The sequence below is a fragment of the Perognathus longimembris genome, chromosome 6 (genome assembly GCF_023159225.1).
Source record: "Perognathus longimembris pacificus isolate PPM17 chromosome 6, ASM2315922v1, whole genome shotgun sequence".
NCBI classification, from domain to species: Eukaryota; Metazoa; Chordata; class Mammalia; order Rodentia; family Heteromyidae; genus Perognathus; species Perognathus longimembris.
In genome coordinates this window covers 11,024,749-11,146,644 of record NC_063166.1, presented here as the reverse complement: position 1 = coordinate 11,146,644, position 121,896 = coordinate 11,024,749, and the positions used below count along the sequence as shown (strand labels likewise).

The following is a 121,896-nucleotide window of genomic DNA, read 5'->3' as shown; positions in this document are numbered from 1 at the left end:
CACAGGGCTGGAAACAAGTGGATGGGAAGGAAATTTGCCAGCGGAGTCAAGCGCTGCAGTGGTGGGGCCAGGCTCCCGGGGCTCCCCGCTGCAATCCTAGCTGCTCCGGAGGCTGAGATCTGAGGCGCCTCAGTTCAGAGCTAGCCCAGGCAGAAAAATCCCATGAGACTCTAGCTCTAATTAAACAAACCAGGAAAGAAAAAAACAAGGCAGAAGTGGAGGCGTGGCTCAAGTGGTAGCATGCCAGCCCTGAGCAAAACAGCCAAGCAAAAGCTCAAGGGCCTGGATTCAAGCATGCACGCATGCGCGCGCGCACACACATCCGCAATGAAGCCTCGCTTCAGATGAACATCTGGGGACATGTCAGCGAGTGTTTTGCACTGCCGAGGGGCAGGTCTGGGCAGGCAGGGTGACACACAGCGGTCAGGGACAGGTAGAGTCTGGTCCCCTGCCGCCACCCCCAGCTGTCCCCCCCAGCTTGTGTCCAGCTCGTGGAAGGCGTGTGACACAGATGCGTGCATGCATGCTGTCAAGCTGTCTCCAGACATGTTTGGAAGCACAGGGCTGGGCTGTCATGGGACCACTTCAGGGCTCCTGGTCAAAGCTGCCGGCCACTGCCTGGCTCAAGGGAACTTGAGATTTCAGTCTGGACTTTGACAGCTCTCCAGATTGGTGATATTCTGGGAAGAGAAGGAGGAGACAGGTTTTCACCATACTCCACTGATTTGTGCCACCCGCTCCACAAAAAAAAAAAAAACAGGTTGTTCACTGCCCACCGGTGCCCAGCAATGCCCAGCACTGCCCACCGGTACCCAGCAATGCCCAGCACTAGCTTCTTTGCCAGACTTTGCTCCTGTGCCACAGGCCCTGCCATCATTCCTCAGGTCCTTGCTGGTCAGAGCCAGCACCTCTGAGAGCTTCCTGGGACCAACTTGCCAGAGGAAGAGGAGACAGACAGGAGAGGAGGTTTGGAACTAGTGTTCTACGTGTGTGTGTGTGTACATGCCAGTACTGGAGCTTGAACTCAGAACCTGAACACTGATCTCTTAGCTTTTTTTTGTTGTTGTTGTTCAAGGCTGGTGTTCCACCACTTGAGCCACAGCTCCACTTCCAGTTTTTGGTGGTTAATTGGAACTAAGAGTCTCATAGACACTCTTGGCTTCAAACTGCCCTCCTCAGATCTCAGCCTCCTGAGTAGTTAGGATTGCAGGTGTAAGAGAGATCTCAGATCACTCCTTAAGCGATGACTTAACCTGCTACAGAGGACAAACAAGGCTCATCTCCCCAAGCTCTGGGGAAGGACAGTGAGGCTGAGAAAAGATCGCTAAAGTCCCATACAACTGCCAGCAGCAAAATAGGCCAGGGTTGAGCAGAGCTCTGAGGAGATACAACTCCAGGCAGTCAGTCAGTGCTCTGGAGATGTCTCTAGAAGCTTCCAGAAGTCAGCTGTCCAGAGGTGGGGCCATGGCAGGAAGGCCTGATCCCAGGGCACCTCCTACATGCAGAAAATCGGCTCCTATTCGCCCAACACCAACAGCTAGGACACCTTGTTTCTTTTTCTTTCTTTTTTTTTTTTTTTTTTGCCAGTCCTGGGCCTTGAACTCAGGGCCTGAGCACTGTCCCTGGCTTCTTTTTGCTCAAGGCTAGCACTCTGCCACTTGAGCCACAGCACCACTTCTGACTTTTTCATATATGTGGTGCTGGGGAATTGAACCCAGGGCCTCATGTATACGAGGCAAGCACTCTTGCCACTAGGCCATATCCCCAGCCCCACCTTGTTTCTTTATAGTCACACTATAGATCTAGGCTGGGCATTGTTAAGTTTGTTATCTTAAGTGAATTGAGAAAGAATAGGGGGTGGAGCTGGCTCTTCGCAGTCCCCTTGAGAACAAGAAACTCAGAATTATTTTTTAAAAGTCAGTCAGGGGGCTGGGAATATGGCCTAGTGGCAAGAGTGTTTTCCTCGTATACATGAAGCCCTGGGTTCGATTCCTCAGCACCACATATATAGAAAATGGCCAGAAGTGGCAGTGTGGCTCAGTGGCAGAGTGCTAGCCTTGAGAGGGAAGAAGCCATGGACAGTGCTCAGGCCCTGAGTCCAAGGCCCAGGACTGGCAAAAAAAAAAACAACAACAAAAACCACCCAACAATAACAAAACCTCAGGGGCAAGCATTATTCCAGTGGGAACTTCTCAGGGCCTGGAGGTATCAGTAGCAAATATAGAGGAGGCAGGCAGCATGGAGGAGGATGAGAGGCTGCTCTTCGTGGCCTAGTGGAGGCCTGGGCCATGCAGGGCCACAACCCAACAGCCCAGAGACCCTGCCTCTCGGCCCCCCGGGGAAGGACATGTCAAGGACAATCCTCCCCTGTTCATCATGGACATTTTATGACAGTGTAGAATCGGGAGGGAAGCTAAGCTGCAAAGCCCTTGAGATCCTGAGGTGAGTGAAATGTGTGTTCGTGCAGTTCGCTTCCACACAGACCTCCGTGTGTGAAAATGAACCTAAGCTTGGAGGCCGGAGCTGAAGAAGGAAAACGCAGACATACGGAGTAAAGTCAGCGAGCCCTGGGGGCGAGCCAACGATGTCACCGCCGTTTAGTTTAGAACCGTCTCCAAAGACCTCAGTGAGGAGGGGGCATTGGAACCGAACCCTAACAGATCACATGGAGCAGCGGACTGGAGAAGATGCCCGGGGCCTGCGCCCCCTCCTGCCAGTGCGGCGCCCTTCCCTGCCCCGCTCACCCGCTGGGCCTCCCTGGCCGGGAACTGGGCATAGCTGTGCCCGCTGCAGTGCCCCCTGGAGCCCATGATGCTGCAGATGGTGCGGCTCTGGTGGCTGGCCAGCTGGTTCATCAAGTCAAAAGCAAACGGGGAGGGTCTGGCCAGGCGCCTGTCCCCGCCGGAGGAGCGGCCTTGCTGGCTCTGCAGGCTGGCTACTAGCTTCCGGAGGGAGGAGTCGGAGAACTCGTGAAAGAACCGCTTAAAGCTGGGGTGGCGCCGGATCTGGAAGCCGAAATGGAGGCAGGTCGTTAGCGCCAGGCCTCAGCCCCTTGCACCGCCCCCCCTCCCCCCCTCCGTGCAGCCAGGGAGCACCTCGCGGCCCAGGGTGCGTGCACCCCACCTGCCTCCGCCCAGAACCCTCTGTGCCAAGTCCAGCTCTCAGCCTCAGGATGGGGTGGGCACAGGAAGGGCAGGGCTGCTCACAGCTCGTGCTCCTAGGGTGCACGCTCTGAGCTCTGGCTGGGCCCTGTGTAAAATGGAGGCAAAGTCCCCCTCCTCCGGGACGGTGGTGGGGTGTTAAGTGAGATGGTCCGCCGTGAGTTTCCTTTCTCACCCTGCGGCGCCTCCCACCCCTCCCGGACAGACCCAGAGACGGGCGCGGGATGCAGTAGGTTTGGATGTGGAGGGATCCCACAAACATGGAAGCGAGGACGGGATGGGAAGGCGGCCACACCGGGGACTCCTGAGGCTTGCGTGCCTCCAGGGGCAGCGCCTGGGGTCTTCCGCACAGCCACTGGGGTCTCCCAGCACAAGCTGGCGGAGGCTGCTGTTTGGAAAGTGCTGATATTGCCTGGTTACTTTTGCCTGGTCAGTGTTGCTCTGGTTCCTCAGGCAAAAAGGATGTCGATGCTGGTGACTGGGGCTGAATGGCGGGGGGGGGGGGGGTAAAGAGGGGTACTGACACCCCCTCTTCACGTAAGACCTGCCGTGTATATGTCTCTCTAGGGAGACTATTTGTTGTGGTTGTTGTTTTTATTTTGTTTTGTTTTTTTACGAGGAGAAAGAGGAAGTGGCGCTGTGGCGCAAGTGGTAGAGCGCTAGCCTTGAGCTGAAGAGCTCAGGGACAGCGCCCAGGCCCTGAGTTCAAGCCCCAGGACTGGCCAGAAAAGAATGACTCACAGTGCAAAGGCCTTCACTGGCGGAAGGGCCCTGCAAGCATTGTGTTATTTTAAACCTTATCTGCTGCTCGTTGGCTTTTCCTGTATAAGTTGTTCGAATAGGTAATTATCCCTCATTTTTGCAAAAGAGGTCCTAGAGGTTAAGGGACAAAGAGGTGGGACCTAGACTTAATTGAGGTGTGGGGACATGGGGATGAAACCTGGGGGGCCCCAGGAGGGCTGAGTGGAGCTCACCTGCTTCCCTAGCTGGCCATCCACCTCCTGGAGAAGCACCACCAGCTTGCCGATGAGCAGCTCCTCTGAGGAAAGAAGGAAAGACAGGGGGCTGCACACGGGGTGATGCCAGCCCCCCGCGGCAGATGCCCCAGCAGCGCATGCGCCCACCGCCACTCAGCGCCACAGGAGAGCTTTCTTTGCCATGGCTATGCAGCAATAATCGGGTCCACACTGGGCTCCTGATGAGAAACCGAGCCCCCCCTCCCCCCCGCGTTCGCAGTGGAGGTTTGGACCCAGAGTGGTTACCCAGAAGGCAAAGGGGACACCAGCCATGGCCACACTCCCGGCGCAGGGGAGGGGCCTGCAGGCTTTCGACGAGCATTGCCAAGGGTGGGCAGCTTGCGATTACACCACTGGGTTCTTCGGACGCTACAAATCGGGGCCTCCTCCCCCAGCTCCAAGCCAGTGTGCTAGCACACCACTGATTATGAGTGCAGACCAAGCTAGGATTTTACAGCAATGTTCCAGCCAACCCATGTGGGAGGTCAGGCGAGCGCTTACACAGTGCGCAGGGGTGCTCTGCCTGAGGAAGGCGCTCAGCGGCAGGGCTCTGCCCTGCAGCCCCAGTCTTCAAAGGGGAAGTTCATGCCCCTGGTCCTGCCCCTGCCCCTGGCCCTGGCCCTAGCCCTGGCCCTGCCCCTCCTCTCTCCTGGGGTATTTGCAGGTGCCTTTCAGCTTTCCCTTGGAGCAGCTAGCTCCTCCTCAGAGGGCACCAGAAGAGGCACCAGAAGCTGTGTCAGGGAGGGGAGGTGGGTACTAACTAGGATCCTTTGTGCCCTCCGGCTGAGGCCCCCGGTCCGGTGTGTGGCCTCTGGTCTGAGGAGAAGGGCTCTCCGACACCCCAGATGGTCCGGCTTCTGTGGCCAAGGTCGCCCGGAACTCCAGGCCTTCAGCATCTGAGGACAAGAGAACAGAAGGTTCTAGACCAGACTCGGATCTGGAGCTCCCAGCCTTGCCCCATGTCAGGAGGGTCACGGAGCTCTTCACCCCCTGCCTCCTCCCAGTGTGGCATGGAACAGACCGAGTGAGCCACTTCCGCCATAGGCCCTGGGCATCCAGGGGGGGCCTCACAGACCGTGAGGGCAGGGATAGTATGTATGATGGTGGCATACAGCAGGCGCTGCATAAATGTCAGGATCACCAACTACCACCAGTGCCATAAAACAACAGGGGCCCTTTCCCGACTCTGTCCAGAGCAGAAAGCCAGAAGTGACTTCAGGTGGCCTTGGCAGGGTGCCAGTAGCTCACGCCTATAATCCCAACTACTCAGGAGGCTGAAATCTGAGGTTCAAGGCCAGCCCAAGCAGGAAAAGTCTATGAGACACCTATCTCCAATTAACTACCAAAACAAAAACAAAAACCAGAGTAGAACTGCAGCTCTAGCGGTAGAGCACCAGCCTTGAATGAAAAAGCTTAGGGACAGCGTCCAGGCCCTGAGTTTAGGCCTCAGTACTGGGAAAATAGAAATAAATAAAAGCAAGGTGACCTGAGAGGAAACCTGCGTTACCACGGCAACCAGCCTGCTCACCTGAGCTGCTGGAGATGGAGGGCCGGTGGCCGCCACCCACACACAGGGGCAGGAAGCCGGGCCTCTTGGGCGGCCGGGCCTCAGGGGTGGTAGCATCGGCAGCACCCCCTCTCTTGGGCTCCTTGGACCCATGCTTTTTATGAGAAAAGGCTCTCCGGAGGCCGGACTTCTTCTCCTGGGACCTCTTCCTGCACGCCGGGACCAGGTTTTCTACTGGCAACTCTGCCTCCAGGACCTGAGGTTGCTGGAAGGAAGAAGAGAGAAACTGAGGCCAGGTCTCTGACTTTGAGGAAGTGGCAGGTGGGCTAGAAGGTGTAACCTGGCAGGAGATGGCATGGGACACTGGGGATACCTGTGGTCTTAGAGGGGTGGGGGACTTAGGAAAGAGGGGGAGCTGGGAGGGGCACTGTGGGGGTCCCAAGAGAGGGGCAGGGGTCCCTGGGAATGACTGCACCACCTGTTCTCCCTCCAGCTCCTCGGCATCTTGCAGCAGGGCAAGGATCTTCTGCATGAATTCTCCTACAAAAGATCACAGTGTTATCCAGGTGCCCGCCGGTGGGGGCCTGAGGCCTGTAATCCTGGCTATGGAGATCTGAAGATCATAGCAGCCCCGGCAGGAAAAGCCTGTGAGGCTCAAATCTCCAACTCACCACACACACACACACACACACACACACACACACACACACACACACACACAGAAGGAGCTGGACGTGGAGCTACGGCTCAAGCGGTAGAGTGTCAGCCTTGAGCAAAACTGTGCCGGGATAGCGCCCAGGCCCTGAGTTCAAGCTCCAGGACTGGCACATGTGCGTGCATGCGCACGTGTGCACACACACACACAATCATAGTCATGTTTAGTGAAGTTCTTCTATGGCCAGGTGGCTCACTAGGTGCTCCTCAGGGTCTTGCTCAGAACTTCACCCCCGCACCTGCTCTTCTAGGTAGTCTGAGGGGTACGCAGCTGGTTTGGGGGAATTCATTCCTTTATCTTCTCCTCAGCGGGCCTGGCTCCCAGGGACAGACATGGCCATGGCCCCACCCCCAACAAGGGACTGGTCCTGTTCCTCCGAACTGGGGACCCTCCCTAGTTCCCTGAGGGGCACATTTGCTAGTCATGAAGAGGCAAATTGGGGGCCAGAGCAGAGAGTATTAAAAGGATTTCCAGATGTGCAGCACGGGCTGTGATGATGAGAAGTCTACACCTGGCTCTGCCAACAATGAAATCATGACCGTGGCATCCATTCTGTCTGTGGAACTTCCCTCCTCTGCCTCGCCGCCCCTTCCGCTTTCACGCTGGCCACCCAAGGAGAGCAGCAAGCGGCGCTGGCCTGCTACGGTTAGCACACCCGCCAGCCAGTACCGCCCTGCGTGCCCGCAAGGCCTTCGTCATTTTAGAACCTCCCACGACCCGAGGAGGAGGGGGTTATGATGGGCCCCATCTTGCAGATGAGGCCACGAAGGCCACTCGGGTGACAAAGTGACTGGCCTGTGCTCACACATGCTCAGACTGAAACCCAGGCCCTGCAGAGCACCCCATCTACCCAGCCCTCACCGCAGGCAACCACCCCCCATTCCTGGAGGCCTGCCTGACAGAGGCCAGCGCTGGGTGTGACGGAGGATGACAGCAGAGATGATGGCCGCCCCCAGCTGCCCCCCGAGAGAGGGCTGCACATGCCGTCTCTCCCTGACTCTTCTTGCAGAAGAGCAGACAAGGCAGAAGCCCCCCAGGAGACCCTGAGGGAAGGAGGGGTACTCACTGGATTCAGCAGCTCTGTCCAGCAGCGGCTCCTCGTCTGCTCCCTGGCGTCTGCCTGGGCAGGGGAGCTCCGAGGGACTGGGGCCCTCCCCGTCCACACACAGGGCCTCCTGGACTCCAGGGCCCTCTGCGTCTAGGAAGCAGAACGGCAGGGCGGGCGTGTTAGGGGGGCCTGGGAACCCCCTCTAGCCACCATCTTAGCTTGATCCACAGCATGAGGAAACGACCATGCGCACAATCACCCTGCCCGCAACCTTCCTGAACATTCTACCCCTCTGAAGCGGAGGCCGCAGAGAGGAGGATGGCTGGAGAGCTCAGTGCGATCCCCATCCAGGGTGCAGCAGGTGACAGTGTGGGTGGCATGAGTGACTAGTGACAGCGGCCTGTGTGGCTGTGACAAGCTGGCAGTCCTTGACCCTCCCCAGACACCCCGGAGCCAAACGTGAAAGCCCCAGTGGGGACCAGTGCCCTCCAAGTGGCCAATCCCAGCCCTGGAAAGAGTCCAGAGCCGGAGGCTGTGGTCCTGTTGCCATGGCAACACCCAGAGCCCGCCCAGCTCACTCACCAGGGCTGCTGGAGGAGGAGGGGCGGTGGCCACCCACACACACAGGCAGGAAGCTGGGCCTCTTGGGGGGCCTGGCCTCGGGGTTGGCAGTGCCGGTTCTCTTGGGTACCTCAGAGCCAGGTTTCTTAAGAGAAAAGGCTTTCTTGAGGCTGGCCTTTTTATCTTGAGGTTTTTTCCTCGTGGCTGGCGCTGGGTTTTGGGGAGCCAGCTCTAGCTCAGGGATTTGTAGTGGCTGTGGGGAAAAAGAGAGAAACTGAGTCAGGCCTCTCACCTTGAGGCAAGGGAAGGAGTGGCCCAGGTGAGCCGAGCCCTGAGTCCTGAGAATGGGAGGAGGATGGGGGGTGGGGGAGGGGGGGAGGGACTGGAAAGACAGGTGAGGTCCAACAAGGAGAGGTCCCTGGACAGCCCGGAGGGGCAGGGGAGGGGCTCCCACAGGACCCTGCTCCTCACCTCATCCTCCAACTGGTCTCCCACTTTCTTGAGCACCTCCACAATCATCCAGAGGACTGCATCCTCTGCAAGAGAGCACCACACCACGCCTGTCACCCCTAAACATGCAGCGTGTTCTTATCTGTCACCCCTAAATAAATGCACAGAGCATTTTCCAACCCCTATCCCCAACTTCTCACACCAACATGGGCATGTGTGGGGTGTGTGTGTGTGTATGTGTGTGTGTGTGTGTGTGTGTGCCGGTGTGCCAGTCCTGGGGCTTGAACTCAGGGCCTGGGTGCAGCCCCTTAGCTTTTCCACTCAAGTCTAGCACTCTACTACTTGCGCTACAGCGCCACTTCCGGCTTTTTGGTGGTTAATTGGAGGTGAGAGTCTTGTGGACTTTCCTACCCAGGCTGGCTTTGAACCATGATGCTTAAAGCTCAATCCTGAGTAGCTGGGATTACAGGTATGAGCCACCAGTGCCCGGCCCAACCTGGGCCTTCTGTACCAAATGAGAGGCCCCCAAAGACTCAGGCCATAGGAGGGGACTAACCCCATCTCAAAGAGGCTTAGAAGATGGCAGGAGGATTCAGAGCCAAAGCATGACTTCGGATGCAAGAAACTGGCCCATCTGCGGACATCCACTTGGGGTTTGGTGAGCGGGGTGGGGGGAGCTAGCTTTGGGTGGCCTCTCAACCCTCTTTGGGCCTTCATTCCTTTCCCTGTGAAATGCAGACACCTCCCTGCCCTGCCTGCCCCAGGCTGTAGGACCATGGGATGTGAAAAGGGGCTGGAGGCCCTGGAGGGCTAACGCTGTCCTTCCGACCTGCAGAATTCCAGGGAGAGGACATGGAGGCGTCCTGGCTTAACTAAATGGGACAGGGAAGGCTGTGGGCAGGCCCAGGACACAAGTGCCACCCAGACGCCTCACCACAAACAACAGATACCCAATCGACCTTATTCAAGGGCACTGTGCCCAGCCTGCCCTCGGCTAGCTGTTGGTTGAAGGTTTACACAAGAAGAGATGCAAATAAGACTCCTTAACCCTGCCTGGCTGCCACCTCCTCCCCCCCCCCCCCCCAGCATCCCTTCTCTCTCACAAATCCTGCTTAACTTCTTACTCTTCACTCCCTCTCAGGCAAGAAAACAATTAATTGTAAAGTCTCAATACACTACAGAAACACCTAGCTAAATACATTTCCATTACATGCATAGCTCCCTCCTCTCCTAACTTTTAAAATATGGTCATTCTCGAGGAAATTGGAGGGATGGAGAATTATTATTGTTGTTATTATTATTATTATTATTATTATTATTATTGAGTTATTAGGTGTAGCAGTGGTGTGGTTGTGTAGGAGGCTGTGCTTAAGGTCATTCACTTTATCCTAAAATGGCTCTGCAACAAATTATACATGTGAAGAAAGCTGGCAGTTACAAATTGTATGTTTTGGCCAGCACTGGTGGTTCATCTATAATCTGAGTTGCTCAGGAGGGTGAGGTTAAGGAGGATGAGAGCTGAGGACTGCAATTCAAGCAGCACAGGCATGAAAGTTTATGAGTCGTGACTCTCTGCTTAACCACAAGTGAAAGTTTGATTCAAGTAGTAGAGGACCAAAAAGCTAAGCCAGAGCACAGTCCCTGAGTTCGAGCCCCAGTACAAGCATACACAGGCACTCACAAACACACACAAAGTGAATTGTGTGTTTCTATCCTTTCCTGTCTTCTCTCTACATATTTTTTCTAATTCTATTTTACCATGTTGCTGAATGAATTCAGGCCCCTCTTGTGTACTAATCAAACTCTTTACCACTGGGCTGCTACATTCACGTTTACACTCTTTCTCTCCATACGCACACACACGCACACACACACACACACACACGTTCAAAAAAACAAAATCCCATTACCACAAACACCTAAGACCAGGAACCTTTGCGGTTCACACTGCTCGGTTCCTAGGATTCCCGTCTGTGGAGCCGTCTGTGGCCAGGAGCCGCAGGGCAGGTGTGAAGGACCAGCCAGGAGCTCTCAGAACCACCCCCCACCCCCGCCCCCAAGGTCTCAGAGGTGACACTGAGCAGTCACTCTCGTTTGGTAGGCAGGCACAAAGGAGCCTGAGGATTGGGACTCACGGTCAGGTTTGGGGGGTTCCTCCTCTGGCAGGGGGCCTGCAGCCTGGGGAGAAACATCCAAGAGTCCAGCACTGCATCCTTCGATGGGCAGGGGCTGGTGGCCATCATTATCTTGAGCACCTGGAACACAGCAGGTAGGGGGCGAACACGGGTCAGCGGTTCTCCTGAGACTCCGTCACCCGCGAGAGAAAACAGCAAACCCACAGCTCAGCAGGCCCTGCTGCCCCCCGCCCCACACCCAGCCCAACCGTCAGACACGTGCCAAGATTTCCATTGCAAAGCGGCTGCTGGAGTCAGCCGCCCCGTTCGCTGGATCTTCCTGGAGTCTCTTCCTGTCCCGCACCCTGTCTAACCACGGTGAATTCTTTTTTTTTTTTTTTTTTTTTTTTTTTGTTTGTTTGTTTGTTTTTTGGCCAGTCCTGGGGCTTGGACTCAGGCCTGAGCACTGTCCCTAGCTTCTTTTTGCTCAAGGCTAGCACTCTGCCACTTGAGCCACAGCGCCACTTCTGGCCATTTTCTGTATATGTGGTGCTGGGGACTTGAACCCAGGGCCTCATGTGTACAAGGCAAGCACTCTTGCCACTAGGCCACATCCCCAGCCCCCACGGTGAATTCTTTATTGTATTTTATTTTTTTTTGTCGGTTGAACTCAGGGCCTGGGCGCTGTCCCTGAGCTCTTTTGCTCAAGGCTCGCGCTCTCCCACTAGAGCCACAGCTCCACTTCCTGAAGATTAATTGGAGATGGAGTTTCATGGACTTCCCTGCCCAGGCTGGCTTTGAACCATGATCCTCAGATCTCAGCCTCCTGAGTAGCTAGGATTCCAGGACTGCGCCAGCAGCGCCGGGCACTGCAGTGAATCCTGAGCCTCCAGGAGTGAAGAGCTTTCACTCCTGGGCCTGAGCTGGCCCTGCAAGTGCAGGCCTGAAGGAGCCGAGTCTAGAACCCAGCCGAGGACCAGCACCTCAGCAGCCATGTTTGGATCACTTGTGGGGTAGGAAGGGCTTCCCCTTCCCACCCGGCTCCTGTTCATCCTCATCCAGGCACCTCAGATTTAATAGCATGGAACAATGCAAGGGTTGGACCGGCCCAGCCCTTACCACAGCAACTGTTCCATTTCCATGGTGTGGGTTAAAAAAAAAATGATACTAAAATGGAGGTTCCCAGAGGAAAGTCGCCAGCCCCAGACCACACAGCCCAGGGACCATGGCGTCGGGAGTGGCTAGATCGCCAGCGCTCGGCCAACAGCCCTGCTCTGAGTCAGAAAAATGTCCCCATCCTGGACCTGGGAATGTGGCCCAGTGGTAGAGTGCTTGCCTTGCATACATGAAGCCCTGGGTTTGATTCCTCAGCACCACGGATATAGAAAAAAGCCAGAAGTGGCGCTGTGGCTCAAGTGGTAGAGTGCTAGCCTTGAGCAAAAAGAAGCCAGGGACAGTGCTCAGACCCTGAGTCCAAGCCCCAGGACTGGCAAAACAAAACAAAAAAAAAAAACAAAACTATCCCCATCCTCCCTGTCCCCTTGGTTAAGGGGTGTCCTGGCTTTTGGCAGTGGGGTGGCAATAGGGACCGTTCAGTCTGCTCACCCCTGCAAGCCAGGCCCGGGTCAGCCTCCACCAGCACCCCAACCTCTTGGCCTTTGGCCTCCTGGTTTAGGGCCCTGGGGGTTTCTTCGGTGTCATGTTTCTTGTGTTTCTTGCGGTTGGCCTTCTTGTCCTGGGCTTTCTTCCTGATGGCTGGATCCTCGGCTGCCTCGGTGGGCTCAGTGGGCTCCTCCTTCCCCTTTGGCTTCCTATTGGTTTTTTCTTTGGCGTCCTCAGAACCTGTCCTGAGGAGGAGGAAGTTCAGAAGGGTCTTCAGCCACCCCTGCTGGTTCCGCCGCTGGGCCTTGTCCTTCTTGGCATCTTCTGGGGGCCTTGGCACCCTGGGGACCAACTCCTTCGTGATGGCTTCGGCTACGGGGCCCTGCGCCTCTGTAGGCGGAGCGAAGCTCTCCGGACATGGGCCCCCGTCGCTGGCCACCCGGCGAAGCGCCCTCTGGCCGGGGGTGGTGGCGTGCAGGGAGAGGCCCTGGCCGGCCACGGCCTCCGAGTGCCTCCTGGGGGCTTGGGGCTTGTCCAGAGACCCGGCTCGCCTAGCTGCCGGGGACTGCCTCGCGCCCCTCGGGTTCTCCATTGGGCTACAACCAAAACAGACAGCGCTCTTAGGAAGGCGGGTGGGACGTCCAGGGCCCCTCCCTGTGAAGAACTGTCCCCTCCCGGGGACAGCAGCCCAAGGCTGCCGTCATGGCCCAGGGCCTCCAGAGCCCCAGGGGAACAGGGCGTCCTCATCCCCATTTTCCAGAGGGGAAACTGAGCCAGACCTCACAGCTGGGCCGTGGGGGCCACCCACCCATAGCTTCCTGGAGAAATGACTCCAGCCCTAACCGTCACGGAATCCACGGAGGTGACCTTCACGGTGACCCCTGAACTAAAGAGAACTGGTGCTGCTGGGGGGGGGGAGGGGGTGAGTAGGAGCAGCAGGAAACTCAGACAGCTGGAGCCAGGACCGAGTCCCACACCTTCTACAGCCTGGAGCAGCTCAGGGCTTCCCACCGCCTTGAGTCAGTATTAGCTAGAGGCCTGGGACATTGATTGCCAAGTTGATCCCATCCTTCACATTTACCTACTGCTTCATTTCTCTACAATGTATCCTCTTGAGACATGCACACAAAGCAAAGGAGGGAAATCTATCATTGTGGCTGGCAGGGCACCGGTGGCTCACGCCTGTCATCCTAGCTACTCAGAAGGCTGAGATCTGAGGATCCTAGTTCAAGGCCTGGGCAAGGAAAGTCTGTGAGACTCTTATCTTCAATGAACCCTGACAAAGCTGGCCATGGAGCAATGGCTCAAGTGGTCCGGTACCAGCCTAGAGTGAAATAACTAAGAAGTAACGCCCAGGCTCTAAGTTCAAGTCCTAGAATCTATCATTGTAATTCCATATGTGTGGGATGCATGGAAACACGCAAAGAGCAGGAAACATGAACCACGTGACGCATAAAGGCGGCATTGACCATCCCTCCTCCCACCCCTGGGTGGCGCTGCAGCCCCAGGTGGCCGCCACCAGAGGCCCTTGGGTACCACAGCACTGCTGGTGTCCCATGTGGCAGACCTGGCCTGGCTTTGAACCGCAATCCTCAGATCTCAGCCTCCTGCATAGCTAGGATGACAGGTTTGAGCCACCAGTGCCTGGCTGAGACTTCTTCTTTCTCCTTCCTCTTTCCCTTGCTGTGTGTGTGGGGGGGGGGGGGGGAGGGGGTGTGCACACCCACATACAGCCTTGATTGTGGGGGAATCCCGCCCTGGGCCGGACCAGAAACCGGGAGAGCTCACTGGGCACGCCTCTCTGGCATGGAAACCGGTGCTCATCAGCCCCTTGAACACCTTCACAGAGGCCATTTCTGAGCAAAGTCCAAACGAGGCCAGACACCGCCAGGTGACCAGAAATCCCGGGACGTCTACGACCTGACACACAGGTGACACACTTAACAACAACAAGAAAGCAAGGCGCAGCCTGGGAGCAGGAAGTTCTCCTATTTTCCCCAAGCACGTGGCTGTGTTTGCTTAATTTTCTGAACACTGACCTCATCTGTGTTCGATGTCTACTGTTCCTCTGACTACAGGACCTACGGTTTCCTAGAGAGAGGGCTGTGCCCCCTCCACGCCATCCCGCCCACAGTGGGCACTAGGCCTCTGTCCACCTGTCCCCCTTCCCCCGCGGCAGCTCCAAGGGACAGGGTGTGTAGCGCACAAGTGTAGACCCAGTCCACACCCACAGGCACACAACACCCTCAAGGTAAAAACAAATCCTGTATTTGGGGGCTGGAAATGTGGCCTAGTGGTAGAGCGCTTGCCTGGCTTGCATGAAGCCCTGGGTTCCATTCCTCAATACCACATAAACAGAAAAAGCTGGAAGTGGTGCTGTGACTCAAGTGGTAGAGTGCTAGCCTTGAACAAAAAGAAGCTCAGGGACAGTGCTCAGGACCTGAGTTCAAGCCCCAGGACTGACAACGAAAAAACAAAACAAAACAATATTTTCTGTCTCAAGCCTGCCATTTGCCATCTGCCCTGTCTACCTCTGAAGTCCCAGAAGAGAGGACAGGGCTCGTGTCCTCCCCACTGCCCCCCCCCCACTCTGCCCTGGCCAGATACACCCCAGTGTTTGTGGGACAGAGAAACAGTACCCGATACACACACAGAGGAGCACACACAGGGGTGAGCAAGCTTGCTATTTCATGTACACACACACACACACACACACACACACACACACATCATGACCTGTGCGATCACGTGCCCATATTTACCCAGCAGAGGATGCCTGCACCCCCTATAAAAAAAATTGAGGCCACAGGGTGGGCCTCACACACCTGTATAGGAAGCCAGCTGGGGAAGAGGGAGGGTTGGGGTCACCAACGCCATTGGTCCACCTTATAAGCCCCCGAAGGGACTAACCATAAGGTCTAAGCACAGAGCCCCTACCCTGGGACCCCTATGATGGTAGAACCCATTGTAGCACCCCCTCTCCAAATGCAGGGTCACAAGGGGCTCCCAGGGGTCCTGAGAAGGACAAGATGGCTGCCAGCCCGGGTCTGTCCTGCTCCACACCTGCCATCCCTGTGCTGGTGACCATTCCAGACATCCCCTTTCACCAGGCTCAGTGGCTCACGCCTGTAATCCTAGCTCCTCAGGAGGCTGAGACCTGAGGATCGCAGCTCAAAGCCAGCCTGGGAAGGAATATCTGTGAGACTCTTCTCTCCAATTAACCACCAGAAAACCTGAAATGGCGCTGTGGCACAAGTGGCAGAGCACTAGCCTTGAGCTGAAGAGCTCAGGGACAGCGCCCAGGCCCTGAGTTCAAACTCCATGACCACCACCACCAACAACAACAACAAAGACGTCCCCTTCTTTTGGGGAGGTCTCACAGAGGCTCGGGTAGAGTGGGAGCCCTTCCTGGTGGCAGGGGAGCCGCCATCTTGGACAGGCCACAGCCTGCATGAGGACCTTCAAGGTGGAACGCTGCTCTGTGGTCAGCCTGGCTTTTAGGCCTGGGTGGCTCTGCTCCACCTATGACCCTGACTGCGTAGGCTGGACCCCAACAAACACGCTTTCCGTTGCCCGGCACCTGGTTTCCAGAAGGTGGGAGATTTCCATTGCTTTCCGTTGGGCGGGTGGGGTTGTGGATTGGTTAGTCAATGCGTCCTAGGCTAGCCTTGCGCTCTAGAGCCTCCTGCCTCAGTTTCCCCTGTGCTGGGATTACAGGCATGTGTCACCATGCCCGGGGAGATTGTTTCTTTGTCTTTTCAGGACTCTGACACTCCAAAGAATGGAACTACCCAGTGGTGAGCCTTCAGGTACGGTGAGCAAACCCGGGCTGTGGGAACATGACCCCCTCCCCCAATGTTGGAGAACCCTAAAAATAATCACTGCTCCCTTCCCCCGCTAACTGAGAGTTGGTGTCTCCTCATTGCGTCCTCTATCCAAAACCAGGCTCTACCTTCTATGAAGTCTCTGCCTTGGCCCATAAAACGTTCCATGGCGAGACCACGGGAGAGACCCACAGAAGTGAAATTTCCTTGCTCAAGGCTGCAGCTAATAATAACAGGATTGGGGCTTGGGTCCAGAGATTTGTAGTCCAAGCTAGTTGCTGAACCCTGTCCCAGGGGGTCAAAGAAACCCGGAGAACTAGAAACGTAATTAAAACTGGACTTGGGGTCTGCCCCGAAGTTTCTCCTCTCTTCAGGACTACCCTCCCCCCAGCTCCAGCCCTGGGAGGAGAGGGAGGGTCACACCCACCTTGGCCCACGGAAGATCTCGATCTCGGTTCACCTAGGCTCCAAGGTCCAGAGCACGGTGCTTGCCGCGGGCTGGAAGATGGAGCTTGTGAGGGTCTTGCACACCCTTCCCAGAGGAGGTGCGGGGAGTGTGCTGGCGAGTGTGCTCACGCCTGGGGCATTTATAGCCTATCTGCCAGGACTGAGCTCACCAGCAGCCAATCCGGGGCATCAAGGGCCAGCCACCTGCTGGCCTGTCACCGCCCCCGGGGCAGCTCCCCGCTGCTCCCCACGGCTACTGGGGCACTGGGAGCCCAGGGAGGGGGCAGGGAGGTTTCAGCTAGCAACTTCCTTATTGAACTCAGATCCCAAGGAGAAACCAATGCTTAGAAAACAAGTCTGTGGACTTGAAAACAAGCCCTTAGGAGAACACGGGGCGGGGGGGGGGTGCCATCTTATCACCCCTCCCCCTCCGTTCCCTCTGGTGTCTCCCAGGATGGGAGATAGAATGGAAGGTGCTTGATGGAATACGCATGTTTCTGCACCTGTAAGCAAGAGGTGGATTTAAAAGCTGTTTCCACACCCTCCTCCTCCTAAGCAGGGCCACCTCGAATCTTAAGAGAACATTCTCAGAGGTCTTAGAAAGCCAGATTTTTAAGCCAGGACCAGTGGCTCATGCTAGCTACTCAGAGGGCTGAGATCTGAGGATCGTGGTTCAAAGCCAGCCCAGGCAGGACAATCCACGAGACTCATCTCCAATTAACCACCAGAAAACTGGAAGTGGCGCTGTGGCTCAAGTGGTAGAGCGCTAGCCTTGAGCTGAAGAGCTCAGGGACGGCATCCAGGCTCTGGGCCGAGTTCAAGCCCCACGACTGACAAAAAATAAATAAATAAATGAAAGTGTGAAGAACTTCACACAGAGGAGAAAAGCCATAAATGAAGTGCAGGATCCTTCCAAGTTCTGGGCCAGGCCATTGGGCCAGGAAGGGGCCTCTGCCGGGGACATTCCAGCCAAGTGCTGGGGGCAGAAGGAGGGGGAGGGAGAGACCCAGAGAGCATAGTTGTGACGTTTTTATTTAAATGTAGTATACCGGGGGCTAGGGTGGCCCTGTACGTGGGTGAGGACCTGAAGTGGATGAAGTAGGCTGATGACCAAGGAAAATCACCAGGGAAAATCCTGTCATTGTGAACCCCACTTCCCAGAAATCTGCACCCATCCTGACAAAGGGCTTTAAAATCAAGAGATGGGCAATGACTTCAGAGCAAAGAGCAAATCTTTCACCACACTCTCAAGCCGGAGCCACACCCTCTGTCGAGAATCCACCAGTTCAGGGTCCAGCCCAGCCACCCAGCTTCCTGGAAATCGCTCTTCCTCTCTCTCCTCCAGGCGCTGGACCTGAAGGACTGCAACCTCACTGTCGTTCAAGGCCCCGTCAGGAGCCCGGACCACCGTCTCCGGTCCTGAAGATCATTTCTGGACATCCTTTCAGTTGTTGTGTGAAGTGAACTTAGATCCTCTTCTTGGAGAGTTCAGTGGGTCTCAGTTCTCATCCAGGTTCCCTTTCCTCCCGGCTCTGCCTGGCCCTCCGGTGGCTTCCGGTGGTTCCCAGAGTCTTCTGCCCCAGCTGTTGTAGGTCCTGGTTGTCCGGGCATGGATGGGAAGGCCTGGCTTCAACCCTGGGCCGAGCAACTCCGCTGCTCACCACCAGAGGGCGTGCTGATCTTGTAACAACTACCACCATTTATTCACAAAATGCTGGCCTTACATCTGGCCCTGTGCTACACATATTACCTGTCTTAATAAACCCTTAGGATCGTGCTTATGTAGTATAGATAGTTGTGGCACAGATCAGAAAATTGAGGCTCAAGTAGGTGTAAAATATTTAAGTAATGTTGCTAGTACCTGGGAGCCAGCCATGTCAGCCAGGTTGGTGGCACAAGCCTGTAATACTTGCACTTGGAAGGTTGAGGCATGAAGACAATAAGTTTGAAACCAGTCTGGGCAATATAATAAGATCATGCCTAAAAACAAAGCAAGAACCACGAACAAACAGAAGACAGAGTCCCTGGGGCTGGGGATGTGGCTTAGTGAGAGAGGGTTTGCCTAGCATGCATGAAGCTCTGGGTTTGATTCCTCAGCACCACATAAACAGAAAAAGCTGCATGTGGCACTGTGGCTCAAGTGGTAGAGTGCTAGCCTTGAGCAAAAGCAGCTCAGGGACAGTGCCCAGGCCCTGAGTTCAAGCCCCAGGACTGGCAAAAAAAAAAAAAATTGGGGTCAGACTACTGCTTAACTCCACCTGGAGGCAGGTGAGTCAATAAAGAGGTGCTCGTCTAAAACCCAGTGCTACCTAACCCACTCGCCATTCTGCAAGGCTGAAGGAGACAATTCATTAGTATCATTCACCACAGTCCCCCATGCCTGAAAGTTTCCTGTCATTGTCATACACCAGCCATTCCAGAGAAGCAGAGCGTCACGGCCAGCCGGCCCCCACGATGAGACCCACCACTCCCCAGACAGAAGCAATCATCTCATGAAAACTGGATTGGCCTCTCAGGCAGCAAGGACTTCTGCTGGCCACCTTGCAGGACTGAGAAAGTGTTGCACCTGAACAGAGACTGACCAAGACTGATCACAAGACCTCAACTCCTGCCCTGATTCTTCCTCTAGTTAAACCTAAAGCTCAGGGCAGTACCCCCTCCCCAAAAAAATAGGCCGGGGGGGGGGTCACTGAATGCTTTCGTCTCTTCTTCCCATGTTTGAGTAACTCTCCCTGCCCTTCACCACTTCAGTGTGTGTGTGTGTGTGTGTGTGTGTGTGTGTGTGTGTGTGTGTGTGTGTGTTGGAATTGGGGGCTTGGGCGCTGTCACTGAATTCCTTTGCTCAACACACTAATAGCACTCTACATTTGAGCCACAGTTCTACTTGTTTTTTGTTTGTTTGTTTGTGGTTCATTGGAGATATGAGTGTCACGGACTTTCCTGCCCAGGCTGTCTTTGAAGCTCAATCCTCAGTTCTCAGCCTCCTGACTAGCTAGGATTACAGGCCTAAGCCTCTGCTGCCTGGCTGCTAGTGGTCTTTTTATGTAGGGAGAAATGTCCAAGACTGTTGGGATGCCCAGCTCTGGGACTTCTGCCCAGAAACTCCAGCAGTAATAGCAACTATACATGGTAACACGGGATCTTCATACATGAGGACACGGGTCTTCATACATGAGGACAAAGGACATTCATGAGGAAACAAGGCATCTACACTGAGGTCACGAGACTTGAAGCATATGGCTGTAGGATCTCCACAGAAGACATAGGAGCCTCGTGCATGGGGACATCTGTGTTCATAGGTGAGGACATGAAACCTGGTCAGTGTACAGCCTTCGTAGCTAAGGGCATAGAGGGTTCAGGCATGGCAATATAGACCTTCACGCATGATCCTGGCCGGTTGGCCTCGCTCACACCCATTCCCACGCTGTCAGAGACACCATTCTCTACCTCAGAGGCTGAAGAGCTGAAGGGCACATTTCCAGACTCCTTTGCAGCTAGAGTTTCAGACCTGACCCAGGATTTATGACTGAGCAAGGTCAGGAAGAAGTGGAGTGTTTGCAGTCGCTGCTGCCACTTGGTGGGGGGGGCCTCTGTGGCTCCATGCTGTCTGCATCACAGCTGGGGTAAGGTGTCCCAGCCCCCTCCTGGGGCTCCACCTGGAACCCCCTCCTTCAACCCTTCCAGTATCGTTGTCAGCCCGACTCCTTCCTATTGAGAGTGCCTAGAACTTTCAGCTTCCTGAAGCTGAACCAACTCACAAACACGCTTTATCTCCAGGTGCCATGGAGATAAGAGAAAGCAAAGCTCAGATACCGGGAGTCCAAGCCCGCCTGAGTCACACTTGTTTTGGTTTTCCTAAGAGTATTTGAATCACAGGCCTGGGCTCTGTTGACAAGCTGGAAAGCACCGAGGGAATAAAGGGAAAATCACTGTTATCCCACAGAATCAGACAGAGGGAAAGCAAACAACCACACCACGAATGCAGAATTGCCAGCTCAGCCAAGCAGTGCCCAGTGACTGGGTTTCCTAGTTCTAGCTCAGATGGCTCCCCACCAGCGACCCACCTCACCTCCTCTGCCATCTGCTCTGGGCAGAGCACACAGCCGCACACCCCGCCAGTGTGGGGCAAACTCACAGTCAGTGTCTGCTGGAGAGATTGCAGAGTGACTTCCATTATGTTCTCCCGGCTTAGGGGCATCTGCAACAAGCGCCACAGTCCCGGGAGCGGAACCAGCTGGGTTCCAGCTCCTCCCCTGTGCGAGGCGCTGGCCCTGCTGCAGGACAGGAGGCCGGGGTCACCTCCACAAGTCACCAGGAACAGGGGGGCTGGGCGGTTACTACTCATTGCCAGTCTCTCTGAGGGCTCCCACATTGTCCCATGAAGACCCACATTTCAAGGACCGCTGCACGATGGAGGGGACATTACAACAGCACCCCAGGTTAACCTCTCAAAGCACTGGGCCACAAGCATGGAGAAGCCTTGAACGGCTGGACCCCAGGCTGCAGAAAATTTCCTAACAAGTTGGGAGAAGAGAGAAGCAATGAGTTCATTGGGGGAGTCCAGTTCCACCCCCACTTCCCCAATGCTAACCCCGCCCCCTGCAGGTGGTGAGCTCCCCGACACTGGAAGTGATCAAGCAGGGCTTACAGAGCCCCTCCCCCCCCCAGGTGAAGAATACCCTGCTGTCGGAGGGGGCTGTCATAGAGCCCGCAGACAGCTCACCCCAGCCCGAAGAAAGGGGCTTCGCGCCACCTGGTGGACCTGGCCATGAACTGCAGGCCTCTCCTCAGTGACAAGTCCTGACCTGGGTTTCCAGAACCTCCCCATCTTCTCCTAACCGCTAGTCAAGAGACCCAGGACTCCCCGTCTCCAGGCCTCACCCAAGAGAGAGTGGAGGTCAGAAACCATCAAGATGCCCAGAAGGGACACTCTCCAGTGTGGAATTTAAGATTGTGATCAAAATGTTTCTTAAAGCATGTTCTAATTTCAGAACACCCCACTTTAAAGCTACCCATCCATATTTGTGGGCTTAGTTCAAAGGTCCACATTGACTAACCCAGCAGAGGAGAGGAGCTGACACCCCCACATCTGAGACAGAGATTCTGTGTCCTGTTGGACCTTGTGTGCGACCAGACTTCCCCCACCCCCAATACCGGAGTTTGAGCTCAGAGCCTCATACTCTGCTTCAATTTCCTACTACTTGGGCTACACCTACAGCTCTGCTTTTTCCTTACTTTGGAAATAGAATTTTGTGGACTTCTCTGCCCAGACTGACTTCCAACTTTGGTCCTCTGGATCTCAGCCTTCTGAGTTGCTTATAGACATGAGCCCCCAGCACCTGGTAAACATGAGGCTTTTTTTTTGTCAGTCCTGGGCCTTTGAACTCTGGGCCTGAGCACTATCCCTGGCTTCTTTTTTTTTTTTTTTTTTTGACCAGTCCTGGGCCTTGGACTCAGGGCCTGAGCACTGTCCCTGGCTTCTTCCCGCTCAAGGCTAGCACTCTGCCACCTGAGCCACAGCGCCCCTCTGGCCGTTTTCCATATATGTGGTGCTGGGGAATCGAACTGAGAGCTTCATGTGTAGGAGGCAAGCACTCTTGCCACTAGGCCATATTCCCAGCCCCCCCTGGCTTCTTTTTGCTCAAGGCTAGCACTCTGCCACTTGAGCCACAGTGCCTCTTCTGGCCGTTTTCTAGATATGTGGTGCTGGAGAATTGAACCCAGGGCTTCGTGTATACGAGGCAAGCTCTCTTGCCACTAGGCCATATCCCCAGCCCAACATGAGGCTTTTAAGAGAACGCTTGAGCAGAAAGTATGGATTCTCAAAAGTGGGGGGCCAGGGGAAGAAACAAAGAAAGGCTGTGCTCTGCTTAGACCTGAAATGTCCCCCAAAGCCCAGAAAGGGCTCAGCCCATGGCATGGCATGGATGGCAGGCAGCAGAAACAATTTTGCCAATCCTAGGGCTTGAACTCAGGGCCTGGGCACTGTCCCTGGCTTCTTTTAGCTCAAGGCTAGCACTCTACCACTTGAGTCACAGCGCCACTTCTGGCTTTTTCTGTGTATGTGGTGCTGAGGAATCGAACCCAGGGCTTCATGCATGCTAGGCAAGCACTCTACTGCTAATCCACATTCCAAGCCCACATTGTGATTTTTGAGCTATATGAATAAATACCTATTCAAAAAATTATTTTGTAGGCCATGGGACTTGAACTCTGGGCCTGAGCACTGTCCCTGAGCTCTTCAGTTCAAGGCTAGTGCTCTACCACTTGAGCCACAGCACCACTTCCAATGAGAGCAGGTTAAGTGGAATTCTCCCTTTCACAAAAGAAATATACACAAGTGTTTCATGCTCGGAAAAACAACAGTATTTATTTCATCTTTTAAACGAATGTTTCAAGTAACATTTTCCCTATGGAGAACTCAAGATGCACACATAGAACTTTGAATAATAGTAAACTTTCTTAATACTTGCACAAGGTGGGCAGATAAACAATAAATGAACAGGAAACAATGAAGGGGAAGTGGAGGGAGAAAAACAAGCCTGGGAAGGGTGCTGGCCGCGCGGAGGGAGTGTCCGTGGCCCTTGCTGGACTGAAGCATTAGATGGGGGCCCTTCTGATTTTCCAGGGAGGGGGAGGAGCCGGGACACACGTGGGAAGGAGACACTGGCGCTGCAGGCAACAAGCGTGGGGCCCGGTCCCCACGGAGAGGTCCCGGGAAAAGCTCCTGATTCTGGAACACAGCATCATTCCGAGAAGGAAAGGTTCCAAGTTCCCACCACAGATGGCAGTTTTGTGGACACGGGGCCTCCCAGCTTCTGGATTATTCTACACATGTCTCAGCTGCTTGCTCTGGACAAACAGCCCATGAGTCTGCAGTTCAACATCCCTTCCACTGAGTAGAATGATGATGAGGGGAAGGGAGAAGAGGGCGTGCTGTCTTCCTCACTTCCGGCTGTGGGTCTCAGAAGGCAGGGGAAAAACAGAACGGGACACTGACTTCCCTTTTATAGCAAATGGTTGTTCCAAAAAAAGCGGAACATCACCTGAACCCGTCTATAGACAAGCAAGACAACATGAGCCAGGGCCTCTCGGCCTTCCTGTTGAAGATCCTGTTGGAAAAACAGAGATGTTAGCTGGGTGCTGGTGCTCCCGCCTGGAATCCTAGCTACTAAGGAGGCTAAGATCTAAGGGCTGCGGTTCCGAGGCAGCCTGGGCAGAAAAATGTGAGACTTAATCTCCAATTAACCAGCAAAAAGCTGGAACTGGAGCTATGGCTCAAGTAGTTGAGCACCAGCCTTGAGCAAAAAAAAGCCAAGGGAGAGTGCCAAGGCCCTGAGTTCAAGTCTCAGTACTGGTAGGAAAAAAAAAGGGCGGGAAAGGGGAGTTACTAACCAACATTAATTCAATCCAGGCTGCACAGAAACAATCTAAGGAGGGCGTGTCATCAGCACCGAGGCTTCTTGCAGGGCTTCTCGGAGGGACGGGAACCTGAGCCAGTCGAGGATCACAGGGAGGGAACGGGAGCCACGGAGGCTGAGTGGCGCGTGCGCCGTGGCCATGGGCGCGGTCACCTGGGGCTCCTCTGCAGAGGTCTCCGCCATGACTTCCGGGCCTCGTGAATCCTGCCCACTGCCCGCTGCCCGCTGCTCTTGGGCCTTCACTCCTGTCGCCCCTCCCCGGGCTCCCTGCTGCCCGCGTCCAGCGCTTCCTTCTCGGTGAGGCCTTCCCGGTGCACCTACCTCCACGGACAGAGGCCCCTCGCACTGATTCTCCCCACCCCCCCCCACTGCGCTTCCGCTGAGGAGCCGGAAGTCCCACCTCTTGGACCATCCTGTGCTGGATGCTGTCCCCGATGTGCCTCAGCTGCATGGCGAACTTCCGGATGGCCTCCTCCTGGGGAGCGTCCCGGCCTGTGCTCGTCTCCTTGGGCTGAGACGGCGGGTTGTGAGCTGCAGGGATTCAAAGGGAATTTCATGAGGGCGGGCTGTGGCGGTACGCAGCTGTGACCTCTGACCTCTGGGAGGCGGGGATGGGAGGACTGTGGGCCCAGGCCAGCCCAGGGACAAGAGACCCGAAAGAGAAATGGTGGCTCAAGTGGTAGAGCATGAGGCCTATCCCACAAACCCCGGTGCCACCCAAACAGTACACCGACGTGTCCACATTAGGCCAAACACTTTTTAAGAAAAAAATGTTTTCAGGAATTAAATCATATTTTTTTGTGATTTAATTTTTTCAAATTAAATTTCCAAATCCATTTTTCAAATTAAAATGAAGCAGACCGAAAAACTCAGCTCCATACCAATGGGCACCTTTCACGTGCTCAGTGACCAAGTGTGGGTAGGAGTTGTTTCTGTGAACAGGCTCCACCAGATGTTCGCAGTTTTTCCAAAATGGATTTTCCCAATTAGTGTTTTACCCACTGTCCTTGACTGAGGTCTCCGAATTTTGCTTCCAGCAAGTACTGTGAAGCAACGTTGTGTGACAATTACCTGCCGGGTGCTTTAGAGAACATTGCTTCTAAAGAGTAATGCTAGAAGAATCTCCAATCTAGGGCTGGGAATATGGACTACTGGTAGAGTGCTCGCCTCACATACATGAGCCCTGGGTTCGATTCTTCAGCTGGATGTGGCGCTGTGGCTCAAGTGGCAGAGTGCTAGCCTTGAGCAAAAAGGAGCCAGGGACAGTGCTCAGGCCCTGAGTTCAAGCCCCAGGACTGGCCAAAAAAGAATCTCTAGCTACTCAGTGGAAGGGATGCCGAAAGGAAACACCCATGTGGTTCAAAAGAAGAGGTTTATTGAGAAACAGAGAGACCCAGTCTATAACAGCACAAGATGGAGTCGGTGGAGCAAGAGAGATGATGGCAGGAGATTATATAGGAGAGGGGGCTGTGGCCACAACTGAAACAGAGGTCACCCCAGAGGATGAGGAAATGACCTCAGTGTCTGGGGGTGCTCCCACTCCCCCCAGGCACGCCAGTTGCCGGGGCAACAGGTGCTACGCAGGTGCATAGGGAGAGAGCCAAGGGAACAGGTCATTTCTCCCGGGTGGACCTAACACTCAGGAGACTGAGATCTGAGGATTGAGGTTCGAAGCTTGCCCAGGCAGACAACTCTAAGAGACTCTGATTTCCAATTAATTGCAAAACAGAAGTGGAAGTTAGCTCAAGTGGTAGAAGACCAGCCTAGAGCATCAGCAAGAGTGCAAGGCCCTGAGTTCAAGCCCCAGGATTAGAACAACAAAAACAGAATCCCCAGTGCTTCAAGGGACATTCAAGGGACCTACTTCATTACAAATGCAGCTGATCCAGCTACTGGGGAGCCTGAGATCTGGGGATTGAGGTTCAAAGCCTGCCCAGGCAGGAAAGTCTGTGAGATGCTTATCTCCAGTTAATCAGCAAAATGCCAGAAGTGAGCCAGGTGCTGGTGGCTCACACCTGTAATCCTCGCTACTCAAGAGGATGACATCTGAGGATCATGGTTCAATGTCAGCCTGGGCAGGAAAGCCTGAGAGACTACTATTTCCAATAAACTATTCAAAAACAGCTGAAAGTGGCGCTGTGGCTCAAGTGATGGAGTGCTAGCCTCGAGTAAAAGGAGCTTAGGGACAGTGCCCAGGCCCAGTGGTGAAGCCCAAAGACTGGCCAAAAATAAAAAAATCCAGAAGTGGCACTGTGGCTCAAGAGGTAGAGCTCTAGCCTTAAGCAAAAAAGCTCAGGACAGTGCCCAGGCCACGAGTTCAAGCTCTAGAACCTGCACACCACACACATACACAGCCCTGAGGACAAAAACTACCAACCATTTAATATGTTATACCAAGAGCAAAAGTTTAGTGAATTTGACCAGGGTATATTATATTTGTGTATGGAAATATCACAATAAAACTTCTTAGTAGCCAGGCAAGGCCTGTAATCCTAGATACTCAGGAGACTGAGATCTGAGGATCATGGTTCAAAGCCAACCAGAGCAGTAAAGTCCCTGAGACTCTTATCTCCAATTAACCACCAGAAAACAGGAAGTGGTGCTGTGGGTCAAGTGGCAGAGTGCTAGCCTTGAGCTGAAGAGCTCCAGGACTGAGCCCAGGACCAGAGTCAAGCCCCACAACTGACACACACACACACACACACACACACACACGAAACCCAAACCCCTCTTTTTGTACTGTTAAAATACGCTAGTTTTAAAAGAGGAAAAAATAAAATCTGTACATGATTAGGTAGGGGAACAGCACAAGAAGATGATTATCGAGTTGAGACTAAAAGGATGAGATGACTCAGAATTAGCCAGATGATGGGGTTAGGGGAGTGGGGGACAATCTGGGCAGTAAACAGACATCCCAGGTGGGGGGGCCAAGGTCATGACCCACCAATTCTCCTGAACCCAGAGGAAGCCCCAAAACAGGTGACTTAAGTAGTGAAATCAGTCATTTTATGATCAAAATTACAACCCCCCGCTCCTTGTTCCTTCAGTTTTCTATGTTTTCTTCCAACTGCAATCCTCTGTGAAATATATTCATGAGATTCTCACCTCAAACCATTTTGAAATAACATCCTAATGTTTGGTTGGCACCTCCAAGGATTATTTGCCTGCCTTAGAAAAAGTGAGAACTCAAACAAAAACAAAAATAAATAAATTTGGGGCTGCAGGCCTGACTCCATGTTAAGGCACAGGGCCCTGAGTTCAAGTGCCAGTACTGGCCCCCAAAAAAAGTTAAAAAGGGAAATGTGTCTTTTGGGGGGGAGGTAGGGTTAGAAGCAAGGAGGGGGAAAAGGGCAAAGGGTAAACCCCCAACCTCCTTCCAAGGCGGGAACCCCAGCGGCGCGGGGAGGGCCCCTCTTTCCGTCTAACAGCCCCTGCGTCCCCCAAGACTTGCCCGTTGCCCTGGCTTCCCGCACTCCTCCGCGTCCGGCCCCAGGCCCCTGCCCATCTCCCCGACTCTTCTTGGAACGGGTGGTTTTACGTTCCCGAGCGGGAACCGGTGGGGTTGGTTTGCTTTTGCCAGAGCTCTGTTTAAATGTGCACATTTTACCCAAAGTAGCAAAGGCAACGCTCCGCGTCGGCCGTCGGGGGGCGGGCGGCGGCCGCGCTCGGTGCGCCGGCGCCCCGGTCAAAGCCACTCAGCGCCGCAAGGCGAACCTCGAGAATCGGCTCGCTCGGAGGCTTCCCTTCGGGCAGTGCTTAGGGGACCCCTTCCTTGAGGTTCCCCGCCAGCGATCCACCCGGGCCCTCCGAGCGTCGGCCGGCACCGTGGCGGGTGCGCGCCGCGCTCCCCGGGCTTCCAACCCTGGCCGTTGAGGACGCGGGGAGCGCGCGCTCCGCAGGCAATGGGGGCGTGGCGGGCACGTGGGACGCAGTGACCAATGGGAGACGCGCTCGGCAGAGTGGGGGGGGTGCGTGGGTCACGTGGGGACCCAGCGGCCAATGGGAGGCTTGCGCGCGGATCGCCGGCTCCCGCGGCCGGGCGCTCGCGGGCTTCTGCTCCCTTGCTGACCGCTGTCCGCCGCGGCGTCCGCGGCGTCGGCGGCACGGGCCGGGTGTTACTCCGGACTGAGTTCCCCCGTCTTCGGGGCTCCGGCCCCCACACTGTGCATGCAGCTCCTGACCTCCTCCTCACGCCCCCCGCGATCCGAGCCCACCCTGTCAGCCCTCCCGGGCTGCAGTGCCAGCACGTGTGCACACAGTAAGGGTCACCTGCACGCGCAGGGGCTTCCGGGCAGGTTGGTGGCCGCCGCTCTGCACACGAAGGGAGCCGCGTGGCCGGTTCTTCGCATTGTAGGTGAATGCGGGGATGCCGGAAGACGGCCCTCGGCTCACCTGCAAGCTCCGGGTCGCCATAAGGTGTAAATTCCAGCCGGTGCCGGTGGCTCACGCCTGCAATCCCAGCTACTCAGGAGGCTGAGATCTGAGGATGGCGGTTCAAAGCTAGCCCGGGCAGGAAAGGCCATGAGACTCCTATCTCCAATTAACCACCAGAAAGGAAAAAAAGAACACAACCCAGAAGTGGCGCTGTGGCTCAAAGTGGTAGAGCGGCAGGCAGCCTCAGGCCCTGATTGAGTTCAAGACCCACAACTGACACACCAGAAAGAGGGAAGAAAGAAAGGTAGCGGGGAGGGACCGAGCTTGAACTCAAGTCTCGGTCAGCTCGGCCTTTTCACGCACAACTGATGATCTACTACTTGAGCCAGGCCCCCACTTGCTACTTTTTCCTGGTTAACTGCCCCAACTGGCTTCTGACAGTGAACCTCAAATCTCATTCTCCTGAGTCGCTAGGAATGTAGACGTGATCACTAATGAGCCTGACTCTTACTGGCCAGCTTATTTTTAGGATGAGGTCTTCCATCCTGCTCAGGCACTGCCTAACCAATCATCTACCCACATTTTTAGGGTTCTTATCATAGCTGGGAATCACAAGCATGTGCCACTAGATACAACTTCCCCTTCTAAGCCAACCTGCCACCATGATCCTCCCTATCTCAGTACCCCCTCCCCCCCCGCAGGTAGCTTGGGGTGACAGGTGCACCCAGCTGTGGATTGAAAAGGGCTCTCTTGGGCTGGGGATATGGCCTAGTGGCAAGAATGCTTGCCTCCTATACATGAGGCCCTGGGTTCGATTCCCCAGCACCACATATACAGAAAATGGCCAGAAGTGGCGCCGTGGCTCAAGTGGCAGAGTGCTAGCCTTGAGCAAAAAGAAGCCAGGGACAGTGCTCAGGCCCTGAGTCCAAGCCCCAGGACTGGCCAAAAAAAAAAAAAAAAAAGAAAAGAAAAGGGCTCTCTTGAGTTGCCTGCTAAGGCTAGTCTGGTATAGCAGTCCACGCCTTTCAGCCTCTATTCTAAAATTACTGACATGAGCCACCGCTGGCTGACCAGTTTTAAATTTATTACTAATGATAAGTGATAGATTATAATTTTTAAATAATACATTGAATGCCCTTTTTGTGGTCAATACCAAAAAAATACATGCAATGTCAAATATTTATGCTGGGGGGGAAGGGAAAGTGGGAGAAAAAAACAAGGGAGCAGGTAACAATGTTGGACAAGAAGTGTACTCATGGACTGGGAGTGTGGCCTAGTGGTAGAGTGCTTGGCTCATATGCATGAAGCCCTGGGTTTGATTTCTCAGCACCATATATGTAGAAAAAGCCAGAAGTGGCGCTGTGGCTCAAGTGGTAGAGTGCTAGCCTTGAGCAAAGAGAAGCCAGGGACAGTGCCCAGGCCCTGAGTTCAAGCCCCAGGACTGGGGGGAAAAAAGTATACTCATTACCTTACATATGTAACTGTAACCCCTCTGTACATCCCCATGACAATAAAATAAAATTAAAAAAAATTTTATGCTGTTTGAATGCTAATATCTTACCTGAGTTCCTCCTGGACATGGCTGAGTGTGGCGGGGAACTGACAAGTCCAGTCATGTAAGCCTTCTGAAAACTATATCTGGCACTCAGTGATTTGCAACAATTTGTTACTTTGAAAGACAGATTCAAAACATCTTTAAGTTCGTAAACAGTGTCATTGTGGTTTTCCTTCTTCATGTGTTTTCCCTGTTGGAAAAATATATTTTTAAGAAAATGTCCCCAATATCTCCATAAATATTTGGTAAAGTCAGACCAAAATAGTGACGCTTTGGAGAAGAATTGGGGGGAGGGCCACCTTTCCCTGCAGCAGGGGGCTGAGGTTAATAAGCATGGTTAAAACACTGTTAAATACTGTTAAATCACGGCTGATGTTCAAGGTAAGCATTTGTTGTAAGCACCTCTTTTAATATGTGTTCTTCCTTTAAATAAGCTGGTAGGGCTGGGGTAATTTGACTCCCTAAGTGACAGCTATTAGGCCCTCCCCTGGTACCCCAGGTGCCCGAGTGAAGGACTGTCAGGCAGTCAACTGGACTGTCCCCGCGCCAGCTGCTTTAAACACTCAACACCCGAGGAAGCCACCTGGTAACCACAGCTACTTGCTACCAAAGCACAAACTGTGGTTCCCAAAGGTACTGAGCGTTGAGTGTTGCAAACCGGTTACCAAGGATTCTGTGTCGTTTTAAGCTTCAGTGATCTCTACATGACCCTGCAAGAATTCCCACCCAGGCCAGAAGGGGAGCTCTTCCCCTGGAGGCTCAACCAAAGGCCTGTGTCTGCTGCAAACAGTTCTTCATTTGCATGAAGGACTGTTGTTATTGGTGCAAATTCAGTGTTGTGTGTTGGTACTGGGTTTTGAAATTAGGGCTTTCTGCTTGTTAGGCAGGTGCACTATCACTTGAGCACACCCCCAGACTTGCTTGCTCATTTGCGTGAGAGACAGCGCGGTAATGGGTGCAGAGACAGTGCAGTAATGGGTACAGAGACAGACTTTATAGGAAGGTCTGCTATGATTGGTGCAATCATGATCCCTCGTTTGCATGAGGGACTGTGGCGTTATTGGTGCAAACATCCTTCATTTGCATCAAGGTCTTCTATGATTGGTGTAAACACCCTTGACACACCCCCTTTCATACTATTTAAGTAGGCTGTTTGGCTCAGATGTAAAACCTTTGTTGCCTCCTGGTGTTGCAATGTTAGGTCTAGTACTGGTAAATAAACCCAGAGTCTGGGCCATGATAAACAAATATCCTTTTACTTGAGCCATATTCACAACCCTTTTAACTTTCTTTTCGTGTGTGTGTGTGTGTGAGTGTGTGTGTGTGTGTCTGTTGTTACTGGGATTTAAATTCAGGGCCTGTACTCTGGCTTCAAACCGTGATCCTCAGATCTCAGCCTCCTATGTAGTTAGCATTACTGGCATGAGCCACCAGCACTGGGCTTGATTTTCTTCTTGAGATAGAATACTACTAACTTTTTGCCCACTCCTCTTGCCTCTGGCTGCTCAGTAGCTGGGATTACAGGTGTGCCCCACAAACAGCATCCTGCCTGCTTTCCATCTTCCTCACTAGGACTTGAACTCAGGTCCAGGGCACTGTCCCTGAGCTTATTTTGCTCAAGGCTAGCACACTACCACTTGAGTCACAGCTCTACTTCTGGATTTTTTTTTAATTTTGATTTTTGGTGGTTCATTGGAGATGAGTCTCACAGACTTTCCTGCCCAAGCTGGCTTCCAGCCGTGATTTTCACATCTCAGCCTCCTGAGTAGCTCAGATTGCAGTGTAAGCCACATGCACACAGCTGGTTTTGCTCTGTTTTTGAGGTAAGGGTCTCAAAGGGGCTTAATGTATAGTTCAAAGCACAAGGCCCCAAGTTCAAACCCCAGGACTACAGAGAGAGGAAGACAGACAGACAGAAAAAGACTCAACTTTGTCCAGGCTGGCCTTGAACGAGAGGTCCTCCTGCCTCTCTCTTCAGAGTACTTGGGATCATAACTGTGAACTACCATGTCAGGTTGATAAAAACAGGTGGTGAATATTTTCAGGCTTTGAAATTTTGGGGAGAGGAAAGGGGTCTGGTTTGAACAAGAAAGGTAAGAGACTCTTAGTGTTCCCTGTGGTGGCTTAGTAGATGAGCAGAATGTTTATCAAGCTCACTGTGTATCCTGGACTTCCTTTTCAATTATAGTTATTAAAACTCAGAGAAAGAGGCAAAACCTTTACTGGTATCCTCAGTATTGGTTCACTAATGAGAAGTATGCCTTGGCCCAGGGCAGGCAGGATGTGAGTGTAAGCCAGAAATAGGAGTACTGAGAGATAACTGTGCTGTCGGCTCACACAGGCCTCTGCTGAAGCCCAGGGCAAGGGGTCCTGCATCTCAGTGCTCCCCTTGCCAACCCTCCTCCCGATTTCTGTTTACACAAGTTAGTTTGATTCTGCAGTCTCAAGCCCAGCATCTGTCTGCTTCCAAGGGGTCCGTTTTGAGATGGATTGTCTGACAATGAAGGAGAGGCTTCCCCTTCATCATTTCAATAGGATGTGTTTAGAGATGACTCTCCTAGCTATTATCAGAGAGGAGTCTTTTAAAGTTGTTGTTTTTCCTTTATTCAATTGGAGACAGGATTTCACACTATAGCCCAGGCTGGCCTTAGATTCACGATCCTTCTATCTCTACCTCTGAGTGCTATGATCTGTGCAACCCTGGCCTGGCCCCCAAAGCGGTCTTTTTATCCTTAGTCATTCTTTTTCCCTAAAATTCAAAATACACCTGCTTGTCTACTCCCTCTTCAAAAGAAGACAGAATGTCTAAAAAAAATTCAAAGATGCACCAAACTTCAGAAAACAAAACAACTGCTGCCCACGCCAGGCACTGGAGTCTCAGGCCTGTATTCCTAGCTGCTCAGGAGGCTGAGGTCTGAGGATTTGGGATTCCAAGCAGTTAACCACCAGAAAACCGGAAGTGTCACTGTGGCTCAAAATAGTAGAACACAAGCCTTGAGTGAAAAAGCTCAGAGACAGGGCTCTGGCCCTGAGTTCAATCCCCATGATTGACCCAAATAAATAAATAAATAACTTGCTGCCCAGAGCTACATGATTGGGTGAGAAAAATCATAAAACAGGAAGTGAAGGCTGAGGAGATGATGGTGGGGAAGGGGCCACCTATGGGTGAGAAAGAGCAGGAGAGAGTATGTAAATATACTTTCTGGACAATGAGTATTTGTACATATTCATTGGCTTTCCTGAGGACAATATGAAGGTTCGTTTACTTTAAGAGAAAAGTAAATTGTCTGAGAAAGGATTTATAAATCCTTTGAAAGATATTACACTTTGTATCACCATTGTGGAATTTTATTTAGGCATTCTGTCTTCTTTTGAAAAAGGATTGGACAAGCAGGTATGTTGGCTTTGGTTTTTTTTTGTGTGTGTGTGGTGTTTTTTTTTGTTTGTTTGTTTGTTTTTTGCCAATCCTGGGGTTTGAACTCAGGGCCTGAGCACTATCCCTGGCTTCTTTTGCTCAAGGCTAGCACTCTGACAACTTGAGCCACAGCGCCATGTCTGGCCTTTTCTATACATGTGGTGCTGAGGAATTGAACCTAGGGCTTCATGTATAGGAGGCAAGCACTCTTGCCACTAGGCCATATTCCCAGCCCCAAGCAGGTGTATTTTGAATGTTAGAAAGAAGAGTATTTTTTGAGCCAGGCAGGGTGGCACAGATCTCAGCATCTAGGAGGTGGAGGCAGGAAAAATCACAGACTCTTCTGCCAGGCTGGCTCTCAACTGTGATCCTCAGACCTCAGCCTTCCAAGTAGCTGGATTACAGGCGTGAGCCACCGGGCCTGGCTGGGAACTGTTTTCTTTTAGGTTTACCCATTTTTTTTTCCTTCCCCATTCATTTTATAGGATATGGACAGGTGTTTTTTTGAGTTCAAGTATTTTACACCGGTTTTTCAATAATTTTTCTTCCGGTGGATTTGAAATTTGTACCTCAACTTTGCTTGCTGTAGTAGATTGTCTCATGAAACTTAAAATTTGAGAAAGAACTTTTGTTTTTGTTTTTTTATTTCTTTTGGTCCCAGTGCAATCTGAGAAAGAACTACTCATGTCTAAGGAACCCTCTCGCGTCCCCCCAATGCACGGGGAGGTCAGGGCTCGCCATTCTCCAGGGAACCCTAGCTGCCCCGGGGCTGGGCGAGCTTATTTTACAGTTCCGTTGGATTTTCCGTTTTAGCGCCTCAATAATTGAACGAGGGCCCCCGCGATGCAGAAACTCAGCCAGCAGGCGGGGCAGGAGGGAGGCGGGGCCTGAGGAGTCCTGGGGCGGAGCCTGCGGGGAGGGGGCGGGCTCTGCGGAGTCCCGGGAAGGACTGGGCCCGGCGAGCGCTGGGAGGGGCGGGGCTTGCGTACACCTCGGCCAGCGGGGGACGGAGCCTGGGGACGCCAGGGCGAGGGGAGGCGGGGCGGGGCGGGGCCCCGGGGCGGCCTTCCCGGCGTGCACCGCGCGGGGAGGACTCTTAATGTGAAGCGGCGGGTGACTCAGCCGCGTGGCCGCGCGGCCGGGCGGGGGGGAGGTGGGGGGCGCGCCGCTGCGGCACGGCGGGCCGGGACGGATTCCGGCCGGAGGGCGACGGTGAGTGGCGGGCGCGGCCGCGTGGGGCCGAGGGTCGGGGCGTCTCCCGCGGGCGCGGGCCGGGCCGCGCGCGCGGGCGGAAGGCCGGAGGCGGGTGGAGCGGCGGGGCGCGGGCTGGCGGCCGCGTCCAGGCCGCTGTCGGGCTCCGGCTGGCCGGGCGACGGAACGGGACCCCGCGGCGCTGCGGCTCCTTTTTTTTTTTTTTTTTTCCCCTGGAGATGAAGTGAATTCACTGGAAATGACGCGGCTGGTCGGACTCGCTCCTCACCCCGGCCCGGAACCCAGGGTGTCACCCCTGTGGTGCCAGGTCTCCTGCACCCCCGGGTGGCGCGCTGCTCGTCGGGGCGCTGAGTGCGAAAGGACCGGGGCGAGCCCCCACCGGGCTCTTCCTTGTAAATAAAAGCTTATTTTTAGTAGCGGATAGTGTCTTCAGGCTTGCCAGCCCATTTCTGCGGTGTCAGGAAACCTCTTCTGTTTTGGAAGTTGTGAAAAAAAATTTTTTTCCTGGGTTGAACCACTTATTTTAAAATACGATTCCAGTTAATAAACACGGCTTTGAAAGAACTGCTCGGCCAGCTTGTGAAAATAAACTTCCAAGGCCTTCTACTGTTAACCTTTTAGCTGTTCAGCCTCCTCTTTATCTGCCACCTAGGGAACTGAGTTTGGGGTTTGTTGTTTGTGTCCCTCAAAAACATTTCTGGGATGATCTCCGTTTTGGGTGTGAATCTTGAATCAGACTTGACCTCCGCCCAAAACCACAAGGGAAACAGCATCCTGGGCGTTCTCAATACCAGGTAGCTCATTACTAAGGTAGCAGTCCCCTACCTAGCAGGGAGGAAATTTGATTCTCTGGGTGTGTGGTGACCCCTGAGCCTGCATTTTATATAACTGCTCCCTGGATTTGTTACCGATGAGGGATCCACGGCCCTTTAAGAAATCACCATTGACCTGGGCTGAGAAAATTTCAAAGTGTCCCACTCCCTTGTCCTTTTGTTGGCTTGCTCCTCCTCCCCACCCCTTTCCCTTCGCAGACCCGGGCCAAGAAGCCCTAAGGAGCTCTGACCTCCCCCCCCCCCCCCCCAAGGTGGTGTTAAGAAAGGTAGTGCTTTCTTGAACCCTTGACATCGGGAAGGAAATGACTTTCATACATATCCTGTTATTGCATAAAGATGGCCTTGTATAGGATTCCGCTGTCCTTCCTCCCTGTTGGAGCCATTTTCAGGATCATCAGAGCCTAAGCAGTACCACTAGCCCTGGTCTCCAGGGTCCCGACTTGCTCCCCAGCTGCCATGGCCTTGTGATGCCCATGGCCTTAGGTGCCCAGGTTCTTGGTATGTACCTGTACCAGCACCAGACATCAGTTCTGCCACCCAGGATCCAGGGGGTGCCTGCTTTATGCAAAACACTAGCAGATTGTTTATCAGCTGCACAGATAAGGTCCAGAGTCATATTGCTCTCATGACAGAAATGAGAACTGGATAAGCTTGACTTCTGTTTCTTTGTGCCCCTGCGAACAGGCACTTAGAGATGAAGGTTAAGTTAGGTCGTGTGTTTCAGGGTTTTTCCCTATCATTGGCATCTTTTTTGGCCAGTCCTGGGGCTTAGACTCAGGGCCTGAGCACTGTCCCTGGCTTTTCTTTTGCTCAAGGCTAGCACTCTGCCACTTGAGCCATGGCGCCACTTCTGGCCTTTTCTATATATATGGTGCTGAGGAATCAAACCCAGGGCTTCATATATATGAGGCAAGCACTCTTGCCACTAGGCCATATTCCCAGCCCTGCATCTTTTTTTGATGTCTGGTTTTTCTTACAAGTCAGTCTTTTTTTTTTTGTTGATTCCCAAAATGCTGTGAGTTTCCATCTATCCCTCTAGGCTTCCTGAGTTTTGTGTCTTCCCATGCCTTGGCTAATTGGAATGAAAAGTTTAGACCCAAGCACTGTGGCTGTATACTGGTTGAGGTGATATTATAATAGAAACTGATATGCCAAGCTGGACCCCTGTAATCCTAACTATTCAGGAGGCTGAGATCTGAGTATTGATCGCAGTTTGAAGCCAGCCTGGGCAGGAAAATCTGTGAGACTATCTCCAATTAACCACCAAGAAGCCAGAAGTGGAGTTGTAGCGTGCTTATGCCCTTCCCCCCCAGCCCCCCCCCCCACACACACACACGGTTAGGGAAGTTGTTAGAACACTTGAGTGAATGAGTTGGATGACTCAGGGTCATGGAACTGAACTATGAGGCATAGAGCAGAAGGAACCCTATCACAAATGTATCTAGTACAATGCTCTCATCTTTCAGATAAGGAATCTGAGAGATGAAATGGCAGAGCGAGGACTCCTGGCTTCTAGCCTGCTCTTCCTTTTCACTAAATTGTCCCAAGAAAAAATAACTTCCAAAATGGAAGAGGGCCAGAGATATTAAAAGTAGGTAAAGATTGAGAGACTTCCATAGGAGAAAAAAAGCCATTGTTATCTTACCGAGAAAGTGGAGATTGAAAGAGAGTAAGTTGCAGTCTAATTTATCAAGAAGGGGGTACTGAAGGAATTCTTGAAGCCTGAGAGATAGTAAAAGAATAGGCCATGACTGTCTTGTAAATCCTAAGAGAGGTTATGAACTTGGAACTTGGTTTTTGTTAAAAGAAAGACAAGAGTTAAAGATTAAATTCTGGTGATTTCTAGAGATTATGTGCTTGACCCAAGTTTTGGGATAGAAATAAGGTTGAGCTAGCTTCTAATCTGATTTAATGTACTTATTAACTCCTTATGGGAAATGATATTGTAGAGATTAATACAGTAGAAAGGAAGAAATTTGGTGAAAGGAGATCAAGCCTTCTGTCTGGAGTCCCTACGTTAGACATTGTTAGGTGGTTCTATATAGTCACGAAGTAGTAGAATGAGAGTAAGTGAGGGCTTAATTAGTGTGCATCAGATATGGGACACCATGCTAACTGGTTTTTATATCAATATCATTGCCCCATTTCATTACCTCCATTTTAAGATACAGAGATCAAGATACACTAAGTAAGTGGCTTCTTTTTGCTCAAGGCTAGCACTCTACCACTTGAACCACAGCGCCAGTTCCAGCTTTTTCTATATATGTGGTGCTGAGGAATCGAACCCAGGGCTTCATGTATATGGGGCGAGCACTTTACCACGGGGCCATATTCCCAGCCCTGTCTTCTTTTTGCTCAAGGCTAGCAAACCACTTGAGCCACCGCGCCACTTCTGGCTTTTTTTGTACATGTGGTGCTGAGGAACCAAACCCAGGGCTTCATGTATACAAGGCAAGCACTCTACCACTAGGCCATATTCCCAGCCTCACTTCCAACTTTTTGATGGTTAATTGGAGAAAAAGAGTCTCATGGACTTTTCTGCCCAGAATAGCTTCAAACCCAGATCCTAACCTCCTGAATAGCTAGGATTATAGGTGTGAGCCACCAGTGCCCAGCACCCATGAGTTTCAGTATTGTGTTAATTTTATGTAAGATGCAAAGGATTGTTTCAGACAGATATTAAGTTCTCAGGAAATGCTGGTGCTTATTTGTTCTTAAATACTATAATTGATTCCAATACTGCTATTTAGACTCAGATCAACTTTTTTAAATCATCCTTTTATCTTTTTGAAATATTAGGGCTTTCTAGTAAGTAGATATCAAATATCCCTTTTGTTACCAAAACAGGGAGTCTTAGGTACAGTTGTGGCAGGCATTGGGATGGGTGGGAAGGTCCAGGACGGGAACATGGGATCTGTTCTGATTCTGTGACTGCCGGCCTGCATGTTTATTTCACGGAGAGATGTGTATCCTAGATCTGTCTGTCTCTCTCTGTCTCTGTTGTGAAGGAACGTCAACTTTAATTTTTGCAGCTTTATTACTGTATTACTGTGCCCAGGCTGCCAAAATGAATGACCACCATTGGTGCCTTAGCCAGTGGGAAATAATATTTCTCTCGTAATGCTGGGTAGAAGTTCGGGGTGTGGGCAAGGCTGGTTTCTGGGCCCTCTGTCCTTGGCAGCGAGGTGACCATCCCTCTATGTTGTTATATGTTTGTATCTTCATTTCTTCTCCAGAGGATGCTTGTCATGGGACAGGGCTACCTGCATGACTTCATTTTACCTTCATTGCCTCTCCCAGTGTGGGCTGTTCCGACTTCCTGAGGGTTGGGTCTTGAACATGAACATTGAGGACACCTTTGGCAGTCATGATGTTCACCTGCCTAGGGAACCAGGGATGAATAACCAGTGAAGCCCAGGGTCCTGAGGCTCCAGCCTGCCCTCCCTTTACCTGTGTCCCAGGCCGTGGGTCTGCTTAGGCCGTCGTGTTGCACGTCAGGCCATCCACATTGCCTTGTATCCCTGCTGCCCCACTGGCGCTCCCCTTTAGGAACTCAGTCACCTGCATTCCTGATGCGTCTGTTAAGCCTGTTTCTTCTTTCATCTCGATTGAAAAATGTCAGACTCTCTTATTTGGAAATACATTGTTTTCTATTTCAACTTCTAATTTTTCTCTTAAACGTCACAAGAAGCATTTTAACATTCCAGTGAGTTCAGCTTTTTCTGGTGGTATTCATTCCCTGTATTTAACTGTATTTTTTTTTTGGTCTTTTCTTTTTTGGTACTGGGGATTGAACCCAGGACGCTGCACTTGCTAGGCAAGCGCTTTGCCACTGAGCTACATCCCAGCCCTCATTCCCTGTATTTAAAGATACATTTTCCTTTCTCCACATTCTAAAAGTATACTCAACAACATGACACTTAATAAAACATAATTCTACAGTTAAGGGGGAATAATTAATATTTCCAGTCTTTTCTTTGTGTATTCATATATAGTCTCAACCTGCCTACCAAAAACCCAGCTTGGAAAGCCTTTTCCACTGCTGTAGTTGTTCTGAAACATCTTTCTGTCTTTTTTTTTTTTTTTTTTGGTACTGGGGATCGAACCCAGGATGTTGCACTAGCTAGGCAAGCGCTTTGCCACTGAGCTACATTCTAGCCCCCATCTAAAACATCTTTCTTTTTGTTCTTTTAGTTGGTGAGTTACATGAGCTGATTTTTGAATTGTGTATTATCCTTTTTTATGGATGTGGATGAGATGGTTAGTTCATTTGGGGAGCGTCCTTGGCCCGTCCTGGACACTCTGTGGTCTGGAAAGAGAGTTGGGCAAAGTTCCTGTGTTCTCCCATGAGTGTGATGTTGTTTGTGCCATTTCATTAAAGGTAGGAGAATGTGTTAAAGGCGCCATTTGCCTTCGGAGCTTTCTTTGTGGAATGGTTTAAGTTGTGGAATAAAGTTCTTTGGTACATGAAGGACTTCTCACACTTACTCAGGGCCTGGGCACGCTCCCTGAGCTTTTGTATTCATAGCTAGCGCTCTACCACTGGAGTCACAGCTCCACTTTTAGCTTTGTGGTGGTTAATTGGAAGTAAGACTCTCATGGACTTTTGCTGCTCAGGCTGACTTTGAATCTTGATCTTCAGATCTCAGCCTCCTGAGTAGCTAAGAGTATAGGCACGAGCCACTGGTGCCTGGCCTATTTCTCAGACATTGTCACTTTCATGTGTCAGTTTCAAGGGACCGTGGTGCCTGCAGATGGCTGGTGAGTAGAGGATCTGCTGCCAGAGGCCATGTGGAGATGTGCAGCACAAGCCCAGTAGATGTGGCAGAGGGGCCTGCGGGCAGCTGATCATTCTGCCTGGTTGGGGAGGGCATCGTACGTGGTGGTCACCCTGTGAGCTGTGCATTGGGGTTGGGCTCCTTGGGAAGAGATGGTGTGGTCCCTCTGATAGCCAGTACTGGAAGGTGCGAACGAGAGGTGAAGGAGGAGGACAAGTCAAAGCTTGCTTTGTTCCCAAGTGCTGGGGACTCAACCCAGGTCCTTGAACTTGCTAGACAGGTAACCCTGCCTTTGAGCCGCACCCCCAGATTCCTCTTTTTCTTTTCTTTTCTTTTTTTTTTGCCAGTCCTGGGGCTTATCCTGGGCACTGTCCCTGAGCTCTTCAGCTCAAGGATAGCGCTCTACCACTTGAGCCACAGTGCCACTTCTGGCTTTTTCTGTTATGTGGTACTGAGGAATCGAACCCAGGGCTCCATGCAAGCTAGGCAAGCACTCTACCACTAAGCCACATTCCCAGCTCCTTTTTCTTTTCTTTCTTATATTTTTGATGTTTGTTACAAGACTGATTTTTGAAACAAGCAGATTTTCTTTAAACCGTTGGACTCTGCCACCCTTTGTGTTTAGGTGTGTACGCACACCTAATTATTGCTTGCAGTTAATGTGTAGATGGGTCACGTACGGATTGTCCCTGCAGCATGGCCGCCACGCCCACATGACCTAGGGGGCCTCAGGGCGCCCCGCTGCCCCCTCCCAGCGCACCATCACTGCAGGGCTCCCTTGCCGCTTTCTCCTGAGAACCAGAATGCCAGCTCATCGCCCTCTGCCATGGCCTTGCATGGTGGCAGACGCCTGTGTGGGGAGTTCTGAATCCTACGTCTTCCTGCCTTCCAGGACTGCGCGGGCCAGCGGCTGAGGATGAGCGCTCACCAGGGCAGTAGCGGAGACAGGTCACTGGGGCCAGAGGCCTCCTGCCTCGTGGAAGACACGGTAACGACCGCTCAGGAAAAACAAGCAGCCAGCCTGGCTTCGGCCAGCCTTCATCACCTTGCCTATCCCCTGGGCTCCCGGAATGACGGTCAGTGGCGAGCTCCTTCATTTACGGGTCTTTCTCTTGAGGATCGATTCTGCCTAGAAGGCACCAACATTCTTTTTTTTAGAAAAATAATATTGTTATCTTATTATAAAGGTAATATGGTACCATTTCATTTTGGACAGTGTCACCCCTTAGCACCATTTTTTTTTTTTTGTCTGTTGTGGGGCTTGAACTCTGGGCCTGGGCACTGTCCCTGAGCTCCTCAGCTAGAGGATAGTGCTCTACCTCTCGATAGTGCTCTACCTCTTGAGCCACAGCGTCACTTCCGGTTTTTTGGTGGTTATTTGGAGAGAAGAGTCTCCTGGAGTTTCCTGCCCAGCTGGCTTCGAACCTCTATCCTCAAATCTCAGCCTCCTGAGTAGCTAGGATTACAGGAATGAGCCAGGAATGAGCCACCTATGCTTAGCTGAGTTCTGCTTTTTCCTGATCTAGAAGACAGGGTTATTAACAGTCTTCCTTCCTGGCAAGGCTGGTAGATTGACCTAATGGTGTAAAAGCTTCTGGCAAAATGTGGCACTCTTTTTAACAAGATTTTTTTTTTCCAGTCCTGAGCCTTGAACTCAGGGTCTGAGCACTGTCCCTGGCTTCTTTTTGCTCAAGGCTAGCACTCTGCCACTTGAGCCACAGCACCACCTCTGGTCTTTTCTATATATGTGATGCTGGGGAATTGAACCCAGGGCTTCATGTATACGAGTTAAGCACTCTTGCCACTAGGCCATGTTCCCAACCCCTTAACAAGATTTTTTAAAACTTTAACTTTTACAAAGTGAATACGTGCATCACAAGACGCAGGAGAACACAGAAGCCGGGAGCAACACCATCCACAAGCACAAGGCTTGGTTGCACATTAAACCATGCGTGCTTCTACACAACACTGCAGTGTGATTAATCCTGTGCAAGATGCACATGTCAGTGCATTCTCAGTAGTCACCAATGCAAAGTCCACAAGCTACACAAGTATTTCATAACCATCAATATGCTGCACAAAACAATTTCTAGGAAAAAATTTAGTCTTCCTTTTTTAGGGACAAAAATGTCCTAGAAAACAAAAAATGGCAACATACCCTGAACTAAATGTCACATAGAAATACATTGAAGACCCCCACATTCCCTAGTGCCCAGCTGAAAGGGAGACAAAGCAACAGAGGACTCAGTGACAGCACTGCAGAATTTGTTTTCAGATGGAAACTGAAAATACCATTAGCAAGAGTGTGTGTTCTGCCCAGTGACTTGAGGCATTCCTTTAGTACAGCCAGAAGATGGACAGGCACCAGCAGCTACTGTACACATGTGCAAGCATGTGTAGCACACACCTACATAGCTTACACCTGCATTCATCTGTGCTTCCTCTGCCACTAATGAACAAGTCTCGATTCTCACAGAGTAGCTTAACAATGCCATGTCCAATATGGGTCTTTTCTGTCAGTTACAGTGAACATTTCCAAGTTCCTTTGTAAGGATTTTACGTGGTGCCCAAGATCTGGGATGGCCCCTGTGGCCGCATGTGGTGCTGCCTGGTTTGCTAAGTCAGATTTGACATCCAGCCCTTGTCTTGCTGCAGTGACAGCAAACTGCAAAGCGCCAGGTTAACCTACCTGGCTCGGGATCAGTTCCGTTCACCTGCTCCATTGTTGGTGAAATCAAGCATCTGAAGGAACTGAACTAGTAGCTCAGGCACCTGCTTCATTTTTAACAAAGCACTCCAAAGGTTCCAGGCCAGCCTGTGCCATGGAGGGCAGTGACCCTGCGACTTTGGAGGGACTGCTGTGCCTCCCCATAATCTTTTAAAGTGTGGCATTTCTGCTCACTTTCATCCTATGAAGCAAAGAGGTCAGATGGGTCCCTAGTTTGGGTCCCTAGTTTGTGGCGTGCAGTGGCGGCAGGCTTTGTCCGTGGTGAACACCTAGACATCTGCCTTTCATGATGTTTTGAAGAAGACCGGAAGTGCCTTGAGTCACGTGACTTGCTTGTGTGCTCTCGTAGACCTCGCCCTTGACTTCACCCCGCAGCCCATCGGCCTCCCGTTTGCCCACATGATGCCTGAGGACATCAAAGGCTCCTGCTTCCCGAGTGGGAGCAAGTGGAGCCACGAGTCCTTCGCTGCCGTGGAAAGGCTTGGAACTAGTAACTCTCATGCCCAGGCGCCAGAGAAGGTGACCCTGCTGGTGGATGGCACCCGTTTCGTGGTGAACCCACAGATTTTCACTGCTCACCCGGACACCATGCTGGGAAGGTAACGGCAGGCACTTCCTTCCAAGTTCAAGTCCATGCTGTTCAGCTTGCATGGCTGTGACGTGAAGTCCTTGCCCTCCCACCTTCCTATGTGTGTGCAAAAGGCAGGGCAAGGTGGGGAAAGCTTGTTCGTGCAGGGATGGGGCATTCCCAGCCCCAAGGAGTAATAGCAAGGTGGAGCCGTGGGAGATGCAGGTCAGTGCTCCCTAGCACAGTGATTGGGTGGGGCTGAGCAGGTGGGGAGGGCGGCGCCTTGCACACGCTGATCCTGGGCCGGGGTGTGGGATGTGGTCTCCTCCCTATGCCCCTGACTTGGGAGCTTAGCATGAAATCCAAGTGCTGACCAGCCATGCTGCCTGCCACCATTTCAGCTGGGCCTGAAAGGCCACTTGAGAAGGGAGGCACAGGCCGCCTTCAGTTATACCTGGACACCAGGTGGCGAGGTGCAGCTCCCGACGGGAGTATTCCAGGGGGGCTCAGGAAAGGCAGAAGGAGAGCAGCCCGCCCTGAGCCGTGGGGGTTCTGGAGCTGTGTTCCGACGCTGCTTTGTCCTGTAGGCGCTGGGCCCTGGGGCTGTGGGCTGAGGTGAGAAAGGGCGAGCGGCATGGGTGCAGTCTGCTGCCTGGTATCTTTCAGGATGTTTGGACCGGGAAGAGAGTACAACTTCACGAGGCCCAACGAGAAGGGAGAGTATGAGATTGCAGAAGGGATCAGCGCCACTGTGTTCCGCACGGTGCTGGTATGCACGGCTTTACCTCCTTCCCCTTCGGAATTCCATCAGCCGCGTTACCCACTGGTGTCTGCATTCCTGTTACGTGAGCTCAGTCAGTCATCGGCTTCTTCGCTGGGGGGTGATTGAGACTGCAGGCAGGCAGCTATCACTGGAGCAGAATCAGGAATGAGCAGGCAGGAAGCCATGCCCACCATGTTCTTGGCTACATTAGCATTTCTTCCCAATCCATTTGCAGGATTATTACAAAACTGGCATCATCAACTGTCCGGATGGCATCTCTATCCCAGACCTCAGAGACACGTGCGACTATCTGTGCATCAACTTTGACTTCAACACCATCCGATGTCAGGATCTGAGTAAGTGTGGAGTCGCTATGCCTCCCAGGGCACTCAAACTGTGCACTCACTGAAGCCTGGAAGTCCTCTAACAAGAACAGTAGTAAAAAGCCAGTTCCACTGCCTAGTTAGAATGAATAATTTAAAACTTATTTTATAAAAATACCAGCACACACTGGCAGAATAGCTTTACATTTTTTTTTTTGTCAGTTCCTGGGACTTGAACTCAGGGCCTGGGCACTGTCCCTGACCTTCTTTTTTTTTTTTTTTTTTTTTTGGCCAGTCCTGGGCCTTGGACTCAGGGCCTGAGCACTATCCCTGGCTTCTTCCCGCTCAAGGCTGCTAGCACTCTGCCTCTTGAGCCACAGCGCCGCTTCTGGCCATTTTCTGTATATGTGGTGCTGGGGAATCGAACCTAGGGCCTCGTGTATCCAAGGCAGGCACTCTTGCCACTAGGCTATATCCCCAGCCCCCCCTGACCTTCTTTTGCTCAAGGCTAGCACTCTACCACTTGAGCCACAGTGCCACTTCCAGCCTTTTCTATATGTGGTGGTGAGGAATCGAACCTAGGGCTTCATGTATGCGAGGCTATATTCCCAGCCCTCAATGTTATTAATTTTGTGCTTGCTTAGCTCTTTAAAAAGGTGTAATTGCTCAAAACTATTAACAAAACAGGTGCCAGTGCCTCATGCCTGTAATCCTAGCTACTCAGGCTGAGATCTGAGGATCAAGGTTCAAAGCGAGCCTGGGCAGACAAATCTGTGAGACTCCAATTAAACCATCGGACAGCTAGAAGTGGAGCTCAAGTAGTAGAGCTCTAGCCTTGAGTGGAAAGGCTGAGCACAGAGCATGAGGCCCTGAGTGCAAGCCCCAGTGCCAGCTTAGCCCTGAGAGATGAGTGCAGATGTCATGTAACAAAGGAGACTAGTTGCTGTGCATTAATCCGTAAACCCAGCGTGGGAACACAGACCAGCTCGAAACACCATGCGTGCCTTGCGCTCTTGTCCTGACCCAGGCCGCCTGAGTCACTGCGCTTCCCTGCAGTGCGCACGGAGGTCTCTACTGCGTCTGATACACACCTAGAGAAAGCCCTTGGGGTCCAGGATGTCGCATTGCATGCTGTAAATTGCACCCCTCCTGTAGAGATGATGTTTAGGGTCTGACACTGAGCATGTAACAGAACCTCAGCTGATGGTTACACTTGATAGAGCCGGAGCATGGCAGGACAGGAACTGTTTTCCATGTCAGCTCAGGACAACTCAGCAGCGCAGAGCCTCCCTTCTTCTCTTGCACATGTTGGTGCTGACAGCTGTGAGCCCGTCTTGCCACACGCAGATACGCATGCTCAGCTGCCTTCTCCTCAGGTGCTTTGCTGCACGAGCTGTCCAACGACGGGGCCCACAAGCAGTTCGACCACTACCTCGAAGAGCTGATTGTGCCCATCATGGTGGGCTGTGCCAAGAAAGGGGAGCGAGAGTGCCACATTGTCGTGCTCACCGACGAGGACTCGGTGGACTGGGATGAAGACCACCCCCCACCCATGGGAGAAGAGTATTCGCAAAGTAAGACGCGAACGCTGTCCAGACACAGACACACGTGGTGGCAAAGGCCTGTCAAGCCTGTGGTCATCCAGGGAGAAGGCTTTTGTTTTTGTTTTTAATTTTTTTAATTGGGTTTAAATTACTACATATATTTCACAGTACACATTTTAACTTTCACACTGATGAAAATTTTCATTCTACTCTACATAGCTTGCAAAGTCTATGGACTTTAACCATAAAATCATTTCCTCCATTTCGGGCAATATGTCCATTACTTTCCTTTTGTTTAGTTAAACATCTGTTCCCTTCTTCCCATTCCTACCCATGAATTGCTTAGTTTACTTTCATCAGTCTCCAGTGTAGCTGATGGCCCCCTCTGCTATATTATTGTTATTGTTATTATTATTTTCACACACTTTCCACTCATTCTGTGTCCTCTTTTCTTTCTACTGTATTTTGGTATCTTGAGACCTGTTAGTTCCCTCTCTTTGCATTTTAATTCTAACACCTGCATTATCAGGGAGACATATGCCGTTTCTCTCTGTGTTCATGGCTTGTCTCACTCAGCATGATGTGTTCGAGTTTCATCCATTTTCCAGCAAATGCCATTATTTTGTCCTTTCTAATGGCAGTGTAAAATTCCATTGCATATAGGTACGACATTATTTTAATCCATTCATCTGTAGAGGGGCATCTGGGTTATTTGCAAATCTTGGCTATTGTGAATAGTGCAGCAATGAACATGGAAGTGCAGGTATCCTTATTGTATCCTGGTTTCTGTTGCTCAGGGTAGATGCTGAGGAGTGGTATGGCTGGGTCATTGGGTATGTCTGTGTTGCGTTTTTTGAAGAACCTCCAGTCTGCTTTCCAGAGTGGTTGTACTAGTTTATATTCCCACCAGCAGTGCAGTAGGGCTCCTCTTTCTCCACATCCCGCCAGCATTTGTTGTTGTCTTAATTCAGAATATAGGCCATTCTTACTGGGGCAAGGTGGTATGTATCTCAGTGTTGTTTTTATTTGTATTTTCTTTCTTTTTTTTTTGCCAGTCCTGGGCCTTAGACTCAGGGCCTGAGCATTTCTTTTTGCTCAAGGCTAGCACTCTGCCACTTGAGCCACAGCGTCACTTCTGGCCGTTATCTATATATGTGGTGCTGGGGAATCGAACCCAGGGCTTCATGTATAGGAGGCAATCACTCTTGCCAATAGGCCATATTCCCAGCCCTATTTGTATTTTACTATCAGGAATGGTGAACATTTCCTCATGTGTTTCTTTGCCATTTTTATTTCTTCCTCTGAGAAGTGTCTATTTAGTTCCTTTGCCCATTTAGTGACTGGTTCATTAGGCTTGGAAGGGGGTTAGTTTCTTGAGCTCTCTGTAGATGATGGATATTAGGCCTTTGTTGCCTTGCTGGGAATGTCTTTTCCCAATTGGTTGGCTGTCTTTCTAGTTTAGTAGTCTTTAGCTGTGCAGGAACTTTTTATTTTAATATAGTCCCATTTGTTGAGTCTCTCCCCTATCTGTTGTGCCCCTGGGACCCTGGTCAGGAAGTTCCTGCCCAGGAAGTTCCTGCCCAGGTCTATAAGTTCTAGTGTCTCTCCTACTCTGTCCTGCAGTAGTATCAGAGTTTCAGGTCTGACATTGAGATCCTTAATCCATTTGGAGTTGATCTTAGTGTTTGGTGACAAGCTGGGGTCCATTTTTAGTTTTCTGCATATGGCCACCCAATTTTCCCAGCACCAATAGTTGAAGAAACTATGCCTTTTCCATTGTATGTCTTTGGCTCCGTTGTCAAAAATCAGTTGACTGTAGGTATGTGGTTTTATTTTTGGGTCTTCCAATCTATTCCATTGGTCTTCAGGTCTATTTTTGTTCTGATACCAAGCTGTTTTTGTTATTATGGCTCTGTAGTAGAGCTTGAAATCTGGAATTGTGATGCCTCCTCCATTGCCTATTTTGCCTAGAATTGCTTAGGTTATTCTAGGTCTTTTGTTCCATATGAATTTTTGGATTGTTTTCTCTAATTCAGTGAAGAGGGTCATTGGGATTTTGATGGGGGTTGCGTTGAATTTGTATATCGTTTTTGACAGTATGGCCATTTTTACAGTATTGATTCTGCCTATCCATGAGCAAGGAATGTCTTTCCATTTCCTGGTGTCCTCTCTGGTTTCTCTCTTTAAATTTTTATAGTTTTAATTAAACAGGTCCTTTACACCTTTGGTTAGGTTAATTCCTGGATATTTTATTCTTTTTGAGGTTACTGCAAATGAGGTTGTTTTCATGATTTCCCTTTCCGTTTGTACACTGTTGGCATACAGAAAGGCTACTGATGTTTGTGGATTTAATTTCGTATCCGGCTACTTTGCTGAATTGATTTATTATTTCTAGGAGTTTGGGAATGGAGTTTTGGGAGTCATTCAAGTATAAGGTCATGTCACCTGCAAAGAGGGATATCTTCATTTCTTCTTTCCCTATGTGAATCACTTAAATGTCCTTTTCTTGCCTTATTGCTCTGGTTGAGGATTCCAGAACCATGATGAAGAGCAATGGAGAGAGTGGGCATCCTTATCTTGCTCCTGATTTTACAGGAAATGCTTTAGCTTTTTCCCCACTTAGTATAATATTAGCTGTTGGTCTGTCAAATACAGCCTTTATTGTTTTAAAGAATGTTCCTTTTATTCCCATTTTCTCCAGAGCTTTTAACATGAGTGAGTGTTGTATTCTGTTGGAGGCTTTTTCAGCATCGACTGAGATAACCATGTGGTTCTTGACGTTGGCTCTGTTGATATGATGAATCACATTTATTGATTTCTTATGTTAAAGCAGCCTTGCATCTGTGGAATGAAGCCTACTTGGTCAGAATGGATGATTTTTAAAAATTCGTTTCTGGATTCTGCTGGCTAATATTTTATTGAGTTTTGTATCTGAGACACGGATATTTTTCGCAAAATAAAACCACTGCACAGAGCAGCAGTGAGATCCCAGAATGAATACGGGCATGCCCTGCACGGGGAGCCCCTCGCGCTGCAGGGCAGCCCGTGCTGCAGCTCTCCCTCACCTACGTGCTGACGCCGCAGAACCCACTGCGCAGCCTCCCCTCTCTGCATTCATTAGTGAGTTAGTAGCAACTCAAAGATTAGTACAAAAGAATATACATTTAAAAAGTCCTGTTCCACCCCTGCCCACCTACTGTCTGTTTCTTTTATATCTTTCTAATATCTCAAGTACACATTAATAGCTGAATCAATTTGTTTTTCAAATGATACCATATTCTGTGGACTATTCTGTGTCCTGCCTTCCATGAGAAGCAACACTTTTTATGGCTGCATAGTATTTGATTGTATCAATGTTTCGTAATTGATTTGTCTAGCAATTGTTGGACATTTAATCTGTAAGTTGTAATGTGCAGTGATTATTGTTTTATTTTATGTTTAAAATTGTTTTGTTGATCTTGGGGCTTGAACTCTTGGCCTGAGTACTGTCCCTGAGCTCTTTAGCTCAAGCCTAGCACTCTACCACTGGAGTCACGGTGTCACTTCTGGGTTTCTGGTGGTTAATTGGAGATAAGAGTCTCATGGCCTTTTCTGCCTGGGCTGGCGTTGAACGGTGATCCTCAGACCTCAGCCTCCTGAGAGTAGCGAGGATTTATAGGTGTGAGCCACCAGCACCTGGATCAGGCAGGTCACATATATCTTTGTGTGAGTGTGCGGGTTCTAGAGCTTGAGCTTGGAGGGTGCTGTTCCCGTTTGTGCTCAAGGCTAGCACTCTACCACTTGAGCCACACCTCCAGTTCTGGCCTTTTGGTCAGGGACTTTCCTGCCTAGGCTGTCTTTGAAATGTGATTCTCAGCTCAGCCTCCTGAATAGCTAGGATTACAGGCGTGAGCCACAGGCGTGAGCCACTGGTGCCTAGCTCCAGCCATTTTTTTTTTTAAACATTTAATCTTTGACCCATGCAGATCCTTTTGCTGCCAGTGGTTAGCACGCTTTGATCTCCTTTTACAGTTGCCTCTGCCTAACCGCAGGTTCTGTATCTGTGCTTTTCTTTCAGTTCTTTATAGCTCTAAGCTCTACAGGTTCTTCAAGTATATTGAGAATCGAGATGTTGCTAAAACAGTATTAAAGGAACGGGGCCTGAAAAACATTCGCATTGGGATTGAAGGTAAGAGAGCCTGCCTCCCGGCGAGTGCTCAGGCCGCCCAGCTGGGGAGCATGGCGGATCTGGCTTCCAGAGAGCACGCGTGAATGCTACAGTGCTGCTCCCGGGAAGCCGTCCGTCCTCGGGCTGCTCTCCGCTTCTTTCCATCTCCCTCGTTTGAAATGCTTTACAGCTGAAAATAAATGTTTTATGGCAGGCACCAGAATAGGCTTGGCTTCCTACCCCGGGGACTAGAGCAGGGAGGCGGCGGGGGGGGGGGGGGCCTCACCTGTGGGGAGAGTGGCTTTACCAGAGCTGCAGGAGGTATTTCTGTGGTGTGGAAAAGTCTTGACAAAAGCAGCTCGGGCATGACTGACTGGGGACGAGCGAGCCGGGCTGTAAGTGCTGTGCACAGTGGCTCCCCGCAGTGTTGCCCTGAGCGCCAGGCCCCTGGGCCTGTGGCTTCTGTACTGTGCTGCTCGCACACGCTCCTCAGACCTGGTCAGAAGAGACGCTTGAGGCCATTTATCCAGAGGCTTTCCTAGGTGCCCTTCCCAGAGCAGCCCAGCCCACAGCAGGGCCCGGGCCCCCGCCTGCCTGCCGCCGGTGCCCGCCCCGACGGCTGCTCCGGTTCGGAATGCTCCGTCTCCACGAGGCAGCCTTGGAATCTTTGGGACGCTTCCTCTCTCTCCTCACACAAACGCTCCACAGCTCCCTAGCCGACTAAGCGAGCGATGCCGCCGCCAGGGCGGCAGCGCATGGCTCTTGAAATGCCATCAAAAGGGACAGAGTTGTTCGTCACTTGCCTAGATCGGTTCCTTCTGAGGACCAAGTCCCGCAGCCCGGACGAGTCCCTTCCACGGGAGTCCCTGCCCACGCTCCCTGCTCTTGGATCCGGGAGGAGGGAGACAACATGGATGCCAAAGCGAGCTCTTTGCCAGAATGTTGAGAGCGGCCATTTTCTCTGTTTCAGGTTACCCTACCTGTAAAGAGAAAATTAAGAGACGCCCTGGGGGCCGGTCTGAAGTCATCTACAATTACGTGCAGCGCCCCTTCATCCAGATGTCGTGGGAAAAGGAAGAAGGGAAGAGTCGCCACGTGGATTTCCAGTGTGTTCGAAGCAAATCCCTCACTAACTTGGCAGCTGCTGGAGAGGGCGTCCTAGAGGACCAGGAGCGCCTAATGCACCACCCACCCCAGGTGGACGAACTTGACCGGCTAAATGCCCCACTTGCTCAGATGGCTTCTAACGACTCTCAAGATTAGGGTCCGCAGGGTCACCGTGCCGCCTGGAGCTCTTGGCTGGGATACCCGGCCGGGACTCCCCATCCTCCCCGAGGTCCTCCCGCCCTGAGTCCTTCCCCAATGGCCAACACGTATCCTGCCCAGTAAGTCTGTGCCTCCAGCAGGGGTGAAGCAGCTTGCTGGAAACTGGGCTCCCCGCGTCGCCGCAGTCCTGGTAACTTGGATATTTGGGGTCTGGTGCTGCTCACTGAGCGTCTGGAACTCAAGCAGGAAAGGGTGTCCAGTCTCCCATGGCCTCGCACTGAGCAAAGCTGTCCTTGTCCTTTACACTCTATGTTTTGTTTTGTTTAATATCAGGCAAATTGCTTAGTAGCAAAGGGACCAAACCTGAAGGGAGACCCTGGCTGTGTTCTCGGGCAGGCAGAGCGGCGGGCTCGGGGGGGCAGGCCGCGCTTGGCGCCTCTGCTCCTGGCGGGCAGCTGAGAAGCAGGCACTCGCTGGAATGTCCTTCCCGGGTTCAGGGCGCCCCAGGAAAGGCTAAGAGCTTAAGTTCAGCTTTGTGTCTCCTCAACGCGTGCACAATCCACCACCATGCACGACAGGCTCTTTGGCAGGGAGAAGGACATGACATGGCTGGCGGAACTGTTTCGGCTGGGAAATGTACGGCCCCACCTAGAGCAAGTGGTGGCTCATCCAGAAGGAACTTGGGCTCTCGGGGACGAGCCGCTCCTGCTTCAGGCCTGGTGGTCATCTTTTATTGTAGCTTTTTTTTTTCTTCACAGTTGAGGACGGAGCCCGGGGCCTCGCACTCGCCGGGCTAGTGCTCCTCCACCGAGCTCAGTCCCCAGCCGCAGGCCATTTGGGTTCTCCGGGCGGGGACTTGGCCTGAAGCTGGGTCTTCACCAGGGGCAGCGCCCTGCTGCAGGCCTCCCGGGAGACCTGAGAGAGGACGCCATCCCCAGCTCCCCAAGGTGCTGGCATCCTAGGGAGCTTGGTGCTCCAGGCACGGGGTGACGTTGGGTGGGAAGTGCCGCCCGCCCGCTTCCTGGGGCAGCAGTAGGTCGTATACAGGGTTAGGAGAATGATCCTGATGTCATCTCCATAGAGGGCCAGGTGAGGGCACGGCAGGCCCGTCTGTCAGCTGCTACAGTGCGTGGCGCCTGACGAGCCAGGGCACTCGTGGCCCACGGTCCTCTGGCCTTTTCTCATTAACAGCAGGTTAACCTGAGCATCCAGAGCTCCACCCAAGTGTTTTGGGCTTGGTCATTTCCCTTTATGGTGGAAACCGACCTCCAGTCATCATCCCTGTGTTTACTCATCAGACCGAGCATAGTTTCAAACTCCTTAAGGAAAGACAAGGACTAACTGTGGTGTGTGGGTGTGGCTTTTATTATTATTATTTCCTCCCCTGGTGCTAAGGATGGAACCCAAAGCCTTGTGCATGCTAGGCGAGCGCCCTACCACTGCATAAACTCCATTCCCCTAAGACACTGACTTGCTGACTGCCGTAGTCAGTTCCTGTCAGTAAAGGCAGGTGTTCTTCCCAGGCTTGAAGAACAAGAGCGTTGTTGATGGTGGTGGCCGCGCCCCACCCTCATCCCCAGCGCTGAGAATGGAAGCTGGGCTCCTGCCTGCCCAGCCACACCTCGTTGAGCAGCCTGGAGCAAGCCCTCGCCCGAGCCAGTGTCCGCACTCCCAGTCCCAAGTGGGCGGGATTAAGCCTTCCCTTGCCTTATTTTCCTGATAATCTGTTTGCATCAATTTGCAAGGCTGTGGCCCGGGTTAAAGTTAGGGTCAGGACTGTGAAATGGCTCGTAATTGGGGTCCAGTTTGTCCTCAACCTTTCCAGCCCCACATTCATACCTACTAGCAGTTGAGCAGCCAGATTGTTGCTTATTGTGCTTCCCCTGCTCATCCGGACTAAACGCCACTACCAAGGAAAGCTCAATTCCCTGCTGTTCATGTACCACTGATAGCGGCTCGTGTGCGTCCTCAGATCACGTGGAAACAAACTAACAGTAGAGTTTCAAGTGTAGCTTAGGTACAAAGACGCAGAAGCATGGCATGTAGCTGACGCTGTTCTGTGTAACTGTCATTGAATCATTGCTTTTAAGAATAAGATCTTTTCCCCAAAAATTAATTATGCTTCTGGCCTCAACCCATGGGGTTTGGGTAAGTGGCAGTCTGTGCAGATCAATCGGTGTTACTGGGTGGTGGTGACTAAAGGAAGATCGGGGCTACATACACGTTCTTGCTGGAGAGGCTTCTGCACTGTCACTTGCTGGTTCTCAGCTGAGTGACATCTCCCCATGGCAGGGCTGGGGTGCCCCTCCCCTCCAGTCAGCTACTGGCCACAGTCAAGAGGATTTCGTCTTAATAAAAAGGTGGAACACTGGTTTGGTGCCTGATACATAGTGAGCCAGGCTGTTTATACGGAAGCATTTTTGTAAGAATGTTACTTTACCGAGCATCTCATCCGGCCAAGATGAACCTGAGCATTTGCAGCTTGGCTGATGAGCAGACATTTGCTATTGAGTTGGCGAGAGAAGGGGGCACACATTAGTTTGCATTAGATCACTTGTGTTTTTTGGGACAGAAGGTATGGAAGAGATGAGCGCGGGGCGCAGCAGCCAGCATTCCGCAATCCAGCCACCGTGCCAGGTCTGGGGAGATGGTGACAGGCAGGCGGGGATGAGCTGACAGGGGGTGGCCCACAGCCTGTTGCGAAAACACATCAGAGCACAGACTCAGACTGCCATGGTTTCCAGCAGCGCGTCCAGTGCCACCTCTTGCCGTCATTGTGAACTCCACCGTGGCCTTCGCCAGGGAGCTCGGAAGCCCGCCGCCCTCGCGGGCCGGGGAGCCATGTTGCATTCTGGTTGGGAGGCTCACTTTCTCCTAAAGGCAAAATGCTTGTGGGTTTCACCTTTTCATTTTGTATTTACTTTTAAGATTGCACTTGTTCACCTACCAGTGTTTACAAAAATCTCATATTTGGGATGCTTTTTCTATCTAATAAAATATTATCATTTGTTTCTGTGGTATTTCTTAGCAGAAAATAGACCATAAAACTAGGACCTGAGTGTGGGGGGGGGGGAAGCCTCTCATTGCCCAGACCCTGACTTTCCTCGAGATGGCCCTCACCTGCTTTCTAACCCAAAGCTCGCAAGGTGTTCCCACGAGACTAAAGCAGGACAAGATGACCCAGGAAATGTACTTTCTGTGCAGACGATTTTGAGAAAAACCCTTAGTGACCAATGGCTGTCTCCAGGACATCACACCAATGAATTGAAATTTAGTACCTCACTGTTGCCTGACCTTTTCCTGGTTAGCTGGAGCAGAGTATCATGGGTTTGATGGGTTTGATTTTGAAACTCAATCTTCAAATCAGCCACCTGAGTAGGACTATAGGCATGTGACTCTGACTCTTTAGTCATTCTAAAAGATGTGGGGCTGGGAATATGGCCTAGTGGCAAGAGTGCCTGCCTCATACACATGAAGCCCTGGGTTCAATTCCCCAGTATCACACATAGAAAACGGCTGGAAGTGGTGCTGTGGTTCAAGTGGCAGAGTGCTAGCCTAAAGAAGCCAGGGACAGTGCTCAGGCCCTGAGGCCCTGAGTCCAAGGCCCAGGACTGGCAAAAAAATAAAAGGAAAGATGTAATAAAAGGAGTAAAATCCTGATGTACTCTTGAATCAAAGGCTGCACCAGGCGTAGGGACACGCCAGTCAGTACAGCACTCGAGACAGATGCAGGGCCGCTGAGTTGAAGGCCTGCCTGCACTGCCTGGTGAGAGCTTGTCCAAAAAAGGACTGAGCCTGCTCTGTATGCAGTAAAGTTCCCTTAATGGAGATCTTAGGGCTGGGATGTAGCTCAGTGGCAGAGCACTTGCCTAGCAAGTACAACATCCTGGATTCCAACCCCATTACCAAAAAAGAAAAGGAAAAAAATGCATTTTCTAGCACCTCTCATGAATAGGAACTGGAATTTATCTGTGAACAGGAAAAACACTCGACTCATTTTTTTCCCCAAACAGCCAGAAACTGGGAACACATCTGCCCATTCTGGTCGAATCCTTTCTCTTCCTGTAGCTTGAAACCCTCTCCCCTTCTTTCTTGCATATTCTGAGGTTCTTTTCCCTCAGAAGAGACCAGAAGTAGGTCAACAGTTCACTGGAATGGGGCTTGTGAGGTCCCTGGTGGGCTGGGTGACTGACATCCCTTGTCTGCAGGTGTCCCCTGGCTTACTTGGAAGGGGAGGCTCACCTCCCTGTAACCCCGAAAGAGAAGGAAGCACATGAACACCAAGCCAGGGGCTTCCTAGAGATGAGGCCTGGTCCCAGCTTCCTAGTATAAAGACAACAGTGCAGTGTTCTGCTCTTGGATAGTGGGATTAAAAGTCACAAGCACTCTGACACATTTGTTTTAAACATATCACAGATTCCCACTGCTGTTTTCACAGTTTATTCAGAAGTTTAACAGTTAAAATGTGGTCATTTACCCTAAAAACAAACCATCCCCTGCCACCCACCACAGACTAGCGCTATTTAGTTACTTCCGCACTCTCCATTCTCATCACACAGGTCCCCAGCTAAAAGAAAAGAGGCTAAGGAGATAAACAGATGAACCTCACTGACTTCCTCTAACAGGCTACGAAGAAGAGTAAAGGGCCAACATCCCCACCCACATAGCAGCTTCACTGCAGCTGACAGTGGCTCTCCTTTCGGAAAGGCTGGCTGGGCTGGGCGGGCTGGGCAAGCTGGCCCGCACAACCTGGGGCGGGGCGGGGCGGGGCGGGGTGGGGCAGGGCGGGGCCTCTTGGCAGGCAGTCACCACGCAGGTGCAATGATGCTTTAAGAGTTATCAAAACAAGACAAAAAAAAAAGAAGTAATGCATTCATATGGAACCCTCTACATTTTTCTGCCACAGCAAATGTCCTAATGGCGGCTGTGGCTGTGGCGGAGAAGGCACTTGGTGCTAAAATTCAGTCTCTCACGGAGAAGGCCACCGCGGAGGCCAGGCCGGGCCCAGCTGCAGGCAGCTCGGGCGGGACAGGTGCCCTCAGGAAGGCATCAGCAAGGGGGAAATCTGTCCTCGTGATTCCAAGGCAAAATGGCTAGTCAGGAAAGAAATACCGAGAGAAGCCAACACAGCTGCACCAGGGCCGAGGAGGGGGCTGGCTGTGTCCTTTGCCGGAGGCTCCTGGCTCTGTCCCCAGGCATGCGCAGGTCCTGCCGGCAGCTCTCTGAGGCAATGCTGGTCAGGGACATCCATCGAGGGATCTCCTGCTGCACCAGGAGGGAGGGCGGGCTTCCGCGGGACCACACTCCTTGGCGGTGCCAGTGGCTTCGGCCTTCAAAGGGTAACAGTGGCCGTAGCACTCCGGAGAGAGGGAGGGAGGGAGGGAGGGGCTAAGTCGGAGAGTCCTAGTACCATGAGTAAAGTGCACCATGAGCGAAGGCTGGGAAAGCCGCTCCCGGGCCTCGCTCCCCTCCCACCCAGGACGGGGGTCCCGTTGGCTGCTGACACACTCGTCCTTGCTGTGCTCCTGTACTACTGTGAGACTTGTAGCTGAATATTCAGAGGAAAGAAATACTCCACGGGCTTGGCAGGGAGCGTGGTGTCACCACGGCAGAGGAATTGGCAGAGTACACGTTAGTCTCGGTAATGCTGGACCATGGCTGTTTCTCTCCTTCATTTGATGAGCTGCAGGAAATCCAAGTCCTTTTGAAAACACCTAGCAAGAGGCTCCCGATGCCTCTGAGGAAGCTGCCTGCCGCCAATGGAGCAGAGCTGGTTCTTTGCTCTCCCAGTGTGTGTCAGGAAGCTCGTGACACAGTGGCTCGGAAGCTCTTTCAAAGGGTGGAGGCCAGCCGCCAGCCGCCGGCCCAGGACCTCTGCTCCGCGTCCCATCCCACCATTGCGCCCTACTTGGCCGCTTTCATGTAGGACGGAATGGCGCCCCGGGCGGTCAGGCCCTCGAAGCGCTTGTACGTGTAATTGATGAAGACCCAGTCTTTGTTCTTGTAGTCGGTCTCGGGGTGATTACTGGTGGCCACTGGGGAAGAAATAGATGTGAGAATGGCTCGCTGCCCCGCCAGCGGGCTGCTCAGCGCCGAGGGCAGGGCGGCACCGGGAGGCTCGCGGGAAAGGCTCCTGCGGCTCTGCAGATTCTCTACGTCTGCGTGAGGTTCTCTGAGCCTCACAATCATTTCTGCATGGATATACGGGAAGTTTCCTTTCCCCCTTCGCACCGTTTCATCGTGTGCCGGCCCCCCGCCGAAGAGTCTGAGCACTGGCGTCCTGCACTCGCCAGCACCGGGCTGGACAGCCAGGACTGTCGTTCCTACCCACACTCTGCAAACGTCACCCCCAAACTGCAAGCGGGGCAGGAAATCATTGGGACTAGGACGCTGCCGAGCGAGGCTTGTCAATTACCTGTTGGCTTAAGAATATCAGACTCTGGAAACTCATCGAAGTTTGAGGTATCATCAATGCTTTTGATTTCAATAGAGATTGCAGCAGGCCTCTCTCTGCCAAGAACAGACATGAAGGATTACTCGAGCTCCTCAGATGGCTCGCGCTATCAAGTCACTGGGCAGGCAGTGTTCACTTTCTCTGAATAGCTTATGAATGCTAGCCAACCAAGCATTCATAATGAAATAAGGTATGAAAGAAAGTACAATAAAAAATAGTCATTCCTAGCTAGAAAGGCAGGACTGAGGGGAAACTGCACGATGATACTCTCAATGGCTTCAAGCTCCTAGCAGACCTCAGGTATGGCTCTCCCCTTCTATTGGAGACACCCACCAGGATGACTAAAATGTATGGTGAAAAGGAGGCAAAAGTAAAAATCAACAAGGATGCTGGGCATGGTAGCTCATGCCTATAGTCCCAGCACTCAACAGGTTAAAGAAGGAAGATCCTGAGTGTAAAGCCCGCCCAGATTACATGATGAGACCCTCTCAGAGAAAGAAAAAAATCCATGAGAATGCAAATCTGCATATAACTACAATATCAAATGACAGGGCTAGGGGCATGGCTCAACAGTAGTAAAGTGCCAGCTATGAGCAAGTTAGCTGGGTAGGGATGAGCCCCTGAGTTCAAGTCCCAGTAGAGGAAAAAAAAAAAGAAAGGCCTTCATTATGTTTGGCTTAGCAACCAATAAATGCTGATTTAAAAGGTCTATAACACTGTCCTGGGAATGTGGCTCAGTGGTAGAGTGCTTGCCTAGCATGCAGAAAGCCCTGGGTTCCATTCCTCAGTACCACATACACAGAAAAAGCCAGAAGTGGCTCTGTGGCTCAAGTGGCAGAGTGCTAGCCTTGAGCAAAAGAAGTGCCCAGGCTGAGTCCAAGAGCCAAGAAAGGCCAAAAAAAAACCAAAAACGGTCTGGAACATGAATTCAATGACCCTCATAGATAATCCCAGCACCCAGGAGGCTGATGTAGGAGCATCGCAGGTTTGAGGCTGGCCTGAACTGCATAGTGAGAACTTGTCTCAAGAAACAAAGAACTGGCGCTGGTGGCGCAGGCCCGCAATCCTAGCTACTCAGTCGTCAATGAATCACAAAAAGCCAGAAAGGGAACTCTGGCTCAAGTGGGAGAGCGCGAGCCTTGAGCTCAGTGATAGCACCTACGCTGAGTTCAAGCCCAGGACCTGCACCAAAAAAAAAAGAAAGAAAAAAAAGACACACAGGCCTGGGACCCCAGCCTCCCTAGCAAGCTCCTCGTCTCTCTCGGCACTGGGTACAGCACGCCCCTCCTCCTAACTCACTGCCCCTTATCGCCCAGTAATGTCCTCTGACTGGGGGCAGCGACAGCTCCCTGCTGGTGGCCCCCAACGCTGGAGGACAAAGTGCATGGACACCGTGCTTCCCCAATGTCCCCCCAAACAGAGCCCCAAGTTCCCATCGCTCAGTAAAGAGCTGTGCGACTCAGCACGTCCATGCCACAGAGCTGACAGGAAACCTAAACTTTCCATCCTAAGTCCCCATGAATGAAAATACAGGAAAGGCCCTAAAATGTCCACGAAGCTCTTTCCTTACTTAGCATGCCAATCATGGTCTTTCCAAATGAGTGTTAAGCAAACTTGTGACTTTTTATGTGTATACCTGATATGTTCCCAGTCAACACCTTCGAAAAAAGAATTGCTTTTGATTTCCTCAACTCCAGGGGCTCCAATTCTATGTTCCCACTCACAGCAGAATCTGGAAAAGACAGATGCTTTCAGCATACCTTAGTTTCCTCGAAAAAAAAGAAAGGAATTGTCTGTCTTCTTCCAAGAGTTGAACAGAAGTAAGCAGGGGGGCAGACACAGAAGATAGTGACTTTTCTAGTTTTAGAGGAATGTCAATCATTCGTGTCAAAAAGTCTCAACAGGTGGGAAGATGCTGATACCTCAAAATTAGATCCTTGGCTTTCTCGGAGATGGGAACTTCTGGAGGAAAAGTCAAGGTTTCTTTCCAGTTCATCACCTTCTTATATGTCTCTTGCGGGGTCTCAGAACAGAAAGGTGGGTAGCCTGGAACAGAGAGGAAGTTGGGAGCGCACGGGGCCTGGCTGCGGTCATTTTAAGTCAACACTGTTTTCTTTGTCTTTAGTAGCCACTTGATGCATCCATTCTCTACAACACAGACAAGACTTCCCACTCACCCCAGCAAACACCTAAGCATCTAAACTTGCAAACCCACAGTGAAGTTGTGCCTCTAGGTCCAGCCAGCTAACCACTGGGGCTGGAAAGACAGGAGGAGGTCATCTATAGCGCCGCACGTGTGCAGATCACCCTGCCCAAGACAGGAGGAAACATACATTCAAAGAACGACTGTTCCAGGAATGCCCTTCTATGAGCCAAGTACCAAAGAAGCTGAATAAGAAAAAAGCACGGAGCCAGGCACTGGGGGCTCTCATCTGATAGCCTATTCTAGAGGCTGAGATCTGACGATCACAGTTTGAAGCCAGCCCAAGCAGAAAAGTTGGTGAAACTCTTCATCTCCAATTAACAACGCAGAAAAAGCTGGAAATAACACCATGGCTCAAATGGTAGAGCACTAGGCCTTAAGCAAAAAAGCTCACAGACAATGAATGCCCAGGCCAGCTCTAGGATTGACACACACACACACACACACATACACACACACACACACAGAGAGAGAGAAAAAAGCCCACGTTTTAAAACGATTGTCCTATCTTATGAGAACAGGAAAGAGAGAAACACATACCCTACCCCCATCGGCCCCCCATCTGCCCTCTGCAGAGTACGTCTGCCACAGGCATCCATCCAACATTCCTGAAGACAATGCAGCCAGACACTCCACACCTGCCATCCACGCAAACGCACTCCTAGTGCTCAATGGCACAGGCCGGAATACAGCTGTGTCCCGTAAATACAGAGACACTCTCTCCCAATAAGAGGGAGACAAGTCAGAGGCTTTCATACTATGAAGGCTCTGAGAGGGAGGAACTGGGAATGTGGCTTAGTGGTAGAGTGCTCGCCTAGCATGCACAAAGTCCTGGGTTTGATTCCTCAATGCCATAAAGAAGTGGCGTTGTGGCTAAAGTGGTACAGTGCTAGTTTTGACCAAAAGAAGCACAGGAGCAGTGCCCAGTCCCTGAGTTCAAGCCCCAGAACTAGAGAATAAAAAAGAGAGAAAAGAGGAAGGGAACAGCAAGTTACCAGGCAAGAGTGAGGCAATTCTCTGAGCTCCAAAAATATAGACATTGAATGAATGCTAGTGACTAAAAGAGCTACTTACTCGAGGGAGAAGATGAAAGCACAGAACAAAGAAAAAAGCAAATGATCTGCAAAGCAATCAAGGCCTTCAGCAAGCCCAAGAACATAGCAAGAGACTCATTTAACCGAGTTACCTATCTAGGTAGGCCTCTTCACTTGGAAAGACAAGTGACTACTAGCTCCCTCCCATCTCACTCGGCCTAGAATCGATGCAGCAGCGGGAGGTCCTCTGGGGGCATGCAACTTACCGATGAGCATCTCATACATGATCACGCCAAGGGACCACCAATCACAGAGCTTGTTGTACCCGGTCTGCATGAACACCTCGGGAGCAATGTAGTCAGGAGTGCCTACTGTGGAGAAGGCCTGAAACACGTACCACGTATCAGAGGCACCTCCAGGCAGTCACCCAAAGGCTACAGCACCACCAGGAGCTACCCCCAAAGTAAACACGCAGGACGGTTGCTCAGGAGCTTGATGCAAGCTGGATTTGCAAGGACACATTCCACAATGAACAATTAAACCAAAGACCCTTCCTAAAGACACCAAGGCCCATAAACAACTGGCCTCATTTACAGAGCTCCCACTAAGTATCGGGCTCTGTGCTGCTTGACATGTGAGTGGGCACAGTGCATCACGAGCTGCTCGTAAGGAAGACTGTACTGAGCAACACTTGCAGATGAACATCCAGAGTGGAGCTGTCCAACGCCTCACTCAGAACTAGCGGAGCGGCAGGGTCTAGTTTGGAAACTGGACATCTCATTCCATTTTTAATTCAAGAAAATCATAAAGGAAAGTTAGTTATATCCTATATGCCAAATGTTTATAAATGTCTATTTTACTATACAATCATTTCTTTAAAAGTTATCGAGGCAGTACTTTCTAAATTCCTGTATTCTACTCTAATATACCAAGATTGAAAATACTGCAAGTATACTCAATGCCTCCCAAAGTGCTTAACATTTAAAGATTTCCTGAGTAAAAGGCTCTAACCTGGGAGATACAATAAAAATTACAGCTGTGTTGTCTTTTTAAGTATTTATTCTGAAATATTACAAACATATAAAAAGAAAACCATAGACAATGCAATATACACAAACCAACTCATATTAGAGGTCATCATCTGCCTTTTATCCCAATCATTTGTCAGGAATTTCGTTCTTCGGTGCCAGTCCTGGGGCTTGAACTAAGGGCCAGGGCACTGACCCTGAACTTTTGTGCTCAAAGCTGATCCACTACCACATGAGCCACTGTCCTACTTTCGACTTTTTGGTGGTTAACTGGAGATAAGCATCTCACAGCTTTTCTGCCTGGGCTGGCTTTGAACTGTGATCCTCAGATCTTAGCCTCCTGAGAGTAGCTAGGATTACAGGCCTGAACCATCGGCTCTCTTTTAGAAGAAATAAAACTCTGACTTAAAAAAAAATCTCCTTCCTCAAAAACTAAAAGCTGGAGTTGCTGTCTGTGTGAAATACTCACAAAGCATGTGTTACTTCTGCTACATAAAGGGCTTCTTCACACTACAGTGCATTGTGTTCAATGTTAAAACTTGCTTTTTTTTCCTCAACATTATGGATTTGAGGTTTACTCCTGTAGCTCTGGTTCACACATTTCTCTGCCATATTCTTCTGTGTTATACAAATAAATCACAATTGTTTTTTTTTCCACGCTCTACTAAGTGGACATCGTGTTGCTTCCAATATCTAAGTATGACAGCACTCAGAAAACACAGTGCCCATGCGAGAATGCGGCTGCGCACTCGAGAGACTTCGGATGTGTCCTCTGACCCTAGCATACGGTGCTGTGCTCTCGGGTCACGAGGCTCAGAGCTACATCCCAACCCACTGCCACGGTGGTGCTGTGCATGGAAACTAGCCCAAGGGGGCTGCGCCTGGGGTCTTCATCTCACCCACGCTTGGGGTTTGATTGCTTTTAATGAGATGCTTTAAATTTCCACTTCTCTTATTCTTTTTCAGGTTCTTTGCTCACTAGCTGTTTTAGTTGTGTTCTTTATTCTTATTGATTCACAGGAATTCTTTATGAATTCAAAGTGCTTATTATCCTTAATGGTTTCACATTCTGCAAACATCTGGTCTGCAGCTTTTTGTTCTGATGGCTTGGCATGTGAAATACTTGCCACGTACCAAAAGTATTACATTACATATATATGCATGATCAAATCGTGTGGCTTAACAACAAAATGAATACCCATGAGTTTAACTGAAGAACCAAACACCAGCATGGTTAGACCTCGCCTCCTGCCCGCTGGGCCGCACTGGTGTTCATCAAAAACCCTGCTTTTCTAAAGAAATGCCACTCGGCCTCACCATTCTCTAAATGAGATTGTAATGCAGCTTTTGTGCGGACTTTCCTGCCAACATTGTTTTCTAAAACTGTTCCATGTGATATATCACACATGTAGCTGTAGTTCAAGTCTGTTCACTGCTGTGAAACCCTCTATTCCAGGACGTGGCCGTTCTGTTAGGGGCAACCCCTTCTCCATCCTCCCGATACCCACACGCGGTTCCTCGGAGCCTCAGAGCTCGGGCCAAGCCGCACACTGGCACCACGTCAGTACCTTCTGCCTGCTCCTTTTCATTTCTTTATACAGGGATTTTTTTCCCCTTTAAAATAAATCAACTTTTTTCCTTGATGATTTGTACCGATTTTATCTTATTTAAGGGATAAGGCCTACTATGAGGTTAAAAAAATGTTGCCTTTTATTTGCATCTAAAAGTTTTTACATTCTATTTCCCATGTTGAATTTCCTTTTGTGAACACGGTAAAACACAGAACCCAGTTTTTCCATGCATCTAATCATGTTATTTATTTTTGTATCTGACTTGGGAGCTTGAATTCAGGGCCTGGGTGCTGTCCCTGAGCTTTCTGCTCTAGACTAGCACTCTACCACTTAAGCCACAGCTCCACTTTCATCTTTTTGGTGGTTAATTGGAGATAAGAGTCTCACAGACTTTCCTACCCAGGCTGGCTTTGAACCACGATACCCAAATCTTAGCCTCTTGAATAGCTAGGATTACAGGCTTAAGCCAGGTGGCACCCAGTTCATACAATATTTTTAATATTAAAAATATTAAATAACATAAATGCCCTAAATATTTTTTTAAGCTTGGAAGTCTGAAACAAGAATTGGCCCTGTCTAAAAAGCATAAGAATTTTGCTTCTTATCATATAAGTAAGAAACTAGAGGGGCTGGGGATATGGCCTAGTGGCAAGAGTGTTTGCCTTGTATACATGAGGCCCTGGGTTCAATTCCCCAGCACCACATATACAGAAAAAAACGGCCAGAAGTGGTGCTGTGGCTCAAGTGGCAGAGTGCTAGCCTTGAGCAAAAAGAAGCCAGGGACAGTGCTCAGGCCCTGAGTCCAAGCCCCAGGACAGGCCAAAAAAAAAAAAAAAAAAAGAAACTAGAGATACCCTTTATTTTAGAGACTAGGATTTTTCTAACGAAGATAAATATTAAATCTTATTTTTGCTTAATCAAAAACTATAAAAACCAGAGCTAGGAATATGGCCTAGTGGTAAAGTGCTCATATCATATACATGAAGCCCTGGGTTTAATTCCTCAGCACCACATATACAGAAAAAGTCGGAAGTGGCACTGTGGTTCAAGTGGCAGAGTGCTAGCCCTGAGCAAAAAGAAGCCAGGGACAGTGCTCAGGCCCTGAGTTCAAGCCCCAGGACTAGCAAAAAAAACAAAACCAAACAAAAAATTTATAAAAACGATATATGGGTTGCAACATGAAAATAATACCTTCAAATTACAATATTAAAAACAAAATCCTGAACCTGGAATGTGGCTTGGTGGTAGAGTGCTTTCCTAGCATGCATGAAGCCCTGGAATCAATTCCTCAGTGTCACATAAACAGAAATGGCCAGAAGTGGCACTGTGGCTCAAGTGGTAGAATGCTAGCCTTGAGGAAAAGAAGCTCAGGAACAGTGAGTGCCCAGGCCCCGAGTTCAAGCCCCAGGACTGTCAAAAGAAAAGAAAAAAAGTGGGGCTGGGAATATGGCCTAGTGGTAGAGTGCTTGCCTCCTATACATGGAGCCCTGGGTTCTATTCCTCAGCACCACATATATAGATAAAAGCCAGAAGTGGCGCTGTGGTTCAAGGGGCAGAGAGCTAGCCTTGAGCAAAAAGAAGCCAGGGACAGTGCTCAGGCCTTGAGTCCAAGACCCAGGACTGGCCAAAAACCAACAACAACAACAACAACAAAGAATTATAATAAAGTGATTCTAAAAAAAATAAAAGTACACTTTTCCACCACAAAGTAAGAAAAGGCTGTTAGGTTAACAGAGTTGTGTCTTGACCTAAGAGGGTAAAAAGGTCAATGAGTTTTGAGACACACGCTTGGCCGGCTGAAGGCAGAGGTGTAAACTTAGCTTCAACTTGAAAGCAACACAAAAGAGATATCACTAGCCTCAAAGATCAGAAAGAGATCATGCACTGAAAATGTCACAATTACAGAGAAATCTTTTGGAAACCAATTTAACTTCATCTATAAAATTTATGTCATTGAAAGAACTAAGTTTGGTTCTTTTTTTCTGTGTCACAATCAGAAAACCTAGTATTATATACCCTCTTTCAAAAGATTTGGTTTGGGACCAACAACCTAATGAAAGTCCTGCTCTATTAAGTAGTCTTTGCAAGGCAAGGGCTATGCTGCAAACATTTATGAAATGAAAATGTTGTGCATTTAAAAACGTATTCATACCTGGAGTGTAGCATTTCAGAAGCCAAATATCTAACTTACCAGCTGACGTCGATTTCTTTTCCAGGTTTCTGCTTTCCTTTTAGAATTCATGTTCTGGAAAGCTAAGGTAGAAAGGTTCTAGTCAGGAGCTAGGAGTGTGGCTTAATGGTAGAGTGCTCGCTTAGCATGCATGAAGCCTTGGGTTTGATTATTCACTACCACATAAACAGAAAGGCCTGAAGTGGTGCTGTGGCTCAAGTGGAAGAGTGCTATCCCTGAGCAAAAGAAGCTCACGAACAGTACCCAGGTCCTGATTTCAAGACCCAGTTCTGGCAAAAAAAGAAAAGTTCTGGTAAAAACTCATAACTTTGGAAGGCTATGGTACAAGTCTCAAGAGATGCCAGGTCTTGCTTTTCTGGCATGCATCTGACCATTTCCCAGAAGCTCTTTTAAGCCCAAACCAGAGGCGCTAATATACCAACTCTAAGTCACACAAAGACATGGGGAAGACACAGAGAAGCTCATCAGAATCCCAGGCACAGTCAGCTTCTCCAGACCACCATCTAACTTAGTTTAGAATATACTATTTGACAGAGAAGTCTTTCTAGGATCACCTGTAATTTTTTTTTTGCCAGTCCTGGGTCTTGGACTCAGGGCCTGGGCACTGTGGCTGGCTTCTTTTTGCTCAAGGCTAGCACTCTGCCACTTGAGCCACAGCGCCACTTCTGGCCGTCTTCTATATATGTGATGCTTGGGAATCGAACCCAGGGTTTCATGTATATGAGGCAAGCACTCTACCACTAGGCCATATTCCCGGCCACCTATAATTTTATTACAGTCTTCAATAGTTTAGCTGGCCTCACGTTGAAGTAACCTTGTAATGATTAATATCTTTGCATCATGACAGAAGGATGCACTAGGTAAGTGTAGGTCCCAGGACTTTCCTCTACTATTTTGCTTGTCTACCACATATCCAGGCCCAGTAACCTCCCTAGCAGAGCTCTCAACAAAGCTCTTTGCCACATGTGCATTAACACATCTGATTCTACACATCTTGTCTCTCAGGCAAACATGGAAGAGTATTTTTCCCCTCTAGAAACTCATGCTGTGAGAATCTCCTCTCTGTCCCACATAGTTTAGTTGCCAGGTAATACCTCTTCTACATCCTTAAGGAACAAAAGCCCAACCCCCCCCACCCCCACCACCATACACATACCAGTTAACACTTACTGAAATCACTAGGGAGGCTGTGGTTCAGATTCCTATAAAATTCTGTCCTATGTGCTTTTTTCAGACCTGTACAAAGGCCAAAGTCAGAAAGTTTTACATGGCCCTGCAGGAAAGAAGAAACAGGTTATGGGTAATGACCATTCTTAGGTATAAAGCAGAACACTCATTACATTTCCACCCCCTTCCGGTATCCATTACATCTTTTTTGTCTTTTTTTTTTTTTTTTGGGGGGGGGGGGTACTAGGAATCGAACCCAGGACATTGCACTCACAAGGCAAACACTTTGCCACTGAGCTACATCCCAGCCCTCCATTACATCTCTATAGCCACAGTACACTACTTTGCTCCTCTTTATTAAAGGGGAAAATGTAATAAACTTTTTAAACAATACTCCTACTATACGAAACAAAATGATTTTCATTTTTGCATGTTGTTTTACTTGTCCAAGCATACATGTTTCTTCATTTGTTTGTTTGTTATGAGGTAGGACCTATGTAGCTCATGTTGGCCTGGAATTCATAATCCTCCTTCCTCAGTCTCTAGGGTTCTGGGATTACAGGTATATGCCACTATGCCTGGCCAAATATAGGCTTTCAGACATAGTTGAAGGCTGGAGATACAGCTTAGTGATGCAAGACCTAGCACCACAAATAAAATTGGCATAGTTGAACATTCATTATAATCTAGAGATAATTTTACTACTTCTTTAATAAATACAATCAAATATCATGATGTTGTGGCCTTGAGCATGCTAAGCAAGCATAAAACTACTTAGCTATAACTGCTGCCAAAATTTCCTCCCTTTTTTTGTTTTGTAAAAAGAAATGTTAGGGGGCTGGCGTGAGTTGGCACAAAAGATAAAGATTTTCAAAGGAAAATTCTTCAGGCCTTTCAAAGACAGCTAGAGAGTTATTGAAAGACAAGGAAGAAACCTGTAGTAAGTAAATTTCCTTTTCTTCATAAAAGAAAAATTCATAGAAAACAAATACTGTTCACAATAGACATAACATAGTAGAATTTTAGAACTAAAGAAATGGATACTAAGTGTTTCTCTAACTCACATGTTCACTGTCTAGGTAGAAAGGGTGAGGTCCAGCCAGATAGCGTGGCTGCAATCCCAGCTACACAGGGGGCAGAGTTTGAAAGGATTGAGGTTTTAAGACTAGCTACAGTAAAAACAAGGAGACTATTTCAACCAACAAGCTAGGCATATTGATGCGCATTTATGATCCGATACAAGATAGGAAGATCATAGTTCAAGGCAAGACCTGGGGAAAAACTTGAAACCACTTGAAAATAACTAAAGCAAAAGAGATCCAGGGACATGGCTCAAATAGCATGCCTGCCTAGCCAGTGCAAGTTAATCAACCTGCAAACCACCATAAAGAACAATAAGGTTAGCCACACAGAGATTTTCTTTTTTTCATTTTGTTATGGCAGTACTGGAATCTGAGCCCAGGCTACATGCACTAGACAGATACTCTACTGCTTGAGCCACATCACCCATGGATCCAGTATTATGTTCAAAAGAGAACTTAAGAACTAAATAACTAAATTTGTTTGGGTACATAAAGCTAAATATAAACAGGCCACTGCAGAGACTGACTTCCACTTAGGGAGAGGGTATATGTGCCAGATTTCCTTGAGGTCGCCTTACTTCCTGGTGCTTGGCTGAGTTCATTAACTGATGAGGTTGTTTGGAAAGGTAGCGTATGAGCAGTACAGTTAATTAAATGCTAAATAAGAGAAGATGACTAGCTTTAGCTTTATTATAAAATAAGCCTGTGCATTAATTTTGTTCATGTAATTTTCAAGGTTACCCCCCCCACACACACACACACACACACGGGTCTGACTATGTAGCCCAGGTTGTCCTCTATTAATTCTCAACCTCCTAGGCTTGTAGGCATAAGCCACCATGTCCACCTTACCTTTTCTTTTTTTTTTTTTTTGCCAGTCCTGGGCCTTGGACTCAGAGCCTGAGCACTGTCCCTGGCTTCTTCCCGCTCAAGGCTAGCACTCTGCCACTTGAGCCACAGCGCCGCTTCTGGCCGTTTTCTGTATATGTGGTGCTGGGGAATCGAACCTAGGGCCTCGTGTATCCGAGGCAGGCACTCTTGCCACTAGGCTATATCCCCAGCCCCCTTTTCTTTTTTTTTTAATGCAGGTCTGGAGCTTGAACTCAGCCATCTGGGTGCTGCCCCTTAGCTTTGTCATTGAAAGCTGGCACTATCACCTGTGCCAAAACTCCACTTTGGCTTTTTTGGTGCTGAGTTGGAGATGTCTCATATGACTTTGCTTCCCCAGGCTGGCTTTGAACTGTCCTCAGATCTCAGCCTCTGAATAGCTAGGATTACAGGTGTGAGCCACTGGTGTCTGGCTCTTTTTTTTTTTTTTTGCCAGTCCTGTGGCTTGAACTCAGGGCCTGGGCACTGTCCCTGAGCTTCTTTTGCTCAAGGCTAGCACTCTACCACTTGAGCCACAGCGCCACTTCAGGCCTTTTCTGTTTATATGGTACTAAAGAATTGAACCCAGGGCTTCTCTAACACTAAGCCACATTCACAGACCCTAGCTTTATTCTTTACTTTTTTTCTTCCACTATTTATTTGATCCTTTACTTTTAAAAGAAATGTTCAAGCTAGGCACTGGTGGCTCACGGCTGTAATCCTAGCTATTCAAGAGGCTAAGATCTAGGGATTACAGTTCAAAGCCAGCCCAGGCAAGAAAGTCTCTGAGTCTCTTATCTCCAATTAACTACCAGAAAACTAGAAGTGGCACTGTGGCTCAAAGTGGTAGAATACTAATCTTGAGCACAAAAGCTCAAAGACAATGCCCAGGTGCTGAATTCAAGTAGCATGACCATCAAAGAGAAGGAGAGAAATGTTCAATCAGGTTACAGAATCATAAGCCTTCAGAGACAAGAAGTGACAGCAAACTTACCTGTGTAAAAGAAAAAGAACCATAGACCGTACATTCCTCACTCCCCTATGTCACTGCCCCAGTGTGCAGGTATTACAGGAAGGCTACTTGGGTCAACAAACACCCTACCCATGGTTCTAGTCCCCCATTACCTTGCTGTCCAAGAGAAGGTTGTCTGGTTTGATGTCTCTGTGGATGAATCCAAGTTGGTGAATAGAGTCTATGGCTAATACTGTTTCTGCTATATAAAACTGAGTCTCCTCTTCCGTCAGAGTATCTTTTTTCATCAACAAGGTCATCATGTCTCCTGGGAGCAAAAAGATAAAAAGCCACCACTACACATGCATGTGCTCACGCATGCGCACGCGCACACACATGCACCATAAGTTAAGTGCCACACTGCAGGCATGTCTTCTCTATATGCCATCCTAAGGCAACTAATCAGAACTTCGCTGTGTTTCAGAGACTGACACACACTGCTACTATGAGAGGAAATGGCAAGTAGTAATTTCTAACACTTAAAAAGAGTAACAAAAGGGGCTGGGGATATGGCCTAGTGGCAAGAGTGCTTGCCTTCTATACTTGAGGCCCTGGGTTCGATTCCCCAGCACCACATATACAGAAAATGGCCAGAAGTGGCGCTGTGGCTCAAGTGGCAGAGTGCTAGCCTTGAGCAAGAAGAAGCCAGGGACAGTGCTCAGGCCCTGAGTCCAAGCCCCAGGAATGGCCAAAAAAAAAAGAGTAACAAAAAAAATCATAGCCATAGAGAAAAAACAACTTTTTTGGGATTAAGCTGAGTGATGCTGACCAATGTGTTTTGGTTTTTATTTTACTCTTAAGAGGAAAGGGTAACTTCTCCCCTGTTTAGTTTTGCTACAAATGTATTTGCTTAGGATAATTTTTTGGACTGGGGGGGGAAAAGCCTACTTGATTTTTCACTTTCTCTGCAAACTTCCCTATACCTAGAAGTAAATGGCACCTCCACACTGGTTGAACTAGTTGTTATAGAAACTAAAATGCACAGCTGGGCACTGGTGGCTCATGCCTATAATCCTAGCCACTTAGGAGGGATCTGAGGATGACGGTTCAAAGCCAGGCCACCGTCAGCAAAGCACTAGTAAACAGAAGCTGCAGGTGGCTCTGCTGATGGCTAACCACTGCCTGGCACAGCGCAGACTCAGCACCTCTCAGGGTGAGAAGGGGCTTGCCCGACACCCTACTATGCGCATTTGCATCTATGCCAGTATCCTTTATTACCCTTTAAAACCTTTTTAGCAGTTAAATGATAACCTCTTTAGTTTTCTGCAAAATCAAATTTTAACTATTTCTGCTTAGTATCAACAACATAAAATAGTAGAAAAAAGATTCAGATCCTAAAACACGACAGACAAAAACGAAGAAAATACATACAGGTAGTTTTTTTTTTTTTTTTTTGCCAGTCCTGGGGCTTGGACTCAGGGCCTGAGCACTGTCCCTGGCTTCTTTTTGCTCAAGGCTAGCACTCTGCCACTTGAGCCACAGCGCCACTTCTGGCCATTTTCTGTATATGTGGTGCTGGGGAATCGAACCCAGGGCTTCAAGCATACGAGGCAAGCACTCTTGCCACTAGGCCATATCCCCAGCCCACCATACAGGTAGTTTAAAACTAAGAAAAATAGGAAGCTTCAGTTCAAACCTCACACGAAACCATTTTTGTTAGAAAACACAAAAAAAAAAAAAGAGAAAAAAACAACTCTGTAATTTTAACAAAGCATTGTGCTGCTTTAGGAATTTTATTCACACTTTTTTATATTCTTGAGGAACCATAGGTATTTTACCGATAGGCAAAAATTAACCATATACTAAATGCTTTTCTGGGCCAGAGACTTGAGGACTGAGTCCTGGTCACTCTGGCAGCACTCACAGTGGAGGCTGGGGCAAGGCCGCAGGCGACCCTAAGGTTAGTGTGTGGCCTTCCCCCAGCCCGGGAAGGCAGCCCCTAAGGGCCTCCCCGTGCCAGCTGGCGCAGGTGATGGAGAGCGCAGGCCAGCTGCATCAGGTACAAAGAGCGGGCCACAGAGGCATGAGAAGCAACAGAAGATGGTACAGGTGAGGGCCGAAAAGACCCATGCCGAGGAGCTGGTGGTCACAGTGGCTCTTGCTCCTGTTTAAGAACTAGCACCTAGGGCTAGGAATGTGGCTTAGTGGTAGAGTGCTTGATTGCATGCATGAAGCCCTGGGTTCCATTCCTCAGCACCACATAAACAGGAAAAGCCGGAAGTGGAGCTGTGGCTTACTAGCCTTGAGAAAAAAAAAAAGCCAGGGGCAGTGCTCAGGCCCTGAGTCCCAAGCCCCAGGACTGGCAAAAAAAAAAAAAAAAAAAGAAGTAGCACCTAGCTGGGCACCAGTGGCTCACACTTGTACTCTTAGCTGCTCAGGAGGCTGAGATCTGCGGATCATGTTCAAAGCCAGCCCAGGGAGGAAAATCTTTAAGACTCTGACTTCAATTAAGCACTAAAAAAAACAAAGACACCTGGAATTGGAGTTGTGGTTCAAGTGGTAAAGCACTAGCCTTGAGCACAAAAGCTCAGAGATCATGCCCAAGAACTGAGTTCAAGCTCCAGGACAATTACTGAAGACACTGGATCTAAACTAAGGGTAATCACAAGACTGGTATGTCACAATTGCACTTGCTTTGCATAAGAACCCAACAGAAAACAAGCTCTCTTCTTCCTCCACCAGAAATTTGCTTAAAGCTCATCAGCTGTCTGGGAAACAGGCTGTGTTCTTAGCACAATGGTGTGTGTTCTGTCCTGCGTTTACTTTGGAGCCACTCAGACACTCCTGCTAAAGAATGTAAAACTTGAACTCTCAGAAATGGAAACTTGATACTAACAGGTAATGGAATATCACTCCTTATTAATAAACTAGAGAGAGACCAAAAAAGTTGGAGCAAGGAGTGTTATTTTGTCAATTTTGCTACTTGGGTATCTATTATACACGACTCTCACTAACAAGAATATGAAAGAGCTCCCTAGTTTGTTCCTACACATTTTAAAAAGAAAAAGCAATGTCTATCTGAAATAATAATGATAAGGTTACAAAGATTATAGAAAGGGCTAGGAATGTGGCTTAGCAGTAAAGTGCTTGCCTAGTATGCATGACACCCTGGGTTCAATTCCTCAGTACCACATAAACAGAAAAGGCCAAAGTGGCACTGTGGCTCAAGTGGTAGAGCACTAGCTTTGAGTACAGAGAGGCTCAGGCACAGAGCTGAGAACCTGAGTTCAAGCCTAAGGACCAGCAGAAAACACAAAATAACAAAGATTATAGAAAGGCACCTAGCAAAAGACAGGTTATTGACCTCCTTTATAGACCTAAAAACAAAACAAAATACCGAAAAGCAATTTTGTAAGCACAATTAAAAATGGAAGAAGGTTAATTGTTGGTATAAGATAGACAGGCCACAGAAGAAAAAGGAAAAAATGACCTTTCATTGTTAAGTAATTACCTCCAGGCAGGAACTCCATGATTAGGTAGAGGTTTAGCTTATCCTGAAAACTATAGAACATTTTCACAACCCACAAACTGTCCGCCTCCACTAGAATGTCTCGCTCCGCACGGATGTGGCCAACCTGGAGGTACACGCATTTGATTAATGACAAGCCTTGCTCTGCTTTATTACAATGAATACTGTTTAAACAATTTAAAGATTTGTGACAATGCAAAATATCAGCTCAGGCACACCTACTAACAAAACTGACACGTGGAAAGTATTAGGTGATGAAAAATTAAAGCAAACTGCAACTTTAACAATGACATCAATTAAACCATCAATTAGTTAAAATTATCACTTCTCTGCATAAGCTTTGTTCTAACAATCTTCTGATGATCCAGATAAGTTCCCAAAGTGACACTAAATAAGACCTACCTCGAGTCTACAATATTGTCAAGGCCATCAGTGTGTGAGTATGTGTACCTGTGTTGTTGTTCTTGTGACAGTGGTGCTGGAGAGTGGAGCTCAGGGCCTGTGCCTGCTTGGCAAATGCTCAACCCCATCCCTACCCTGCAAGGACATCTCAAATGCTCATCCCTGGTGGACAATGTTAGAATGCTATGACAGGGGCTGGGAATGCGGCCTAGTGGTAGAGCGCTTGCCTAGCATGCATGAAGCCCTGGGTTCGATTCCTCAGCACCACATACACAGGAAAAGCTGGAAGTGGTGCTGTGGCTCAAGTGATAGAGTGCTAGCCTTGAGCAGAAAGAAGCCAGGGACAGTGCTCAGGCCCTGAGTTCAAGCCCCAGGACTGGCAAAAAAAAAAAAAAAGTTATGACATCACAGCAGTTACCTCACTGCTAGGCACACAGTAAGCTCAAGCAATCCTTATTACATTAACATACCAATCAATGACATTTCCAGCCCTCTACTTTTACTAAAATATCAAGTTAAGGAGACTAAGTTGCAAAAGGTTTGGTAGAATTTCCTTGTTAAAATAATGCTTTGTGGGGCTGGGGATATGGCCTAGTGGCACGAGTGCTTGCCTTGTATACATGATTCCCCAGCACCACATATATAGAAAACGGCCAGAAGTGGCGCTGTGGCTCAAGTGGCAGAGTGCTAGCCTTGAGCAAAAAGAAGCCAGAGACAGTGCTCAGGCCCTGAGTCCAAGCCCAGGACTGGCAAAAAAATAAAATAAAATAAAAATAATAATGCTTTGTAATATCAAACGTACCTTACTTTAAATATATAATAACTAAAATGTTACATATTATCAATCCCCTATCCTTTCTTTTTCACGTGTCATAGATACACATTCCTTTAAATCAAGTGTTAGTTTATTAAGACCCAGTACAAGCCTTTGACAGGGATTTGGTTTTAAGGTGGGCTACTGTTATTAGTCTTTTAAGTTTTTATGATATCTTCCAAGTAAAAAAAATTCACAAACTGGCACTTCAATTGGAAAATTCAGCCCATGTTTTAATAAAATGTCCTACATATGTGCTTATTATGTTAGAATTTCTTGGTTAGAGGTGTGACTCAGTTGATAGAGTTCCAGCTGATGAGAGAAAGCATCAGGTACGCTTCCATTCGAAGAACAATCTCACTTTCTTTCCTGTTTTACATATAACCTGGCTCATTCTCCAACGTTAATAGTTGGGAGCCTGAAGGTACATAAATTTACATATTTGAGTTCTCAATCTCTGTAAAAATTGTTCTTGGGGAAGTTTCTAAGAGCTTCAATGTGCAGAGAGCATACAGTTTTCTATCTGTATTTACGGTATGTGGGTAATAAGGGACAGTGCAGTGAAACCACAGCAAGGAAAGTACCTGCCTGTACTTGACCTCAATACAAGAGCTAGGATTTGGGAAATGAATGCACTTGCTTCAGTGCAGCCCTGCAGCCCAAGTATGACCTCACCACTACCAGGCATCAAGGGTAGCCAAGACTACATCACCTGCTCCTCCCAGCTCCCATTACGACCCCTACCTACTGCAGAGAGTCAGAGAAGAAAGGAAGCATTACCATTGCCCGTTGCCAGTCAGCATGGAGGACAGAGTGGTGGCTGTAGCATTTCCTACTTGCCAAGAAGAAAGCTACAGTCTCTGCAAGCACACCTTGCCCTTGTGGCAGCAAGGAGCCTCACGATCTAGAAGTGGAGTCTGCTAAATTACAGGGTAAAGGCCAAGAGAATTCTAGGGGTACAATTCACACTAGAAGGTTCTCTTTCCTCCATTCCAGAAGTACCACAAGGGACACAAAGCAGCTGCTACCTTGGCACTGTGATGTAGAGAAAAGCCAGTCTTTGTCCTACTCTAACAGTGCACTGGCATCAAAAAAAGGTTTTCCTTCTGTACTAACAGTAAAACATCTGACACTAGCTACACTGAGTCCTATGCTTAGTGCCTGCCTCATATACATGAGGCCCTGGGTTCGATTCCCCAGCACCACATATACAGAAAATGGCCAGAAGTGGCGCTGTGGCTCAAGTGGCAGAGTGCTAGCCTTGAGCAAAAAGAAGCCAGGGACAGTGCTCAGGCCCTGAGTCCAAGCCCTAGGACTGGCCAAAAAAAATTTTAAAAAATCTCTAGGGAACAGAAATTTCTATTTTGCAGGGCAGAATAAGAATCTGAACTCTCAATGCTGAGCTTTAATTCCTTTTCTGTTCAAAATAAACAATAAAATCAACATTTCCCCTCTGGATAAAGCAAACTATTAAAAAAAAGGCTCTAAATCTAAACTTTGTCAGTGTTACCCAAAATGTTAACGGCTTTGTGCTGGTATACTTCTTTTATTGAGCATACAGCAAGCTTCTTCAGCATGTCTGACCAGGGAAGGTCTGTGGAGAGACTTACTAACTGGCCCAGGCTGAGATCAAACCTAGGGAACTGAGCCCATGAGCTACAGTGGGCTGAACAATTGTTAACACACTTCATCCGGCTCTTTTTTTTTTTTTTTGGCCATTCCTGGGGCTTGGACTCAAGGCCCAAGCGCTGTCCCTGGCTTCCTTTTGCTCAAGGCTAGCACTCTGCCACTTGAGCCACAGCACCACTTCTGGCCATTTTCTATTTATGTGGTGCTGGGGAATTGAACCCAGGGCTTCATGTATACAAGGCAAGTGCTCTTGCCACTAGGCCATATCCTCAGCCCCTGTTAACACACTTCAAACGTTAATTCTAACACATATTTTTTCTTTTATTTCAAAAAGTTTTGGAATTTTTTTTTGGGGGGGGGACAATCCTGGGGTTTGAACTCAGGGCCTGGGCACTGTCCCTGAGCTTCTTTTGCTCAAGGCTAGCACCCTAACACTTGAACTACAGCACCACTCCCAGCTTTTCTTGTTGTTTATGTGGTGCTGAGGAATCGAACCCAGGGCTTCATGCAAGCTAGGCAAGCACTCTACAGCTAAGCCACATTCCCAGCCCATGGAAACTGATTGTGACGGAGACATATCAGGTGATAAATGTTTTCAGCTACCATGTTTGGATCATCTGTCACTATGCTGGGTGCCTGGCACATGCTATGAGAAATCAGTAATTCTGAAGGTACTACTTTGTACTTCATTTTGTGATTTTCTTCTGACTGATATTTGATACAAGTTTGAGCCTTAGTTAATATTATAAGTAATACATTTTATAAAAGTAAAATTCATGAAATGCAAAGGTACTGACAAACCAACATGTAACTTGGTGTTTTCCTAGAGATAAAAGTGGCACTTTTAGTGCCCTACACACCCATCCTGACAAAAGTGAGTAAGGCTGATGTTAACCTAAACTATAGTGTCTGAAGATTTACTGACTGAGCATGTGCTAACTCACCACTGAAGTTCAAGGAAAACATGAAAATTAAAGAGAAAACAAAACCTCCAAGTTTTCAGGTGGCACTTAAGTGAAGGCAGAGGATTCCATGGTTTTATTTCCCAAAGGTGGCAGACAGACCTGGATATGGGCCAAACTCCATCCTTACTGTTGGGCCCCACAGGGAATTCTCCTGTCACGAGTCCTGCTCTTTGGGCTGTCACTGTGGATCTTTTGCAGGACATTTGCATTTATGACCCACTGCAAACCAGCTGAATTAAACCAGATTTATAGAAAGTCTGCATTCTGACTTAAAATAACAAAACAAAAAAACTGTACAATAGGGGCTGGGAATGTGGCCTAGTGGTAGAGTGCTTGCCTAGCATGCATGAAGCCCTGGGTTCAATTCCTTAGCACCACATAAACAGAAAAAGCCAGAAGTGGTGCTGTGGCTCCAGAGATAGAGTGCTAACCTTGAGCAAAAGAAGCCAGAGACAGTGCTCAGGCCCTGAGTTCAAGCTCTAGAACTGGCGAAAACAAACAAACAAAGAAGACTGAACTATTTAAACCTTATTTAATTTGCATGAAGTACTTACATAGATCATAGATCTACCTGCAGAGGGTATAGGTTTCATAAAGTGCTGTGTACATGTGGTATGCTGCTGTTGTTCCATCTTGTTTTGTTTTGTTGATTGCAGGGATGGAGAAGTTAGGGATGGAACTCAAGGCCTCAAACAATGATAGGGTAAACACTGCGATGACGAGGGTGACTTAGTGATAACTAAGCTACATCCCCAATCTCCAAAAGTGTTCTTAGGCATTAAAGGAGAATCTGCATTACTCAGTCATCTGCACTGTTTTTTAAATTCATCTGGAAATTGGGAAGCTGGTCTCTCAAGTAAGATGGGATTATTCAGAAGACTCAGCTTTGGTTTAGCTACATAGAATGAAGCCTATTAAGATACATTTTGCATTGTAAATAGCAAAATCGAATTCCTAGTCTTCAATTCCAAGGTGTGTGTATGTGTACTCACAGTATGGCCTCAGAAAGGTTCTTATGAGAAAGACACCTAGGAATCAACAAGGAGACTCAGACTGCAATTGTTTCTCTAATAGGATTCAACTTTTCGGAGAGTACATAACTCATAAGCATTATTTGTACTTATAAATATGTAATTACCTCTTTGCAAAAGAAAAATGTAGTATTATATGTAAAGTCATGTGTAAAGGAGCTTAAGAAAGCTAACAAACACACATCTGATTTAGCTAAAGAACAGTTCTAGTAAACAAAAACTCCTAACATGAGCTGAGTTAGAGCACTTCAGCCGTGCTGCTCTTTACCTGCTCTTTTTCAAGCATATCTGCTTTACGAAGGATTTTCATTGCATACACGTGCCCGGTATCCTTCTTCTGAACAAGCCGCACCTGAAGATACAAAAGAAACATCAAGTCAAAAGTTCACACTGGCAAGCTAATGCTTCTGCATGTTAGAGAAGTCATTTTTTCACTCAGTGCTGGAAACCCAGGACTCACAAGTGAGATACTGGAAAATACTATAATTTGAATACAGCAACTAGTAGTAACGAAACAGAAGCAACTGCTTCTCAATGTTTCAAAACAAATACTTTCTGCACAGCAATGTAGGGGCTGGAAGCATCCTCAAACATCTCTATATCTGAGCAACTTGGGCTCCCTAGTTGAAAAAAAAAAACAATCTATCACCTTCAGTTTCAAATTTAAGGACAAGTTATACCTCTGGCCTGTACCGCCCAGCTCAGAAAACCTACGTAAATTAGAGCAACAAATACAACAAAATGACAACTCATACGTACCTAAGAAAAATGTCTTTTAATGTAAAATATAGTAACTTTTCTTTTTCTTGAGTGGTCATGGCCACTCGGCCTGGGTACTGTCCCCGAGCTTCTTTACTACCATTTTGAGACATAGCGCTATAGTTTTCTGGTGGTTAATTAGAGATGAGTCTCAAGGCCTTTCCTATCTGGGCTGGCTTTGAACCACAATCCTCAGATTTCAGCCTCTTGGGTAGTTAGGATTACAGAAATAAGGCACCAGCACCCAGCAAAAATAAGTAACTTTTTATTTATTTATTTATTTTTGTCAGTCCTGGGCCTTGGACTCAGGGCCTGAGCACTGTCCCTGGCATCTTCCCATTCAAGGCTAGCAACTCTGCCACCTGAGCCACAGCGTCCCTTCTGGCCATTTTCCATATATGTGGTGCTGGGGAATCGAACCGAGAGCTTCATGTGTAGGAGGCAAGCACTCTTGCCACTAGGCCATATTCCCAGCCCCCAATAAGTAACTTTTTAATGTAAATTAGGGAAAGGAGATTTCGTGGAGTTTTTCTTTCTCTTTTACATTTTGTCAGTACTGGAGTCTGGTCTCAAGGCTTTGAGCTCTTGCCCAAATTTTCTGCTCTTGCCCAAATTTTCTGCTCAAAGCAGATCATGATCCTCTGGAGTAGCTGGAATTGCAGGTATGAGCCATCTTATACTTTTTTTTTTTTTTTTTTTGCCAGTCCTAGGGCTTGAACTCAGGGCCTGAGCACTGTCCCTGGCTTCTTTTTGCTCAGGGCTAGCACACTACCACTTGAGCCACAGCGCCACTTCTGGTCTTTTCTATATATGTGATGCTCGGGAATTGAACCCAGGGCTTCATGTATACGAGGCAAGCACTCTTGCCACTAGGCCATATTCCCAATCCTATTACTCTTTATATATCCTAATTTTTTTTTAAATGGATAACTGCTGGGCGCTGGCGACTCATACTTGTAATTCTAGCTACTCACAAGGCTGAAATCTGAGGCTTGAGTTTGAAGTCAGTGTGGGCAGGAAATCTCATGAAATTCTTATCTCCAATTAACCAGCAAAAAGCCAGAATTGGAGCTGTGGCTCAAGTGGTAGAGCGCTAGCCCCGAGCACAAAAACTCAAAGACACCACCCATGCCCTGAATTTAAGCCCTAAGACTGGCGCCAAAAATAATAATAATCTATTATGAAAAGTAATTAGTGTTGTACAAACCAAAAGAACTTGTTGACAAGTTCCTGCTCACCTTCCCCTTTTCTCCCAAGACAGTAAGTGTCCTTTTTCCTGCATCTTCCTCCCCATCTTTTCTAATCAAGTCCTGTGAGCATTCCTTTCAGAACAGGAAATGTTTTCAATAGTGCCAGCAGGAACTCTGAAAACCTGTATCTTCCACACTCAAATGTCCCTGGGAAGGGGTTTCTAATAATGTGGTGTTCCACCTATACAAAGATAATGTAACAGGCTGGGAATATGGCCTTGTGGTACAGTGCTTGCCTCTTTGCATGAAGCCCTGGGTTCGATTCCTCCGCACTATATATATATAATGATGGAAGTGGCACTGTGGCTCAAGTGGTAGAGTGCCAGCCTTGAGCAAAAAGAAGCCAGGGACAGTGCCCAGGCCCAGAGTTCAAGCCCCAGGACTGGCAAAAAACAACCAAAGTTAATGTAACTACTGCAGCAGTAGCTTGTCTGCCTTGGGTGTTTTCCAATTAATGAAAATGACTTTGCATGGGCTTGACCCCCTTCTCCAACAAATTGTTGTTGTGATCAAGCCCAGAACAGGTGGGCCAAAGAAAGGCTAGAGTACAGTTCAGTTGGAAAGCAATCATGAGCTCACTTTGTTAAAAATGCCTGAAATCTGTGGTATTCTTGTACTTGATATATAGCTGTGGTTTTTACCTCACCAAATGCTCCTCTGCCTATGACTTTTAAGGATTCAAAATCTTCCAACCCAAGTCTTGTTCTCTTCAAACGCAGAAACTCTGTTTCCTTCCGAGCATGTGCAGACCTCCTGAGTCGCTTCTAATATTTCAAGAAGGAGGGAAGGAAAGAGGAGGAGTTGAAATTCTGGAACTGCAACAAAATCATCTGTGCCTTGCCAACTGGAAAGTAGGACCACACTAGACTAGGCAGTCTTACACAAGACAGAACCCTCAAGAGGTTTCTTCTTCCTCCCCTGGCCTTCAGACACCAGCAGCCAGGACTGCTTCCTCTGAAAACCTGACCATCCTACTTCAGCAGCCTCTATTCTAAGATTTCTAGTGAACAGAAGGAAAAAAAAAATCAATTTCTTTAATCTTTTTAGATAACATAAAAGTATCTTTTTTATTTCCCTCTGGCTTTCATGGGATGCTAGAACTTCCTATTATTCCTAAATGTGTTCAATAGTTTTGACACAGTCCTGGGTCTGTGGTTCATTCTTATTTCTGAAGGCATTCCCAGCACTATTTAGTTACTAGCACATTTGGCACTGGGATTTGAACTCAGATCCTCACAGTTGTTAGGCAGGTATTTGTACCACTTGAGTCACATTCTCAACCTGGAGATATTCTTAATTGTTTTCTCCTACCTGATAAATGGACAGTGGGACAGAGGGCTGATTGGGAGCTAAGTACTTTGTTTGTCAATGATTTAAGAAATTTCTTATTTCCATGATAACTTTTCAGTGAACTCTAAGAGAATGCTTACTTTGTTCTCTTAAATTTTAATTTGGCTGGGCCCTTGTGGCTCATACCTATAATCCTACTCAGAAGGCTGAGATCTGAGAATTATGGTTCAAAGGAAGCCCAGGCAGGAAAGTCTGTGAGACTCTTATCACCAATGAACTACCAAAAAACTAGAAGGGTAGTTGTGGCTCAAGAATGCTAGCCTTGGGCTGGGGATATAGCCTAGTGGCAAGAGTGCCTGCCTCGGATACACGAGGCCCTAGGTTCGATTCCCCAGCACCACATATACAGAAAACGGCCAGAAGCGGCGCTGTGGCTCAAGTGGCAGAGTGCTAGCCTTGAGCAAGAAGAAGCCAGGGACAGTGCTCAGGCCCTGAGTCCAAGGCCCAGGACAGGCCAAAAAAAAAAAAGAATGCTAGCCTTGAGCCAAAAAAGCTAAGAGACAGCAACCAAGCCAAGTTCAATCACAAGGACCAGTACAAACCAATAATAATAATTGGATATCAATAGTTTCACCTTTGTGTGTGCATCTGTCCTGGGACTTGAACTCAGGGTCTTGGCACTGTCCCTGAGCTTTTGTGCTCAAAGCTAGTGCTCTACCACATAAGCCACAGCTCCACTGCTGGCTTTCCTGCCCAAGCTGGCTCTGAACCGAGATTCCCCAGATTTCACTCTCTTGAGTAGCTAGGATTACCAATGTGAGCCACCAATGCCCAGACATCTTTCTTTAGTACCAGGGTTTGATCTCAGGCCTTGAATGTGCTAGGAAGGCACTCTACTTGCCAAGCCAAACTTCCTATCACTTTTTATTTTAGTTACCTTTGATGCTTGTGCCAAATGAGATCACCATTCTCCACACAGCTGGGATGACAGGTGCATGCCAGGTGGTATCTGCCATTCTACTTGTGCAGCCCACTATTCTAAGATTTCTTGTGAGCAGTGACAAACCCAGCTACTGGTTGAGGTCAGGGTCTCATAAACTTTTTGCCTTAAATCGGGATCCTCCTGAACTCTACTTCCCAAGTAGTTAGAATTACAGGCATAAGCTACTCATACCCAGCTGATTTCATCCTTTCCTTTTCTTGGCATTCTATACCTAATTACTAAACTATGCCTAGACATGTATTCCTCTCCTAGGTACTCAGTAATTAGCTCCTCCCATGCAATCCCTTAGATTCTTCTCTGATGGAGCCAAAATCCTTCCCTGAACACCAAGGTTAACTTGGTGCCACAACCTTTCACACTGGTCAGGAAAAATAGTTGCCAATATTAATTACCTCTTCATCTTTTAGGCCTTCTTCTTCCATCACTTTCTCTAACTTCTTTTGTCTAAAACAAACAGCACAGGATACATGAAGTAACATTTAAATAACTGATAATTCTACTTACATATAACTGGGTTTGGGGAGAAAACAAAAACAGTTAAATATAAAATGTCTAATCAAAGGAAAAAAATCAGATTAAGACAAATACAGATTCTTATCCTTGTTAGATCTACATTTCCAAGACTGTAGAAGATGTTAAAGCAACAAAGACTCTTGGTTCAAAGCCAAATCTCCCCTTTCCTCCTTCCTCCAGCTCTCCTGGTCATTTCCTCCTTACAAAACCAAAACCAGCTACTATTTGGTAATTCTCATGTCACAGTCTTTCTCTTCCTCTCTCTGACTAAAATCTACTTCCTTCATTTCCACATCGTCCTCCTTACCCTGCCACAAGCAAAGAGTGATAAACAACAAAGGAAAAGAACATTCAAGGGGAGGGAGGGTAAATGATTAAAAAAGACAAGTGATGCGAGTGTCAAAACTTAGAACTTGGGGCTGGGAATGTGGCTTAGTAGCCTGGGCACTGTCCCTGAGCTTCTTTTGCTTAAGTCCAGCACTCTACCACTTGAGCCACAGCACGACTTCTTCCAGCTTTTTCTATTTATGTGAAGAATCAAACCCAGGGCTTCATGCATGCTAGGCAAACACTCACTCTACCACTAAACCACATTCCCAGCCCTTCAAATTTTCTTTTTCATACTGAGAGATTAAGGCTTCCTACCACTTGATCTTCAGTCTCATACAAAATTTTTTTTTGCCAGTCCTGCGCCTTGAACTCAAGCCTGAGCACTGTCCCTGAGCTTCTTTTGCTCAAGCCTAGTGCTCTAACACTTGAGCCACAGAGCCACTTCCAGCTTTTTCTGAGTAGTTTATTGGAGATAAGAGTCTCACAGACATTTTTGCCTGGGCTGGCTTTAAACAGTGATCCTCAGACCCCAGCCCCTTGAGTAGCTAGGATTATAGATGTGAGCCTGGCCTTATACTGATTTAACAAAGTTAAAAGAACCAAGTAAAACTTCCTTATAACCTATGCTACAACATATTTTCTACAGCTACATGGGTCCTAGTCTCCCTACTTTTTTCACCCAACTCCCAGCCTGGGCAGGAAAGTCTTGTGAGATTCTTACCTTCAACTAAACACCAAATTAAAGAGAGAGCGAGAGAGAGAGAGAGCAAGAGCAAGAGTGAGGAAGAAAGAAAGAAAGAAAGAAAGAAAGAGAGAAAAAAACTATAGTGCAAGTGGTAGAGTGCTCCCTTGAGAAAAAAGCTCAGGGACAGCACTCATGCCCTGAGTTCATGTCCCAGGACGGGCACATACACACACACAAAAGAAAGCACAAGGGCCAGAATGTTACCACCACTTAACAGCCATCCTGGTAAGCAGGGCAGGGAAGAAGCAAGCGCTTGCATCATGCACAAAGCACTTCAAATGCCACACCAACAAGTTTGCTTTAATGCTGAAGAGTCAGCAAAGGGATGATGTGATGAGATTTCTGTTCTAGAATGGTAACCGTGGAATGTGGATCTGATGGACTGACAGGCAGGAAAACAACTGAAAAGTCCGGAGGCCAATAGAAAGCTATCACATTAATTCAGATGTGCAATATAGATATGGTGTCAGGAGGAGAATGAAGGCATCTATTGCAAAGACCAACTGGTAGTTAAGGCACAGCAAAAGTCTAGAATTTCCTGTCTGAGGGCTAATGATATCACCACCAAAATTATGAAATGGAAGAACATTAGAAGAAAAAAAGTTTCATTTTTGCCAATGAATACTTATTACATTAATAGCACTTAATCAAAATGACTGTTAAACTAGGCACTGGTGGCTCTTGCCTGTAATCCTAGATACTCAAGAGGCTGAGATCTGAGGATCCTGGTTTGAAGCCATCCCAGTCAGGAAATTCTATGAGACCATTATCTCCATTTAACCACTAAAAAGCCAGAAGTGGAGCTGTGGCTTAAGTGGTAGAACACCAGCCTTGAGCAAAAAAACCTCAGCGATAGGACCCAGTCCCTGTGTTCAAGCCCCAAATCTCACACACAAAAATAATTTAATTGATTAAAATGACTGCTGTTAGAAGCTATATTACAAATCGATGGGATCAATGGATATGAATTTATGTCCAAACTCATAAAAAGTGAAAAGATGGGGGCTGGGGATATGGCCTAGTGGCAAGAGAGCTTGCCTCATATACGTGAGGCCCTGGGTTCAATTCCCCAGTACCACATATACAGAAAACAGCCAGAAGTGGCACTGTGACTCAAGTGGCAGAGTGCTAGCCTTGAGCAAATGGAAGCCAGGGACAGTGCTCAGGCCCTGAGTTCAAGGCCCAGGACTGGCCAAAAAAAAAAAAAAAAAAAGAAGAAGAATCTTGTCATGACAATCTATCATGATTCATTAGGACTAGGTCCACAAAGATCTTAAGAAGACCAAAACTACCCCAGGGCTCATCCCTCTAATCCTAGCTTCTCAGGAGGCTGAGATCTGAGGATCACAGTTCAAAGCCAGCCTGGGTAGGAAAGTCTATGAAACGCATACTTCCAATTAACCACCAGAAAACTGGAAGTGGTGTTGTGGCTCAAAGTAGTATAGTGATAGCCTTGAACAAAAAAAGAGCTGGGGGGGGGGGGGCGCGGGTCCTAGGAATGTGACTTAGTGGTAGAGTGCTTGCTTGCCTAGCATGCATGAAGCCCTGGGTTTGATTCCTCAGAACCACAAAAACAGAAAAAGCCAGACGTGGAGGGCTAGCCTTGAGGAAAAGAAGCTTAGGGACAGTACCCAGAACAGAAGTTCAAGCCCCACAACAACAACAAAAACCTAATAAGCTTAGACAAAAAGGTTTAAAAGGGATTTCCTCAGGGGCTGGGGACATAGCCTAGTGGCAAGAGAGCTTGCCTCGTATACATGAGGCCCTGGGTTTGATTCCCCAGCACCACATACACAGAAAATGGCCAGAAGTGGCGCTGTGGCTCAAGTGGCAGAGTGCTAGCCTTGAGCAAAAAGAAGCCAGGGACAGTGCTCAGGCCCTGAGTCCAAGCCCCAGGACTGGCCAAAAAAAAAAAAAAGGGGATATCCTCTGTGGGATATGCCAACAAACTACTATGAAAGAGAATGAATACATTTAAAGTAGATGGTGTGCATGTATGAAAATAGAACAATAAAATCTGTTGAGCCAGATGCCAGTGGCTTACTCCTGTAACCCTAGCTACTCAGGAGACTGAGATCTGAGGATCACAGTTCAAAGCCAGCCCCGGCAGGAAAGTCTATGAGACTCCAATTAACCACCAGAAAACCAGAAATGGTGCTGTAAAGTGGTAAGGCTCAAAGTGGTAAGGGTTCTAACCTTGAGTGGAAAAGCTCAGGAATAGTGCCCAGGCTCTGAATTCAAGCCCCACAACTGACCCAAAAATAAATAAATAAAGTGTTGCAGTTGTTTTAGAAAGCAGGGAAGAGAGAATGACTGATTGGAATATATTGCAAACATGCATGGAAATGTCATGATGAAATCCTGTATAACTAATATTTATTAATTTTTTAAATAACCAGAAAAGGCCTGGCTGGGGGTATGGCTTAAATGGCTTAAATGGTAGAGTGCCAGCCCATCAAGCAAACTAAGGGAATGCAAGGCCCTAAGCTGAAACCCCAGTTGGGGGAGAGGCACCAAAGAAAAGATAACAAGTCTTCCAAAACTGATCTACAGATTTATATGACTCCAATTATAATTCCCTATTAGGTTTTTCTGTAGAAACTGACGAAATGCATCAAAACATTCATATGGAAATGCAAAGAACCAAAAAAAGCACACCCATATTTGGGGGGTGAAATAAAGGAAGTTGGCAGAATACCTCATTTCAAAATTTATTACAGGGCTGGGGATATAGCCTAGTGGCAAGAGTGCCTGCCTCATATACACGAGGCCCTAGGTTCGATTCCCCAGCACCACATATACAGAAAACGGCCAGAAGCGGCGCTGTGGCTCAAGTGGCAGAGTGCTAGCCTTGAGCGGGAAGAAGCCAGGGACAGTGCTCAGGCCCTGAGTCCAAGGCCCAGGACTGGCCAAAAAAAAAAAAAAAAAAAATTTATTACAGCTGAATGCGGTGGCTCGTGTTTGTAATCCTAATTCAGAAAGTAGAGATGGGGAGGATAAAAGTTTGAAGCCAACCTGAGCAAAAAGATAGCAAGACTCAATAGGTAGAGCATAGTGGTGTTCATCCTAGCTACACAGGATGCCCTAGGTAGGAAGGTAACAGACCAGATTAGCCCTATTAAATAAACACGAGACCCTACCTAAAAAAAAACACACATACACAAAAAAAGGGCTGGGAGCATGACTCATGTGTCACAACACTAGCCTAGCAAGCATAAAGCCCTGAGTTCAATTACTAGAAAATGAAAGGGAAGGGAGGGGAGGGGAGAGAAAGGGAGGGGGGAGGAGAGGGGAGAGAAGGGGAAGGGGGAGAGGGAAGGGGAAGGGGAAGGGAAAGGAAGGAAAGGAAAAAGGAAAGAGCACCTTACTACAAGTTAGAGTATAATGAAACAGTGCAATATTGTCACTAGGACAAGGAGATTAATTAATAGAGTCCAAAAGTGAATTCATACTTACACATTTATTTGATTTTGGAGGAAAGTGCCAAAGCAATCTAGTAGGATACTAAAATAACTGGACATGCCAGGCACCAGTGACACATCCTAGTTATTTTCTCAGGAGGCTGAGATCTGAGGACTGCACTTTCAAGCCAGGCCAGGCAGGAAAGGCTGTGAGACTCTTATATCCAATTAATCACAAAAAAAAGCTGGAAGCAGTGCTGTAGCTCAAGTGGTACAGGGCTAGCCTTGAGCAAAAGGGAGCTCAGAGACAGTGCCCAAGCCCAGAGTTCCAGCTCCAGGACCAGTAAAAAAATAAAGTAAGTGGACAAAACAATGAAACAGTTAAATCTTACACATGCCCCCACCTGACAAAACACATATTAATTCAAGATAGATCACTGAACTAAGTGCATTCTAGAAGGATAGGATGGTTGCTTCTATTCTGGTCTCCTTTCAACAATACGTGTTTTATGTTAGATAAGAATGCTACAGAGTGCTGGGATGATACTCAGGGCCTCCCACACTCAGCAGCACTTTACCACTGGGCGACATATCCAGCCTAGTGATAGGAATTTCTTTCAAACATAGCTCTTTACCTCATCTCTCGTTCTTCATGCTGGGCGATAAGATTGCTATAAAAATTCTCCAGTGTCACTTTGGTCATTGTCACTCGTTCTTTTGTGTGGTTACTCATGGATGAGCACGGTGTTGAACCTGTCATGGCCATGGCTTCTAGAAACAAAGAAGATGACTTAGTCTTAGAGGTGAGTGTAAATTTTAAGATGTAACAAAAGCCACACAAACAGGATAACTGGTGAGAGTAAGTACACAGTAACATCTTGTAAATCAGAAACCCCACCCTTATACTTTCTATTCTTTATCACATAGGCTCTGGGATATACACAGGATGTGCATTACACAAAATATGCTTATTGTGCAATCATGTGTTATGGGATGCTAGAAGTAATTCAATAAGGAAATAAGAAGTAGTGGCAGCATTTTAAGAAATACCTTGCAACAAGATGGGCACGGGTGGCTTACACTGTAATCCTAGCTACTCAGAAGGCTGAGATCTGAGGATCCCGGTTTGAAGCCAGCCCAGGAAGGAAGGTCCACGAGACTATGATCTTCAATGAACCACCAAAAAGATGGTAGTGGAGCTGTGGCTCAAGTGGTAGCGTACTAGCCTTGTCCAAAACAGCTCAGAAGCAGAGAGCAGGCTCTGAGTTCAAGCCCCTAGTACTGGCACCAAAAAAGAAAAACTCTCCTTGTAGTACCTACCTACAATCCTCATGAATTATCTTTACAGCACAATGTTGCTTTTTTTTTTCTTTGCCAGTTCCAGGGCTTGAACTCCAGGGCCCAGTATTTCCTTAACTTGAATGCTCAGCTGACACTATTATGCTATTAGTTACAATGTTGTTTCATTATTAGTTACAATGTTAGTTGTAGATTTTTCAGAGATATCCTTTGTAGGTTGAAGAAGCTTATGTGTATTTTTTTTTGGTGTATTGGTACATGGGCCTGGACAGAAGGCCTCAAACGCTCACTTGGCTTTCTTGCTCACAGCTGGCACTCTCCCACTTGGACCATGTCTGCAGCACAGTGATTTTGCTGGTGAGTTTGGAGATGAAGTCTCTCATATTTTTCTGTCCAGCCTGGCTTCAAACCTTGATCCTACTGATCTCTCAGCCTCCGGAGAAGCTAGGATTACAGATGTGAATCATCCTCACCCAGCAGGGTTTTAACTCAGAACCTTACAGCTTACTAGGCAGTTGGTCTTCCACTTAGCCATTCTGCCAGCCCATAGAGTTGTATTAAAAAAAAAAAAAAATACATGGCCAGGCACTGGTGCTCACATCTGTAGTACTGCTACTCAGGAGGCTGAGATCTGAGGATCATGGTTCAAAGCCAACCTAGGCAGGAAAAGTCCATGAGACTTTTATCTCCCATTAGCCACCAGAAAACCTGAAGTGGAGCTATGGCTCAAAGTGGTAGAGCACTAACCTTGAGCAGAAAAGGGTCAGCCCCAGGCCCTGAGTTCAATCCCCAGGATCTGCACACACACACAAAAAAGAATAGTACAAGTAGATCACCAGCCTAGCAAGGTCAAGGCAGGGTTCAAACAATAGCACCACCAAAAGAAAAAAGATGAGTACACAAGATCACAATACAACAGACATAAATTGAGAATATAGAGCTACTAGTGGGGTTCCAATTCAGTACAAAGCCCTGAGTTCAAACCACCATATACATAAGTCATACATACATAAATATATATAAAAACACATCAAATACACAGTATTATTCTTTGCTATCAAAAGCAGTCACTGACAGCTGGCAAGGTTGAATAATTTTAAAATGTATTTTGAAAGAGGATGAACAAGATGAAAATAGATTGCTTGCAAGTATAAAAACTGAAAACTTGCTAAAATTGTTTTGGAAAGTGGGGGAGGGGAGCTTTAGAGGGGTGGAGGTTGAGTGGAACATATTGTAAACATGTATGGGAATGTAGCAATGAAATCCCCCTTTCACTAATTAAAGTGCAATAAAAGCTTTAAAAAGAAGTGGCACTGATCATGGGGCTAGGAATATGGCACAGTGGCAGAGTGCTTGACTAGCATGCACAAAAAAGCCTTGGGTTCAATTCTTCAGTACCACATAAACAGAAAAAGCTGGAAGTGGCGCTATATGGCTCAAGTGGTAGAGTGCTACAGAGCAAAAAAGAATCTCAGGGACAGTGCTCAGGCCCTGAGTTCAGGCCCCAAGACTGGACAAAAAACAATTAGCAGCTTTTAAAATCGTGGATTAAACTAAGGTCTATATGGAATGTGAAAAGTCTTCATTACAAAAAAAAAAAAAAAGGTTTTGTACATTAGCAAGTTTTTTTTAATACTCAAGAAAAAAAGTCATGTAATTAATACTTTCAAAAGCAGAGATTCAAAGTCATGGCTATACTTCAATTATCAAGCATTTTGATTCAAATTCAAAGATACAAATTCAAGACATTGTGCTCAGAGCTACCTTACCATAAATTAATGGGGAAGCCCCTACTATATCAAAGCAAGCTCTAATGCTTTTAGAATAAAAGAGCAAATTTTTTAAACTTCCATTTTAAGCAAAGTATCTCTAGTTCAGGAACAGCCTAGGCTAATAGCAATACCTTGTCTCACCAAAACACACACACACACACACACAAACACCCTCTGGTTTATGAAGCTTGGGTGTGGTTCCCTATTTGTCAGCCTGTACCCCCTCCACCCACAATGAAAACCACATGTACTCTAAGAGTGTTTGGTAAAGAAAAACTTAAGACCAGAGATTAAAAAAAAAAAAAAAAGAAGTCTAAGTGAGAGCTGTGTACTCTTTCCCTGTCTGAAGATTTCTGGAAATTCTTCATATACATAAACTTTAACAACTGAAACTATTTCAATAGAAAAATACAATGAGAGTACTTAAATCTGAAGCCAGCAATACCTTCAATATAATGAACAATTAGTCTTAAATTCGGCAAGTTAGGATTTTCAGTTGCAGCCAGTGCTTGTGTCTCATGCCTGTAATCCTGGCTACTCAGGAGACTGAGATCTGAGGATCTCAGTTCGAAGCCAGCCCAGACAGAAAAGTCCATGAGACTCTAATCTCCACTAAATTACTCAGAAAAAGCTGGAAGTGGCACTGCTGCGGCCCAAGTGGTAGAGTGCTAGTCTTGAATATATAAAAAAAAAAACTAGGAAAAATAAGTTTTAACTTGAGCTGGGGTTATAGCTCAGTAGAAATGCTTACGCAACAAGCTGACTACACACACACATACATACATACATACATACACACACACATTGATTCATTGCCATTACTTTGTAAACTTTTGAAAGAAAAGATCAACAGGTACTATACACTCACATTCAAAGATGCTCATACATTAAGTCAACAAATTCTTCAGCAGAATGATTTTCATCTTACACGAGCAATGTCTAATGTAATAGTAAAGCCTGTGATGTCCTTCCTTTTGACCTTTCTCCAAACCCTCTCCTCCTCTACTTCCTTCATTGAAAAAAGGTTTAGTCTAACATTAATAACCTTTAATCAAGAGACAATTAACATTTCCTAATAGCAATTCATAGGTTTACTGAGCCAACCAAGTACTTTTTACGACTCGGCTTTCCCTTATGCTTTCTGTAATTCAACACAGGTCACTGGAGCTCTTGTTCAATTTGTCTCATTCTCCTACAACTCTGTTAGACAGTTATAATAGATAGTTGAGAAATTCTTCAAAGTTTAAAAAGATTAACAAAAGGATATGATCCTCATAAAAGCCAGGGATGAGAACTTCAAACTTAAAAGGAGGTCAAAGGAAAAGCACAGTTTAATTCAGTCTAGATGGTTATGCTGGGTTCACTGAGTTTACAAAGGAACTGTTATCTCTATACAAACACCTTTGCTGTTACCAATACTTTATTCCTTTGTGACTAACAACTCATTACCTCTCAACTGGACACTTGAACTTGAGACAAAATTGTTCCTCAAGAATCACATGTCTGGGCTGGGAATATGGCCTAGTGGCAGGAGTGCTTGCCTCGTATACATGAAGCCCTGGATCCGGTTCCCCAGCACCACATATATAGAAAACTGCCAGAAGTGGTGCTGTGGCTCAAGTGGTAGAGTGCTAGCCTTGAGCAAAAAGAAGCCAGGGACAGTGCTCAGGCCCTGAGTCCAAGGCCCAGGCCTGGCAAAAAAAAAAAAAAAAAAAAAAAAAAAAATCACATGTCTATCTGACAATGGTGGCTCACACCTGTATCCCTAGCTACTCCGGAGACTCAGATCTGAGGATCAAGGTTCAAAGCCAGACCAGGCAGAAAAGTCCATGAGACTCTTTATCTCCAATTAACCACCAAAAAAAGACCAAAAGAAGAGATAGAATGCTGGTCTTGAGCAGAGGAAGAAAGGAAGGAAAGGGGTGGGGGAGGGAAGGAGGGCAGGCAGGCAAGAAGGCAGGCCAAACTCTCAGGCAAGTGCCCAGGCTCTGAATTCAAGACCCACGTGCACACACGCACACACACGAACACACACACATCATCACATGTCTCATCTTTCCTTCTGAACTGTGAGCCACGGAAAAGCAAACACCGGGAGCAGGGTGTGGTGGTACAGGCTGTAAGCTCAGCACTCAGGAGACTGAGGTTTGAGGATCAAGGCCAGACTCCAGGAGAGAGAGAGCGCGCATGAGGGCAGACACCTTGTCCTATACATGTCTTAATTCTTCCCCTAATTCACACATAGTACTGTGCGCTTAGTACCTAAAAAAGAGAGAATTAAAAAACAAAAAACAAAAAAACAGATTGCCTGGGGGAACTGGCAGAATGGCTCAAGTGATGGAGCACCTGCTTACAGAAAAGTTAGCAAGGAAGAGGCCGGGAGCACGGCTTTCCGATGGGGCCGGGAGGGTGGCGTGGAGTGAGGGGGACCTGTTCTCGCGGCGGTGGTCTCGGGTCTTACACTCGGGCTCACGGAGTGACGGCCGGGGTGGGCGGCGAGCGAGCAAGGGACCAAAGGACAAGTTTCCCCTCGCGTCCGGGTCACTTCCCGGCGGCACCGGCAGCCCCGCACGCCGGGTGACACCGACTTTCCCGACTCTAGGCAGGTCCTGTCCCTCTCCCCGGGCGGGGAGGGGTCGCGACGTGTCCCGTACCTCGACGGTTCAGAAGGCGCAGGCTCCGAGGCCCCCCGCTCCGACCCCCTGGCAAGGGGGCGACCGTGGCGAGCGGCGGCGGTGGGAAGCCGGAGGGGAGCGGCGCCTCCCCCCACCCCGCGCGCCCGCCCCGGCCGCACTCACCACCGACGGCAGCGCCGGGGCGGCGGCCCCGGGGTCCGCGACGAGGAGCCTCGGCCGACGGAAGCAGCGGGCGAAAGCGAGGAGGTGAGAGAGGAGGAGCGCGGGCCGCGGGCAGGCGAGCCGGAGGAACGCGCCCGGGCCGGGGCTGGGGCGGGAGCGGCGGCGGCGGCGGCACTCACCCGAGCCCGGGGCGAGCCGCGGCCCGCAGTCCTCCCGACGTGCGAGCGGCCGGGCGAAGATCCAGCGGCGGCCGCTGGCCCGGACCCGAGGGGGCGTTCGAGGGGGCTCCGAGGTCGGGGCCTGAGGAGCCGTTGTCAGCGGGACAACAGGAAGCGTCCCAACTGCCGGAAAAGACGGCGGCGCGGAGGGGCCAAGACGCCCAGGGTCCCCTCGCGGTGCGGAGGGGCTGCCGCGGCGGCGGCCCCGGACCCGGACTTGCGCATGCGCGACTGCCGGCCGCGCCGGCCGGCGCTGCTGCGCGTGCGTGGCCCCGCCCCCGCCCGGCCTCACCCCCTTCCCGGGTCTGCACAAAGGGTGAGGCCTGACCCCGTGCGGTCGGGAGCGGGCTGGGGGAGGTGGGCTGGGCCGGCCCTGGCCGGGCTGGGGAAGTTCCTCTTGTTTTGTTTTGTTTTATTTGCCCTGAAACAATTACGGACTCTGCCAGAAGTTGCGAAATGAGTCGGGGGGGGGGGGGGGAAGTTCCGTGTAGCCGGCCCCCGCCTCCCCTCCGCGTCTGACCTGGGACACGGGATCCCCCCCCCCACCCGGAAGTTGACATTGGCTCCACGCCTGAGCTGAGCTAATGCAATTAGCTGCGTGGCCGAGCGCTGCGGGACCTGCCCGCTCGGGCGTGCACCCGGGAGCGGCTGTGTGCAGTCGGTCGTGCAGGGAAATGTAATCGCCTTACAGACTCCCCGCCCCCCCACTCCCCAGGATCTCCACAGCATCATCGGCTGCACTATAGGTCTGCTGAACTCTCGGCCCCCACCTCCTCCTTTTCCTTAAAGTTAGGGTTTATGCGCTTTACCTGAGATCGGGTGAGCTCTCTGACTTGGGGGATGGCAGTGACCTGCCTCTCCCCTCCCTCCCCCACCTTTTGGGCTACTGAGGTTTGAACTTAGGGCCTTGGCATTTGCCAACCAGGACTCCCGGGCCCTTTTTTGCTTTCGTCAATTTTTTGGTCTCTTTATTTTGCCCAGTGCCAGATTGGTGCCTTGATCCTCCTAACTATGTCTCCCCGAGAGCTGGGTTCACAGGAACCACTCAGTACACACCACTTGTTACTTGAGATGAGGGCGTCCCGCTAACTTTTTAGCCTTTAGTTGAGAGTATTCACTCTCTACTTTTGGAGTAGCTGGGATTGCAGGCCTGTGGTGCCACCACTCCTGGCAGAATCTGATTTTCAACTAATTACCTGTTTCTCAGTCTGGTAAAGCCTTTAGCCTTTACACACTGAGCACTGAGCAGAGAGTCCTCAAGTGAAAAATATCAGGATCTAGGATGCACAAGACATAGTCCTAGCCAAGCCTTCAGAGAGCCACGTAGAGAGGCAGAATGCTCTCCTTCCCTACCATTCATCCTCTAGGAATGTAGTGACTGATAAATATTCCAGTACATCTTTATCCCCTAAACTGTGGTGAGATCATAGGACTTGGTTTTCTCCTTTAAGCACAGAGTCCTGGCTTTGTTTGCTTCATAGTCTGAAAAAGATGGGCTTTCCTTGATTGGAGTCTTTGTGGACACCTTGTTCTCCTTTTCTAGTATCATAGAAAAACCCACTTCAGCCAGGTGATGGTGGATCACACCTGTAATCCAAGCTACTCAGAAGGCTGAGATCTGAGGAGCACTGTTCAAAGCCAGCCCAGGCAAGAAAGTCTCTGAGACTCTTATCTTCAGTTACCCAACAGGAAACCAGAAGTGGCACTGTGGCTCAAAGTAGTAGAGCTCTAAACTTGAGCAAAAGAGTTTAGGGACAGCACCCAGGCCCTGTGTTCAAACCCCACAAACAACCAAAAAAGAAAAATACTTCAGCCTTCATTCTCCCTGCCCAGAGCCAAAGCCCCACCCCCAAAGCCTCCTCCTAAAATCATCCTCCATGGGACTGGGAATGTGGCTCAGTGGTAGAGCACTTGCCTAGCATGTATGAAGCCCTGATTACATTCCTCAGTACCACATACACAGAAAAAGCTGGAAGTGGCACTGTGGCTCAAATGGCGGTGCTAGCCTTGAGCAAAAAAGAAGCTGAAGCCAGGGACAGTGCATAGGCCCTGAGTCCAAGCCCCAGGACTGGCAAAAAAAAAGAAAGAAAGAAACAAAATCAGGGACAGTGCCTGGGCCCTGAGTTCAAGCTCCAAAACTGACCAAAAAAAATCTCCATCCACAATCATTTAATAGCAGTCCTAGGTGTTTGCTTTACAGTTTACAAACACCTTTCACTATTTAATCTGTTGATCTTCACAGTCCTTTGGCAAAGCATATCAGATGAGGTTTTACAGATAAGCCAGCACTCAGAGAAGCTAAGTGACAAGCTTGAATTCTCACAGTTTGGAGACCCAAAGCCAAGCAGAAAACCCTGTTTCCTGACTGCAAATCCAGTCTTCTTCCTCTTTCTCTCTCCTTCCTTCCTCCCTTCCTTTTTTCCTTCCTTCCATCTTCTTTCTTCCTTTCTCCCCTCCATCTTTCCTTGCTTCCTTCCTTTCATCCTTCCTTCCTTTGTCTTTCCTTTATTTCTCTCCTTTCATTCTTTCTCTTCTTTCCTTTCTTTCCTTCTTTTCTTCCTTTCTTTTGTACCATACTAGGGCTTGGACTCTGTGGTAGATACCACTTGAGCCACAGCTCCACTTGGAAACAAGAGTCTTACTTGGAGATAAGAGTTGCACTAACCTTTCTCTTGGCCTGGCTTTGATCCTCGGGTCTCTGCCTCCTGAGTAGTTAGAATGAGGTCCTGAGGCTTCAAGGTCTCTACCACATCCCCAACCCTTTCCTTCTTGAATCCTTGCCTTGTACTAAAGAAATCACTTGATTGCTGCAGCCTGTACTTGGCCAGCCACAGCACTCATAAAGACCAGCATTTTACTCCACTGTGCATGCCCCAGCCCATGGGGGAAATGGCACCAGCTGACTCTGAATATTACATCCGTAATAAGACCGGAAAGGGGCTAGAAATGTGGCTTAGTGGTAGGGTGCTTCCCTATCATGCATGAAGCCCTAGGATCTAACATACACACAAAATCCATGTTATTTGAAATGCAGATTCTAGGATTAGAGGTGTGGCTTGTTGGTAGAGGGCTTGCCTAGCCCATTGGAGGCAGAGTTTGGTCCCCAACACCACAAACATTAAATTATTTAATTAAAAAATTATTGGGGCTGGGAATGTGGCTTAGCGGTAGAGTCCTTGCCTGGCATACACCAAGCCGTGGGTTCAATTCCTCAGCACCACATACACAGAAAAGGCTGGGGTAGTGGAGCTGTGGCTCAAAGTGGTAGAATGCTAGCCTTGAGCAAAAGAGCTCAGGGTCAGCGCCTAGGATCTGAGTTCAAGCCCCATGACTGACAGACAGAAAAAGCCGGAAGTGGTGCTGTGGCTCAAGAGGCAGAGTACTAGCCTTGAGCAAAAGGAAGCCAGGGACAGTGCTCAGGCCCTGAGTCCAAGCCCCAGGACTGGCAAAAAAAAAAAAAAAATTCTGGTTCCAGGGCCAGGAGTTTGGCCTAGAGGTAGAGTGCTTGCCTAGAATGCATGAAGCCTGGAGTTCGATTCCTCAGTACCACATACACAGAAAAAGCTGGAAGTGGCACTGTGGCTCAAGTGGTAGAGTGCTAGCCTTGAGCAAAAGATGCTAAGAGACAGCACCCAGGCCCAGAGTTTAAGCCTCAGGACCAACAAAAAAATAAAAATAAAGGGCTGGGAATATGGCCTAGTGGCAAAAGAGCCTGCCTCATATACATGAAGCCCTGGGTTCAATTCCCCAGTACCACATATATGGAAAACGGCCAGAAGTGGTGCTGTGGCTCAAGTGGCAGAGTGCTAGTCTTGAGCAAAAGGAAGCCAGGGACAGTGCTCAGGCCCTGAGTCCAAGGCCCAGGACAGGCAAAAATAAATAAATAAATAAATAAATAAATAAAATAAAAATAAAAATAAAGGAAGAAGAACAAGAGAAAGTGTGCACAATCCAATAGCCCTAGGTCTCTTCCAAGGCCAAAGCTAGGATGACAAAAGTAAATGAAACATGTAGGGCACATATTTTAGGAAGCACTCACCATTGGGTGTCACCATGTACTTGCACAACCCAGTGAAGGAGGACCTCCCACATCTTACTTTAAACGTTCTATAGCCAGGCACTGGAGGCTCACGCCTGTAATCCTAGCTACTCTGGAGGCTGAGATCTGAGGATTGTGATTCAAAGCCAGCCTGGGCAGAAAAGTCCCTGTGAGACTGTTATCTCCAATTAACCACTCAAAAATCACAAGTGGTCCTATGCCTCAAGTGGTAGAGCATAAAGAACTGCAGGCCCAGGACCTGAGTTCAAGGCTCAGGACTGGGGAAAAAAAAAAAAAAGTTCTGTGACTTTTGTTTGTCTTACCCTGGTCCCTCTCCACATAACATACTCACCAAGTTTTGTTTTTTTGTTTTTTTGGGTTTTTTTTGGCCAGTCCTGTGGCTTGGACTCAGGGCCTGAGCACTGTCCCTGGCTTCTTTTTTGCTCAAGGCTAGCACTCTGCCACTTGAGCCACAGCGCCACTTCTGGCCGTTTTCTGTATATGTGGTGCTGGGGAATTGAACCCAGGGCCTCATGTATACGAGGCAGGCACTCTTGCCACTAGGCCATATTCCTAGCCCCCTCACCAAGTTTTTGATAGCACTGAAAGTTTTGAACTCAGGCCTACTGCTTGCTAGGCAAATCCTCTATTTCTTGGGTCACACATCTAGCCCCACTGAGTAACATTTTGGGAGGATACCTTCCACACTACTTTTTTAGGAAGATTGGGGGTGGAACCCAAGGCCTCATGCATGCTAAGTACAAACTTTACCCCCGAGCTATATCCTCCCTTACTCCAAACTCTCTCTTTCCTGGACAGCACTGGGGTTTTTGTCTTTTGTTTTTTGTCAGATGAGGGGCTTAAACTTCGGGCCTATGTGCTGTCCCTGAGCTTTTGCACTCAAAACTAGCACTCTACTGCCTTGAGTCACAGTACCAATTCTGTTGTTTTTTTTTGTTTGTTTGTTTGTTTTTTAGTGGTTACTTGAAGATAACAGTCTTGTGGACTTTCTTGCATAGGTTAACTTTGAACCATGATCCTCAGATCTCAGCTTCCTGAGTAGCTAGATTACGGGCATGAGCCAGGGGTACCAGGCTCTACATAACCTTTTGGCTGAATATTATTTATATCAGACTATACATGTAGAGACTTGAGAAAGATCAAGTGATCTACAAGAGTTTTAACAACAATCAGCCATTCCCGGCTCCACCCAGTCCCGCCTGATTCACACACCAGCAGCAACTGCTTTTAACATTTTACTTGCTTCTTTACCTTCTACTTTCTAAACAGCATTGCTATTTTTTTTTTAATTTTCATTTTTTTTTTCTGCCAGCTGTGGGGCTTGAACTCTGGCCCTGGGTGTTGTGCCTGAGCTTTTTTGACCAAGGCTAGTGCTCTACCATTTTGAGGAACATTTACACTTTTGGTTTTCTAGTGGTTAATTGGAGATAAAAGCCCCAGCTGGCTTCAAACTGTGATCCGCAAATCTCAGCTGCCTGAGTAGCTAGGATTACAGGTGTGAGCCACTGGCACCCAGATAGGTCAGGATTTCTAGGTTATCTTCTTGAGGTAGAATTCTTTCTGGAGAAACATCAGTTCTTGCTACCAAAGTCTCTGTGAGGTTCCAGCAGGTCACACCTGTAACTCTGCCTATTCAGGAGGCTGAGATCTGAGGATCATGGTTCAAAACAAGTGCTGGCAGGAAAGTTCATAAGACTCTTATCTCCAATTAACCACCATAAAAACTGGAAGTAGAGCTGTGGATCACATAGTGGAGTGTCAGCCTTGAGCAAACAAAGCTAAGAGAAAGCTCCCTGGCCCTGAGTTCAAGTCCCAGTACTGGCACAACACAATAATAATAATAATAATAATAATAATAATAATAATAATGTAAGTTTTTCCAAGTGGCTTTGTGTATTGTGTATTACTAGAAAAAAAGGATAATTTTTTTTAAAGTCAAGGCTGGGAATGTGGCTTAGTGGTAAAGTGCTTGCCTAGCATGCATAAAGCCCTGGGTTCAATTCCTCAGTACCATATAAACAGAAAAGGCCAGAAGTGGTGCTGTGGCTCAAGTGGTAGAGTGCTAGCCTTGAGCAAAAGAAACTCAGGGATAGTGCTGAGGCCCATAGTTCAAGCCCCAGGCCTAAGAAAAAAAGAAAAAATTACTCCAAATCAATGAAGACCGTGAAAGATGGCAAGTTCAAGACTGGCTACAATCCAAGTGATATGTTAGCTGTTCTGACCTGGGTGTATAAAAAGAAAATAGAGGAGCCTCTGTAGCCATGAAGAACTGTGGGAGGGAGGAGAGGAAGAGAACTCTAATTTCTGAACAGAAAGAGTGATGAAAAGGAGTTCCCTAAAGCAAAGATAAATCTGAAAGCCGGAAAGGAAAGGGAGGAGATGTACACCGAGCTCTTTAGGGAGTTCCTGAGGCTCTGGCTTTGAACAAGGTTTTCTTTCAGACCAAGGGGTGGAGTACTTCTGACTCATGAACTGTGGACTCCCTCGGGACCATACAAAATCTCTTATTTGCAGAGTTCCCTAGAACTGCCAACTGGTAAATTGGCTCATAAATTCCCTGAAAATGAGGTCTTTGGATCCCATTTGTTACAAAGAGAAGCAATTGTATACACACACACACACACACACACACACACCTCAAAGTACTCCACATGTTAAGTAAACACTGGGTTAAGTAAAGAAAGTGACATGAATTTACTTCTTTTTAAATTTTATTTATTTTTTAAATTTCATACTGCAGTACAGTTTGAACTCAGACCCTTGAGCTCTTGCTCAGCTTTTTCTTTTTCTTTTCGGTGTGTGTACGCTGGTACTGGGGCTTGAACTCCAGGACGGGGCACTAGTTACTTTTAGCTTTCTACTCTACCACTTGAGCCACACCTCCACTTACAGTTTTTTAGTGGTTAATCGGAGTAAAAGTTTTATGACCTTTTCTTCCCAGGCTGGGTTACAATCATATCCTCAGATCTCAGCCTCCTGAGTAGCTAGGATTACAGGCCTTGGGTTATCACCTTTTTTTTTTTCCTTTACAAAAATGGCACGATCTGTTTTTCAGGCAGCGTTCCTTCCCCCCCCCCCCTTTATTGTCAAGGTGAAGTACAGAGAGGGGTTACAGTTTCATATGTAAGGCAAACATTCCTCTTGCAACTCTATTTTATGGTTTGTAAAGGTCTTTGCTGGGAATCAGAGCCCCCAGCGGCCCTGCCCACCTGCTCTACCTCTTTGGGCAATGCTTGGATTTTGTGTTTTTTCTTTTGAAAGTCAGACTTGCTTGGCTGGTTTTGCCAGTGACCTTAAATTGAAGCACTCCTGGGTGTGGCTTGCAGATGCCAGTGTCTCATGCTTTAAGAAAATTCAGTACTCAAATAACATTTTCAAAGCAAATTAAGGAGTGGCTGTTTGCCATCAAAAAAGACTTGCAAAATGTTTCACTTAAGCCAATCTAAAAAGATGCATTTACCTATATTTATTTATTACACACATAGTATTTATAGAGGGTACAAAATACAAAAGAGTAAGCAATGAAAAAGCCTGCACGTTGGTCTCCATCACCATTTCCCACGCTCCTCTCCTCTGCCGCATTCCCCGCCCCCCAGGTTTCCAGCACATCTTTCCATATACAAAATCTATATTTGCATAAACATAAACACATGCTCTGGCTCTCTGTGCTGGTGGTTCATCCCTGTAATCCTAACTACTCAGGAGGCTGACATCCGGGGTATCAAAGTTAGAAGTTTATCTGCCAGCTCAGGCAGATAAGTCCTGGAGACTCCATTGGAAAAAAAAAGAAAGAAAGAAAACAGCAAAAAGCAGCAAGACTGGAGACTTGGCTTCTGGAGTAATGTTAGCCAACTGAGCGAAGTAGGCACAATGCCCTGAGCTCAAATCCCAGGACTGAGAAAACAGAACAAAGGAAAATACTACATCCTTCTAGAGTTTTTAAAAAATAGTGTCTGAAACAACATACTATTTTTCATCTTATTGTTTTGGTTGCTGAAAAAAAAAATATACCTTGGAAAGTCTTCCGAATCAGAACAAATAGAACTGCCTCATTCTTTATTGAGAGCAATCTGAATTTAACCCAAAGGGGATTCTTTCCCATGTGAACGCCATTGTTCTGCAGTTCTGCCCCGCTGTTGCTCTCTATTGCAGCGAGCTGATTGTCTCTAGTGATTTCCTCCTGGTGTGGAGAGGAAAGGAATGGAGGAAGGGGGGGAGGCACCTTGGTGCTTTCTGCCCGCCCCCCACTACTGGAAGCTGAACAATCCAGTGTAGCCTTTCTTTTCCCCCTTTTGTTCATTAAGTAGTAAGCTCTGTGTGTGTGTGTGTGTGTGTGTGTGTGTGTGTGTGTGTGTGTGTTGGCACTGGGGCCTGAACCAAGTGCCTAGGCGCTGTTCTTTAGCTTTTTCACTCAAGGCTGGCATTCTACCAGCTCCATTCCTGGCTTTTTACTGATTAATTCGGAGATATGTGTCTCACAGACTTTCTTACCCAGGCTGGCTTTGAACTGAGATCCTCAGATCTCATCCTGAGTCGCTAAGAATACAAGCAGAACTTTCTTGGGGCTTGAATTCAGGTCCTGGGTGCTGTCCCTGAGCTCTTTTGCTTAAGGCTGGCACTCTACCATTTGAGCCACAGGGCCACTTTGGGCTTTCTGATGGTCAATTGGAGCTAAGAGCCTCATGGACTTTCTTGCCTGGGCTGGTTTTGAACTGTGATCCTCAGATCTCAGCCTCCTTGAGTAGCTAAGATTACAGGTGTGAGCCACCAGTGACCAGCTCAGGCAAAGCTTTTGAAAGCCCTTTCTCCAAAACTCTTACTGGAGATCACCACCCCATGCAGGGCCACCAGTAGCTGCTCTTCGTGGAGGTTCCACTCAGCCAAACTGTACAGCCAAAATCAAAGTAGAAAGGAACAACTATGATGTAGGCCAGGGATGAGGAGATTCAGCTCTCCCAGCCTGCAGGGAACAGCTTTGGGTCAACTGGTCATCTATTCACCTCACAGGGTGAGACAGGAACATTCAGTGTGTGTGTGTGTGTGTGTGTGTGTGTGTGTGTGTGTTTATGAGAAAGGTTAAGTGCTCTGAGGGGAAACCCTGTCTTTGCTCAATGTTTGACTTGCTGTTTCTCTGATTGATTGGTTTGACTGATTGACTGGCTAATTAAGATCTATTTACGGTGGATACTATGACAATAATTATGATTATATTTTCTCATCGTTCTGTCTCAACCAAAATATAAATTAAAACAAAAAGAATACATGAAGCTGGTAGTACAGGTGGTTCATGCCTGCCGTATAAATCCTAGCTACTCTGGAGGCTAAGCTCTGGGGATCCAGGTTTGAAGCCAGCCTAGGCAGAAAAGTCCAGAAGATTCTAATCTTCAATTAACTACTCAGAGAAAGCCAGCCCAAAGTGGCACTGTGGCTCAAGTGGTAGAGCACTAGCCTTGGGCACAAAGAAGCTCAGGGACAGGGACGGTGCCCAGGCCCTGAGTTCAAGCCCCAGGACTGGCACCAAAACAAACAAACAAAAAAAGATCAAGGACAGTGCCCAGGCACGAAAAGAAAACAAATACATGAATCCAATTGGCATTTTATATTCCAAACCGAGTTTACTTCTGTGTTTACTTAAAGTATTTATTTGCTTCTTTAGCTAGGAGACTTGAGGCCCTACTGGGTTGCTTCCTACCTTTCCAGACGTTTCCTTCCTAGTTTTGTGTGTGTGTGTGTGTGTGTGTGTGTGTGTGTGTGTGTGTGTGTGTGTTGTTATTGGGGCTCCCTATTCCCTACTTCCCATCAGTGTTCAGAAGCATTCAGAGGCTCCCTCATCAAAATCATCTCTGAGTGGGCACAAGTGGCTCGCGCCTGTAATCCTAGCTACTCGGAAGGCTTTGATCTGAGGATCCTGGTTGAAAGCCATCCCAGGAAGACAATCTGAGAGACTCATCTCCAATTAACCTATGAAAAGCCAGAAGTGGAAGTGTGGCTCAACTGGTAGAATATCAGCCTTGAGAGAAAAAGCTAAAAAGAGCACAAGGCCCCAGGTGCACGTACACACACACACACACACACACACACACACACACACACCTTCTGACTCATGCCCAGTTCCTATTTCTGCCTTTCCTCTTCACCACTCATTCTGTAGAGTTTCTGCACTTACTACCTGCGATATGTCCCGCCTCCTGCACATCCTGCTTTAAATGTTCTTCCCAAGGTCAATGCCAGGGTCCTCCTCTTGAGTATCTAAATCCAATAGCGGGCTCTGGCTCTTACTATGCACAGCTTGTCTGACTGTGTGGGGTCACTGACCCTTCTCCTTAAAGTATTGTTTCTTCGCCTCCTTCCTCCTGACAGTATTTTGTCGTTGGTTTAGGATGGGTCACCAGGTAACTGCCAACTCAGGGACTAGATTTTTCTTTCTACCTTCACAAACACCTAGTTATCTTTAATTCACCCTCCAAGACTCAGCTCAGAGAGCACTTCCCTGTCTCCTAACACCCCTCTGCGTTGTTTCCCATGCCAGAGCAGTAATTATCACAGATTGCAATTAGATGTGCTAGGTCATTCCACACCCCCAAGAGGCCCTCCCCTGGGTTGTACTTGATTTCTAGAGACTTCTGTGGTGGCAAGACACAGGGGAGAGTGACTTTCTGAAACTCAGTGGCATGTATTCTACCAGCCAGGCTCACAGTGGACATTCATGCTAGTCTCCAGTGATCTCTTTCTCTCTCTTTTCTGTGGCACTGGGGATTGAACTCAGGCCTCACCCTTGCACAGTACATACTCAATAGGCGATGCCAGTCTAGCACTTGAGATCTGGCCTTCAGATGACTCTCTCCCATAATACTCTCTCCATCTGTTTTTGTTTTTATATTTTATATATAATTTTATTGTTATTATTAAGGTGTTATACAGAGGGGCTACCATTTCATAGTTTGGGTAATATGTATGTTTCTCTTTTGGGCAATGTCACTCCTTCCTTTGTTTTCTCCCAGTTTCCCTGTTCCACCTCTGCTCTTTGTTTTTGGCAGCTCTGCTTTCTTATTGTCACCATACTTCTCTCTGGGGAGACAGCTTCGGAGAAGCCAAAATAATTGGACTCCAGGGAGACCTATGGTTTCTCTGTACTGACAAATAGTTTTTCTCTACATCAAGGTCTTAATTGCTAAACCCTTCTTAAAAACAAGCTTGTGCCAGGCACTGATGGCTCATGGCTGTAACCCTAGCTACTCAGAAGGCTGAGATCTGAGGATCATGGTTCAAAGCCAGCCTGGGCAGAAGTCTGTGAGATTCTTATCTCAAAGTAACCACCACAAAACCACAAGTGGTGTTGTGGCTCAAAGTGGTAGAGTGCTGCTAGTCTTGAGTAAAAAGCTCAGGGACAGTGACCAGGCCCTGAGTTCAAGTCCCATGATTAACAACAACAATAACAAAACCGGCTTGAAGGGATTTCATTTATTATAATGCTGATTGCTAACAACCACCACCATGTATTGATGACAAATCAATGGGCATTGATGGACCTTTGCTTTTTCTTTTTCTTTTTGTTTGGTCCTGGGTCTTGAACTCAGGGCCTGGACACTGTCCTTGAGCTTCTTTTCCTCAAGGCTAGTGTTCTACCACTTAAGCCTCAGCACCACTTCCAGCTTAGAGTCTCAGCTATCACTTTGAACCTCGATCCTCAGATCTCAACCTCCTGAGCAGCTAGCATGAAAGGCATGAGCCCCAGGACTTGGCTACTTGCAGTTTTTGGGTTTGTTTTTTTTTTTTAATTAGACATGAGTCTAATGGGAGCTAGGAATGTGGCTTAGTGGTAGAATGCTTGCCTAGCATGCATGAAGTCCTGGGTTCAATTCCTTGGTACCATGCAAACAAACAAACAAAAGAGTCTCATGGACTTTCCTGCCTAGACTGGCTTCCAGTGGCATCCTCAGATCTCAGCCTCCTGAGTAGCTAGGATTATAGGCATGAGCCACTGGCGCCTGGCTTTCAGTATTTATCTGAACAGATCTAACCACCATAGAAACAGGAATTGCTGGGATGGGAATTTGGCTTAGTGGTAGAGTACTTGGCTAGCATGCAGAAAGCCCTGGGTTTGATTCCTCAATAGCACACAAACCAAAAAAGCCGGAGCAGCATTGTGGTTCAAGTGGTAAAGTACAAGTCTTGAGCAAAAGAAGCTCAGGGATAGTGTCCAGGCCCTAAGTTCAAACCCCAGGACTGGCAAAAGAAAAAAAAAACCCACTAGGAATTACTAACTCTCTGTCAGAGATTGGAAAGGTGAGCATACTGGGGTGAAACTCAGGGCCCCACTCTCTTGCTTAGCTTATGTGTTCAAGGTTGGCACTCTACCACTTGAGTCACACCTGCACTGCCAGCTTTTTTGCTGGTTAATTAGAGATGAGAGTCTCATGGATTTATCTGCCCAGGCTGATTTCAAACTAAGATCCTCAGATCTCTGCCCCTGAGTTGCTATACAGATGAACCACAGGCCCATGTCCCTTAGGCTGTTATGTTGCTCTTTCCAGGACCTGCTGGTACCAGATGGGAGCTGGCCACTGCGGCCTAGCAGGTCAACATCTTGCACCCACTGCTCCTTGACTTCTGCTTTTCTTTCAGAAATCAGAAGTATTGAAGTGTGAGCTCCTGGGCGCTTTTCCAAGCAGAGGGAGAAAGGAACAAGGCAGACAAAAAGCAGACAGGAATGGAGAAGGGTATCAGAGGTGAAGGGACTAGGAACCAGAGACAGATGAACTGATGATATGCAACTCAAAGACTCTAGGTAAGAGGTGGCAGCTGTTAAAATGCCTGCTACTTCCGTGTTTGTTGACAGATGGCTGCTGCCTGAGACCCAGCCCAGCCCAGGGCCTACTTCTACTCACCCCACTACCCAGTCTCTTCTCTTTTTACCCTCCCAGGCCTGCTTTGATTAGTTAGGGTCCGGACTGAACTAGGTCAAATGTGTTGAATAACCCATGTGGGTGTGGACACTGGCTGGAATGGATCCTAACCAGGGTGACTGGCAAGCATATTTAAACTCGGGCAGTTTTACCCACCACTGTCAGAGGACATTGGACAACCCAGACTCTGCCCACCCGTGGGTCGTGGGCTTTTAGGTTCTGGGTGGTAATATCACGTTTGTTTTTGTTTTCTAAGGGGGTCAGAATATATAAATCTCAGGCTGCTGGGTGCTGGTGGCTTAGGCCTGTAATCCTAGCTACTCAGTAGGCTGAGATCTGAGGATCATGGTTTGAAGCCAGCCAGGGCAGGGAAGTTGAGGGACTCCTATCTCCAATTAATCTCAGAAAACACTGGAAGTAGCACTGTGGCTCAAATGGTAGAGTGCTAGCATTGAGCAAAAAGGAGCTTAGAGACAGCACCCAGGCCCAGAATTTGAGGCCCGGGGGGAAAGGAATCTCAGGCTTAGTTATTCTAGGCAGATATAAATCTCAGGCTTAGGTAGTCATTCCAGGCAGATGTCCACAGCTTGTCTCTGGGGACAAGATCTAAAGCCACAAGGCTTATGGGCCAATCCAGAGTGGCCAAGACACAAGAGTCACCTATGGGATATAAGTAGAAGGACTGAACTGGGTCCCCAAGTACTTCAGGGACATAATTATGGAAGATGTATGTGTATTTGCATATGTGATTTTGATGTGAAGCTCCTACCAAAGGGAAACTGGGTATGGTGGTACATGCCTGTCACCCCAACATTTCACAGGTTGTGGCAGGAGAATTGTGAGTTGGAAGCCAACCTAGGCTCCAGAGCAAAACCCTGTCTCATATGATCCATAAAAGCATATGTATGCTGCATTCCGTCATCTGTGTTTGTCCTGGGCCTGGGCTTCCTCTGCTATAGAGATGGGTGTCAGTCTAGGAGTTCAAGATGGGAGAAAGAGAGTCTTCCTGGAACCCTACCAAGACAAACGTATTTCAAAACTCAGAATTAAGCACACGCTGAAAACTGATACGCCACTCTGCCCCCTTCAGTTGCTTCTGGTAGTTGTTTTTGAAGGCAAGCTACTTCCCTGTATTGGTGATTTCCGGAGTGAGCCTGGCTATTGAAAAGAACATTTCACACACACACACACACACACACACACACACACACACACACACACACACACACCATCTCTGCTCCACCAAGCCTCTGCTTCTACCCTGGATCCTTTTCTAGGCTTTGGTAGGTTTAAGAACCAAATAAGGTAAGGAGTTCAACTCAGCAGGCAAGCTGGCACTAAATGCAGAAATTCAGACCCACTAAGGGAGAAGAGGGTGGAGTTGAACGCTAAATGAGAGGAAAAAAAATCCTGCAAGGCTCCAGAAGTGAGTTGCTTGCCTACAGCCCAAACCCACCCTCCCCCATCTGTCTGTCCATATGACTTGCCCTTAGGGTTTCTGCACGAATGGGGTTGGAGCTGAAAAAAACAAACCCATCCCCAGAGACTCATCTCTCCTGGGTCTCCTTGAGAGGAGACTCCAGGCCAGGCTTCTAAACCTCATCCTTTACAAGCTGTGTGACCTTGGGGCGTTCCTGAAAGTCTCTGCATCCTAAGTAGCATTTGTTTCCATCATTCACAGATGTTGTTGTTGGTTTGTTTGGTGGTGGTGGTGGTACTGGCTTGAACACAGGATTTTGTGCTTCTTGCTAAGCAAGTGCTCTGCCACTTAAGCCACACTTCTAGCCAACAGTTACATTTTGTATATAAGGTAAAACCCAGGGGGAGGAAAAAAAATCACAGGGAGAAATCATTAGTGTGTAGATGGGTTTGTCAGTAACTTAGAATTACCCAGAAGAGCTCAGAAACTAGCTGGGCTCTGGTGGCTCAGGACTGTAATCCTATCTACTCAGGAGACTCAAGTGGTAGAGCACTAGCCTTGAGCTGAAGAGCTCAGGGACACCACACAGGCCCAGAGTTCAAGCCCCACAACTGACCAAAATAAATAAATAAATAAATAAAGAGCTCAGAAACTTCAGGGCTGTGTAACTTAGGGATATCATACTAGGAGAAATCAGGTAACTAATTATGACTAGAAACTCACTGGGGACCAATTTGTATATGTGTGCCAGTACTGAGTCTTGAACTCCAGGCCTAGGCATTATTCTTGAGTTTTTGTGCTTAAGGCTAGTGCCCTAACAGCTCTACTTCCAGCTTGTTAGTGGTTAACTGGAGATAAAAGTCTCATAGACTCTCCTGCCCAAGCTAGCACAACCCAAGATCTTCAGATCCCAACCTCCTGAGTAGGTAGGGTTATAGGTATGAGGTACTGGAACCTGGTTATCAAATTTTTGTTTTTGCCAGTCCTGGGGCTTGAACTCAGGGCCTAAGCACTGTCACTGGCTTCTTTTTGCTCAAGGCTAGCACTCTACCTCTTGAGCTACAGCGCCACTTCCAGCTTTTTCTGTTTATGTGGTGCTGAAGAATTGAACCCAGGGCTTTGTGCATGCTAGGCAAGCACTCTACCGCTAAGGCACATTCCCAGCCCCTTCAAATTTTTATTGTTTTTGTTTGTTTTGTCCATCTGGGGCTTGAACTCAGGGCATGGGCTCTGTCCCAGAGTTTTTTTTTCGTTTTTTTTTCTCAAGACTAATGCCCTACCACTTTGAGCCATAGCTCCACTTCTGTTTTTTTTTTTAAGTGCCTAATTGGAGATAAGAGTCACGGAATTATCTGCCCAGGCTGGCTTTGAACAATGATCCTCAGATCTCAGCCCCCTGGATAGCCAGGATTATAGGCATGAGCCATCAGTGCCTAGCAACTTAAACCTTATTTTAAAAGTGAATCAAGGGGCTGGGAATATGGCCTAGTGGTAAAGTGCTCACCTCGTATGAAGCCCTGGGTTCAATTCCCCAGCACCACATATATAGAAAAGGCCAGAGGTGGCCCTGTGGCTCACGTGGCAGAGTGCTAGCCTTGAGCAAAAAGAAGCCAGGGACAGTGCTCAGGCCCTGAGTCCAAGCCCCAGGACTGGCAAAACAAAACAAAACAAAAAGTGAATCAAATTATTTGAAAAGTTCTGCAAACTTTTGTGTGGGATGTGGTAAGATTAGGGAACCAGGCACAAGTAAATTACCTCTGCAATCCTAGCAACTCAAGATGATGAGATTTGAGAATCACAGACTAAAGCCCTACAGGGCAGACAAATCCTCAGGGTGTGGCCTAAGTATTAGAGTGTCAGTCCTGAATTCAAGAGCAGAGACCCTGGGTTCAAGCTCCAGTACCGCCCCCAAGTTATTTGAACATGAACTCAATAGAAAAAAATATTACGATATTTTACCTGGGCACTGGTGGCTCAAGCCTATTATGCTAGCTATTCATGAGGCTGAGATCTGTGAATTGAGGTTAGAAAACTATAGGTAACAAAGTCCATGAGACATTTTTTTTTCACCAGTCCTGAGGCTTGAACTCAGGGGCTGGACACTGTCCCTGAGCTTCTTTTGTTCAAAGCTAGTGCTCTACAACTTGAGCCACCCCACCACTTCTGGCTTTTTCTGAGATGTGTCTCACAGATTTTTCTGCCCGGGCTGGCTTTGAACTGTGATCCTCAGATCTTAGCCTCCTGAGTAGCTAGGATTACAAGCTGAGCAGCCTAGGATGCGACTCTTATCTCCAATTAACTACCAACAAGCTGGGAGTGGAGCTATGACTCAAGGGGTAGAGTGCTAGTCTTGTGCAAGAAAACCTCAGAGACAGTGCCTAGGCCCTGAGTTCAAGCCCCAGGTCTAACACACACACACACACACACACACACACACACACATACACACAAATATATCTTACATTCTTTTTTACATTGTCTCTAAAATCCACATATGTCCCAACAAATTCTACTGGGACTACACTAGCCACATATACTCAGTGGTGACTGCATTAATAAATTCTCAGCCTTGTGTACCCTGCTCTGTGCCCTGGAGCCTGACTCTGGGCTTGTGGCAGCCAGCCCTCCTGCCCACAGGCCCCCAGTTGGTCTGAGGCAGAGGTCATCATGAAGAGATGAGGAGTGGAGCTCAATGGCGGAATGCTTGCCTAGGGTGCATGTAAGCCCTAGGTTCCATTCCCAACACTGAAAGAAGAGTACAAGTCCAGGGACTCTAGGTTGACTTGGCTAATACTGAGCTGCCACAGTGCCTCCACCTAAGCTACACACAGCTACAAAATCTGGTTGTTATGGTACTCCTGCTACCACCTGCCCCAACAGGCCTCCTAGCTGTAGCTAGAGGTGTGCTGTGCCCCAGCTAGCCTACAGTTTAGTTCCCTCAACTCCACCCACACTTTTGTCATAGTGAGCCAGGCTTCTGCTAACTGAAACCTGGGCTGTAGCAAGCAATTAAGGAAGTCCTGCTGAGCCAGGTGCCAGTAGCTCATGTGTGTATTCCTAGCCACTCAGGAGGCGGAGGTCTGAAGATGGTGGATCAAACCCTGCCGGCAGAAAAGTCCATGGGACTCTTCTCTCCAATAAACTACTCAGAAAAAGCCCAAAAGTGGCACCATGGCTCAAATGATAGAGCACTATCCGTGAGCACAAAGAGGCTCAGGAACAGTGCCCAGGCCCAGAGTCCAAGCCCCAGGACCAGGGGTGTGCGTGTGTGTGTGTGTGCGCGCGCGTGAACAACAACAACAAAACCTTCAGAATAGACTTGAGGCTCGTGTTGTTAGCTTGAGCACAAAAGCTTAGGACAGTACTCTGAGTTCAAGGCTGGCACAAATAGAATGTAGTAGTCATTTAGATATATTATTTGAGCAAACAGATATGTATTGGCTGTGGTATTTCAAGCCTGGATATTTGGAGGCCTGACTGCAACAGCAAAATCTGATGTCCCTGTGGGATCCAAATAGTGCCCAATAAGGCTGGTGCTATCTTATTGTTGAGAGGAAATTAATGCTGAGAGGTTAAGGGGTCCTCAGATAATTTAACATCAACTAGCAGTGCAGTCATTTTAGAATCATATTTGTTTTTTGTTTGGTACTGGGTATCAGATGCTTTAGTTTTTAGCAGTAGTGGCTTTTGAACTCAGGGCCTTATGTTTACTAGGCATGCCTCTAGTCCCATTTTTTTTTCTGGTTAATTCAAAACACAGCTTTATTTTGATAGAAATCAAAAGGGGGTGGAAAGCAGGCTAGAGAATGTAGAATGATTATAGAATACATAGAGCCCTGGGTTCCATTCCTAGCAGTTGCAAGACCAAAAGGAAAAAAGGAAAAACAAGAGGGAAATGTACTTCAATATACTTCAGAGGGGAGTAAATCAAAGCCAAAACATCAGGAGAGCTAAAACTGAAGCCAATAATGGGCTGAGCTGGGCACCTGTGGTTTACACCTGTAAGTAGAACTCCTCAGGAGACTGAGATCTGAGGCTCAAGGTTCCAAGCCATCCTGGGTAAGACAGTCCATGAGACTCTTATCTCCGGTTAACTACCAGAAAGTCTCAAGTGGAGCTGAGGCTGAAGTGGCAGAACACTGGCCTTGAGCAAAGCAGCTCTGGCCCTGAGTTCCAGCCCTAGCACGCACACCCTCCCAAAAAAAGAAATTTATGGGCTGAGCCTATCTTTCAGTTAAGGGGCAATGAGAGGCTGAAAATTCAGATTTTTAACCAAATGTTTGGTCTAGATTTGGGGACAAAATTCGGGGGTAGGAGGCAGACTTGGTAGCTCAGCTAGAAAGAAAAAGAGTGAGGAGGAAAACAGGTTAGGGAGATGCAGAAAGCACGGGGCGAAGGCGATTCTGTTTTCCTCATGCAATCAGGGCTTTCCTAGCTTTACTACTGAACTCTCGCCGGGGCTCCATCTTGCTAGGGAGGTGGCCGGGTAAACAGAGGCCGGGCCAGGCCCTGCGGGGCTGGGGGCAGGCGGGGCGGCCCTCCGGGCAGGGGACAAGAATCCACTCCCGCCTGCCCCTTCCCACGGCGGTCCCCAGGCCCGACCGGCCTCCGGAGGCGGGGCGGGGGCCGGCCCCGCGGGTGGGCTTCGTGGCGGGAAATCGGTGAGAGGTTCCCCGGGACCCCGTGCTCCGGTTCCAGCCGGCTCACGAACAACAAGGTCGGTGACCTTGCGGGCCCGGCCCCGCCGCTTCGGTAAACGTCCCGGCCTAACCGCCCACTGCGGCGAGGCAATCAATGAATCCACCCGGATCCTCTCGGCAGCCGGCGGCTCTAGTATTCGGGAGTAAAGACGACCGTGGGATTTAGGAAACTGCAGCCCACGCGGACCAGAGAGAGAGAGAGAGAGAGAGAAGGGTTTGTGGGTGACTACTGAGGGGGTCGACGCCCAGGGAACAGCCGAGAAAGCCCAGCCCCGGCCTCAGCCCCCCAGGCGACGAGCTCGCGCTCGCACACGGCTCCGCCCACCTGACGGAACGGCTGGGAGCGCGCTCCCAGCAACCGCGACTCTCGCAGCGTTTGTAGCCGCCTGACGTCACGGAATCTACGCCCTCTCATTGGGCGAAACCCTCCCACCACGTGATCGGCGGGATCCAGTATAAATAGGGGCGAGGGGGAAGGCGGTGGTCCGCCATTTCGTGGACGCCGGAGAAGTGTGCGCATCTGCTCGTGGTGGCTTAGCTGAAGAAGTTCGGTGGAAAGCAGTCCGGGTGTGTGGGTTTGAGCCTCCGAGTCTCTACTCCACGATCTCGGTAAGCGACCAGCCGCGCGGGATGAGGGAAGCGGCCCTTGAGCCGATATCGAGCCGGAGCCACGCTCCTCGGCGGCGCCTGACTGAGACAAAGGCGCCGCCGCCATTTTGTGACGTTCGGCGCGGGGCGGTGGCGGGGGCCCCCGGACCTTCCGGAGGAGGTTTCCGGGCCTTGGGTGCGGGTGTTGACTGCCCCCACGGGTGAGGGTGTCGGCGTGAGGGATTCCCCGAGATTTGGGGTGCCGAGGGGGGGGTCCGTAATTGAAATACTTCAGGTCGCGGCCTTCCCGTTTTATGGCGCCTTTTTTTTTTTTGAGGGAAATTCCTCCTTTTGGGGAGCACGTTCTCAAGATTTTTCAAATTTTAAGTCACCGACTTAAGCCTGGATCTTCCAGCCCGTACCGAACGGACTCCAGACTTCATACGTGCTTTTTATTTTGTAAATGTTACTTTGGGCTTTTTTTAAAAGAAAATACTTTACAGTCGGCACCAAACGTTTCCTTTAATGTAAACGCGCCTTCCTGGAAGTCGAGTGGAGGGGCGGTGAGGGCGCCTTCCCACTAACAGGCCTGGAAGGGGGCGCGGAAGGGTTTTATTAAAAAAATGAATTTTTACGAATGACTAGGTCCGGACTGACGCCGCGGGCCCAGGGTGGGGTCGGGACCAATCGGATGTGTCTGGACTGGAATTTTTTTTTCCAAACTAGGTTCAGTAGAAAGGGAATAACTAATAGCCTTGTCTTGCCTTTTGTGAATAAGTTGATTGGATTTGTTACCCAAGGATTAAATAGGCTTATCAACAAGTGGCCTCGAAGTGTAGCAAATTCTTGCAGTGCACATTCTCTTCTTTGGAGATGGGGAGGTTTTGCTCTAGTAGGGCATGCGGGGGTTACGGGTGGCATCCCCTCCCCTGGTGCAGAGGTGAGGTGTTAGACACCCTTAACGGTACATCCTTTTGGGGGCCCCCGAAGTTAGACGCTGGTCCACTTTGCAACCACTTCAAGTTCTCTCTGGCCTCTCCTTCAGCTCCAATCTCTGGCCACTTTTGTTTTCCCGCATTTACCTGTTGGATGATTCGGGTGTAACTTGGCATGCTTTTGAGGTATTTTTCCCACTTGTAGCCTTTGAGTTATATTGGCTTTGGTTGGAATATGACGTTTGTTTGGCTTACCAGTTTGCTGGGGGGAGGGCAACAGTGAAGAAGTGTTAGCACAGTTTACCTTTTTTTGCATGCCCCTCCCCGGGCTTGAACTCAGCTGGGACCCTGCCCCCTGAGCTTTTTGTGCCCAAGGCTCATGCTGTCATATCACCATTTCCAGCTTTTTTGCAGTTAGACTTTGCTGCTATGTATGGCTGACTCTGAACTGCCATCCTCATAGCTCAGCCTCTGGAGTAGATAGGATTACAGGCCTGAGCCTCGGAAGCTTAGCTAGTTTTACTACCTCCCCAACCCTTACCTGGGAATCAAACCTAGCCCTTGGTGTTCATTAGGTGACTCTGCTGCCACTGTGCTGCATCCTTTTCTGAGTTGTCTTGCTTTATTTCCTTGCCTGAGGAATTTTTACTGCCTAAGAACCCCTTTGATCTGGTGTTAAAATGCTCTTCCTGGTAGAAGAAACATTCTCTGGTATTAAACTTATATTTTTTAGCCATATTCGAGTTGGCTCTTTATTTGGAGGACAGGACAAAAAAATCACCTGGTCACATTAATTTGAAGGTAAACTGGCTCCATGCGTTTTACCTTGTATGCGAGAAAAGTAAAAGGAACTGGCTGTCCTGTTTTTTTTTTTTCCATGCTGGTTTTATTTTGTGCCAGTTCTGGGCACTGTCCCTGAGTTTCTCCTGCTCAAGGTTAGCACTCTACCACTGGAGCCGCAGCTCCACTTCCTGCTCTTTGGTAGTTTATTGGTGATTTGAGTTTTTAGTTTTAACTGGTTTTCCTGCCCTAGCTGGCTTCAAACCTTGATCTTCAGATCTCAGCTTCCCAAATAGAATTACAGGCCGGAGCCACCAGTTCCCTTCTTGGTATTTCTGGTGTTTGTTCCTGGCAGCTTGTTTTCTGTGGGTTATAGCAACTTTTCTAGATGCTTTGAGGGGCAAATGAATTAACAAGTTTAAATTCATCAGAGCACATTATTTGATAATTGAACCTTAATTCCTAGGAGGGCTTTTTTTCTTTTCTGCCAGTCCTGGGGCTTGACCTCAGGGCCTGAGTACTGTCTCTGATTTCTTTTTTTCAAGGCTAGCACTCTACTTCTTGAGCTTCTTCCTTTTTCTGTCCAGGGCTTGATGTGTGCTAGGCATGAACTCTTAGCACTTAGCCACATTCCCAGCCACTTTGAAGTCATTTTTTTCTTGTTAATTTACTGCTTTCTTGGAGGTTGCATACTTTAGAGTATTGCTATAGTTTTTGTTTTGGCATTTTGTAATTGTTCCCTTTTAACTAGATCATTTGCATAAATTAATGGTTTGTTTTGGTCTTTTGTTACAGAAATGCATCGTGATTCCTGTCCTTTGGACTGTAAGGTTTATGTAGGCAATCTCGGAAACAATGGCAACAAGACTGAATTGGAACGAGCTTTTGGCTATTATGGGCCACTCCGAAGTGTGTGGGTTGCTAGAAACCCTCCCGGCTTTGCATTTGTTGAATTTGAGGATCCCCGAGATGCAGCTGATGCTGTTCGAGAGCTAGATGGAAGGTAATTTAAGCAACACTAAGTAAATTTTTAATAAAAGTCATAAGCTTTCGGAAGTAGGGAATTCTTTTCTTTTTCTATTTTTTTTTTTTTTTTGGCCAGTCCTGGAGCTTGGACTCAGGGCCTGAGCACTGTCCCTTGGCTTCATTTTGCTCAAGGCTAGCACTGTTACTTGAGCCATAGCGCCACTTCTGGCCACTTTCTATATATGTGGTGCTGGGGAATTGAACCAAGGGCTTCCACTAGGCCATATTCCCAGCCCTTGGGGAATTCTTTATGAACTAAAAATGTTGGTTCCCAATGATAGGTGACTTGTGTTCTCTGTATGTTTGAAATATTTTAGCTCAAATGTGAGTTGGTTCTTTGTCTTACAGCTAGCTGATAGTAACACCTGACTATGACAGGAATAGATTTTGACCTCACCTCTTAACCTATTTGAAAAGCATTGAATTCTTGATATCAGGGAAAAAGGTTAATCCTAAAAATCCAAGAGATGAGAATCCCAGGGACTTTTCTGCTAGGCTGGCTTTGATCTGCCATCCTCAGATCTCAGCCTCCTGAGTGGCTAAGGATACAGGCCTGAGCCACCACTGCTTGGCAGTGAGTAGCAAAGTTTTCTAGGGCCCACCTCTTCCAAGCAACTGTCCAAATATATTTGACTTGCCTAAAGAGTAATGGATGGCTATGTACAAATAATGGGGAGGCATAACTACGTCATATTTTCCTATATCTGGGCTATAATTCCTTACATGATGATGTGTTAGGGAGTGGTATAAAAGGGCCAAAATGGTTGTCTTAGAGCTCTGTTAGGGATGCAGGAGAGAGACTGATAGTTGAGCATAATAAGTAACTGAAAATGCTAGGGCATAGTTCCAAAGAAAGTCAAAAGTGTCAGGTTTTTTTTTTTTAAGGTAAATTCAGAGGTTCTTGACACTTCATTTAATTACACTGGTTCTAACATGTTAAAATTTTTAAAAATGGGTTTTTATGAATTATTTGTCAAAATCCCTTATGACTTCTGTTTAGTTTGACATTGGACCAATATCAACCACTTTGTTTTCGAAAAGAAGAAAAGGGAAGTGATTCTGTGGCTCAGAGTGGTAGAGCCCTAGCCTTGAGTGAAAGAGCTCCCAAACAGCTCACAGGCCTTGAATTCAAGCCCCATGACCAACAAATAAAAAACTTAAATTTTGCTGGGTGCAGGTGGCTTGTGCTAGCTACTCAAGAGGCTGAGGTCTGAGGACCATTGTTAAAAACCAGCCTGGTCAGGAGAGTCTATGCAACTATCCAGTTAACCACCACAAAACCAGAAGTGGCGTTGTGGTAAGAGTGTTGCCCTAGCCTTGAGCAAAAGAGCTCAGGGACAGTGCCCAGGCCCCGAGTTCAAGCCACACAACCAACACACAAAAAAAGAGCCAGTTAAAGTTTTGGTATTAAAAGGTCTGCAGAAATGCAGAAGAGTTCTTCTTGTTTTAATATACATCTCCATTTGTCCCCATAGAACACTGTGTGGCTGCCGTGTAAGAGTGGAACTGTCGAATGGTGAGAAGAGAAGCCGAAACCGTGGCCCACCTCCTTCTTGGGGTCGTCGCCCTCGAGATGATTATCGAAGGAGGAGTCCTCCACCTCGCCGCAGGTACTTGAGAGAGAGCACGTTTTAGAGGTATTGGTGTAATGGAGTAGCTAGTAGGAGCAGGTATTTCTTCTAAAGTTTGCTGGTGGGTTTGAAGGCTCGGAGGTTTCTACGAAACATTGGCTGGGTGTAGTTTGGGGTATGTGAGTTGTGCTGAGTGTTGGCTTGTGTCTGTAGGTACTTTTCATGTTGGTAGTGAGTAACTTCTGTCTTGGATCTATCTTCTAGTTCATCTTCCAGTTGCATCTTTCTAATTCTTCCCTTATACTTCAGTTTAGGCCTTTTTCCATTTCTTGACTCCATAATGACAAACATGACATTCAACTCTAGCTCTTCACAAAAAAAAATGTGTTTTCTACTAGCACAATTATAGTATTGACTAAACAGGCAGCTGTTTTAATGTTACAACTGGTAAAGTACAAATCATTCTAAACTTAAGTCACTGACCAATAAAGGGGGCTAAACCAGTATAAACCCAGTCATCGGTTCTTGGATCCCACATAGGAGAGAATTCAGTTTTTTGTTTTTTTTTGTAATTGCGAATGGCATCATTCTTGGACCAGACAGTATTGTCTGGATGCTGACTCCTCATCTCCAACTGCCAAAATGATTTCTGTAGGACTAAATTGCCTCTTACAGGTGAGTGAGGTCCTTTTAGGAGATAGGAGGCCACAATCTTGCCCCTTTTGCTATTTTGAAAAACAACAACACACTGTTGCCCATCATAATAAAGAGTATTTGTTAGCTAATAGATGGTTGTACTGATGGCTTGTTTTTCATTTTTTTTTGTGCTTTTTGGTCCATCTATTAATAAAAATGAACCCCGTTACAGAGTCACCATCATGTCTCTTCTCACCACCCTCTGAATCTGCATTAGCCAGTCAACTAGCCCTTTCAGCGTCATGTGACCAGCGCGCCCCATTCAGCTTGGCTGGTGTCGTTTCACATGACCCAGGCTGGCCAGTCGTCAGGTTGCACCGCCCTTTGGTTCCCGAGCATGCTGTTTTCTCTCAGCCTTCTCTCCAACCTTAACCAAATCGGCAGCAGCCACCTCGACCGCCCACACATTCCTGGCCAATCAGCTCAGCTGTTTATTTACCAAATGTCTTCACAACAACTACAGCAGCAGCCTTCGGCTAACAAAAAAGCAGGAAAAATCCACAACACCCCCTTCGCCAACCAACTAAATCCAACGCAACATCTGGCAAAACCTTTTCAGCAAATTCTTCCTGGCCGTCAGTCCGGCAGCCTCACCTCACCATTTCTAGCTTGTTGAAACCCAAAACTAGTAAGTTTTTCCTGCTTATACAGTTTACTGCTGGTTAAAATAAGGAGTAAGCGGCTTAAAGTAATTCTTTTTCTGGATCAAAGGCTGGCTGTGCATAATTGAATGGTAACGTACATATATATTGCTTGAAAAACTTTTAAGGGTGATAGGGAACTCATAATGTAACTAGACCTTCAAGTGGAACTTATTTGCATGTGTGAGATGCCAAACTAAAAAATTTAATCTCTAACAGATTTTAGCTTTTCTTCCTAGCAAAAATTGGTTGAATCCTATCACCTTTAAATGGTTTTACTAACAGTTTTCAAATTTTTTTTTAAATTTTGGGGGTGAAGTGTGGGCCAAGCTAAGGTGATTTTGATAAGCCTAAACACACTCTTAAAATGTGACGATCACAGATGCAGTTCTAATGTAGCACTAAATGGCATCAGTATTTACACCTACCGCGTTTTCACGAAATGACACTATCCACCTGGTACCTAAGTCTTGTTATGGACTTAGAGGTTTGCATGGGTTCCAAATACTGGTTTATGGTACTGTTTTTGGAACTACTTGTGGGACATTTTGGTGTGGTGTTTGGGTAGTGGAGTTAGTTTGACATGAAGTTTTGCATTGGACAGATCTGCTGTGAAGCATTCTTTGTTAAAATGAATCCATGGTTGGAATATCTGCTTTTCACTTGAGCTTTTTGTTCCTTAATCCTTCTGTGCCTTTTTTCTTTTCTTTTTTTTATTTTTGGACGATGAGTGCCAGTTCTTCCGGCACGTTCACTGGGCCCAACAGTGAGATTGAAAAGTTGGGAAATGCCTCACGCCACAAATACTAGTTGACTATTAGCCTAATTTTCATGTTTCTGCTTTTAGATCTCCAAGAAGGAGAAGCTTCTCTCGCAGCCGAAGCAGGTAAATCCACATTTCTGAGTCATATTCTCAGCTATGGCAGTGGGAGCCAACTTCCAGAAGATTCAGTAATAGGAAGGAAAATCCAAAATTAATTAGGGTTAAATTGTTGGGATGAACAAGATTTGAATTTTCAAGGACTAGGCAGATATTTCTTCTAGGTATAGTTGCCATAACAGTTGCTCTAACATTTTTCTTCTTGGTTCAGGTCCCTTTCTAGAGATAGGAGAAGAGAGAGATCACTGTCTCGCGAGAGAAATCACAAGCCGTCCCGATCTTTCTCTAGGTCTCGTAGGTAAGATCTTAAATGGCTTGGGTCACTTTTAAAGATACTCATAAAACATATACTGGTAATGCTACTACTGAATGTCACCAAGGTACAGATGTAAAAACTTTATTTTCTTTTCCCTAGCCGATCTAGGTCGAATGAAAGGAAATAGAAGAACAGTTTGCAAGAGAAGTGGTGTACAGGAAATAACTTCAGTTGACAGGAGTATGTACAGAAAATTCAAGTTTTGTTTGAGACTTCATAAGCTTGGTGCATTTTTAAGATGTTTTAGCTGTTCAAATTTGTTTGTCTTTTGGAACAGTGACACAGCGATGTAATTCTCTATGGTTTGAAATGGATCATATGAGGCATGTAATACCAAGAATTGTTACTTTACAATGTTCCCTTAAGCAAGATTGAATTTGCATTGAATCTCTAGTCTTACATGTAGGACTGAAATAAAAACCTCTAAATCTTGCCCAGCCAAAGTGTGATGTGCTAATATTATAGAAACAAAACTTCAGAAGTGGAACTGAGATGCACTTTCACTCATAGCTGGGATACAGTATGCAGCTGTAGATGAATATGCAGTCTTTACAAGTGGCTGTGCCCACAGACAGGCCAACAGGTAAAGATAAAAGCTGCGCCATTAAACCAGATGAGAAGTTTCTCTAAAATCCAGCTGGTCTTCACCCTGGGCATAGGTTGCCTTGGTTTGAAACCTGATGAGAAAGTTTACCTTTAAAGTGTCTTATGTGATTGCTATATATGAATACATAGCTGTTTGTAACATTCTTTATTTGGAAATTTGAGATTTCAAAATACCAATGTCCTGCCAGTTTAAGGGTACATTGTAGAGCTGAACTTTTGAGTTACTGTGCAACATTTTTTTTCATGCTGTCATTTGTAATATGTTTTGTGAGAATTCCTTGGGATTAAAGTTTTGGTTACAAATTGTTGTTTAACTTGAAAGCCTGTTTTTCCTTGCAAACTCAAATCTGTGAGCTTAGTACCAAGTCCAGGTATAACATTCCTATTGGAAGCCATACTTATATTTTCTTGTAAAGTGCTTTTGGATTAATAAAATATTAGCATAATTGTGTAATAGTTGAACCCACTGTTAACCATTGTTCTGGTCCCACGGGAAGCAGTTGGTCACGTAGTTCTTTATAAGAAACACAACTGAGGCACTGGAGAGTATAGTGTATAGTCTTGAAGTTAAGGGGAAATTTTGGTTGTTACCTGAGTGATGTTAGTTACTCTTAGGAGTCGAGGCCAAAGCCAGTTCAGGGTCCATGATCTTAAAGTAAGTAGCAGCCTCTGGTATATTGTAATCCAAATTACATTGTCCATTTTAAAAAATGGCCTTTCTCTTTAGCATGTCCACAAAGGTTTGAAGATTGTTTCCATTTTATAATTTGAGGTGTTGCATGGGAATTCCACACATCCAGTATGATGTAAAATTCACAATATGGTTCAAATGTAACTGCACAATTCATTATGGAGGCATGCATAACCTTCCTCTTCAAATCTGGAGGAGTTGTGATTTCACATTTTTTTGTGCAATTAGATTAAATCATAATGCAACAGTCTTGTGGCTTAGTTTCCTTAAATGTACTCTTTCAAGGTAGTTTTGGCTTATGCTGTACTGACTTTAAAAGATGAAAGATGGGTCACTGCACTGAGTTCAGTCTAGAGTGTATTAGTATGTAGGTTCACAAGAAAGGAAGAAATGGGGCCTTCGAAAATGTAC

General features: G+C 48.2%; 5 protein-coding genes across 9 annotated transcripts; 2 read left to right on the top strand and 3 right to left on the bottom strand.

Moving 5' to 3' along the window:
* Positions 1–581: 581 nt before the first annotated feature.
* Positions 582–12,766, bottom strand: Bnip5 (BCL2 interacting protein 5). The gene is made up of 11 exons (XM_048349209.1): positions 12,178–12,766; positions 10,594–10,713; positions 8,480–8,544; positions 8,030–8,261; positions 7,466–7,597; positions 6,163–6,224; positions 5,706–5,949; positions 4,939–5,073; positions 4,136–4,200; positions 2,745–3,005; positions 582–680 (listed from the first exon to the last, which is right to left on the bottom strand). The coding sequence occupies exons 1-11, from the start codon at positions 12,764–12,766 to the stop codon at positions 642–644; spliced, it is 1,944 nt and encodes a 647-aa protein (XP_048205166.1). The 3' UTR covers positions 582–641.
* Positions 12,767–23,142: 10,376 nt separating this feature from the next.
* Positions 23,143–38,858, bottom strand: Pxt1 (peroxisomal testis enriched protein 1). The gene is made up of 5 exons (XM_048349208.1): positions 38,749–38,858; positions 38,538–38,637; positions 29,802–29,985; positions 24,267–24,397; positions 23,143–23,557 (listed from the first exon to the last, which is right to left on the bottom strand). The coding sequence occupies exons 1-5, from the start codon at positions 38,856–38,858 to the stop codon at positions 23,453–23,455; spliced, it is 630 nt and encodes a 209-aa protein (XP_048205165.1). The 3' UTR covers positions 23,143–23,452.
* On the top strand, positions 34,370–54,382 carry Kctd20 (potassium channel tetramerization domain containing 20). Its single transcript, XM_048347860.1, has 8 exons — positions 34,370–34,422; positions 40,926–41,109; positions 43,111–43,360; positions 43,996–44,098; positions 44,328–44,448; positions 45,792–45,989; positions 50,017–50,127; positions 51,077–54,382. Exons 2-8 carry the CDS (start codon positions 40,950–40,952, stop codon positions 51,367–51,369), a joined length of 1,236 nt encoding a protein of 411 aa, XP_048203817.1. The 5' UTR covers positions 34,370–34,422; positions 40,926–40,949; the 3' UTR covers positions 51,370–54,382.
* Positions 54,383–55,784: 1,402 nt separating this feature from the next.
* On the bottom strand, positions 55,785–93,893 carry Stk38 (serine/threonine kinase 38). 5 transcript variants are annotated; one of them, XM_048347855.1, is made up of 14 exons: positions 93,631–93,893; positions 88,218–88,353; positions 82,986–83,037; positions 80,942–81,064; positions 78,560–78,643; positions 73,433–73,556; positions 70,095–70,249; positions 67,024–67,126; positions 65,854–65,915; positions 61,330–61,447; positions 59,749–59,872; positions 59,463–59,558; positions 57,788–57,882; positions 55,785–57,407 (listed from the first exon to the last, which is right to left on the bottom strand). In XM_048347855.1, exons 2-14 carry the CDS (start codon positions 88,346–88,348, stop codon positions 57,277–57,279), a joined length of 1,398 nt encoding a protein of 465 aa, XP_048203812.1. In that variant the 5' UTR covers positions 88,349–88,353; positions 93,631–93,893; the 3' UTR covers positions 55,785–57,276. The 5 variants fall into 5 exon arrangements, with proteins under 5 accessions (XP_048203812.1, XP_048203813.1, XP_048203814.1 ...); XM_048347856.1 differs by having other exon boundaries at positions 88,218–88,350; XM_048347857.1 differs by lacking the exon at positions 93,631–93,893 and adding an exon at positions 93,452–93,470.
* A 19,328-nt stretch (positions 93,894–113,221) lies between these two features.
* On the top strand, positions 113,222–121,801 carry Srsf3 (serine and arginine rich splicing factor 3). The gene is made up of 6 exons (XM_048347861.1): positions 113,222–113,364; positions 115,854–116,061; positions 117,560–117,694; positions 119,840–119,878; positions 120,084–120,170; positions 120,288–121,801. The coding sequence occupies exons 2-6, from the start codon at positions 115,856–115,858 to the stop codon at positions 120,313–120,315; spliced, it is 495 nt and encodes a 164-aa protein (XP_048203818.1). The 5' UTR covers positions 113,222–113,364; positions 115,854–115,855; the 3' UTR covers positions 120,316–121,801.
* Positions 121,802–121,896: the final 95 nt, after the last annotated feature.

Excerpts from the sequence above, each read along its gene's own strand:
- Bnip5 (XM_048349209.1), bottom strand. The coding sequence starts at position 12,766 with ATGGAGAACCCGAGGGGCGCGAGGCAGTCCCCGGCAGCTAGGCGAGCC. Across the intron at positions 10,714-12,177 it reads CCCGGGCCTGGCTTGCAGGG|GTGCTCAAGATAATGATGGC; the intron begins GTGAGCAGACTG and ends GCTGTGTTCCAG. Across the intron at positions 5,950-6,162 it reads AGGAGCTGGAGGGAGAACAG|CAACCTCAGGTCCTGGAGGC; the intron begins GTGGTGCAGTCA and ends TCTTCCTTCCAG.
- Stk38 (XM_048347855.1), bottom strand. The coding sequence starts at position 88,348 with ATGGCCATGACAGGTTCAACACCGTGCTCATCCATGAGTAACCACACA. Across the intron at positions 78,644-80,941 it reads GCAGAGGAGCATTTGGTGAG|GTGCGGCTTGTTCAGAAGAA; the intron begins GTAAAAACCACA and ends TTGTATCTTCAG. Across the intron at positions 59,559-59,748 it reads GCCAAGGATCTAATTTTGAG|ATTCTGCTGTGAGTGGGAAC; the intron begins GTATCAGCATCT and ends TGTCTTTTCCAG.
- Kctd20 (XM_048347860.1), top strand. The coding sequence starts at position 40,950 with ATGAGCGCTCACCAGGGCAGTAGCGGAGACAGGTCACTGGGGCCAGAG. Across the intron at positions 44,099-44,327 it reads CTGTGTTCCGCACGGTGCTG|GATTATTACAAAACTGGCAT; the intron begins GTATGCACGGCT and ends ATCCATTTGCAG. Across the intron at positions 50,128-51,076 it reads CATTCGCATTGGGATTGAAG|GTTACCCTACCTGTAAAGAG; the intron begins GTAAGAGAGCCT and ends TCTCTGTTTCAG.
- Srsf3 (XM_048347861.1), top strand. The coding sequence starts at position 115,856 with ATGCATCGTGATTCCTGTCCTTTGGACTGTAAGGTTTATGTAGGCAAT. Across the intron at positions 117,695-119,839 it reads AGTCCTCCACCTCGCCGCAG|ATCTCCAAGAAGGAGAAGCT; the intron begins GTACTTGAGAGA and ends TTCTGCTTTTAG. Across the intron at positions 119,879-120,083 it reads TTCTCTCGCAGCCGAAGCAG|GTCCCTTTCTAGAGATAGGA; the intron begins GTAAATCCACAT and ends TTCTTGGTTCAG.
- Pxt1 (XM_048349208.1), bottom strand. The coding sequence starts at position 38,858 with ATGAAAGAAGAAACAGGCTTAACAGACGCATCAGGAATGCAGGTGACT. Across the intron at positions 29,986-38,537 it reads CACTGGGAGAGGCAATGAAG|GGAAAACACATGAAGAAGGA; the intron begins GTAAAATGAAGT and ends TTTTTCCAACAG. Across the intron at positions 24,398-29,801 it reads CATGTCCAGGAGGAACTCAG|CTCACAACCCGCCGTCTCAG; the intron begins GTAAGATATTAG and ends GAATCCCTGCAG.